The 121,896-nt window shown below is 40.5% G+C and overlaps 3 protein-coding genes across 8 annotated transcripts; 1 reads left to right on the top strand and 2 right to left on the bottom strand.

Annotated features, from left to right (window-relative positions):
• Positions 1-470: 470 nt before the first annotated feature.
• CFAP36 (cilia and flagella associated protein 36) lies at positions 471-22,227 on the top strand. Of its 2 annotated transcripts, XM_068939916.1 has the most exons (10): positions 471-1,063; positions 5,273-5,337; positions 6,221-6,322; positions 7,225-7,339; positions 8,314-8,401; positions 9,434-9,485; positions 12,155-12,281; positions 17,289-17,458; positions 17,813-17,968; positions 21,238-22,227. In XM_068939916.1, exons 1-10 carry the CDS (start codon positions 949-951, stop codon positions 21,322-21,324), a joined length of 1,077 nt encoding a protein of 358 aa, XP_068796017.1. In that variant the 5' UTR covers positions 471-948; the 3' UTR covers positions 21,325-22,227. The 2 variants fall into 2 exon arrangements, with proteins under 2 accessions (XP_068796017.1, XP_068796018.1); XM_068939917.1 differs by lacking the exon at positions 17,813-17,968 and having other exon boundaries at positions 735-1,063.
• PPP4R3B (protein phosphatase 4 regulatory subunit 3B) lies at positions 22,181-54,150 on the bottom strand. Of its 4 annotated transcripts, none has more exons than XM_068939912.1 (16): positions 53,732-54,150; positions 52,496-52,551; positions 44,365-44,463; positions 40,392-41,012; positions 36,816-36,893; positions 35,521-35,637; positions 34,279-34,395; positions 33,110-33,241; positions 31,893-31,995; positions 30,718-30,759; positions 30,082-30,240; positions 29,168-29,337; positions 27,375-27,514; positions 26,717-26,901; positions 26,062-26,264; positions 22,181-24,977 (listed from the first exon to the last, which is right to left on the bottom strand). In XM_068939912.1, exons 1-16 carry the CDS (start codon positions 53,871-53,873, stop codon positions 24,882-24,884), a joined length of 2,460 nt encoding a protein of 819 aa, XP_068796013.1. In that variant the 5' UTR covers positions 53,874-54,150; the 3' UTR covers positions 22,181-24,881. The 4 variants fall into 4 exon arrangements, with proteins under 4 accessions (XP_068796013.1, XP_068796012.1, XP_068796015.1 ...); XM_068939911.1 differs by having other exon boundaries at positions 33,092-33,241; positions 53,732-54,126; XM_068939914.1 differs by having other exon boundaries at positions 26,717-26,880; positions 33,092-33,241; positions 53,732-54,126.
• A 6,034-nt stretch (positions 54,151-60,184) lies between these two features.
• Positions 60,185-83,956, bottom strand: PNPT1 (polyribonucleotide nucleotidyltransferase 1). 2 transcript variants are annotated; one of them, XM_068939910.1, is made up of 29 exons: positions 83,708-83,956; positions 82,645-82,705; positions 82,259-82,333; positions 79,211-79,316; positions 78,132-78,181; positions 77,445-77,508; positions 77,316-77,363; positions 76,456-76,569; positions 76,001-76,187; positions 75,424-75,475; positions 75,034-75,091; positions 74,782-74,878; positions 74,582-74,684; positions 72,999-73,069; positions 71,061-71,097; positions 70,304-70,370; positions 70,124-70,213; positions 69,399-69,452; positions 69,178-69,287; positions 68,053-68,124; positions 67,893-67,956; positions 66,171-66,254; positions 65,590-65,673; positions 64,309-64,415; positions 64,147-64,202; positions 63,518-63,596; positions 62,188-62,235; positions 61,669-61,827; positions 60,185-60,890 (listed from the first exon to the last, which is right to left on the bottom strand). In XM_068939910.1, exons 1-28 carry the CDS (start codon positions 83,926-83,928, stop codon positions 61,672-61,674), a joined length of 2,415 nt encoding a protein of 804 aa, XP_068796011.1. In that variant the 5' UTR covers positions 83,929-83,956; the 3' UTR covers positions 60,185-60,890; positions 61,669-61,671. The 2 variants fall into 2 exon arrangements, with proteins under 2 accessions (XP_068796011.1, XP_009667329.1); XM_009669034.2 differs by lacking the exon at positions 83,708-83,956 and adding an exon at positions 83,325-83,627.
• Positions 83,957-121,896: the final 37,940 nt, after the last annotated feature.

Genomic DNA, 121,896 nt, shown 5'->3' with positions numbered 1-121,896 from the left:
GGAAGGCTGTATTAGCATCACTATACTTTAAAAGGCCTTTACAAGCATTGCATTTGCATTTTCCACTTCACAGTGCCCTCAGCTTAACAAAATTGTTTTTGTGATCATTTCGTTCTCCAGTCCGAGATGCTGTATTAAACGATTATCTAACGTCCGATCTAAATTCGAGTATATCTTTTAATGCCAATGCACTTCTTGGGGATAACGTGCACCTCCCTTTAAACCATGATCTGATTACACGGAATACCAGGACAGTCCTTGACCCCACACAAGCTCTTGTAGCTCTTAATTGCCGTCCTTGGGCTGACAAGTCCTCCCCCAGCCAACAACTCCCAAAGCAAGGGAACACAGGCTCTCGGGCTGCACGCGCCCAACCCTTCAGCACGAACGGACGGCACACAAACAGGCTTGCGTTAACGTTGCTTAGCACCGCGATTTCAGCGAGCACCGAGGCGCACGCTTCCACAGCAACAACGCGTTGGCTGGGGAGCACCAGCGGACGGTTACTTCAGCGCGGGGTGGGGGGGGGGCCGGCCCTCCTCCCCGCCTCCCCGCGCGGGGACGACCCGGCAACTCGCCTCGCCTCGAAGCGGGACCAAGCCACCCGCCCGCCTCCTGCCGCTCGCCCCGCCCGTTAACGGCCGCCGCAGCGGGCCCCGCCCATCACCCCGCGCAGGGCGGTGGAGGCCGCGCGCCCGCTCGCCGTTAGCCCCGCCCCTCCCCGCCCCGCCCCAACGGCCGTTCAGCGGCGTTCGCGGCCGTCTCCTTAGCGACCGCGCCGGAAACGAGTCCCGCCTCCCGCCCCCGGACACCAGGAGCCGGCGGAGCCCTACGTGCGGCGCGCGCGCCTCCGCCACGCCGGTTGCTATAGCGACTGGCGGGCGCTCCATCGGCCGCGCCTGCCGCAGGAGCCCGCGGCTCGGGAGCCGCCGGCCTCGGCCGCCGCCGATGGCGGCAGAGGAGGAGGCCGACGTGGAGTGGGTGGTGGACACCATCGCCGGCTTCCTGCGGGGGCCCGCCTGGTCCGTGCCCATCCTGGAGTTCATGGAGCAGAAATGCGAGGGTGAGCAGCGGGGAGGGACGGCGAGGTCGGGGCCGGGAAAGGGGGGTCTGGCCCCTCCAGCCCGCAGCGCTACGGCGGGGCCGTGAGCGGGGGTGCGGGGGGGGGGTCCCCGAAATCCCGCCTTGGCTCCGCCAGGGCCCAGGAGCCGCGCAGCCCCAGGCGGCGGCGGCGGCGGCCGCGCATGCGCGGCCGGGCGGGGCGGGCGGCCGTTCCCCTCGCTTTTTCCTCTGCGCTGGTGGCCTCACGTACGAGCATAAACATGAGGCGGCAGGAGGCTGCCTGACGCTCTACCGGCTGTTTCAGGCACGAGGGAAACTTCGGAAACAGGTCAAGGCCTTCAGCGTAAGGCAGGAATACTAAGCCACTACCCCTTTTCTGTGCTATGCGTGTTTGGCACATAAGAGTCATGATTGAAGATCCATGTTCTGTGCTTACAAGGACGTTCGAGGCTCTGTAGGCTCTGCTTAAAAATTATTTTCATTAAACGGCCTTCACGTTGTCCACGGCTATGACTGCATTCCAGTTGCAGGATTCAGACCTCTTTTTGCAGAGGTGGTCTTTTGCTCTTGGAACAAACGGTGTCCTCTCCCATACCCTAGCAAAGTGAATTTGCTTTCGTTGCTTGAGAGGTGATGTTTGAGATGCGGTAGTTCATGTTCATGAGTTCCTATGCTCATACAAGCGACTTTGGCATGAACTCGCAGTCTGATCCCCTTATGCCAGATGAGATATTCATTTTGCTTTATTTCATAACATAATGTCACTAGAAACTATTTAGAGACCTTTAATACTTTTCTATAGCTATTTGAAAAGATTTATTTCCTAACAAAACAAGACTGTACTATTAAAATTGCTGTTTGGCCAGTTTGACAGAACAGTACGAGTCCCAAAATTGGATTCCTACAGTTTTATGAAAATTGGCAGGTAGAGATGAGAAACCTTAATTTGGTACCTCTCAAAAATGATAGTCTCCAGTAAGAAGTCAATGGTTGTTGCTTATATCCGCCAGGCCAGCTGGTCAGTGCACAAGCTTAGCTCAGAAACAGCTATAGTTACATTTTCTTCCTTGGATAGCGGCAGGATAAAGACCTGAGAGAATGGGGGAATAAGCTGAGGGAGCACCCAAGGGTAACGGGAAGTATGAGCAGGCTACTGGGGAGACCTGTGTAGATCTGCACGTGTTGAGAGGAGAAGAAGAAATAAATCTCTACTGTACAAAGTCAGGCTAAGTTAATTCTACAGCTTACGGAACAGCTTGTTTCCTGTGCCTAGGGACACCTGGCTCCTTATGGTAGCAAAATAATTGCAACTTGGAGTCCACTGGTAGATGATTCCCAAATGCATATTTAGGCAGGTACGAAATCAGTCTAATTTTGATATGTGCATAGATTTTTATCTATGCTTTATTTTATGATTTTTGAAAAATCATATTTCAAAACTTGAGCCTGTGATACTACCAAGCCTGCAGACTTTCACACATGAAAAATGTTAAAGCGTATTGCCCCACACTAGTTTAGGATAACTTTCCGTAGTTACTATGAATAAGATCTGTTCCTGTATTTTCACCGGACAGGCCATAAGATTGTGTGTTGAACCATTCTCTTATTCAAAGGAGTTGTATCTTGCCTTAAACATGGACTGTTTTCCACAGAATCACAGAATCATTGAGGTTGGAAGGGACCTCTGGTGATCCTCTAGTCCAACCCCCCTGCTCCAGCAGGGTCCTCTAGAGCACGTTGCCCAGGATTGTGGCCAGACAGCTTTTGAATATCCCCAAGGAAGGAGACTGCGCAGCCTCTCTGGGCAGCCTGTGCCAGTGCTCAGTCACCCTCACAGGAAAGAAGTTTTTCCTCGTGTTCAGATGGGTCTTCTATGTTTTGGTTTGTGCCTGTTGCCCCTCTGTCACTGGCCACCTCTGAGAAGAGTCTGGCCCCATCCTATTGACATCTTCCCTTCAGATATTTATATGCATTGCATGTTGATAAGATTCTCCCCTAAGTCTTCTCTGCTTGAGACTGAACAGGCCCTGCTCCCTCAGCCTTTCCTCACATGAGAGATGCTCCAGTCCCTTAGTCATCTTAGTGGCCCTTTGCTAGACTAGCTCCAGTACTGCCATGTCTCTCTTGTACTGGGGAGCCCAGAGCTGGACACAGTTCTCCAGGTGAGGCCTCACCAGAGCTGAGGAGAGGGGCAGGATCACCTCCCTCGACTTGCTGGCAACGTTCTGCTTAATGCAGCCCAGGAGACCGTTGGTCTTGGCCACAAGGGCACATAGCCGGCTCATGCTTAACTTGTTGTCCGCCAGGACACTTGCCTTCATCCTCTTTTGGCTGAAATACTGAAAGTTGAGAGCAGCTGGTACAAGCTTTCCCATTTGCTTTCCATGTTGTCCTGCAGCTGCGGAAGGAGCACGAGGACTTCAGAGGTGTCCTGTCCATGGTGTGAGGGCAGCTGGTGGCTGGGAACTGACTGAGGAGTGCTGGCACTTTATCAGCCCTTCTCTGGATGCTCAGGGAGGAAAGGAACAGCAGGAAGTAGAAGGGAGCAGAGAAACAAAGACAAAAAGGTTAGGGCCTACAAGAGCTGTAACAGAGCTCTTCCTGAAGGGGAAGAGATGCAGAAGACAGTAAAGGCAGTTAAGTCACTTCACCATATTATCCAACCCAAGAGGATGTTTGCTATAGAAGCTGTTTTTTTTTTTTTTTTTAAGAATGAGATTTATAGTACCTTTTTGCTGAACAAACGTTTGCTTCTATTTAAATGTGCTAGATTAATATTTTAAAAGCATTCCTTTTTTTAAAAAAAGTTATCATTAAAAATAATTGTTTTGTCTGTGCAAAAATGAAACAAAAGCAATATTAGTTCTCCAAAATTACATTATTTAAAAAGTTTGTTTCGCTTGCTTTTTTAGAGGGCCTGAACTGTTTGATTAGATTTGCATGGTTGCACTGCTATAGGTTGTTACTAGAAACAGCCATCTCGCATCACATCTTATCAAGGTTGAGGGTGACGTTGCCTCAGGGCTATCGTAGCTGGGAAATTGTACTTTCTAAAAGTCACTGTGAATTTGTGTGAAAGTAATAGTGCTTCTAGGCACACAGATACCGTCTTTCATCAGAGATGTCATGCATTAAAAAAAAATCACATCCATTCATCAATTTATTAAGCAGAATTCCCATTCTTCAAATGACTTCAAAAGACGGAAATGGGAAGCGACTTCTCCGACATGTCCGGCTGTCTAATCTTGAAGGGAATTGAGGACATCTTACTTCTAAGCCTCTGTTTTAATCATTAGGTTTTTACATTACCTCTGTTCATTGTCGAGGTGATAAATTTAATTTAAAATTGAATATGAATTTGGAAATTGACATTTTTCCAAACATGAAGCTGTTGTTCTGTTTCTCTTATTTTCTGCTGCTTCCATCTATTCTACAGTACTTAGATTACTAGGTTGATGTTTCCAGTCAAGAGGTCTTGGGTATCTGCATAGTATACGCCATCCTATTTTGTCTAAACCAGGATAGATATAATTACAAAATAATTTACCTACACCAGGTTTCCTTTTTTTGGGTTATCTGTTTTTATGCAGGCAGGATTTCCTTTTCCTACAGCATACTGACTTTTTGTTAAATGAATGGTGATGCATCCTCCCTTTAAATACATGTAGAGAGAGAGAATTTTCCGGCTTTATATACGTTATTTGCAGTCGTAGAAGGACCTTATGCAAGATCACGTGCTAGTTCTTATACTAACAATTTGTTTTTCGTGTACATATCTGCTGAATTCTCAGCTTGCTTAGAAATCTGCTTCTGGTTCCCCCCCCCCCCCCCCCCCCTTTTTTGGTATTATTCATATTAGCAAATTACAAAGTGTTGTGACCAAATAAACATTTGACTTCTAGTTGTTGAGCTATTACTTTTTCATAATTTTCTAAAGATGGAAACATCTGAAATCTTGATGTTAATTAAAGCAGAACATTAAATTGTCAAAGTACGTTCTTAGAGTGTGTGGGGAAAAATACAGTATTTTATTATTACTTATTGTGGCCTATGCTATCATATGATTAAATATTCCTTTAAAAATAAGGCTAATATTTTTAACCTTTCAAAATATGGTTAATCTTTCTCTTTAAGGAATAAATTATTTTCTGTGGTGCGTATTTAATGTTTTAGTACCTGAAACACTAACTCGGGAATATTTGCCTTTAAGTTTTTGATGATGAAGAAGAAAGCAAGCTGTCTTACACAGAAATCTATCAGGAGTACCAAGCTTTGGTGAGCATTAATCACTGCTTGTGGTAGATTTCTAAGAAATATAATTAAAAATGTTTAAGTAGTATTTATTTAAATAAACTTCTAATTGTGTTGTTATCTGTTTATTATCTATGCTTTTCTAAGGTCGCCTGTCAAAATTTTTGCTGAGATATCCTGTGAGTCATAGTTGCCATATAAATTTTTGTTTATGCTTAGACACTAGATAGCTAGAGGAGAAACTTTAACAGAGTCATATTTCTTATGTGCTGCTACATATTTTTCAGTTACGTTGCTGTATCCTTTAGCTAAAATACTATACGTTTAGTATTTTCTGTCAAGTTAAAATGACAAGCAGCGTGATGACTGAAAGAAAACACATACAGTTTGTATTTTGTTACTATTGGCTCTGATAAATCTTTGAGTTAACTTTTACGTATTAGAAAAGGCTACGCACGTGTTTCTAAAATATCTCTTGTAATAAGGCATGGTTATATTTGATGTTAAAAAACATTAATCGAACACAGATCAACATCCATTTTGCTCTGTGTGCCTGTTTTGCTCTGTCTCTCCCTTCAGGGTCAGACTGAAATTAGGAAGAGGGCAAAAAATGACAAGAAATACTAGCCAGGATTCTGGAGAAAAGGCAAAGAGATGAGGTTCTTGAAAATTAGAGAGGCTAAATTGAGTCGTAAGCAAGTTCAGAAACCAAAATCAATGTTAATCTTAACAGTTAATGAAAGTAAATCAAGCCTGAAGTATGAGGAAAATCAGTTACAGTGATTTTCTTGGGAGTTATAAAAAATAAAATGGCAGCAGAAAGGATGTACAATTGTGAAAAACACCCCAAACCATATGATTCCTAGGGAAAAGCCTATTAGGAGGTAAGACTTGCACTTTCTTATAGGTTGAAAAATTACTAGAAGGCTATCTTAAAGAAGTTGGAATTAATGAAGAGAAATTTCAAGAAGCTTTTTCATCTCCTCTTGCAAAGACGCACACTTCCCAGGTATGTTTTCCTTTGTTAAGGAACGTACGGATTTAATTAATTTTCAGTTCTGTATTTTTCACTAATATAGCAGGGAGGAGATGAAATTTTGAAATGTTTTATTGTTAAAACTCTAATTTTCAGGTTTTAGAAATGATGTATTTGTTCATATTATGAATTATGACCAGCAGAGTTGTATCTTGAAGTTAATGACAGATATTTGTGTGGTGTCAGACACTTTTTGTCAGAGATTTGCCTTCTATGGTTTGTATTTTCTAAAACAAACTCCAAAGTTTAGAGCGTGTCAGTCACCTTTAGTTGCAGATTTGTCAGCTTTTCCTTAGTGTTCTGTCCATTTGCAATAGCAGACAAACTTAAAGATCAAAGCAACAGACATATTTGATAAAGGCAGAAGATGATATTTTCCTCTAATTTTGTAATAAAGTGATTAATATCTGCCATACAAAACCTGCTCACAGATACCTTTCAGAATTGTCTCAGGTTTACTGGGGAGAGGAGTAGGCGCTTCTGCTGCCAGAGTAAATTGAGCTTTGTTTACATACTTCCTCCTAAATGTATAACAAGATTCTTCAGCGTGTATTCCTCAGTCAAGTTTACAGTTTTTATTCAGTAAGTCAAATGAATTGCCGTAGTAAATTTACATTGGAAACCCCTTCAGGTTTTGTGGTAATCTTATTGTAGCCATGATGATTGAAGGACGTAGGCAGGAAAAGAACTCTAGAATTTTTTTTATTAGCTCAACTTACATAGCTAGGAAGAGTAGACAGATAGGAGAATTAAATCTAATTACTGAAAGTACATGCTCAACAGAATTTACATTTTAATATAATTTCAAGCAAACTGAAATGATTGTGATTTCTTTACGATTTTTAATTAATTTGTGATCATCTCCCCTCCTACAGGCTGTTTTGCAAACAGTATTGGCAGCAGAAGATTTCAGACTATTTAAAGAAATGATGGTTCAGAAAAATATTGAAATGCAATTGCAAGCTATTAGAATCATTAAAGAAAGAAATGGTAAGAAATGCAGGTGGGATTTCCCTTCATCTTTTAATGTGTTTTGATGACTACAGGATCCATCCAGACATAAGGAGTATGGCGTTCTGGTCCAGTTCCAGCTGAAATTAATGAAAGACAGTCCGTTGATTTTAGTGGGACCAAGATTTCAATACTTACTCCTTGGCTTCTATTCTCAGCCACTGCTGTTTGTAGTCCTTTCTAAGAGACAGAAAAATAGAGCTGAAAAGTTAGTTTTTCTGTGAAATTTGGATTTAATTTTCTGCTAAATAATTTTGTTGATAAATTTCGGGAGCGTTTAAAGTAATTGCATCACTTAGTATGGTATCATTGCTATGCAAATTGCAAAATCCAGACTATCAGCATCCTCATTGTTCACTGTCTGCCATGTTTATTTTCACATTCACACTGCACATTCGCACGTGAAAAATCCATATAGAAAGCAGAAGTTACGACCTTCATCATTCTAATACATACATGCCTTTAATGAAGAGAAAATAATTTATACCCAACAATGCTCCTCTGATGGTGTTTCTGAGGATTTTCATCTACTCACTCCTTTCTTCCATGTCTACAGTTCTGCCAATTTGTTTTGGGTTCTTAGTGCATGTATGATTTTTCAGAGAGAGTAATTTTTAAATTTCAAGTTCTGCCCAACAGCTAATTGTGGAAAAGACTGTTCAGTCAGTCATGGTTGTTCTGCAGTCTATGGGGAATGCTGTATGACGGTCAGTGCAGAGTATGGCTTATGCTTTACGTTTAAATGTCGGAATTTTAATATTTCAGAGAGCTTTACCTTCTTGCTACAATGAACTTGTTGCCCAGGATTTAGAATCTTTCTGGAAATAGCTACAAAGAGAAAGAATTAGATGTACTTTTTCTTCCACTTCTCTGGCTGAAGAATGGTGCCAAATGGGATACAAAATAACGTTCTTTCAAGTAATGCATAAATTTAACCGTGATTTTTTTGATAGGTGTGTTGCCTGCCTGTTTAACAGATGGTTCTGATGTATTCAGTGAAATTGAACAACAAGAAATGAAAATACTCAGGGAGGTTCTAAGGTAAACATTGATCGGTCCTACCTCATACATTGTTTTAATAGAGAAAAGTATACAGGGCCTAACTCTTCCAGATTTTACTAGGAAACTTTCCTCACTTTCTGGGTGACATGAATATTCTTGTCAAAATCCTACTTGAGAGGAAATGAATAGTGCAAGAGAGTGGATGTGATCAGGAATATTTAAAGAGACAGCGATAACCACTCTGTCATGCTGAATTATCTTTGCGACACATGTAATGGTGTTGCACTTTGATAAGCCTCGTCGTTTCCCTTCTCTCCTGCATCCTGAGTTAGATGTAAAATTAGAGCTGAGTTAGACCTGCACGGACTCTGGACAATAGGAGCGTGTTAGCTGTAATCCCTTCTTCTGGTGAAGAGGGATCTAAATGCAGATCTGGAGAGAGAGGATCAACGCTGTATGTCTGCTTAAAGCAGCTTTGTTGCTCCTCAGCACCACTTGAATATCGTGCCCTGTTCTGTGTCCACTAAAGCTGTGGAAAGGCAAATTCTGCTTTTGCAGTAGGCTTTATTCTTTCCCACAGCTTCTTTCTAGCTGTGTACAATGACTCTCGCTATAATTCAGGAGGTATGTGAGGACTGATACAAATAGAAAGTTTCTCCTCCACTCCCACTTCACATAGACAAAAACAATCATAAACAAATAACAGCAAATTAATCCATTCAGGTTATACTGAGTTACGCTGTTTTCCTTCTGTGTTCTGTGAACGCTCTCCTTCCCATCTTTAAAGCAGCAAACGAAACAAGGGACAGATACTGCAGAAATTCTTACACAGTTATTTTAGCACAGGGCAAATAAGAACCCGCAGTTTTCAGCCTATGTGTTTATCATAGTTCTTTATCTCTGTTAAGAGTGTATTGTCATTTAAGTCATGAAAGTATTTTGGAGAGTTCAACCAATTCACGTTATACCGAGATCATCTTGATAGTCCTCAAGTATTTAAGCAGTGCTAAATTTATATAAAGATCACGGATACTAAAGAAGTCTTTAGTTTACCTGTATTTTGTGTTACAGGAAGTCTAAGGAGGAATATGAAATAGAGCAGGAAAGGAAAAGGACTGAAGAGGTCAGTAGCTTGTTTTTATAGATGATTTATGCTAATGATTATGAAATACCTTAATACTTTTGTCTTACATGTCAACTATATCACTTTAAGGCAGTATGCACCATCCAGTGTGTACCATCCAAAGCAAATAAAAGGTCTGTCAGGAAGGTCTTACTGACTTTTCTTTTTGAAGAGTCTGCTCTGTTGTTTACATTTTTGTTCATGATGTCACTGACATTAGTGTTATTTGTAATACCATTAACATCAGTCTTCTGGTGGAGCTCATATAGTAAGCATACTCCCTCTGGAGTATCGGAATTCTAAAGTCCTGGCAATGGATGTCAACCTTTCAGTTCCAGAGAGCATCTGAATTACCAGTGTTGTCAAGATCAAAGAGACTTCAAAGTATAAGCTTCTTGGAGATTATAGCACTCATAATCCTTCAGGAATTTTAAGGATCACTTCGCGGACAGTACAGTTATTCATTAAGTTTGCACAATGTTGCAAGAATCTAATCACCAGGAACTAGAAATCCTCTCTGAGTTAGAATGTCACTTGGTCTCCATCACAGTAAACCCTGTAGAAAGGTAACTGAATGTAAAAGTGGACTGGCTAGACGGCCAATGGATAAGCAACAAAAAAGCAAATTGAAGTCTGCAGAGCGAGGCTGCTTCAAGGAAGCAGTAATAGCTCCAGTCGACATGTGGCAATAAAGCTTTTTTTCTTCACCACGTAAACACACAAAAAATAGCTAGGAATGCAAGCTGTTTCAAAAGGGAGTACAGTTGCTTTTCTATTCTTTTTTGCCATTAAGAAGTTGAGCCTAGCAAATTTGAAAAGAGAAAGCACCCTCTGTTTCTTCAGCCTGAACCGGCAGAGGAATCTGCCTGGATACCAAACCTAACTACCACAGAGGTAGTTATTTTATCTCCAATCCTGCTCGTAAATGCAAACCCGTAATAAGTGCAGATGATAGCTATGCTATTGAATGCAAGTGCTAAACAAATTGGGGCATTCCTCCAAATCAAATGTCTCACCCTGCATCCTGTAGAAGAACAACACTATAGAAGAGCAGTAACAAAATTTTATTTCCTATATTACAATAATACTTTCCAGGAAATGAGTCACCTGTTCTAAGGATTTCTTACGAAACAACATGGAACTTAAGATTTGTCTCGTTTTAAGAACTGACATTGTATCTAGATGCAAACTTATCCGAATCTTTGTAAGCCAGCCAGGAATACCAATATTCTAGCATTTCTGTTCCAAACGAGCCAGAGTACAGTAGCACCAATCAAATACCTTCAAGGGCCCAACCAAATTTGAGAGTTTATTTTGCTGTGTCCTATACAAACATTATTGAGCTAGTTAAGAACTTAAAACCTTAATTGACAAAAGCAAATTAAAAAAAAAAATGCGTGCGTGTGTGTGTATAAACACATATACAGCTGAGTAGTTACTTTTGTTTACTTTTTCTCCCTATTCATTTTTTCAGTCCAGCCATGGTGTTCTGTTTCTTCTTGACCTAGAATATGTGCACAGTGCTGTAATACCTCAATTTACTCTTTAGCACTAACAGCATCTGATTTCATGTAGTAGTACTTCTTAACACATGCTTCCTAGTAATTTGGCAAGCAGAATAATGTATCCTTTGTTATTAGAAAACATGAGTCTCACTGCAGATTTTATAAAGACAAGACTTACCTTTTGTATGTCAGCGTTATTTGCTCAAAGATGGAGTTCTTAATTTTTCTTTATTTTTTTTTCCAAAGAAAATTGTAGCAAAGAGCACATGGGAAGTCCTATTTAAATTTACCTTTTCATGACCGGCCCCTTTAGGATGTCTTCTGCCAGTTCCCCTCCCTTATAGTACCTGCCCTAAAATAGTTTAATAATGCAAAACTTACTCAGTATGCATTTGCAGGAAATCTGGCTCCAGAAGCAATATGAATCCACTCAATACATTAATTCACTTTTGGACAGAAAAGGTGATTGTTACTGCTGAATTGCATATTTTTGTTAGCAGATGTTTTAATAAAAAATGATTTGCTAATTGATGAATACTAGAAGGTTCTGACATGAATTAGATGATGAAAAGCCTAGACACTTTCTCGGCAAATGCTATCTGTATTTACTTATTTCCAGAGAGGTGAGTGCACTGTGAAGATTCCTCAGACTTAGTGTAAAGTGAAATAATAGTGTCAGATATTACCCAGACCTGTTGTTACCATTCAACTGATTATTTCTCTGTTTCTGTGGTAACTTTAGTAAACGTTCCCGGTTATCTTTCTGTCTCCTATTACATTTTTCTGGTGGCAGAGGTGTACTTGAAAATTACAGGTAAAGCATGCCAAAAAAAAACCAAACAAACGCATTATCTATTTGTAGCTGGGAAGCAAAACATCAGTTTACCTAATATTCTAAATTCTGGCTGTTAATTAGAGAACAGGTTTTGAACTAAAATTAAAAAGTGTTGATTTATGACTGTAAGCCAATATAAACATGCCTGTTAGTAAAACAAAATAAGTGGTTTTCTTTTGTTTGCTTTAACAATGCAGTATGTAGTTTAAACAACACAATTTTAACTGAAAGTTCTTTTGATGGTTTTCCGTGGGTTAATATTTTAATGTCTTTTTAAACTATGGTGCTACAGAACGTAATGCTTGCTTTTGTTTGTTTTTTAATTTAAGGCACATGATAAATTTAAATCGGCAGATGTTACGTACAGTTTTCCAGGAGATTCAAGAGAAGGTATAAAAGTTAAGGAGTCCATTGAGGGAGCCGATGATTCTGAAGGAACTCCACAATTTTCACTAGGTAATTTCATGGAAGTGTTTTGCATAGCGAGTATGCAATATGATATTATTTTTAAATTACTGAAGAGTAAAATCATACCAAGATTTTCAGAACTTGACTGGACAAGGCCCTGAGTAACCATCCAGCTTTGAAGTTAGCCCTACTTGGAGCAAGATATCTGCACTAGATGGCCTCCAGAAGTCCCTTCCAACATGAGTTATTTTATGGTTCAATAACATTTATGAACCGTCTCTAACTACAGGAGGCAAAAAAAGGAGTCTAACAGCAGTTTTCTTCTTTCGATTTACCGTGCATATGCCATTGCTATTGCAAAGAACAATGTTTTCCCTGTAAGTAAATACAAATCATTTATTTAAAAAATTAACGATTTCTATCTCTTGTGTGTGGCCATCATAGGTTTAATTGATAATTGTACAACATTTTTTTTTGATAGTAATAAAATATTTTTGAAAGAATCAACCTTAAACTTTTAAGATTCACTCAAGCCTAATGGTTAGGCTACCAAACTGAATATTCTTGCCTTGGTTCACATTGGATTTGTTACCTGTTTTAATTTATAATTTTAACATTTTTGAATAGGATTGTAACACTTAACAAAATAATATATTACCAAGGGGAACTTTCTTAAGTAGACTTGAACTTTACCCAAGTTATGTAGTGAAAATGGTCTGAATTATTTTGTAGATGACTGTTTACTGGAGGTCATGATGAAGTCCGTGCTCTTACAGGGAGGGGAAAAAAATATCACTAGTTGTGAAGAAGGTGCTCTTTGTTGGTGTATTTGTGCTGCAGCTAAACCACAAAGACGACTGACCTTTCCAAGACAGTGGCAAAATTCTTAGATAATATGAAGCATGTATATTTGTGTGTGTATGTATATCTCTCTACCCACATACGTATGTGTGTATGTGTATATATAGGTATGTATAAATACAATCTTCCAAAACAGGTGTTGCATCTCCCTGGTATCTACTCTCTTTTAGGAGCTTGTGACAAAGTTTTAGCTTAATGTTCTAAGAATACAACTCCCGCCACGGAAAATAAGTGTACTTCCTTCAGTATTTTTTTCCCCGATTCTAATACTTGCCTTTGTATGCATTCACACTGAAGTTTTTCATATCACAGACACTTGAGCTGGATACTTTTAACCTTGATTGTACCTGTGGAACGTACTTGCTCCTTGCTTTCCATTTTTATGGCCATAAATGGGTGAAGTGTTTGTAGGACCCTCTGTTCCTTTAAACTGAGTTATTGTCTTTCACATTAGAGAACTTAAAAAGTAACAAAATCACTAATCTTTTAAGTATCTTTCTTTCCTTTTTTATCCCCTCTGTCCTTCTGAATTTTTGTTACTTTTGTTTGAACTCTTCTTCTCTCCCTTCCATCCTCAGAAGTATGCAGAAGGCCTCTTAGTTTCAGCTGCTGGTATGCTTGCATTCTTTTCTTCTCCTAGCCTTCTTGTATTCCTCTTATTTTTGCATAGTCATGCCACCTTGCAAAGGCACGATTAAATTATGTCTATCTTGCAGTGATGGTTTTCCTTTTTTAGAAGGTAGGTGCATTCCTAGCAAGTATTCTGTCTGCAAGACTTAATACTGTGCTTGAGAGACAGGCGATCTTGGAGCTTGGGAGCTAAGACTCTTTGTTACTGCGTGCAGCCTTTTTTCTGTGCTGTCCAGGTGCCCACTCACACTGGTGCTGAGCATTCTTGATGTTCTTTAAACGCCAAAGAAGAGACAGGTCTACAAGCAGTTTAGCACCTTGGAAGTCATCTTCATTGGTGTAGGGGTGGCATCTTGTGGCAACATAGCTATCCAAAGAGGCTACTGAGAAAGTTTGTCAGCGCTTACCTTCCAGTATCACCCTTAGGAAAAGTGGTTTTGGATAGGGAAGGCAAAAATCAAGAAGAATCTACCCTGGGAATCTTCTTTCAGACCCTTTTCTCACCGAGAACTGAGGACCAGTATCCAAAACAGTCCATGATTACATGTTCCTAAACATGGACTCCGAACTAAAACTTCTTGTCTGATAACAGGATCATCTCTGTTTGAATTGCTTCCTCCTGGTGCCAGATTCAGTGCTGGGAAAGGACTCAGCAAGAACAATCCACTAAGAGTTTATGTGCTTCTACACTAGTAGAATAGCTGTCTTTGCTCTCATCTTGGTGAGCCCCTGACCCTCACTGCCACTAGATCCGCTCTCAGATCCTGGCTCCATGTTTCTCACTCTTTAGGGTTGCGTTACTGAGGAACAGAACAGCTAGCCATTCTCGACCTGAGAATGGAGAGGAGTCTCATACCCAGGAGTCTTGGCTCTCTGGGCAGTATGGCCCTTGCATGAACCAATTCTCATAGGAAGGAAAAGAAAACCCTCCGTTCTCTTTCCCCCCTCCCTCCCTTTCCTCGCATATATATATATATATATATATATATATATATATATATATATATATATTTTTTTTTTTTTTTTCCTTCAACTACCCAGCCTGTTCATTAACTTATGCCAGTTCCTTTTCACCTTGAAAGGTGAGATTTCAGTTTGTGGACCCCTTAAAGTTTTCCACTGATGAATTTTAATCTAATGTCAGTTAGCTTAATTTTCTTAATTTCACTTTGGTGAGCTCCTTAGGAATAGTTTACAGATTGCAAAGCCAGTTTTCCAGGAACATTCTGATCACCCAACTTGTTGCACTACTGTGGATTTCGTAGTCATGTGCAACATCATCGTGCAACACCTCAGAGTGCAAGCAACCTCTCCAGCGTTCCTGGTGAACACTTCCCTTTCCATGTACCTGCAGGACAGCTACTTCAAGTTCCACGTGTGTTTGCACCAAGCAGCATTTATCACACCAATGTAAGAAAGATGCAGCATCTGCTAGAGTGGTCCTGGGCGCTTGTATTTTGAGAAGGTTCTGAAGTAAGTGTCCTCATGGAAAAGCACGTGGCTTAGTCACCCACAGTGTGAATGTACATATAGACACGTTCTCAAAGGAGAAAAAAGGTTACATTACCAGTAACGGTATTTCTTTGAGATGCATTGTCTATTTGTACATTCACTATCCACCATCCTTCCCTTCTGTTCTCAGTATCTTTTCAGGTTCCTGGGTTAAGTGAAACTGAGGGTCCTATGATCACATCCTACAGGTACTGCTAAGACAAAAACCTCTCCAGTTTGAGTGTTTGCAATATGGACAGCCACAGTGTAAATGTACATATACACAACACATTTCAAAGAACTACCTTCTGGTAAGTAACTTCCCTTAATCATAATGTTGATTGTGGGGTAGGTATTTGGCAGGCAGTGTAGGTTTTTTGCTCTCCTTTTTAATAGGACAGACTTGGTGTCCAGAACTTCTTCTACCCGTTTTAGCTCTGTCCTCTCACAGTACCTCTGAGGACTTCTGCCTGTCAAATGAAAAGACATTTTTTCATTAAAGACCCATCAAAACTTCCAGCAGTCAAATTTCAGTGAAATGGAAATTTATTCAACTTGGCCTGTTACACATTTCTGTCCCGGTTTGTCTTCCATGCTTTGAATAGCATTTCTTCTTTTTTGCCTTTCCCCCTACCTTTTCCATGATTTCATATATACATGACTTTCTGAACTAGAAAAAGCAGCATGACTGAAAAGCTAAATGTATATTACGTGCTTTAACTTAAACAATTGAGTGATGTTTCCCTTGCATTAGCTTTAGTGGGGCTAGCCTTTGCCATCTGTTACTGTGGTCTGGTAGAAGCCAGGGAAAGTATTTTTACCTTAATATTCATGCAAGTTATTTCTCAAGATAGCATTACAGCAAAAATCTGAAGGCCAGCACTGTCGAATTATAATTAGCTATACTCAATTACGTGCATCGACTCAGATATTGATAGAACCTGACTGACTACAGTAAAATCCGGATTGCACTCTCTGTACTATTTTATCTATACTGATATTTTCAGGGTTATTCAAACAGGCCAAAGCCTCTTCATTTTTAATAAAAGTACAGAGGTAGCAGCAATTTGCGTTACCCAGGCAGAGTTCTCAGTCACGTCAAGAGAAGTCTTAGGGTACAGTTTCAGAACTTTACTGCTGTACGGTCCAGTGACTGGGAAGGCTTTTACTTTTTTTAAGGTAGTGTGATGCCATCAGAGGCACACCATAGAGTTCAGTGGGGTCCAAGGCAAAATTATCCCTGGTACATGCAGAGGTATTAAAAGCAGAGTTGTAATCAGTACATGGTCTAATTGCACTTTCCCTGGCAGCAAGGGGATAGCATTTGTCCAAGAAAAGAGAAACAGGCGAACAGGATATCGTGCAGGAATGTTGTCTTTCACAAGCTGAGGGAGTTGGTAGAAAACGGAAGGGATGCGAAATCATTTGAGCCTTACCTGGTCTGAACCGGTGCTGCCCAGAGCTCCCCTGATGTGCCAGCCAGCCTGGGACCAAAGCGTGGTGGGATCCCTGTTAGATTCTGACGCATAGGCAGGGTCTGTTCTGAAGACGAATAACTGAGCTCTGTCTGTAACTGTAATGCCCTGCACCTCTTTTGCGCTTCACTTCCCCTTCTCCCCCTCAAGGTTTACTTAAACACGTTATTTTCTGATTCATTTCTCTGCAGTTGAAAGAAAGCTGAACCAGTACACTTGTATTTGGAGTTGGCTACAGTGTGCCTTATAGTCTGCTGATTACTGGCACTAATTGCTAAGATGGAAGTTATAAGTACAATCTAGATATAAACTGGTCTTTTAGAATATTTAATATTAAACTACATTCTCATCACTTGACATAAGTACACAGGTACTTATTCTAATGTCAAAGATTGTTTAATTGCTTTTTCAGTGCAAAGAGTGTTTTAACAATGTTTTTGAAAGAAGCTTTTATTTGCCAATTAGAAGAGGAGAAACATGATTTGTATAGTATTCAGTTTTAAAACCAGAGACAGTCAGGTATTGAAAGAAACTGATATTTTTTTTTTAATACATATCTACTTTTTCTAATTGGTTTCTATGCAAAATTTTTGTGCAGGAGAATCCCAGAAATCTGTGAGGAGAGATTTAAAAGCAGTACACCTGTTACAAAAAGGAACAGAGAGCGCGTCTCAGCCTTCTTGTACCAAAGCGAAAGAAGATACCAAGAAAAGGGCAGCTGGAAAACATTCAGAAAATGCAGCACGAGAAGCTGGGAGTGAAGGACTTGTAAGTTTAAATAAAGACAAAAAAAACATACAGCTAGAACGTTGAAAAGACGGTATTACATTTACAATATATTTCCTATTATTGAATGAAATTATCAACATGCAGACGGCTTGAGGGTATTCAGCAACTTAATTTGCATGAAGTTCAGATACATCGTTCTAGTTTTAGAATAGAATTCAGCTTTTGTCCTTGTGATAATTTCTTAATAGACAACTATGAAACTTGGATTTTTTTTCAGACAGTAATTTTGGAGGCTAATATGTTTAAAATATTTTAATCTCAAATACAAGCATATGTAGTAATACACATACATTTAGAAATTAATTTTTGGTATTTAAAAAAAAAAAATTCTAGAATTTATCAGAACTCGAAGAACACCACCTGAGGCAACGAGAGGACTACTTAAAGAAAAAAAGAGATATGCTCTTGGCTACGAAGAAGGAGTCAAGAAATAACGTACTGTCGGCAACAAGTACTGACCAGAAAGATGAGGAATTATCTTCTAAAGAGGTGAAGGATTCAAAATATTAATCATCCTGACTACTTTATAAAAAGTACATATTAATTTCAGTGAAGATGTAAATGTTGCTGCTGAATACGGTAGCAGGACAAAAGCAACAAGTGATGGAAATAGTGGCAGATCATTTTCAGGTTACTGCTTTTGCAGAAGTTTGTAGGGCAAGAAGCAGTTTTAGTGATTAGGTTAGCATTATCTTGTTTCCATATCATTAAATCTTCATGATTAATACAAGTTTATGAACTGCTAAAACGTTGACTTGCTCCTAGTCCGTGACCTACCATTTGGGCTCCCTTAGATCCTTGAGATTTTTTTTTTTTTCAGCCAATATCGGAAAAACAGTTTTCTTTTGCAAAGTCTTACTCTGCAGAGATAAATTTGCTGAGTTCTCTTGATGTCTTACAAGAGTTTTATTTCAAATGAAGAAATCCTTGATTGAGACATTATGATAAATTTAAATTTTAGAAAGACGAGGCAGTCTGAAAAGTGGATGCTACTGTCATCTATTCAGTTGCCTCTAATAGGAAGAAATGCCTCTGTGAGAAGGTTGGAATCATAGGAAGGAGAGAGAACGGCACATCAGATATGAAGGTACAGCTGGCAGTTAGTCCGTTCTTCAAGGCCTTTCGTTCTCCCACATGTAAACACTTTTCGTCTCCTAACGATAGCATTGGATTGATCTTCCGTGTAAAGACAGCCTCCTTTATTCAGAGACACGTATCATGGAGAGAGCTCTGCAAGATAGTTCGGTGTATCAGAATAAAATAGATTTGTAGTATTGTACATGACTGTAGTACTAAAGACAAGTTGTCGTGAGATCTTTTCCCCTGATATTCCAGTCTATAGGTACTGAAATGCCGTGGCACTAGGTTCAGTCACAGCGTGCTTGTTGGTGTTTCAACCAATCATCCTGTCACTGCCCGACTGTCTTTCTTCCATTCTCCAGCACTGAGTACCTGAAAAAGATATGACTATTTATTACGGGGAGGTCTCGTGCTTTCTATCTGAAGAGAACTAGAGCTTTTGGCTGTAACCACAGCCATCACAACTGCAGAGGGGCGATCAAAGTGCACAGCGGTACGCGCCTAGAGAGACTAACCACATCTGATGCCGCATCAGCCAGCGGGGATGCTCGAACCCCGGCAGCGATGTGTTGTCCCTGTCGTGGGCCTTCATCCTCTGTTGACCGTTTCTCCAAAGACTGCTGGATCAATTAAGTCTTCAGCTCAGATGTTGCATTTAGGAGATATGTCTGTACTTACGTTCTGCCACATGAATGCAGCATTTCTTGGGCATCTTCTGTAGTGGAAGATGCCAAATGAACAAGCACGTGAATGTGAAAGAATTATCGTAATGGCCAGCCATTTAAAATGTGTTGTCAGATTTGTGGTGTTCACATGCACATCCTGTATACAGATGCCAGGAATTCTGTAGTTTATAGAAAGCTAAAAGTACAGGAAGTGAATACTCTTCATACCATTCACGCAGAGCGCGAGGTGGAGCAAGAGATGCTAAAGTAGAAGAATTACTACTGAAAGTCTTAATGAGCGTTTGAAAGCTATATGGAGGCCGTCAGCCCCCAAACCCTAATCCTTCTCAAAGTAGTATTTGCAGAGAAGAAAGTAAGGAAAAAGAAGTATTTTCTCTGAATGATGTAGTTCATTGAAGCCTTTTTGTTTTCTTCTGAAGTCATAAACCACTGTTTAAAAAAAAAAAAGGCGGGGGGGCACCCTAAGCCTTTAGGCAAAGGCAAGGCCTCTGATAATTTGTTTAATTTACAAGCAGTGCTAAAACCACAAACATTGTTGCAGGAGGTGGATCATAGGAAATCTAGTATGGGAAGGAGAAGTAAATCCTATCACAAAAAGAAACCATGGCCATAAAAACCAGAATCAGGACAGGATCAAGCCGTACCAATGTAAAGGACATACGAGAAGGAGAAAAAAAAAAAGACAAACTTCTATCTTTTTTTTCTTTTGTTAATCATTATGATTCATATGATTTAATGTATTTGCCCTGAACAGTAGGTCTGCTCTGCATTAATATGACAACAAATGCTTGAAAACTGTCTTTAATATCAATAAGGAAACTATCTGAAGAAATTAAAAACAAACAACCAAGAAAATACAACACGATATAGCTCTATTTTCTTTTTTTTAAATCAGTGCTCTGCTCTACAGAACTTCTGCTGAAGACTAGAGACCTTCTGTTGCCTCAGGAATTTTTCCAAAGTTACTAAGCATTTTATGTGCACAATTACAGAAATACTGTTGTTTGGGAAACGTCTAAAACAACAGAGCCTCAACATTTGACTTTGAGGTTAGTCCTCTTCCTAAAGGATAGGTACAGCACAGCAGAGAAAAAGGCAGGCACGTATATAGAGACAGTCATCCACATTCTAGGATCCACTTCCCCAAAACAAGGCAAAATTTTAGATTTCTTTCAATCGTTTTTGAAAACCAATGACTTACTTTGAAAGACCATATTCACAAATGACTAGTCTGTCAGCACCCCCAGAACTCATCTAATCTTCTTTAGCAGTGGATAACACTTAACAGAAAGTAATATTCCTATTCAAAATACTGTCTTCAGTATCAAGTGTGCTGTATGATGGATTGTAACATTCTTTTATGCAACGTTGCATTTTTTTAATGCAACGTTGCATTAACCCCCCCCCCTTTTCAAATAAGGGTTGAAATAAATTAATACTGAACATTAAAAACCTATCGGCACGAAATCCTCTTGCTTTAGCATCCCCTGCTGAGCGTGCATCAGGGCTACAGGACAGCGGGGGCAGTGCTGGCTGCAGCTGGGGAGCAGGGAAGGGCAGGCAGCTCTTCTCTGCTGGTGCCTTCGAGCAGCTTTTGCAAACCTGGTCCAACCGAGAGCTTTGGCAAGAACAGAGTACTTCAGCTTTTAAGTTTTATTACGTTATCGTGAGTTTTTACCTTAGATGAAGAGTTCAGCAGAGACACACAGTAAAGATGTGGCATTGCTGGCTTGTTTCACCTCTGCTGGGTGCCGTCACCCCAGGGCAGGGGACTTTTGCTGAAGAGCACGGACAGCTGGAAGGGGGCCGTTTCTGCAGCCTCAAGTTTGGAGATGAGGTTACTCAGCTGCTCCTTGCTGCTGAGGAAATTTCTTACCAGCTACTTGATTTAGCTCATACATTTTTAATTAGTATTCAGCATTAGAAGGCAGGCTATGTGTCAAAAAGCCATGCAGTTTATTACAGTATTTTTTTTTTCCATTTTCTTTGTAGACAATGTCAGAAGAGAAGCAAAGATTACTACAGAAGAGGAAAATGCTTGCAGAAAAACTAAAAGAAGAAGTTATTAACAAGCGGTAATTTTAAGAAGCTTGCTCATTGCAGAACTTAAGAACATGAGTAGTTTCTTTTAGAATAAATTATCTAACCAATAATTGGACGGATTTATTTTCAAATATATTAATTTTTTTAGAGCTTTCACACAAGCAACTCAGTTCTTGGAATATCTGAGATTACATTGAAATACACAAAAAACATGTACGCTTTCCAGAATGCTGGAGACTTACTTTCACTGGAACGTACTCAAAAGCGAGGCCATATAACATGACCTTAGCATACAAATTTTGTGACCTACTGGCCTCAGCCACGTCTTATTAAGTAGAATAAAATCAGATACTGATTAAAATAATTACTATTACAAAATAATTGTTAAAATCATTCACATCATAGGTATTATTTTGAGTTAATTTTTTTTTTCCAAATATAAACTTTGTTCTTTTCCTTTTATTAGAATGTCATTATAAACAAATTACTCTTTACAGCTGTGAAATGCAATAAAGTAATTTCACAAGACAGTGATACGATAACCATCTTCCTTTGAGAAACAATGAATGCAGCTTGAAGTCAGGAGAGAGAACATTTACACCGTAACTCAATATTATATTATGTACTTTTGGGGCAGTTTACCAGTGCCTTAGGCCTAATCTTGCTATGAGTGCAACTTTTAAATAAAAATAATTGCTTTAGTTGCAAATTAAAAACTATAGAAATCACATCAGCAGTTTAAAAGTTCTGAAGTCAGTCTTTAAAAAAAAATCTCATTCACCACAGTTTGGTTTAGACAGAAAATGAAGCACAGAAGAGAGTCTGTACTTTGCACCTCATTACGCGTTTGATTGTTAAGAGTAACTCTAATTAAAAGAAACAACCCAACCAATTCAAGTTTCATGTAACTTTTTATTAAAATAGCATTTATAACTGATACATGTTGGCAGATGTTCTTTTGTTTTCCTAAAAAGTGGTAGTGGAAGGGCCCCAGGCATGAGAACGCGGACTGTCCACTAGCAGAACCCAGGCAGCACCTACAAGGTCAGATGGGGAAAGGTCTCTGGTTGCCCGAGGGAGGCGACAACCCTAGGTCTTAGCCAGTTAAGAGTGCTGCATATGTCACCTTCTACAGGGATTTTAAAAATTGATTTAAAAAAAAAAAAGTTCTGACCTCTAATGCCACTTCATACAATCTTTTTCTACTATCTATAGAAATTCATGACATTCTTGTTTTTGCTGTAGAAAAAAGACAAGCTGGTCTGAATGTATTTTAAAGCTTTTGACAGTATTTCAGAAAAGAGCATTGGAGGTCGAGGGCGGGGAGGAGAAGTCAAACAAGAACTAATGCACTTCTGTCAGAGACCCTATTTTGGGTAACTCTTAAAGGGAGATTGGGGAGAACCAAGGTCCACAGACCAGGTAACATGATTTTCAGCCTCCGGTTAGTAAAGGCACATAACTGCATAACTTTGAGCTGCTTGAGTAGCATGTATGGCATTGTAGGAAGTTAATCATTACGGATGGAGAGAAGGCTCATCAGAAAAAAAACAGATGATCATCAGCAAGGGAGCAAGCGTATGGTGATGACATTGCATCTACACTTTACCAGCAAAATACTTCCTCAGTCTCTGCACTAAGAGAGAGTTTACAGAGTGTTTCATCACACAGGTAAAATAAGGAGTCCCATTCTTGGTTGCCTGGAGCCCACAAAGGGCAACATCATTTTCCCCAGGTCCACTCACATGAACTGTCATCCATCAGAATGCTTTGTGTCTAGCTTACTAGCTGGTAAGAACTCATGCATTCTGTTGCGCATTTGATCTAATGGTATATAATTATTTAAAACTGTATGGATAACTAGTCTTAAAGAATATTCTAAAATGGCCACACTTAAAATTATGAGTTAACTTACCATGTACAACAAACCAAACAAGAGCAATAATTATGGAATTACAGGGTCACATTTTAATTCCTGAATTTTACAGTTCAGCATTAATATCACCACATGTATACAAATGGTGTAAAACAAGTACAGTGGTATTTTTAATACAAAATAAACTTCTGTTTTATGGAAAAACTATACTTCATATCTACACAGACAGCCCATCTTTTTCCAAACAATAGCTAAAATTAAAATTAACTACAAAATCTCCAAAACAGAGAAACTGCTTCTTCAGTTTAAACTATTCCAGGAGAAATGGACCCATAACACATATTACAAGAGAGTGATCTATGTGGTGGATTGCAGCTGGTTTCGTATTTTTAACATTTCTGACACATTAATTGTTGTTGGGAAATTTCCTCTCACTTCATGATCTCAGATCACATATGGGCAAACTAACATTAAAATATTTACAGTGCACTTGCTGCTCTTGAAAATAAAACCTGGACTGTTTGCCTCTTATCAGTTCACCTACTTTTGTTGCCGTTTGCTTACCTACATGGAATGTGCTTTTCTTTTCTTTTATTTTACTTTTAAAAAGCAGCTTTCATGTTACACCCAGATTCAGGTGCTGCTTGTTGATTCTGCCTCAAAGACTGGTGTCTTGTTAGTAGTAATTCCATCTTGGTCCAAAATGACTTTGGTGTTAAATGCCGCTAAATTCATCCCTATGAAAAACCTGTTAGTGTGTTTCTTATTACCACCTCAATTACACAATTTAAACTTGCAAATATGAAAATACACTTGCTGCTCGGAGAGGAGACAGCTCAATTTAACAGAGCAGAAAGTGACTCAGTTCTGTACCCCTCCATACAATGAAAATGACAGCTGTACGGGTGTGCAGTTCAAAGCACTAGTTTGACACAAGCAGTTCCTAGAGGTATTTTGGAAGCTATTGTTCCTTGGCATAGATATTGGATATCTAATTGAAAAAACAAGCAAAACTGCCCGTTTTGAATCCAGCTTCCTTTTTCTCCTCTTGAAAAATACAGATTAAAATTTATTTTCAGTTGCTTTAAACAATGCAACATGCACTCTAACTGCAGTGTTCCTCCCTCCAACCTTAAGAAATGTGATTTAATTTGTAATAATGGTCCCAAAATCTGGATTGTTCTTATGCAAATAGAATTAGTTTTCCCTTAAAAATTTCTTTTAAAAGAGGCATTGCTAAAAGAACACAACTGACAGCACCATTACAAAATTAAGATAACTGGGTTCAAAATTTAAGCTTGACATTTTTTCCTAGTTCTGTTAAACACTGGGGAAACCCTGCAATATTTAAAAAACTGTTTACCATACCTTTCCCTCCCCGTGCCCTCCCAACACCTGAGACTTTCCTTGCTGAGAAGCCATCATCCAGGTTCTGAATACTACCCCCCCCCCCTTTTTTTTTTAATTTGTAAAATTTATTTTGACAGCCTGAATGGCAGACTCCTTATTTACTAGAAAGATATCAAGTTCCTTGGAAGCCTTGTGTTTACAGAACTAACCCTTTCTAGCTGATATACTGAGTTTCTTTTGCTACTCCTTGTGTTATCTTAAATACTCATGGGAAAAAGCTTTCTGAATCAGATTCTTTTTAGCTCTTAGAACAGTTGCAGCATTTGAAACCCCATAATAAAAGTTTATTCCAAAGTTTTGGTTTCTTCTATGAACCCAGACGAGGTCTTTTCCTTGGAGATGTCTCCTCCTCTTCATCATCATCTTCATCATCAGGATAATCCACTAGGCCAACTAGACTTCCCTGCCAATTTAAATAAATAAATAAAGGCTCAAATTAAAAAAAAAAATACCTAGGAATGTCCAATTTCAGTACACAATCCCCCATCAAATTGGGCGGGACATGAACCTGCAAAAAGTCAAGGCTCTCTTAGGATGCCACTCAATTAACCTACAGTTAGTTGTTTTTGAAACACTTTATGCAGAAAGGGTGATTTCCCTCTGTGCTGGGAGTGTTGCTTGTAAGCTGGGTACTGAGTATTTTCTCAGTGATGCCTTTATCATTCATAGGCCTGTTTGCCTTGAGAATTTTTTTTCAACTTCAAACGTATACAAGTACTGGAACTTCCTTTGCTCTACTGGATCTGTCCCCAAAAACATTTAAATCATTTTTAAATATATATATTAAATTCCTTAAATATATTATTTGGTGTGATCTTTTTACAGTATCCACTACTTGCCAGGTAAGACATAAGATACTTGAAAATATTTCCGGATATTCAACCAGCCCACCGCACAACACAGCAGGAGCTCCAGCCCTTTCTGACTGGATAGTCAGAAAATGCAAGGGTCCGCTGCATATGTCTTTTGCTGAGAAGCCATAAGTGAGCACGGTAAATTTTTTGCCAAGTATAACACTTCCCTGAAGCCTCTCAAGCTACAGATTAAACTAATACACTGTTGTATACGACAAAACAAAAGTATCAATTAGCTACCGTATTTCATCTGCTTAAAGCTTTACTAATTCTATGACTGCCCGTCCAATAACTAATTCAAAGAAAACTAAACACCCCCCTCTTCCTCCCCCGCCCCATATATCCCCCGCAAAAAGCAGCAACTGGGCAGTTCAACAAAATTGAGGGGTGAGAACAGTGAGAACAGTATGCAGAAGATAAAAGATTCAGTTGTGCCCACGAGATTATCAGTCCTACCGAACACATCTTTAAACCTTCCCCAAAACTATTAAGGGCTTTAACTGAATAGACCTCTGTATCGATTTAATCGTAAATAAGATACTCTGCCCAGAGACTAATGCTAACCTTACTGCATTACAATCAGTACAATTTCATGATACTGCTGCTCTTGCACTCTTACTCAAGTTGTCCCACCTTCGTGGCTGTCACGGCTGTGGTCAGGGTTGCATTCTTGGAAGAGGAGCCATTGGAGCTTGCTGGTGACGTTTGAGCTGCCACAGATTTGCTGTTTGCACCATTTGCGCCATTAGCTGCGCTGGCAGAGTGGGAAAAAGTGAATTTGAAACCCCCAGCTGAAGTCCTTTTTGGAAGATTTTCTTTGTCTTCACTCTCTTTAGCTGAGGGACAAACATATTCATACTTAAACGTTGTACACCATAAAGAACAACCCACATCACAGGATAACTGCAGGACAAAAGAAGCCTTTTCTTCTTTTGGTTTCAATCAACAACTCACCTACCGACCTCACCCAAAGCACGCATTCAACATGAGAATATGGCACAGCTGCTTTGGACACGGGGATGGTGCTCACTCAGGATACCCAAGCACATACAGAATTTACTTTTAAAGGCGATCTAAACTACCAGCATGTTTGGAGCAATTTAATTGATCGTTTTCATCCTAAATTGGCTTGCAAAGGCACATCAAGAATTCATTACTTACTTCACAGAATGCCATTACTGCTGCATATGCTTCAGAGTGCAAAAATGACACATTGTTTACATGGTACACAACGCTCCGTATATCTGATGGCACTTGCCATGCTGACAAGCTGAAATTTGGCCAATACCTTTTTTAGTTTCCATAAATTTTTCATAGCTATCTGGAAAATCATCCTCTGGTTTCGACTTCTCGACTGGAGGTACAACAGCTTCACCTTCTTCCTCTTCATCTTCATTGAACCACATTTCTTCATCTTCCTCTAAGGCTCTTGCATCTCTGCGAAATCTATTGCTACGCAATATAGATGGAACACTGTAAGAAACACATGACAAAGGATTCAAGTTTTGCTCACCATTTCCAGACTGTCAGCTTGGCACAGAATTTTAAAGAGAATTCAATGCACTTGAGAAGGCAATCAAGCCCAGGCCACGGTTCTAGTACCACCATAAACTTCACCCAAACGTCACCTGACGACGAGGGAGACTGAAGCCTAAAACTATGAATGACAGAAGAAGATTCTACTCTTCATAAGCTAAAAGTTTTCTGAATTTAACATTTAAGATATTGACAAGCATGAACTGTATTACACTGGCCACAAGGAAACCCAAATGGGGGCTTACTGTAATTAAATAAATTGTCATCATGAAAGGAAAAGAAAAAAAAAAAAATCTAGCCTTTGCCTTTTTTTGTCCTCTTTGAGCAGAGGGAAGGGGGAAAGCAGCAATAACAACATATTACATAATGACAGTAAATAAAAGCCTTGGGACATAAAAACTGGAGAGTACCTGTTCAGTTTCTGGTTTTGTCGATCTTTCTCCTGCTCATATTTTGTCTTCAATCCCTTGAACGTCTGAACATATTCGATAGATTCAAGTGCATTATAAAAGTTTTCAACTATATGTGCAATAAGTGACTTGATATCTTCCTGCACAAGCACAAAACAGTTTTTAAGTTTCAAGTATTGACATGCAGAAATTCAGAAAGCTTTAGCGTTGTTTCGTTTTAAAAGTAACTGATCCATTCTCCAGAGGGAAGAGATTATTGGAAAGAAACGTGAAGTCATTCGAGATTTTTAAATAAAAAAATAAGTCTACAGAAATAATTATAATTTCCCATATAACTGGAAGATAATCTCTCTCTTTTCCTGTCCCATTCCCATTTGTGATATTTTGAGTGATTAAATCATAATGTTTGCTCTCTAGGATTAGGCCTTCTTGAGAAAAATAAGGAACAATTTAATTACACCCTGCTCTTTCCACAAATTTTAGCTCTCTTCCTCGCCCTCCATAACTACAGCAGCACAAGCAGGATGAGGCACCTTTTGATCAGCCATCTTCTAAACAAGTCTGACCTTACGAGGCAAATCTTAATTTTCATACCGCAACGGCAAAAAGGAAGTAACAAAATACCTGTATCTGAATCATCCAAAAAACACAATGACTTTTCCTCTTGTTGGAAAAGAGGGCTGCTACCACAGCATCAAGCTAAAAACTGCCCTCTGCTTTTGGGGAACATAAAGATTTGCCGAGAGGGTTCTCGGACATCAAGGCATTTACAGCGAGTCGCTCAGGAGCTGCTACAAAGCCTGGGTTTCCCACCCCAGCAGTACAACAGACAGGGTGCTCCCATTTGTCCTCTGTCCTGTCCGCGCACACATTGTTCCTTAAAACTTTGCTGGCAGAAAAGCTTGGCACTGTCTGAGGAAGGACGTGTGTAGGATTTTAAAGGCTTGCTCCAATTTCTAGTCAAATCAATCTCATTTAGACCCAGACTTGCTCACATACAACGTATTTCACCTAATTCCTCACTTCTAAGTTTGGTCCAGTGACACTGCAGTCAACCACTTAAAAGATTCTGATTTACAGGCTGCAGCTGTAGAGCATCTCTGACATGTCTGTTCTGGCCCGTGAATCAAGGATTACAATTAACACGTATAGAGACACTGAAGGGCAATAATGCGACAGTCCTGAATTAAATGGTTCAATTCCTTCTCCTCTCGTGACAGAGCAGTTATGTAAATGCCTCCTCTAATCAGAAAAGGCCATATTAAAATAATTTCCTTTGTGTGAGAGGAAAGGTTAACTTAAAAAAAATAATTCCTATGCACTATTAGCAGTTGCCACTTATTCAACGAACAGCAACTATCGCAAGAGAGCGCCGAGCAAGTGACTGCACTGGACGCCCTTCTGCCAGGAAGAAATAAAAACTTATCTTTACTGTTGGAAGTCTTGAACCCTCCAGATTTCAAAGCACAGCACTTTTTCAGAGGAGATGAAGCAGCAGCCTTATTTTTAGCTGCCAATAATGAATTCATATACTGCTTTTACACACGCACACACACAAATATATGCACACCTATTCATATGGCCTACAAGTATTCTTGGGAGGGATGGTCAGGTGTAATAAAATATGAAGCAAATTACTGCCTACTTTCTATTTGAATATTTTAAGAGCTATGGGGTTTTTTTGTTGTGTGTTTTTAAGTAGCAATACACTATTTCCCATGAAAGATTTGCATTCTGCAGTTCTATCTAAGATACCACATACATTCAAGAGCTGAAGAAGCTGCTTAACTTACCACTCTGATGAATTCAAATAGTTCAATCACAGCAGAGTTGAGCAGATTGTACCTAGTTCCGTTATCCAAAAGAGCATTTATAACTGGTTCAAACAGGTTTCCCTTGGTGATATAACGGTTATAAAATTCATCTTTTAGGCCAATTATCCTCCTCATAAAGCGAAGAGCACCTGTATGAAGAAAGAAATTCAGAAGTTTTTAAAACAACTACTCATCTGGGCTCCAGTCTGCTTCTCTTGGAGAAAATGGGGGGGGAAAAACCCCAAAACCCACGTTACTTAGAGGAAGGTGCACTTCCAAACGAAAAGCATTAAAAAACATTTTCTGAAAGTTCAAAATAAACATTTGAAGATAGCTGATCTTTTTTTCCCCCCATTTTTTACTGCTCTGCATATTTGAATGTGATCAGGCTCCATTCAATTCTTTTTGAAGTACAACCACAATAAACTTCTCCACACGCAAAGTTTAGTATTCCTGTTAAGGTATTTCAGTGAAGTTCACTCCTGTGCTCTTCTGTGTTCACCTTCCAGAATGAATCACTATTCTTTAAACACCATGGTTCACAAAATTCCATTCACTCTCCACAAGGAGTGCTACTTTTCTGATGTTATTAAGAAATGACAGCATTCCCATATAAATGGGATTCGATACCCAATCACAAATGATTAGCATAAAGACTTAAGGCATCACTGTGGAATTCAAAAGAGAGACCAATGCAATTTACGGTGGAAGGAGGACAGTTCTAGGTTACCAGGTATTTGCCACCTTTTTTCCAAAATACTCAACAACTAGTCGGTAATTAACAGGAAAGCAATATGAAATTTTAATTTAAATATACACATGTATCCATACACATTCCACATTGCCCATACTCAAATCTTGGAAAAGGAAATTAACGGCAGCTCCATACTCACACAAGGCCAAAAAGGTGTGTTTTGAATTCATCAAGACCAATACTCTTCTTAACAAATCTTTGTTCATAATATAATTCTTGATGTGATACGTGTGGTGTTCCACACAGAAAGTAAGCAGCTCCAGAATTAAGGCAAGTAGTTGCGCCGTTTGATAATTATCTATGAGGAAAATAAATACATTAACTAGAGGGAGCGGGAGAGAAGGAAGGAGGGAAGAAAAAGTCATGCACCAAATAGTCACTCAGCTTGGTTGCGATTACGGTTCTTGTTATCTTTTTACCTGCATACTGAATCGCTTTAGGAAGCTGGATATTCTGTCAGAAGGAAACAAGGAAACACCCTCCCCACCCCTGCAAAACTACTGTTTATGGGACCTACTAGTTGCAGCTACCCAAATTAAGAGAGCGGACTATTCTTTTCGTAACACTCAAAGAAGCCAGCGCAGATTCAAACAAACAAACAAAATGTTATTCTTCCAGCTTCCTGATGTCTCAAATGAAGCAACACAGCTACATCTATGCTAATAAAGAGTATTTAAAATCAAAACATGGACACACTTAACTTTTTTTTGTTGTTGTTTTAAACGTACACAGTGTATGAAACAAGTTTCAAAATACAAGGTGAGGTAAAACTTACCAGGACAAATTGTATTACTCTTAGTAGACCCAACTACTGCATCTGACAAAATAAATATAAAGGAAAAGGTTTTCAAGGTGCTGTAGAGTAAATGTTTAAAAAACATGCATAAATAATCAAATTTTCAACTGTTCAAACTTTTAAACAAATCAAAAGCTTCAGTAATCTACAGGAAAATAAATATACAGCAGAATATGCCAGATGATATTTCTGTATTCAGTTTACATTACAAAATTTCAAGTACAATTAGGTGAAAATATGTAATCTAACACTGAGGAATATTGTTCCTCCCTAGGCTAAAAAAAGGTACTTATTCTACATGTTTCGCATAACATTCTGAAATGAATGCTACAGATGTTCTACAAGGTTTATGTATGAAATGTATACACTAAAAAATGATATATTTTTTTTAATTCTAATGATTCACTTAACACACAAGAGAAGGTAGGTAAGATTAAATCAAACATCTTTCCATATATTTGGTAAAACCATTTCTTTCATCTCTTGAAAGAGTATTTAAGAAAAGAAGTCTGACTCAGAGGTGTCAAGTTCAATTTCTGTTTGTAAAACACCAGAGGAAAATAAGGCATTCTAATTCATTTTTAGTTGTCCGTGGGAGGAGATCACCCTCCCCTCCTACCACCAGGAAGGAGTTCCAAATTGCATTTCTTGGAAGATACTTTTTCCAGCATTTCTATACTATTCTGAAGTACAAAGTGAAAACCGGTCTTTGGAGCTAACCACCTGAAGATACTGGATGCCTAGAACCACGTAATGCATCATTCTGCTGAACACCACAAAATTTTTTATATATATATTTTTTTTCCTAAAAGCCCCTGTGAACTAAAGACACTCTGCTTTACAGCAAAGCGTTTTAAAACGTGCAGTTGTAAAACTAGCATAAAATTCACGATGTGCATCAGCAGTTTTTTGTTTTTTGGTTTTTTTTTTTTTTTTAAAAAAAACAAAGCATATGCAGAAATGTTACCAAAGCAGCAACTAATCTAATGAAAATTACATGACCTTTTGGACTTCTGCCCGTTGATCCCCTGCCACCGGGGAACAATAGTTTTCAGGAAGTGTATTCCCAGCTCACATCACAAATCTTTTCGCCATTACCAGTACAGTAAGTCAGGTGAAAACATTACAAGATAAACAAATAAATAAAACCCTACCTTTTTCACATTTATCTTCTGATGTATTAGCCAGAAGTGGTGCAGTAAGAACATGCATACAATGGTTGTAGAAGAAATTGAGAAATTCACTTTTTTCTGTTTTCTAAAACAAATATAACTTTTATTAAATGCTGGCATTTTTATGTATCCTTCTAAACTTAAATACGAAGAGTAGTAACACAAAAGCCTACAAAGAATTCTAGCTGATTGCCTTAGCTTTAGCTCTATCGGTTTGGTTGGACTCGTAACATTCTTTGACTTCGCTGGTGTAAGATACATTTATTTAATTAAACAAAACAGCAAGATTTACAAGACATCAAACCAGCTTCACCACCACCGAAAAACAGCATTGTGGAGGCAAACATATACTGAAGAGACAGAAACGTCTGATCAAAGCGTTTCACAAAGATGGTTTAAACCATTTTAAAAGGTAAAGGCTGAAATGCTGCCCACGTAACCTGCAACTTTTTACACCAAAGTTGCGTCTTGTCCATCTGCATAGTACATACATATCGATATACAAGCAAGATGACAATGTTTTTCCTTAAGTAGAGTATGCATTAAATAGCAAGTACATTGTACTTTTAATAAATAGCTATACCCCGCAAAAGAGTAAACCTGCATTTGGTACCAACGTTGGAAAGGTAAGAGATGCATAATAATTTGCCCTTGAAAAGGCCTGCATTCAGTATGACAGCAGATGAAAGGAAGAAATGATCAGCAAAGTTTTAAACCCAAGTTTCAAGAAAAGTTGTTTTTACGTTGACGTCTGAAAGCGCGTACAGTCTGGAATTCTAGAGGAATACAAAGAACTGCCTCATGGTGGACTAGTTCAATGATGCTGCATCTTTATTGCGCCACTGATACTAAAACGTTGATTTGGTTTCAGCCAAAACTCTCTTGGATTCTTTTTATATTTCAGTATTTACCATCCAGCTAGCAGAATTTATGACTAGGCTAGAACTATTTCACTGAAGCACAGGATCGCTCATTTTAATAAATACTTATAACAACACCACACAGACATGCCTTTTATTATCAAGGGTTAATGGAAGTTTCCATTTACTTCTTAGCCTGATGAAATTCAATACCAGACCAAAAATGACACTGTCAAAAAACATCTCTTATCCTCCCACCAGAATAAGCGGGAGAAAGACTGTCAGGCTTTTAATTTTGTTGAGACAATAAAGTGTCTTTACCCCTTCGCATTTTCTTACATTAGCTGTGGCCAACATATTCTCTGGATCTATCAGAGTACGCAAGAGCCCCATTAACTGAACAGCTCCTCCAAGTTCAGGATCAGTATCGCAGATCATCTGCTCAATGACCACATTGATGAGGAGGATATCCTGGAGAAAAACAAACAAAGAAAAAAAACCACCCCAACAACCACACAGTTAAGACACAAGGTTTCAAAAGTGAAATGCTTTTCCTAGCGCTTCCATACCAAGTTTCAGTATTTTAACAATAAAGCGAACTAGAAACAGTAAATCAAATGAAACCATCTCTTGAAGCTGCATCTAGACACTCGAGTTCTGTCAGGCACATCTCTCCTCACCTGAAGATCACTATCAGGCACAATTACGGTCTTATGAATGTAAGAACACGGAACACTACCATGCTCAGAAATTTTAAGTCTCAAGTCTGATTCTTCCTATGTTTATAATACCTACATAACTGTACCCTACTTCTTTTTTTCCCCCTCTCTTTTTTCTTCCTCCTAAGAACAGGCTGCGTGGTCCCGTAGCAGACGTAATAGAACCGCTGGCTCCGCTTTTTAAGAACGCCAGATGCAGATGCTGACAATCTGAGCAAAGTCCTGCGTGCTTCCAGGCCAACACCAGGGACAGGGCTAGGTGCATGGCTCTCAGGAGAGACATGACTCAAAAGGCAGACCAATAGGTTTCCCTAAATCCGGGCATCCGACCCCCAAAGGCAAGGACAGGCACTGCTGCCCAACTCAAAGGCACACGGATTTCACCTCCAAGCTTTGGAAAATTCCAGTCTAACTGAAAGCAAGGAGCAACAAAAGAGCAATCAAGAGATTTTGTAACAGAGCAGCTATGGCAGTCATTGCCCTAATTGGCAGGGAGCCAGACAGGTATATCCTCAAACTCAGATATACATTAAGCAAGTTTCTTCCTGAGAAAAAAATTGATTTTCAGATAGCAGCTACCAGGCACCTACTTAAACAAGCCTGATACAGGCATCTATGCTTACATTAGCCACCAAGGAACTGGCAGCTACGTTTTCTGTACTCTCACAAAGTAAACAGGCAAACAAAAACTTTACAACTCTTTCATCTGACGTATAACTTATACGTAAGACTTCAGTAAACATTAAATGTACACAGGATAATACATAAGCTCCAAAATATTTTACTCACATCATCACTCTGCTGGGCCTCTTGCATTACAAATTCTCGGACCATGGATGGACTGAATTCTACCAGATAAGAAAATATATCTGTAGCAGCAGATCTAACTTGCAAATCGTCCATTCCCTAATAAAAATGAGATCAATTTATTACAGATAAACCATTTCAGGCACAGCTGCAAAGAATCAGGGAGGTATGTGAGAACATTTTATTATTAAAAAAAAAAAAAATTAACACAGATACAGAAAAAAAAAGATAAAATAGGGCAAAACCTTTTCACCACTATTTCTCTTCCTGAAAAAGAATATAAGGATTCCTGTGAATTTGATAGCTACAATTTACGCAAGAAACAGTTAATACGGTGCTAGTCGACAAAACATCCAAGTTTAACTAGATATATACAAAAGGATCAAGTATGAATTAATTGCACGTACATACAAATGTTTCTATACTCACAGGCAATAAGAATTAATCATTTTCCTTATAGTATGCAATTTTTTCTTTCTGATAACTACACAATTTTAAACCTAAAAAATTAAATGGGACAGGAAACATTTACACTGGTCTAGGCCCGGAAAAAAATCATGAGATTAGGGTTCATCTAGTCACTTAAAATCTGTATTACTTTGGTGCTTTCGTAACAGTCAATGTCAACCTGGTAACTTGGCAGATTGCTACTTCAGAATCTACAGAAAATGAATTTAGAGTTTCTAAGCAACAACGGTGGTGATATATAACTTCCAGTGGTCAAGCAGCGGTAGCTACTTCAACTGAAGGAGTGATAAAAAGTATGCTTCAACATTGCAGAAAAAGACCACCTGCTTCATACCTCTGAAAAGACAGAATTACGTGATCTTTTGGAATAGGAACAAGATAACAGTTCGAGATGATCTAAAAATACTAGTTTGGCACTGCTCCAAAAATCAAGAAGCCACGCCGAGAAAAGAATACCTTTTAATTTTTACACTACGTTTCAAGAGTACTGCGCTTACCACAGATTTCTCTATCATACAAAGTAAAATACATACGTAAATAAAATTAGGCCACTTTAAAAAAAAAACGTGGACATCTTTTGGATTCTGAACTTTACAGTACTTTAATTTTCAGAAGAGCAAAGCTGCCCAATGAAACTCAAGATATAAAAATGTTTACCAGATCTGAAAAAACGGCCAAAAGGCTGTGTCAGGAGGGGGGAGGAGAGGTTCTACGTTTTTTGTTTTTAAATAAAACCAGCTTTCAGTTTTCACTTACCATTACAATTTCAAGAGCGGGAAGGATTCCCAACTTTGCCAAAGTTTTGAAAAACGCATCTCTGTTCTGAGGTTGTAACGTCTGAGAAAACGCACAGAATTCCTTGAAAAAGTTAACCTATCACATAAGGAAAAAAGTAGCGTAAGCTGCTTTTCATACAGCAAACAATGAACTCTTACTACAACTTGAAGAAACTAGTTATTCTGGGATAACAGTGGTAACAAAACTAGGAAGATATGAGTATAATCAAGGATAGTTATCCATCAAGAAGATACAGTTGTCCCTCTTTCCGGTAATCAAAATCACATGTTTGTGTAACTGGGTTACATAAGCAAACTCATGTCTGTATAGAATTAAAGTCTAAACATATCACTAATTCTTATGTCAGCTGAAAGTAAGACCCACATCTCAAACAACATCCACACTCTCCACAAGGAAAAGATACACCTGGACAATTACGTATCTCTTCTTTTGTGATCTTCAAAGAAACTCTGCCAAGCGACAAGGCTCAAAGAGGACTGTTCATCATGCCACCAGTTTTGCAAACTCTTCCAAAAGTAGGAAACAGTTACAATTTGTGGGAGAGTTTGTGTACTGATACACTGGTACTGGATTTTTCCAGTCCTTTCTCCTCCAACAATCAACAGCACCAATTAGGTAGACATTAGGTGTGCAAGCAAAGCAAAAGCAATTAAAGCTCCCAAAGTACGTAAGAGGTAGAAATTTACCTCAGAAAGAGATATATTCATCTTTCCGCTATTTTATCACGTGTGGCATATGAAGGATTTATAGTTCTGTCTGGCATGCGTTTTGTTTGAAAGAACAAAGATGTTTCCTTTGCTGCAAGCACAGAGTCTGGATTTTGGCAAAGCCATTTACACTAAGTGGATAAACATATTCCGAAATAAACATGTGCAACATATGTATACACTAAGGTAGACTTCAAGATTTTCTTGAATGAGTAAGAAGTACCGAAAAAAGCAACATTCGTATGGAAGCGTAAGGGTATGGTATGTTGAAGAATATTTAGAAGAAAGCGTGCTTTTAAAGTCCAGACCTTTAGTGCTAACGCTTTCTCGATAGTAAACCAATTATTCAGAATAAATAAATCACAGTTTACATTGCGAGAAAATTTTCTAGTGAGTATGAAACCAAAGACATCGTTAGATCAGAAGAGATTCTAGGATTATAACAAACACCTCAATGAACGTAGAACTATATACAACAGTCTCAACGTTTCTATTTAGTCTCGGAAGTTTAAAGCATTCAAAGAACTACCAAGACCAGTGACTCACCAGTTCACATCGTTTGTCATCATCTGTAGCTTCATCTGTTAATTGTGCAAAAACTTCAGACAAAAATTTCTCGTCTTCCTGCATAACACATGTAAGAAGAATACGGCTTACACAAGATGTCTTAAGAGATAAAAAGTCAATCTATAGGCTCAAAAACTGTACAAAGTCCAATTTTATGCTTAACTACTTACTTATCCATTAGAAACAAAAAAACATCCATTAGCCAATTTGGTAGATATGCTATTTTTCATACAGTGACATTTCATTGCAGAGAAAGGGAAATGTAAGTGTGCACATTCAGGAGTACAATTTCCAATGCACTGTCTTTGTACTCATTCTGTATTTCAGAAACAGGTCTACAAGTTCACAAACATATGTTAAGCTGAGTACAGATGATGATTATTAAATCTGCCTTCTAAAGGGCTAATCTTAAAAAAAAAAAAAAAAAAAAAAGTGTTGTTTCCTTCTGTTCTCTGCCATGCCATTCCCCATGTTTTACCACCCTGTCCTACCCATTTCACTCACTGTACGATCTTCCAGCACATTCACACACCAAAAGGAGGGAAAATTACAGTCTTTGCCCCAGGCTTCCTCCCTATACCATGCACGTAACTAGGCAGGCAACCTATATCAGTCTACACTAGGAATTGTCAATCAAGGTTCAATTTTTACCACGCCACATCTGTGCTGTTAACACTCTACAGTTAGCGTCAGACCACGCATCCAGTTACCCTATTTTGGATCTGCAGTACTGCAAACGTTTCATCAGTTCACCTATGCAAGCGTAACTATATTGACACACGAATAGTTTGCTGCAGCCACTTCCCCTGTGAACTTCGTTCTCATTAAAACAAGGTTCGCACACTTGAAGAAAGTTCAGTTTTCCCCCTCTTGAAAGCCTTCTTGGTTTTTCTTTTCTTTTCACATCAAGACCCCCTATCAGGAGATATTTATTTTTAAATACACTGGACAACACTTCACCTCTGGTTAAACATTTCAGTTACGCTGTTGCTTACTACTCAAGAAGTAGAAGAAAATCAGGGTGAACTGTTGTTCTCTCAACAGTTTGGGCATTTCCCGCCGCCTTTATACTTTGCTTTCTCTGCATTCCTTTGCATGGAAAAAACAGCGCTGACATTCTCTCAAATCAAAAAGTCCCTTTGTTACCTTCCAAATACAACACAAATCTGAATGCAAACTGTTACGTTATCCTATAGCATTACAAAATTACCCATCACTATACTGATTTAACTCTACAAACTTTACTTACTTGTTGAACAAATAGAAACAGAAGTAGAAGCATATTACGTTCTACACTGGGTAACGTAGGTAGCTCTTCTACACTTTGCTGTGTTCCGTCACTAAAATGTACGAGTGTCATTAAGCTCACATAGTACAGAACTGTTACAGTTACAGGAATATCAAAGGGTCACAACATTTTTTTCCTGAAAATTTTAGTATGGCTGGGAAAAAATGCTTTCCAAAAAAAAAAAAAAAAACAAAAAACAAACACAAAAAACCAACAACAGGCAGGGTGCAACTTACACAGACTTAGTAGTTTATTCTAAGCTTTGCTGGCTTTGGCTTAACAGATCAATTAAGTCTGTTAAAAAAAACTGTATCACAGTCAACAACAGACAGGCTAGAAAATCCCCCAGCACAGAGTACTTGGCAATAGAAGGACTCTCGCTTGTATAAAGTCGCAGGGTGCAGTCCTGATGCCCTAAAGCACAGGCTGGATCTGTTTTTGTCTTTCATGTTTCCTCAGCCTCCCGTGTGGCTGCCCTTCATCTATAGCAGCACCGGGGTCTACTGCTTTGTATCACTTAGAAAGGACCTTTGCTGGAGTAGCAAACGCAATCCTTTATTCCTGTAAACCGCATACTCCTAGGTAGCTTTGCCAGTGTGCTTAGGGTAACGAGACTTCTAATTGTCTCACCCTACCCAAATGAGCTTTAGGATTCTTTTGCCACACAGCAACCAAAAGCTGATTTACACCGGGGGGCTGCGAAGAGAGTCCTTCGCAACCAAGCTTCCTATTACCAATTCTTTTTTCTCAAGCATGCTACCCAGTAAGATCTCTTGCACATTTTATCTTCTTCTTAGCTTGTAATTCTTAATGCAGGTCAACCGATGTAGGTATCAATACTATTGGCAAATCAACACGTTTATGATTAAATTACAATCTTTAAAATAAGATAAATCATGCTATGTGCCAGCTACTCTGCTTATCGTGGCAAAGACGGCAGCGACTGAGAACAGCACAGAACTGCCAGAAAATTTCAGAACTTTCTTCAAAGAGCTCCAGAGGTATGAATTAATCAGGAAATAACAGTTTTCTGTTAAGGCACAATTAAACATTCAGTACAGTAAAACTCAAAAGGAAAAAAAGAAACTTCACAGAGTTTTTAAAAAAAACAAACTGATCTCTAAATAGAAGCAGGACTGTGCCCTCAGGAGAAAGATGCTGAATTTATTTTTCATTTTAGAAAAGCGGTATGTCCAAAGAGTAAAAAGAGTTATTTAACACAAAGCCTCTAATTTTGCAAGTGGAATTTACTTTTTATTTTTTCCGCTATTCAACCAAAGTAGAAAGAAGCCCAAAAGCTTATCCACGTACAGTAAGCAATTCTCTGTAATTCTGTATTTTTTTCGTTCCGCTATCTCATTCTTTAGAAACGCTCCTTGCTGTAATGTCATTTCTCCCTCTTTCCACAGTTTTACTGCTCTCCTCTCCCTGATACATCTTCCTATTTCATAGAGACCATCCATAGCCCAAACTGACAGTTTAATGAGGTTCTCTTCCGTACAAATAAACCGTTTTTCCAAAGAAAAGGGTCAGAAACAGAATAAAGCCACCTAATTAGGTATCCATTAACGTGCACAACAAAATGATAACTGAACAGAGAGAATACCCAAAATGTCATGAAACACATGCACAGCTCTTTATGAAGGTTCTTTCTGTAGTCCAGCTTGATTGTCATACCCAGCTGCTTTTAAGCTTGGTTCTCAATTCAAAGTGTTCCGTAAGTGTTTCAAGTCCTTGACACAGTAACATTTTTGTCATTTATTAAATATCACTTTGAGATATCAATATGAAGACGACTAGTGACTTAATCACTTTATGCTACAACATTTGAACTCTAGTACCACAAAATAATAGCAATAATAATGGAAATGTTCTGAACATACCCATTTGAACCACAGACTTCACAATTTGTCATAAAGATGTCACAAACGTCACCCGATATCTAATACAGAAAATTGCTTGTTGCCCCCATATCTTTGTCAAACATCTCAAAATGCATATTGCTGCTTCTGAACCAAGGAGGAAGTCTTTTTTAGCAATCTACAATGCATTTTGAAAAGTATTAATATACTCACCCGGAACTGAACAAAAATTTTTTAATGAAAAAGAAGATATTAGAAATAAGGGGAAGCTTTCGAAAGACTATGCAAATGAACGAAAGTGTGCATGATTAACTTATGTTACGTTAAAAAGCTGTCATCAATTTCAAAACTAGAGCTAGAGGTATCTATACATAATCCAGCGATCCCATATTAAAAACCACTTACCTGCAACATACTGACAATCTCAACTTTGTTGAAGAAAATAAAGGAAGTGAGGGTAGAAAGAAAATTCTCTTCAAAAACAGATGGTGTCGGCAAGATGATGTCCTGAATATACTGTACCCTGTAAGTCTGGTGGATTTTTTGCCTGAGTTCAGAGTCTGTTATAGGTATAACCTCCTTAAATTTTGCTGTTTTGGTCAAGAACTCCCTGTGCCGTTTCGGCTGAGCCAAAGAAGGATCATACTCAAGGCATCCAACAACATCCATAATACACTCATCAGAAAACATCACCTCAAACAGAGTTGCTTTATTGAGGAACAAAATTCCTCTAATAATTTCATACAAATGATGTAAGCCTTCTGTGTTCTCTAAATTCTCACAGACTTGGAAAAGCTGCAAGAGTTTTTTAATGTAGCCTTCGTTCTCCAAGGCCAGCGCTAACTTTTCTCTACGGATGGGTGAGGAGAGAACAGAGGTAACTAGGTCAGCAATCTCTTCAAGTTTGTTGAGTTCACAAGTAGGAAGGTCAATCAAAGGACTAGTTTCAGGCATCTCTTCTATATGCTCCTCTTCCGACTCGATAAGGTCCTGCGTGACTTCCACTGAAGGATCCTTACCTTGGACCTAAGAACAGAGTATGCACAATCACTGTCTCATCCCAAAACATACAAGAGAATAATCAAGTTGATCACTTAAACAATACATGCGTAAGCACATTTATGCCTCCTGCTGGCTGGAAAGTATCTAGCCATATAGCAAAGTAAGCTTGCTGCCTGCAAGATCTACACAAGCCACTACCACTACCCTCCGTAGTATGCTTAAAAACAAAACCCAATAAAATCAAATCAAAAAAATCAACCAATAAAACACTGTCTGAAGCACCTTGAAGGCAAACATAAAATATTACATGATATTACAGGGCATAACAAAATCTGCTTTCAGTGTCTGAATCAGAAGGATACAAGGACTTCAAACCATGGTAAGACCCCACAGCTATGGCAATACTAAGTGAAATGCAACCAAATACAAAGGTGGGATGCCATGGATGCCACAACTGAACAGAAAGAGAGGGAAGCACCTTCCTTCTGCTTTGTCTGCCCTCCAACTCTTTTTCCTGCACCTCTAACTTCTTTCCCCAGTCTTCTCACAATGTTATGCTTTTCATTCCCTTCACTAATCCAGACCTAAAATTCAAAAACACCTGTTCTTTCTCTAAGCTTGCAGTTACAAAGGATCAAATACAGGTGTCTCAGGGGAGAAAACGGCAGAGTTTTGGAACCTGATGAAAGAGACCAATGCTAATAATTTAAATGACCTGATCCAGTGAAGACTTCCTTCTTAGACTACTGATCAAGTCAACCCCAAATTAGACCAATTTAAAACACGGAGCAGTTATCAGACACACACACTTGTAATTAATAGGCTCACTTCCTTCCAACAACAGTATCTCAGAACCAGAGGAGTAAACTTATATCCCAATACACACTAAGATTAAAAATGCATCTAAATTGCCTGATTAGCTTCAAAGGAAGCTACGTATAAACCTGAGTTCTCTCAGTGTTCTCGATGCTTGTTCATTTTACCAAAAAACATATAGCAGAGTAAGTCAAAAATTGGTAAGCAGAGAATAACTTTTTTTCCCTGTTCTTCTCCTTTCCAGCAGGACTCCTCACTTTATTGCTTCAGGATTTTTTGATCCAATCCAATATTTTGATCTGCAGACCTCCACAGATCCTTCAGCGGACACGTCAAGCTTTTTATAACAAGTTTTAGCCTACTGACAATAAAGCCACTTTCTTCATTTAGAAAGGTCTTTTGAAGACCTTTTCGACATCATTTTCTATAGACCAGTAGCAATCAGTGCCGGATTTAAGAGGAGAATTCAAAGTAGTTCCAAAATCATGACTTCAGGAAAACAAAATGGCACCTACGTTCAGAGGATGTTTTTGAAACTAACATGCTAAAAATAAATGAAGATTTAGTTCAACTGCTTCAGAAGAGTTACAGATGAATATCCTGTCATATGCATCAGCAACTGAGCCATCCTGAATACCTATTTAGCAGAAAAACGTGACAACGATAAACAGTTTATTATGAGAAATCCAGGCTCCTGGCAAACAAACTTTCTCACTAATTTATTAATACACTTCAATTGCAGAGCTACAAACACTTGTTAATAATGAAAAAGGGAGTTCAAGTAATAAGCCTTAAATATTAGTTGTCCAGTATCACTTTGCAAACACGTACTATGGAAACCAAAACTCCAGAAATATGAATAGCAATGAGTTTTCTGTATTACTCCTTTCGTTGGGCTTTCCACCGAGATAGTCAGATTAGCTGACACTTGTTAAAGTGCCTTCTTTCTGGACACTTGTCAAAAGCACGCAAATGAAAAAAGGATCCAGACTAATACCAACTGATATCAAACATCAGCAAACCGCTAATAAAGTTTTCTTATCGCTGTCACAATGCCTGCTGAGGGGCAACAGGCTTCACCTACTACCTTCCACTGAATTCACTCCTTTTGCAACAAATGTCAGGATTTCCATTATTACACTGAGATTCTAAAGTGAATTAATTGTTGTCATCTGCCCACTCTCCATGTGAACTTCAGACTAAACCAAACCAAGCTACTACCATATTTTCAGGGAGCTGCAATGTTAACAAATTCTTCCTGCTCATATCACTATTGAGCACTGCAATCGTTTGGAGAATAAGCCTGAGAAAGGGGAAAGGACAGACAGGAAGGTAGAAAACTCAGTACTAGGTTAAATCTAATGACTCTATTAAGAGGAGTAAACCTCTCCTGGTCATTATCTCCTGATACATACTCATTCTATTCTTGAGACAAAATACTGTGCATATTTTCCTTTGCACTTTCTTTCTTCATATTTAACGCCCATCTCCCTCCACTACTCTTCTACTTTTTAAGAGCAACTAGAAAAGAGGCAAAGCTAACAGAGGAGCGCACGTAAAAATCACATTAATTTCTGCTACCAACTAGCCAATTTTTTTTTTTTTTTTTTTTTTTTAAAAGAGACAGGTATAGGATTGGCTGAAACCATATTCTGGCTAACTAACCAAGTGAAGCCCCTCATTCCCCCAGCAATTTTTCTTCCTGTTGCTCCAGAGAACTGTGCCCACTGCTTGCTAGAATAGTACACAGATTTTAGAGTGTTCACGCGTTACAACTGAAGTAAGATAAATGGAATCAAGTTGTTTCAATAGTTTGGGTAACGCATTAAAATGATACCTTAAACTATTACAGTTACAGCTTTACATTGCATCATTTCAAAATCTGAGAGGGTTAGAAATTACAGTATGAAAGCCTGCGTTTCTTCCTCTTTTGAGTATACATAGGTGCAACTCTGCTGACTTGTTATTTCTGAAGTTTTAAGTATATATCTAAACTCTGGTAACGAAAGAGTGAAGATTGGTAAAATATCTGCAGAGATATGGCTAGTCCGCAAGACTTAGGTTGTGATGAAAAATTTAAATGAGATTAAGCTTATACAGCAATGCCACCTTTCACAGGTGGCACATGTCTTTCACAGTGAAATACCTAGCTCCTTATGCAGCATTGTATACTTTTTCAGATCTACCATAAGCTAGCCAATAGGCTAGCTTCCTAAGGCCACTTTGGAGAAGGACGATTAGAAGCCTAGCACTGTGGGATTCCTCGGGGGGGGGGGGGGGAATCAGAGAGTCTTACATCTGGGTTTCATCATCACATTAATTTTTCAAAAGCATAAAGTTCAATTATGAAAAATACAAAATTTGTTTTAAGTAGTACAACTCTAATTAGAGTTTGGTGTACAGTTTAAACTACAGCAACTTGCACAGGAAAGTCACAGAAAATAATGACAAATACATGTTTATTTTACAAATAGCTTTAAAAATTATGGCACAAATACATGAACTCACAGAACACAGCGTAAGTATCTGCAATAAACAGATTATTAATCGTTAGCTGTACCTGGCAGATTTTTTCCCAAATTTCATCACAGCCAGCTTTTTCTTGAAAACTCAGTGCTAAATCATAATTCTCTGCTTCTGACCAAACAATCAAGGTGTCCTGTTTAAGATACAAGAAAAGCATTTATTTTTGAACTATAGTACAGGTCAACATTGCATATTCATCAGTCTTCTGTTAAATCACATATCTAAAGAAGGAATTGTTACAATTAATTTTTTATTTGTCAAGAAAGAACATAATCCACGGAAACATTAAATTACCTGTCCCATAAGGGATGTCATCCTTCTTTCTTTTTTTTTTTTTTTTTTTTTTTTTAAATGACCGCTACATTATATATTATCCATTTAAATCTCTAACTTTTTCATATCCAGAAAATTTATAACGGCATTTTTCTGCAACATACTCCTGAGCCAAGAGTCTTAAAAGGGGAATGCAGGCACCACAGCACATTAGAAACTTGCAATGTAGAAATTTAATTTTTTTCATACTTAAAGCATACAAAAAAAATACAAAATTACCTTTTTTCTCCCTTTCGGAAGGGGTTTAATACAAGTTTAACCATTTGAGAAACCATGTCTCATAAATCTAAACACTTAAAATATTTTTTTCTGGATTAAAATAGCTTGAATAATATAAAATTTGTAAGTTTACTAAAGTTACAAACATCTTGCCAACAGGTACTTTCATTCAAGCAAGATTTCTATCTGCTTCATTATTAGCACCTCTACCCACTCCATCTGTGCACTTGCACAGTAAATCCGGAAGATTCTTCAAAATTTCTGAACAGACTAAAAATAGCAGTTATTTATGACACTGAAGATTTTTCTCAGTCCTTAATTTCCTTGTGCAAGATTGTCAGCTACTTTACGGTGACTAAAATTGGCTGATTTTTAGTACTATAATAGCAAATATTTTTGTTTGGCATCTTGCAGCTCTGAAGAGCAGGAAAAAGAAGAAATAAGCTTTTCTAACAGTGGCAAATTCAGAAAACACATTAAACATTTTTAGAATAAATCAGCAGTAACCCCAATAAGATTTAGGGTACTACACAGATGTATATACAGAGGGAAAAAAAAGGTGTAGAAACGTGAAAAGCACCCCAAGAGTTTCTCTCTGGCAATGACTCAAGGTGGGCAGGACTTGTTCAACTGCAAAACAAATAATCTGACAAACAGATACAGGTTCCAAAAACTGTGCAAAGTCCCAATGACAGACAAAACTTCTCACATCAGTTTGATATTATCCTGAAAGTCATGGTTCCATTAAGACACTTGATGCTCTAAGTTACATATTTCCTTTTAGCAGATTTCTAAAACATCATTTTCGACTTACCCCACTATATGACATTACCAACACAGAATCTCTTATTCTGAAACAAGACTAGCTTTCATCATTTAGGTTACAGAATGCTTCCTAAAAGAGGCAATTCATACACACACCGAATAAAGATACTTAAACAGAAAAGCTGTATGAACGCAACTTAACTCAGCCTGGCAGATAATTCTTGTATAGTTGGCTTGAAAAAGGTATGTTACCAGTCTGTAGCAGAGTTGGCAGATAGGAACGTATGCCTGTGCTTCAACATTCAAATGTCAAGTTCAGCTTCCTCCAGGAAACTCATCTTCATGTTAAAATGTTCCAACTGAATTGTTCTCTGCTAACTTTTCAGTACGTTTGACCAGCTCCAGAAAAAAGGTTCAACATTCTGTTAAGTTTGGCAATTCTTGAACTGTTACCACACGTTTTCTAACATCAGCAAGCCCTTGCTTAATTGTCAATAAGTTAATTTACTTCCCAAATTTGCAAAGGTCAGTACTCACCACACAACTCAGGAAGGCTTGCAATTCTTTATTCTTTACCTTATGCATCGCTTCGGTCATAAACATAATATCTAAAGTGATACACGTAAGCTCAGCAATCAAATACAAATAAGTATCTGGCTGGCTTACAGATACCTGATATACTTGAGGAAACTCTTTGCAGGCAATAAGAGACAGACACTACTGATACCTCTCTCATCTCTTCATCCCAAAAGCACTTTTTGGTTCCCTTTGCAAACAGAACGGTAGGAAATGATGAAGCCGATTAGCATCTGAGACCTACTCACTACACAAAAGATCAACCCAACACTTGGTATCGTAACCACGTTATCTAGTCACCGTTCTTAACGTATCTGCCAAAGACAGAGGAATACAAGTGTAATTAATTAGTTTTTCCATTCTTTAGCAGTATTACCTTCAAGAACTTGGTTTTACAGCACAGTTTTCACTTGTGTTACAGTTCCAATAGTACACTCATACTCAACGCTTGTCTATACACAATATCTTCGTCAACTGAGATTCCGGTCACTTCTAATCTGAGTTGACTAGAATAAAAAGAGGTACAGGCTCCGAACCGAGGTTGGGAAGAAACATCCTCTCGAAGATCTTGTGTCCATGGAAAAGATTACTGCCTTGCACAAGTGATCCTCGCTGCCTGTGAACCTGCTGCCTAAGTCAGCATTCCTGAATCCTTTTCCATCAAAAACAGGTTAGTTTAGATGGTTTAAACAGATCTTTAACCTAGTTATCTGGGCGTAAACAGGTTAGAGAGCACTCGCAAGTATTTCCACTGGCAGATGTGAGGGGACTGCTTGGCACAAGAATGCTGAGAAGCAACTGGCACAGGACAGTAGAAAGTAAACTCTTCCATCAGCACAGCTATCTGAAAAATACACATCAGTCTATACTCTCAGCAAACTCAACTTACCAGCTGCTAAAATAAGTATTCTGGAACATGAATGAAGATTAGAATCGCTTACATATCATTAATTCTTCTGTTTGTTTCTATAATAATCTTAACCTCTCAACAATATATAGTTGTGTGGGGATATGTTTTTGTTTGTTTGTTTGTCATAATTTTTCTTCTTGCGGCAACAATCGTTGACAAATGCCTACCATTAGGTCAGCTTCCTTCTTCCAAACGGAAAGAACCACAAGCTACGCTAAACAGGAGCATTTGCACAGCAGCATTTGCACAAGTTCATTTTCGTTTAAGTTCTCTCCTTTTTACACTTCTGTTTAAACAGAAAGTTTTCCCTTTAGAGAAACAACTGAGCTCATTGCACTGTGGTCTTAATGCTATTCATGGGAGTAGTTTGCTTATACTACAGTGCCATATACTGCACACAGACTTTTGTCCTACAGTCATTAGCTTCATATAGCTGACAAGGTTATTGCTTACAGCTGTCCACCCTCATCTTTGGCTCATGGACAGCTGAACCACTTATATTTACAGTGTGTCATTTTAGAGCGAGTAGCTGAGCTAGGCCTGGGGTGGTGGGAGGGAATAAATAAATAAATAAATAAATATCACACTGTAACCTGCCAGCACTGAAAGGTCTGATCACCTTCCTGATCTGGTTCAAACTGAATAGCACAGAAGTGAAATACAAAGATAGAAGAAAGTGGGCTCTGAAGTGATCCCTTTGTATTGCTAAAACCACTTCTCATGTGCAAAAAGTGCAAGTGAAGAAATTAAACAGCAGGTTTTTAACAATATACGAAATTCTATTTTGATATAGGGTTTTGAGTAAGGCACTGAATCTTTTCCAGTGAAGCAAAAGTTCACTCAAGGATGCCTGGGTTCACTACCATTTGAAGATGTTTTCCTCTAAAACATGTCAACACAAAATCAGTCAATGGAAGTTTAAACAGAGTTCAAAAATATTTTAAAGAATAAACTGTGGATTCGCAGCATCAACCTGTCTTTCACATAGTACCCTACTTAACAGCTCCCCTCTTTTATAGGTTAGCCCAAAAATAAGAATTCTTAAATAGAATTTCATGGCAGTTTCAGAACCCAAAATTCAAAACTTTAAGAGTTTACCTAAAAATGATCTATGACATTACTGGAATTTGTAACACCTGTGAAGCCAATACGCTTCCGGGGTAAAACATAAATCCAGGGACGCTTCAGTGAACAAAGAGAAATATATACATGAAGTCATAGCCCAGAATGATTTAAACAACAGGTACATTGCAAATGTGTGACTCAAATGTTTGCATGCATGCATACATAGCTTTTACACTCAAGAAAAAAAAATCTTTGAAAATTCTGGGTTACCCTAATAGTACTTTTTTATACTGCCCACACCAGTACAAGTTACGTAAATTTCTCCTCGAGTATTGCTGAAGGACTTCGAAACATTTACTGCCTTTTATGTATCTGTTCACTGGAAACACAAAGAACTGTGCTGAACAACCGGGATCCTTCCTGCTCCCTTTCTAACACTTCCATTCACTGTTAACAGGCAAGACGTTGCCTGTTAACCTTCTTTATTAAAAGATAGCTTAATCAGGAAATAATTATCCAATACTAATATAAAATTTAATAAATTTCCTGTATGATCTAAGACAATCCAAGAAGGTCACGCAGATATCTTCCAGACATAGCTGGTGCAAGAGACTACCAGTCCTACCTGCTTACTGGAACAGCAACGCTTCCCAATTCTCTTAGACACAACATAACAAAACAAGAAGAGAGATTAATTCGGAAGAACAATTTGCACTCTAAAGGAGTAGTCCAAACCACTCTTCAGTGTCAATACCAGCTTACACAATGTCTGCTACTCCACCTCTCCTTGTTCGTGCTCTGGCTCCTCAAACCCCTCTTATGTCAGCACCGCTATGCTGTACAATGAACTAGACAGGGGAACAGATGCACGTGAAAAACTAACCCAACAAAAGGAACTATTTCAGCCGAATCAATTCCTAGATCTAACCTGTTACACAGTTAGATAAATAGTCATGCTGGCACGCAAGAGAAGTGAGAGGGCCCCCGGCAACCGCTCATGCTGGCTTTAACAGTACCCCTGGAAACGTGTTAAACTGCAGCTTAAACTAACTGCTGATTTTGCCTGAAGCAAATTGCTCTGTTGTCACATGAATGACGGCAACTGAATGTGGAAGAGAATATTTGCACACGTTTTTCATCTCAGATCTAAGAACTGACATAGTGCACCTAAAGGAGAGTTTGTATCAGAGGATGGGGATCGAAATAGGAATTTCTGTAGCCGTTTAGTCTTATGGCCACGCAGCTGAAGATTACTGCTCTCGTAAGTGAGCTGCAGGAACACAGTGTATGAATGCATCCATCTGATTTTTCACTGAAGCACTCAATATGCTTTCTTCCATCAGTTTGGCTAGGGGAACAGTAACCTCAACCAGAGGGTGGAACATCAAGGTGAGGTAACAACTTTTGAAACTGCTCCCGCTACAGCCTCCAGAACTTATCTCTTCATACTCTTTAGTAAATACGAGGTGCCCAGTGGAGGTATGTAATTCTTGTCAACTACCTCCAAAATCCAGGGGCATCTAAAGCTCTCTAGGTGTCCAATGCTCTTTGCACACATGGAATTAGAGATACTTTTACGTGGTATGCTGAGCAGCCTGGCACCTATGTCCAGTCTAAATCCTGTTTCTTTTGAGAAAGAGGTCATGATTACAGCATACCTAACACCTTGAGTACTACACCGAAGCCAGTGACCACAAACATGACTGAAGAAGGTAATCATAAGAGGCATGCCCTGTTTATGAAATGGTCAATCAACAGTTAAAGCACTCAACCAAGAACAGAGCCCAAGAAGTTCTACGTGCTCATGCTGCTACAGGGTTTCAGATCCTCCTCTTCCGTGACTCCAGAGAGTCTCCTAACCACCAGGCAAGAGCCCATTCTGGAACAGCACAGGACAGACTACCACTTCAAGACTCCTATCAAATCTGGCAAACATTAATTCAAGATTCAATAGGTCACAGAAAGACAGAAATACTCTGTTGTCCAATAGAAAGGATATTCATATCCTGGTGGGGATGAACAAGGTCTGGGTGGCCTTAAAACTCCTTACGCGTTTTATCTTATAACTGCTGAACACAAAACTCGGTACAAATAGTATAATATTGGGAATCATGTACTGATGCAAAATAAGTAATAATCAGACTTTTCTTCACAGGATAATAGTATACAAATTACAATACATGTGCTAGCTATCCCTTAAGTCATCCAGGTAATTTATAAGATGACAGATGCGTAGGCAGGACACGTTTCCTTTTCAAAAAAGCTGCACCATCTTGTGGCTTTCCACAAGCCCAAAGATCAGCACCTTAATGGAAATTTAAAACTGAACTCTGTCATGCAGAAGAGAGAACTCTCTCCTCCATAATGCCATTCATCTAAAAGCATCTGTCCTTTGCAGATTAACGCAGCCTCTCAATCTTCAGGCTACCTCCCATAAGGTACTTCAGCATTCAACATCTAGGCACACTAAAAGCCCTCCATCTCTGGTTAACCAGAATACCTTCCCTAACTCTTTCTATCGTTTTAAAACAGGATCTGCTTCTGAGACACCCAGGTTTGAAAACTGCAATCTTTTAGAGCAGAGACTGAAACCCAAAAACTGAGAAGGCAAGAGACTGCTATCTGACTTCTATCCTTCGCTAATTGGTCCTCACAATGAAGCACATAAAAGTTGAGGACAAAGCACTGTCAACTAAAAGCAGCAAGATTTCAGAGATGAGACAAATCTAGAACCTGTCTCTGGAAATTATCCATAATTCTTCCTCTTCAAAGAGCAAAACCAAACTTTTCCACAACAGTGAAAAGCAAAGCAAACATTCAGCCACAAGGATGCAAAAGCATTAGAATCAGAATAAAAGCTAACCAAAATCAACTTGAAACTAAGCTGAGTTTCTTAAAACTAAAACCTAGAAAGACTTCTCCACAACAGAAAACTAAAGCTGCTTCAGTCACTTGAAACTTTCCTACCAGTTAAGGAAAGAAGGTTCTCAAATAAGAAGCAGTAGTATGACATTCCAAAAAATAAGACTGTCAAAGGAAGCAATTTAACTTTGCAGCAACATAATCCGCACTTGTATTGCATTATGTATTAATTGCCTCTACAAATACGGAGCAGTTCAAGGCTTGTGACTTTCAGAACCCTGCAGAGCTCCCATAAAGACTCTCCTCTTTCCTCAACCTGGCCAGACCGAGCAAAATATACCAAACTACATTGATGACCATCATCCAACTGACTAAATACACCAAAATAAGGAGTGAAAAATAAAAACTACAGATAACGGAGACCTCTGAAAAGGTACGCCCAGGGCTTTAAGGCTCCCTCCTAAACTACAGTCAGCCAACCTGTGCTCAGAGCTAAATCTTTCTACTGAACGAAAAACAAACAAACGAGACCTTCTTACGTTTGCCTGCTCACGATTTCAGATGAGCAAAGTTAATTGTTTTCTAGTGCTGAGAGATGTCTGGATACTATAACGATGACAAGCAGTATAAAATACTGAACAAAAAAAAAAAACAACCAAAAAAGATAATCTACTGTGGGACAAAGGAATAGACAGAAAGGAAACAAACAACAGCAGTAAGCCATGAGAACAATGTAGGCAGGGACACCAAAAATGCATGCAGAAAAAAAAAAAAAAAGCAATAGAAGTGATAAAAGCAAAAGAGATTTAGTAAGCTAATTTTTCAGTGGCTTAACAAAGACAGCCTATTACTATAGCTCCCTACTGTTTCACTTTTTCGGCTTGCAGAAGGCTTACCCCCACCCAGGAAAGGCAACTGTGCAAGTAAGTCTCACCAGGCATAGTAATTTTACTCAGGAGAGCAGAAGTTTTCAAGGCTTAAAACAAAAACAAACAAACAATAACAGAAGTCCCACAAAGACAAATTCCTTGGTGTTATGTCTAAAAAAAAAAACCTTAAGAAACAAATATAACGCAATAGAGTTGGACAAAATTTTGCCTTCCTAATGAGGTAATTACTTTATACAACCTGGGGTGGGAGACAAAATCACACGCATACGTTTCTAACTATTTTTCTGTTAATGAGCTCAATACTTTGCACATATTATCTTCAAAACCTAAGTCCAAAAATATTTTTGGGAGACTGACATTTAAATTTCTAGAATGCAAAACAGTACAGCACCTACAAGCTTCTAAGCTAATTTTTCACCTCTGTGGAAAACACCACCAACAGTTACATGTGACATTTTACCTTTTTCTGGAAATCACAATTAGTTTGGGCATTACGCAAATTCTCATTATCAATAAGGAAAAAAAAAAAGCCTAGTAATACTTGCCTGTTGTTTTTGATATGCAGTATTTGGATTTATCTTCGATTCTAACAGCAGTGAACCTGGAAAAGGTATCAAGACAAATTTACCAAGTTAAACAAAACAAACATCTCCATAGATTTTACAAGAACTGCCCATATGCCAGCCAACATATGCTCACTGTAGTCCGCGTCTTCCAGAAAGTTCAAGAGAACGATCACTTTAAAATATAGTCCTCTACAAATAAGCCAGGCAAAACACAAAATTCAACCGAAATAACCAAATTAAGTTTAAGATATGTTTTCTTCTTCTACTTTAGACCAAAATTCTCCGTAGTACTTTTTTTTCTCCTAGAACATGGTGTGACAACTAATATCTTTGAAGGCCATTTAATAATTCTGTACGCGCTTGCAGCAGATAACATGTTGTACAGCGTAAAAATGTATTTGTCCACACAAGCCATGTGGTCTTTTTACTACTATTTCCTTGAACCGTCCTTCAGAAGTGAATCATCCAGATGCTATAAACCCAAAGACTCTGTGTATGCAAGCAGTGTACGTAGCCTGGCAACAGCTCCATAGTAATTTACACCAGTCTTAGGTGGTTTATTTAGCACATTAGCACCTGTTGGCTGACAAAGTGGCGAGTGTCTCTCCCCCCCCCAACCCAAGATCCATAAGGTGACTTCAAAGTGCAATAAAAGGTAAAGAATGCCACCCAACTCAATCATTTCAAAATACAACGAGCGAATTTCTTAAAAGAAACTCTACAGTACCAAGAAAGGATGAGAAAGAGTACGTCAAAACAGAACAAAATTGTTCTGAAACTGTCATCGCATGTAACAATTTCACCTCTATCAGTCAAGACGAACAGAGCCACAGCTAGGGTAACTGGAAGAGTAAAAAGCCTAGGGTCGCGCTCATCAACACTGCTGCAACTTATCAGAAGGAAACGTTGAAGGAAAACACAAGTCGTAGAAAGGAAAGGGGAAAACAATTCCTCCCGGGTCTTCTCTGATAAGCGCGCCGGGGAAGACACCACCGGCGGAGCCCCCGCCGTGGCCGGTGTCAGCGCCGGCGAGCGGGGCAGCAGCGGGGGCGCAGGAGCGCGCCGAGCCGCGCCGCGCCGCAGGGGTCAGCGCGCACGGCCCCGGCAGGCGGGCGGGCCCCGCGGCCTCCGCCGGTGCGGGGCTGGGCCCGGGCCAGGGCCTGGGCCCACGGCGGGGCGGCCTAGGCCTCCGCGCGGCCCCGGCCACGCTCTCACCGTCCGACTCGGCGCGCACCAGCAGCGACATCCCCTTGAGCCGCTCCACGTAGGTGGAGGAGACGTGCCCCGTGCCCCTGTCGTCCCATTGCCGATCCTCGTTGAGGGTGTAGACCTTCACCCGCCGACGGGTGTCCGACATGGTGCAGCCCCGGCCTCGGGCCTCCGCGCCGGCCCCGGCCCCGAGCCCGGGCCCGCTCCGCCTCCGGAGGGGGGGGGGGCGATGGAGCGAGGGACGGCGGGCGCGGAGCCGGGCCACTCACGGGCAGCGCGGGGCCTTTAACGCGCCGCTTTTCATGGCTCCCCGACGGCGAGAGGGCGACGCTGCGCCCCGGCTCGGCCCCTGGCTGCCGCCGCTCCGCCGCTACCAGAGCGCGGCCGCCATCTTGTAACCCGACTCTCGCTGCCTTTCTCTTCCTTTCAGCGCCAGCCACGGGCTCCACTCGCAGGGGCTACGGCGGCCGCGAGGCGACGCGCGCTCGCCGAGGCGACGAAGGGGGCGGGGCCAGGGGCGGCCGTTGGCGGTGGGGGGGGAGGGGCGGGAAGGGGCCGGGCCCCGCTGCGCAGTTACCGGCCCGGCAGCGGCCCTCACCTGCCGGCGCAGCGAAGAGCGGGTGCGCGGTGCTTCACAGCCTCGGCCTTCCGATGCGCATGGCCTTTCTGAAGGGCTGCTTTACATCAGAAAAACGGCAGCCGTGTAACAGTTAAAACACAAACAAACAAACAAACAAAAGGAACACCTCCACCAACAAAAAAACCCGCAGACTCTCAAAAAAGCTGGTACCCCGCCCAGGGTATCCACGTCTGCACGGAGAGAAGGGGAAGAGGCTTGTACGGGACTAGCTCCGTGATGCAAACTTCCTTTAACTGAGAGATCTGCGTCCTGCCTGGCTTAGTTTTAGGAGCTATACCGGAATAACACAACTTTAAACAAGGCCTAGTATTTAAAAAAAAAAAAAAACCGTTTTCAAAGAAAAAGGTTGAGGATTCTCTCCTATCATAAAATAGCAGCAGTATTGTTCTGTAACATCTCCTCTGGCCCCACCGCAAAGGCTGCAGTAACGCATTTTGTTGCGCACGGTTGGCAAAGCTTTTGGGTACAAAGAAGTGTAAAGTTGGTCTGTGAAACCTGTCAGTGAAAGAGCTGTTTAACTGGTCCCTGCAAACGCTGTGCAGGTAAAGACAGACCCCTTGCCAGACACACTGAAGCTAATAATTTTTTTTTTTTTTTTTGTACTGAAGAGCAGTTATACATTTTCTCTCAGTACTAAGAATAAAATTAATTGAAAATTAAAGTTTACTTTAATGGATACACGCAAATGAAGGACGAGAGCAGCGGAACAGACGCTGCTGGGCAAAAGAAGGAAGGATGTTGTATTTATGGCTGGTTAATGTACTGGGAGAGTTCAGTAAACCTCAGTATGCGCATGAGGGCAGGGGAAAAGGACACAGGAGCGTACAAAGGACAGAGCTGTCCGAGACAGTGGGGCCCTTTGGGGTGAGGGCAACTGGCAGTTTCTTGGACCATAAAAATCTTTCAACCTCTGGAAGAGAAGGGAGAGGGGAAGAGCAAGTAACCTGCAGGCCAGGGCGTCTCGCAGGCCAGAGTTTCTCTCAGTCCCAGGCAAACCCAAGTTCTCCTAGCTCTTGCCTAAGCGAGAAAGCAATTACACCTGAATAGGTGTAAACACTAAAACACTGTCATTTCTCTGGTCTAAGTTAATCTCCTTCCAAATGGAAGGGAAAGCAGCAGTTTACTGCAGAACATGCCACTGTAAGCAACTATATGTCACGCCTTCATGATATTAAAAAAATATTCTCCGGGAAAGCAAAATATTATTCAGAGTATTTATGTAACATTTAAGTCTCATGTTTAGATATTCTGCTCTGACATACATTGTTTGTAACAGGCTTATTTAAAATTCGCCACTGTTCAGTACGCTGGACATTTGCCAGTCACTGATCATTTCTTGGTGGCAGCAAGATGCAGTTTTTGAGCAGCTGGCTTGTTTCAGCTGATCAGCTGAAAAGTCTAACATTTCTTAAGAGGCAAACTGATGCGTCTGAAAACTCGTTAGTCTGCCTATTTAACATCTGCAAGACAATCCACATATAAAAAAGGGTAAGAGAAAGCTTAACTGAAGAACCCTTATGAGGGTTCTGGGGAACTGAGGTTCAACCCCCGTTGAACCAGTTTTTGTCTTTAAGAGGGCTCACTGGAGACACGCAGTCATTACTTTTCTTCTTTGCAAAAGACGTTAAATGTAAGATGCACTTTTGAGAACTGTCATATACACTTGTGCACAGCAAAGTATGTTCAAGGTACATCATATAGTTAGAGGTAAGTAACTGCTTGGAAAAGGCCATGTTATCTTAGTGAGTCTCAAATTGTGGCTGGTGAAACCACATTAAGCAGTTTACAGCTGGGTTCCACATAAGCCTTCCTAGCTACCTGTCTGGCCTTTGCCCTGTTATATGGCCCGATGCCCTCAAGGTTCTACCCATCAGGCCTATTTTTGTCTCAGTAAAAGCTCAGTAAAACTGCATGAGAGAAACACAAAACCCAATGATCAGCGCTGTGCTGCTTCAAGATGTTTGCCACTCTTGGGCTCCTTCTCCCCTCAACAGCACCTCTACACACACTCTTCAATTTCTCAAACAACAGCATGTAAAAGTTCAAATACGGCCACTCTTACTAAAGACTAAATATGGGATTTATCCAGATATACAGAATAGCTCAAGACCACACTAGAACACTGTGGAGCAAATTCTCATCTATCATTGTGAACAGCAATGAAAAGAGTAGGCGATACACGAGTCAGAATCGGAACAAAAAATAATTTCTCGTTTTAGGGCTATGTAATAAATCTGTGGCCTCTCCACACACGAGAGCAACCACCTCTATGGAAAAATGCCACTCCAGAACATGTCCCAGTTGTACTCCTGCAGATGTGGAGCTTCTTGCGTGCAGAACTGCACTGAGAACTCCCCAGCTACAGGAGAACTTGGACCAGGGATGTTGGGAACTGGGTCGCTACCTTGTAATGTTTTCCACTAAAGCTCAAGCCAAATCTGTGGGCGCTTTGCCTGAAGAAGATATACAAGACTTGTCCCAATGGCTCTTACAGCTTTGATTTAAAACCAGGGAAAACACAAAAGACACAAAACAATGCATGCAAAGTGAAAGTCAGGAAAATCAAAGCAGCACTTTTTCACTGTGCTGCTGCACCTGCCAGTAGCCCATCTCTCCCCATTATCACAAAGCAATGAGCTGGAGCTGTTAGAAACAGCTCTCTGTTCTTTATTGAAATGAAGAATTCCATTAGGGTGAACTCCAGACAGAGCAAGTCATCATATGTCACAGTATGGAGCTGCAGGGAGCTCTTCTTTTTTAATTTTTGCTTTTAAAACAAACAAGAAAAGCAACTAATTCCTAAATCATGTAAAGGTTCTTGGAGTGAAATTAAGAGACCATACCATTCCCTCTGGCATATAATCCCAGAAGTACAATTCTGCCACCTCTAATACTGTCACTACAATACCTGCAGTATATATTGCTGGCATTTAAGAGTACCCCAGCTCCTGAAGCTTTGTGCCTACGTGAATATTTCAGCATTGTCAAATGAAGGAAATTCCAGCCCTCTTGGCCTGGCAGAAAAATATAGCACTAGAGCTTGGATGTGATGGGAAGGTTTCAGAAACTTTATTATTCTTTAAACCAACGGAAAGCACCAAGTTTTGTTCGTACACAACAACAAAAAAATGGAACTTCAGTAGACAGTGTGTTACTTTTTTTTTTTGTTTCTATAAAAGTAACCTGTTCTTTCCAATGTTAGTGCATTTACTCAGTGTGCTGTCTCGACTGCTAGCTCTTCAGAGCAAAGACCAACTCTGCTTATACAGTGGTAGTGCAACAATACTCCAGACTTTAATATCTTAACACAAAAATACTAAGACAGCTTATTTGTCTAAAAATTATTTCACTAGTTACACATACAGGTCTGAGAAAAAGCAGTGTAAATGAATCGTCTTCACTGCAGAACACAAGTAGTAGACTTAGACTGAAGTAGTATTTTCATAGCTCTCTCCATACTGAAGCATGGGAAAAGTATGCACGTGAATTTAAGTATGATTTGCTTAGAGGTAATACATTTTTGCTTGCTAAGCCTATATTATTTTAAATTGGGCACCGATAGCTGACAACATAAAATAGGCCAGTTAAGGTTATTCTTACCTTTCGGTGGAAAAACAGATGTGGAACCATTTTTTCAGAGAAGTTTCACTCAGAAGTTGGACAGATCCTGTGCAAGTATCCAAAAAGTTACTTGCTATATGCAAATCTTCCTTTACAAGAATTGTCACTCAATAATTCTGTAAGTATTTAGGATACCAAAGAGTTTTAGTGCCAGATAAGTATTGACAACTTTAACTGTATATAACAGTTCAATGACTTCTTAAAGGAAATTTTACATATATTTAATTATTGCAAACTGAAGAAATTCATATTTCTGCATACTAGTATGTAAAGTTTCATCTGTGTGTTATTATCAAGATAAACTTCTGAAATGAACAGACCATTTGTCTTAAACAATTTAGCTTTTTTTTTTTTTTTTTAAATCAGCTGTGTGATAATGGGAGTTGTAATGATTTTGAACCATAAGGATGGCAATTAAGTTCTCCTATCAGCCTTTATGGTAGCTCAGAATTTTAAGTGGTTTATTCAGTAATCCACACACAAAAGATAAAGCGGGAAAAGAGTCAAGATGCATCAGCTCGGCTATAAGCAGAGACCACACTGATGGCACTCACGTAGCACAGAAAAAAATCCTCAAATATGACATTTCTTCCTCCAAGATTTCATAATAAGGAAGTCCACACTTAACTGGGCAACCTCTGTTACAGCTGTACTCAGAAAACGGAGCTGCAAGATACCAGACTGCTGTCTGGAATTCTTGTTAAGCAACACTGCCTCACCGAAAAGAAGTTCACAGGAGATGGTGTAATGTGGCAGTTGCCCAGCTTCATTTTCCAAAGCAATTTTTTTTTTTTTTCTTCCCAATGGCTCCATTTAAGATGGGTCATTACAGAAGCTAATTATCTAGCGCAGTAGAGACAAAAAACAGTGTTTCAGACACGGAAAATAAAGCCTGCTGCAACAGAGCTGAGTTCTCAGTCTCTCTCAGACATTAACAACCTACCTGTTCTTTGATTGCAGCTGGTATCACCTGAGGAGACAAGTCAAGCATCCTCTGCCATGGCCCAGTTCGCTACTACTGACAGCTCCCAGATGAATCCATGGTGTCTGCAGCCAGCCTGTCTCTCTCCAGGAAAGTTCTGACTAGCACAAACTTACTCAGTTCTTGGCTCCTACCAAGCTTCTCTCTTCCGGTAAGAGCAGCTGCTTTGTGCTCCTCCCAGTCAGCTCCCAAGCATATTTCTTTCCACCCCTTCCCACAGGGCCTAACACTTGTGACAAGTGCAGAAAGGCAGGTTGATTGTACAAGCTGCCTCCCCCCCAACCCCCATTACAGGGGCACTGTATCACACTGACCAACAGGAATCATTAATACTCCTGTTACTGCAGGTGAGAAAAGGCATTTTCAGGAAAGAATGGGAGTCTTCTGACTCTTAAATCATCAACTGTCACACATTCAAACAGAAGCAACTTATTGGTAATGAGCTAGCCAGAAAAGCAGCTTCTAGGGTTGGTAGCTTACGTAGTATTTTCGTAACTAGAGCATCCATCAGCTCTACTACAAAAACAAGCCTTACAGAAAATTTTCCACAATAAAGGAAACTATACATTGGAAAGCCTCTTAGGCGGAGGTTAGAATTTCTGAGAACAGTTACGAGAAATCAAAACATTTCTGAGCTTCTGCTTAGGAATTTGCCTACATTATTCTATTAGTACTATCCAGGACACATAACCACCTAGATATTGATCAATTAAGTCAACTCACAGTAAGCAAGGACAGTAGAGTTCTTACTAAGAAATACCAGAATAGAGTGCTCAAAGATGATGACAAGACTGTTAGGGAAAACTTTTTCAGTCCTATATGATGAAAAAAGAAAGACAACTACAAAGAAGTAGGCCAGTCATTTTTTTCTTTAATATTTTAACTTTGAATAAAAAAAGGCAAAACAACTCTTACTATACATTCACATCTCTCCTCTCCCAAAAGTTTGGGTTTTCTGTCAGGAGGTCCAGAGCCCACTTGCCATCAGGTGAGAACTTGATTTCCTTATTAGGCCTCTCTACAAATTTGGGAACATGAGAAGGAATACCTCCTTGATTTTGAAAGTCCACCCCTCACAGTAGAAAAAACAAGTAATTCTGGTGAGCCCCTGGAAAACATTTTGATGTCTAAAAGAGACTGGTGAACCCACTGATAGAACATAATCAAATAGAAGAATTTTGACACTCAACGAGGAGATTTGGGGGAGGGGAAAATGTATCATATCCAGTGTTTATTACAAAACAATTATTTTAATCCTAGTTTTTTATTATATATTTTAAAATTCAGTGCTAATGATCCCAGAATAAATGATCAGGTTTCAGCCAGGTTCTTTGTTTTGTCCTCCTTTTGCTCAGATCTTCTAGCATCATTGCAGTCAGAATACTGACAGTTATTGATGGATTTATCTGAAACAGTACCAGTCATGTTAAAGGTGATACTTCTTGTAAGTTTTTACCTTTTGCTCAGCCTTTCCATCGTGTACACTGAAATGCCAGTAACGCTTTCGCCGGCCACGTGTGCCTTTCAACTCCTCTCATATCTCATCAGTCGAGTATATGGGACAATTCCTTCTCCAAGGAAACAACTGCTAAATAGTTCTCTCTCATTTTTGCAATTTTATTTTGAGATGGTAACAAGAGGAACCTTAAGCATTGAAATGCATTTAAAAAATAAATAATCTGCTCTCCGGTCTATACAATTCCATGTTCTTAGATCCTCACCCACGCTAACGCACGCTATGCAAGATAAGAGCACTGTTTTTTTTTTTTTTTTTTAAGGTTTTTGTCTGTTTGAAGACTTTGAAGTTCTACATCACCTTTAAGCGTGAATAGCTTCTCTTTTAAAAACATGACTCACTATCATCCATCTGCAGATTCTAGTGAAGATCGCTTATATTTCCATGAACTATTAGGCCTTTTCCCCTGAAAGAGAAAAAGTACTCTGTAAGAAACTTTTTACATCAAAGATATCAAATTCAGAAACATTTCTTTAAAATTCACTGAAGAAAGTTTATTTCTGAATTTCTTCCAGTGTTCTGATTTATTCCTAGAACATTGCCACAGATTTTCCTAAGTTATCATTGGTAAGTAGCAATTCCATTTGCCAAATTTGCTGCATAATTTCTCTTAATTTTACGATCGGACACCTTGCTGTTTTAGTGGCTTCCTAAGGGGGACAAAAAAGGAGTACAATAGATTTGGGAAAGTTTAAAGCCAACTTAAATCAAATGTTCCTACAATCGAACGTCTGTTAGGGAGACTAGTTCTAGAGAACAGCTTTGGGCATTCCAGTAACGGACTCAGAAATTTCCAAAAAGCAGCTTATTTTTTCTTTTCCCTTCCCATGCTGTTCCACCTGCTTCCCCCATTCTTTTTTTTCCTCTTTTATATAGAGGAGGGAAAAAAGAGAGAATGCTTACATAGATGCTTCAGGTTAGCAAATAAGTTTGTTCTGGAGAAAATACACTGTTTAGGATGCCTGAAAGAGTCAAGGCATTTGAACCCATTTTATAATATCGAGCTCTTTACAACTACAACATAGGAAACAGCAGTTCCTAATTTAATGATATGATAACTGGCAAGCAGTATTTGTACACCCCCGAAGTGTAACTGCACAATATATTTAAAAAGTGATAAAATTCTCTACAGTAGTTGCCAAAGTGCAGTGCCGAGTGGTATAAAGTGGTTTCTACGGCCTTACCAGTCACTGGGATGAACTAGATGACTGTGGAACTGTACCTCCCATGACAATGCTATTTTTGTCAGTAAGGGTCTTGAGCACAGTTGTGGCTGGTGACTGAAGAATTTTACGGGAAAGCCGCATTCTACCATCAGTTGGGTCACGTCCAAAGTACTTAACCTGTTAAGAAAACATACCACTCTCAGACCACCACAGTTTTGTTAAACTACTGTATAAGAATGATAAATCTAAAGAGCAGGAAATAGCATTTTCCTTCATTTTTTTTGACACCAAAAAATCATAAACGATATGCACTATTTAGCCTGTATTGCTCAGTCAAGTCAGTTTGGTGCATGTATAGTAAGAGATATTAAATAAATAAAATTCTGTTGATTTGAAGTGATCATGTGTTTAACTAGCACAGAGGGAATACGATATGACAAAATATTTCCTTCATAAACACAAAATTAAAAATTCACTCAAACACTAGAATATAAGCGGCGGTTTGTTAGCAATTTAAGGTTCAAAAGAAACAAATACCTGAATTTCTTGGCCAACTTCTAATCCCAGGGCACTAGGATGTTTAATCTAGAACACAGTATTTTTCAGAAAGTTTTATTTAAGCGTAAATGAATATATATATAAGCATGTAATATATATAAGCGTATAATGGAATATTCCAACTAGATCACATAATTTAATCTGTTAAAAATATACCTATAGAATCACGCTTGCTTTTGCATTACATTATGGTGAACGGCAAATGTGAAATGCCAAAAATACCAGTAGCTGTAAAGGAAACATTCTTTCAGTTACAGCTAATCCAAATTACCATTTTGTAAATAAGCAAGGTAGGACTTCTGCCTTGAGACAGCTCATCAATCTGAGATTGACAAAAACTTCTTAAGTAAAAAAAAGTATTTCTATTCACTGTGCAAAGTTGTTGTTGTTATGAGCACACAGACAACGAACCAGAAAACATCAACAGAGGCCAGAAACTACTAATATCTGTTAGGAGAGGCAGCCAGGAGGATCAAGAACGAAGCGCGGACACATTTTCCTCACAAACGAAGCAGGAGGTAAGCTTCTCAGTGACATACCGTGCCTGGGACTTTTGACTGACTTTGCTACCCACTACGCCAAGAAATAAGACCATCAGTACATCTATTTATTGGTTGTTACCATGCCAAGAGACTGCAACAGGAATTTAATTAATAGCTCACGTATATAAAGTACACTATCAAAAACGCAACTGTCAATTTGCTATTAAATCACCGTTAAAACCTACTACATCTGCCTCTGTCAAAATCCAGTTTTTACTTCCTCAAGTCACTCCATGTTTTCCTGCCAACAATGCATGCACATACTTTCCCAGCACCCAGTCAATCCTTTCTTCAGTGCTTGCCTCTGTCGCTAATCTGAATTTTTCCTAGCAGTTTATGGCAACAGGTTTTCAAGAACAGAATAAAACTCAAGCCCATACAGTTTTCTTCATGCTACGTTTCAGACAACTATAGATGGACCAAAATGGCTAAACACAGACTAATGAACAACTGGGTAATATATGTTACATATCGGAGGATATTACAGACCTAAAGAACTTGATGATGCGCATAAAAGCATTGATAGTAGGCCTGTAGCTAGCATACAGACAGAGCCACATGCCCCCCTAAGCACAGGGTAAGCAAAGGTTAAACAAGAAGTGAGGTGCTGCTAATCTACTAAAGCTTTTAACATGAAAATGGACTCTAGAACGCCAGCATGTTTGTTATAGCTAATGCAGACTATGTTTAACGAGAATTGATTAAAAATAAATAAAAGAAATTTGGCTTAAAAGTCTCTAGTTTAGCATTGTTTAAACATGCGTTACCTTTCTTTGATCAAGTTGTGAATTATGAAGCAACACTGGTGTCATGTTTGGATACAATTTTACCATTACTCCAGAATCTCTGCAACAGAAAACAGCATGCTTATTTCAAAGTACATCAACAGATGTCTGTAGGTAGCTTATTCTGCATGTTGACCCCAAAGCAAGTATTTGTAATATTTGCTCAACAAAATTTTACTCATCACTAAATCCTCTAAACAACCATAAGATGTCTACACATTTATCCTCAATTGAACAGAAATTACTTATTTCAGGAGGGCACATTTCAAATAAACAGAACATCCAAAAATGCAGGTAATCTCAATCCAATATATGCCCTTGCAATAGAGTGAAAAGCAAAATCCCACCATATCTCTAAGACACAAACGTGAAAAAGCCTTAAATTTTAGGGACGTTCTGATACAGCAAAAATAAAGAGCTTCATTAAAGAAAGAGAATAGTATTTTCCAAAGAGAAAATATCAGGAATGATGCAGGTGCCACAATGTCACCAGCATGAGTTTGACATCCTATTATAAAAAGTTATTTTTACAAAATATGTATGTATCAAGAATATATCTACATAAAGAAATACTTCCTAGTTCTACCTCAAGCTCAGAGCACTTTTCATACCTAATTTCAGTTATTGTGGCTGTATAGACTGCACCAAATTCCAGGCTAAGTTCTTGCTGTAGGGGAGAGGGGGGGGGGGGAAAAAAAAAAAAAAAGAAAACTGTAAGACACAAATTCACAAAACGCAAACAGAGAAGGCTAACAGCAAAAGTCTGTCCTTACATCATCTTTGCAGATTTCACGGATAAATTCTCTTGCTTCATGCATAGCACTAGGTGTTGGAGCGAACACAGAATACGTCTCTTCATCCAGCTGACTTAGTGTTACACCTTAGAAAAAGGATTTATTTAATGAAAGGATTTAGATGCACATTGCTACTGTTTCAGCAAGCAGAAAATTCACATCCACACTAAAGACTTGCACAGGGCAAAATGATTTAGCGCAGATCCACTAAGCTCTCAGATTCCTAATCGTTTCAAATATTCTTCTTTGGATTAGGCATTGGACAGCTTTATATATAATTTGTATAGAAGCCATTTTACAGCTATGCTTGCCAAATAACCGGACAAACTTGTGCTCCACATGGAAACTTTCACATTTGCAAAATTGTTTGTTATGATCCTGTAAGGACAGAGAAAATTCTGGAACAATTCAGGTTTTTAAGAATCAGTTTTGTTTTTTACAAGTGTATTCCATATAGATTTTAATAAAACGATAGCTTTCATTAACAGGTAACGGCAACTAAAACGTTTCAGAGTCAGAAACCTTATTGCATGGTCAAATTCTTTGTGCCTCTAGACTAGTTTTCAGGCCAACAGACCCCATATTGCTTGCAACCAAAGAGAGGTAAGATCTACACTTAAACACGTTCATAGCGGATCAGACTTGCTTGACATCACCTCTTCTTCAACATTATACGGAGGATTGTCCCCAGATGCACCATTAATTCTCTCTTCCACAAGCCCTGAAAACCTTATAATCTGCACCAAACTTCTGGAAATTCCCACTGCAAAATAACCCACAAGTACTTCTACAAAGAGAATCTATGCAACCAAGTGCTGAAGTGAGCCCTACCTAATCCTTCAAAACATACATAAATCAAAAAAACAGTAAAGACTCAGGTTTTACTTAACATTGGAAGAGCTAAACAGACAAGGCTGAACACAAATACTATTATCCAGTCTGAAGCATAAAGCAAGAATTAAAAAAGGACCTAGTTTTCTTAGTTCTTCCTTTCTACTTATTAGGACGTTGTCATTGAACCGCAAATGCCAATTCTACAGACGATGGTCTACAAAAGAGTTTGGAATGTTTAAGTTTGGCTACTTCTAGATTCTGAAAAGGCATAAAGGTAGCATTAAGATTCAGTAATAGTTGTGCTAATACCACCCGTGCTATCAAGATCCACTAATTAACATTACACACTAGTAATTTCCATACAGCGAAGAGAAGCTAACATAACACTAGCAGGATAGGATATTACAGGTAGCGAGAATGCCTTACCTGTCTGCGCTTGAAGTTTTTTCAAATTGTATGCCCCAGGACCAACAAATTGTAACCTTTTTGATAATGGAACATGGATGGTTTCTGAAAGAACACGTAAAGATACTCTGAAATGCTGACTACAGCAGTTTTGAAAACTAGAACAAAAACTAAATTGCATTCATTTAGGTTTTAATTTTCTACGGCTAACTGTATTATCTGCTAAACACCGATTAAAACTATATTTAAGAACTGAAATAAATGCAAGCAAAGAACACAACTATTTGGAGGAGCGTAAATTCCCTTAAACCATACCATTATGGACAAGTATACCTATCCCGATTCAGTGGGAGTTTCACATGACTCTTCAGTTTAGTTCTGCTTTCCACTATATAGTGAAACGGTGCAATACTGCCTTTCAGGGTAACAAAGAACAAAACTTCGTCTCAAAAATCCTAAAGAAGAAGTAACCCGAAGCAGGGATGGGAACGGGAAAGAACATATACCAGACATTCACTGGAAAAGCTGTCTTAATCAGCAGCTTATTGCTAAAAGGTAACTGAGAGAGACATCAATTCACATCAACGAACAAGTAGCATTACCTACAACAGGTCCACTTTCTTTTCTGTTAGGTCTGGGTTTTGCCAGTGTTTGGTTCATGATTTGTAAAATCTCTCTCTTTGCAGCTGTGGGGGGGGAAGGCAGAGAGGAGGAGGAGGGAGAAAAGAACAATTTTGTGCAAGATGAAAATAAAAATATATTTATGTTGTTTCCATGATAAAGTAGATGAGGATCCATTCTTAAAATCTGCCTCCTGCCTAACTTGACAATTCATTACAGTAAACTAATGCATTTTCAGGTAGCACACCTTTGTTGCAGTATATCATTCTGCTCCATGTGTACTAATCCTTTGCCTGCAGCATATTTATAGATTATATGCAGCTGTCTAGAATTATACTGAAGCATAGAAATGTGTGCTATTATTTAAATAAATCAAAGAGCACTGATAAGAGCAACGGTGTGCAACTTTGATTAGTTATGCTACGCTGGCCTGTAACTTTAGCTGCTCTGCTTAAAGCAATACACCCTTCAATTGGAAGCAATAGTTCCTGTATTTTAATAAGCGTTTTCCTATTAAAATCTTGCTAAGTTACAATCCAGTTGAAAATATTCTCTTAGAACTAGTTAAACCCTTATTAATGCTTGTAGCTTCATCTTTTCACATAGCTCTGGAAAACGTTAGCGGTACATGTTAGAATATTTACAGCAGTAAATTTCAGCATGAAACATACCTGAAATTATGGTAAATGAGAAACAGTTCGTTGCTCTTTTTATAACATCCTTTTTACTCCTACACATCACCTTTTCGATTAAATATATCTAATAGCACGTTTGTGTGCTAGTCTAAACACATTTCAGTGTTTTAACACTTTACATATATAACAGCAACAGGTGCCTCTTTCCTCTCCCAACTTCACTAGTTAAAGGCAATCTAGAGTTTCTATGCGTAAAGCTGCATTTCAGCCTGTGTTATTCATAGAGTATCTAGCTGCTACATCTTAGCCATGCTGATCTTAACCTCCCTGAGACGATGGAAAGGACTTTTATTTAACGCCCGAGAACTCTCTGCCACATAGACATTTAACAAACGGCCAGAAATTGCTTCGACGAGTTAGTTTAGAGCTTATTTTTTAATAGTCAACTTATTTTACTGCTTTTTTATTGCACAGCAAAGAGCAAACCTTTCTTCCCACCTCATCACATACGGTTTGAATACAGCATGATGAAAATTTTATAAGTGATGTGGCTTAGTGATATCATACTTGTTTACTGCAGTCAACTTCAAAATACCGAATACAAGTGTTTCGTCATATATTCCTTCACCCCAATGTCATTATTTTGTATTAGTAGGTTTTTTTCTCAGTTAGCTATGCCATTAACTTTATCGCATTTTTCAAAACGAATTACACATTGCACTAAATTGGTGACCCTTAGTACCACACCTTTTACATGTGTCATTTTTTCTTCCCTTTTAATAAAAAAAAGGGATCTCAAGGAACAGCAGGCATTTTCAATGACATTAGGTATGACAACACGGCAGTTAAGCGTGCTGGGAACGGCCAGACTTTTTGGAGACTGAGCGCTCTCTTCTGACTATTTATTTTGTATGAAGTGCCTATATTGAAATATAACATACAACATTCAAATCATCCTAGTTTTCAGAAGATAGCAGCTTTTTTACAATAGGAGAACAACAAAATTATTATTTTAATACAATTTATAATTTAATATAATAAAACGGGTGCAAATAAACACGGGCATACCTGTGGCTTGCTGAATAGCTTCCATTACAATTTTTACTGGTATTCCTGGTAGTTTTAGGTCAGCCTAATGTGAGAAGAATTAAATGACATCAATATGTAAAGAAAGCTTTTTAGGGGAATTCTCTAAGTTTCATTTTAAGGAGATTTACTGTTACGATACCTGCAAGGCAGTTATTCCTTTATTAGTTCCAGCCATTTTGAAATCCATATCACCATAGTAATCTTCAATTCCCTGCCAGGACAGATAGAAAGAAAACAAATGGGAATAACTTTACGCTAGCATCACATCGTACTAAAAGTAAATCCTATGTTTCAATAGGCCACAGAATAATTTTGCAGGCTTGGAATCACTTCCAATACTCCAATGTTTTTCTTTAGCCTTATTTCACTGTACCTAGGCAACCTCGTGCCTTTCTCTCCCTATATTCTCACAGCTTTTGTGGACTAGTTTTTGAACAACAAATCCACAGTTAATTTGCCATAATCAACAGCTGTCAATGGAAGAAGGAGCAGCAGCATGACAATGTGCATTTATCCCAGCAACTTAGCCCACTGCTCGTTCTCTCCTCTATACATTGAGGCTTATTTTTGTTTTTGTAAAGTGTTTTATAAGACTGGACAGTGATGTAGAGCAAGAAAACAAGGAAAGGTTCTTTTTGCTTACTTTAAAATCGGAATAGTCTCCTCATCTAGTTCACCACCGAACTCCACAAACAACTGAACTGGTACAGCTAAGAAGGCAACACTGAGACAAGAATATGCAGAGAAAGGACAAAGCCCATTTGTAACAGCACTGCCTCTAGCACCCTAACCCGCTTTCTGCCATAGCTACACACACACATACACAGAGAGCTAAGTTCTTCAGTAGATACTTGGAATGTATTTTCTTGCTACGGTGAAGACAAGCGTAAGCCTCACTAACACCCTGTCATTCAAATGATTAGACGCAAAATGCAGCAAATGAAACTAAAGTATTCAGGAGCTATAAATCCCTTTCTTTCAAGCAGAAAAGACAAAATTAATTGGAAATAGAGTTTACGACAGCTTAAAAGAAGGGACTGAGTAATGACACAAAACTAAGACGCGTGACTGAACATCCAATAAAGATTTTTTCAAATAATGGAGGAAGTTGGGGAACAAAACAGGGAAGACAAAACCACTCAGTATTTCCAGTAGTGTATGTTCCAGAATTAACTGAATAAACAGTGTTGCAAAAGAAGGCCATAGGGGCTGCTTTATAGGATTAAGCAGCAATAAAAACAACAACTCTGCTAGAAACACTCACCAGGATGTCTGTCAGCAAACGATAATCCTCAAGATCACCATTTTTTTCCAGATTGCTTTTGGTAACAAGGCCTATTGCTACACCTGCCACTGCACTGGATACTGGAACTCCTAATAGTGGTAATTAAAAAAAACATTTTTATAACCTTTAGTCATTCCCAAATTTATAACCCGTTAACACAAAATATAATTTATCCTCTGCAAAAGTTTCACATTCTGTACCTGCGTCCATTAATGCCAAACTTCCACCACACGCAGATGCCATTGAGGAGGATCCTATGGCGTTAGAACGCAGGGGAGAAAGTGATCAGAAACTTCTGAAACAAAACTTGCTAGTGATATTCCTTCAGTGACGGTTTGAAAGTTAAACCTTGCTGCTAGCCAGAAGATACCGTGCAGCAATACGCATGTTACTATAAGGTAATTACATTTTGCCAGAAAGCTTCCGAAGCAGAACTATTTTTAACATGAAATAGGTAAAACAGTTTGAATCTTTCATGGTAGTGATACCAAAAAATCTCACCAAATATCATGATTAACATTAAATATTCTGGAAAAGGAAGCAGGGAGCTACAAATGGGACTCCTTCCCTTTCTTCACTAATCTCTTCTCCCAGCCATCTGATCTCAACTGCAGTGGTTAAAAAAAAAATGGGATCTGACCTCAAAGAACTCTGCCACACAGGGGAACCTGTAACGTAAGTGTCACAGAGATCGGTCCTTCCTCCATCTCTTCTGTTCAGGTTCCCCTCCCCAGGGCAGATGTGGGAAAAGATTATATTATCCTTCTCCTGAAGCCCATGGATCCTCAGTTGATTACATATACATTGAAGTTAAATTTTAAAGCCAGCTGGCAAGAGATCCAGGCACACCTGACTAAGAATTAAAAACTAATAAATAATAGACTTTGTCTCTAGCACTAGGTTAAAAGTAAGGAAGTCATAATACCATTTGACTCCAAAACTTCAGAAGTAACTCGTATTGTGAATGGGAAATGCTGGGGAATAACTGGTTTCAAAGCTCTCTCTGCAAGTGCACCTGTTTAAAAATACAAAGTGATCCATAAATAAAAACAATCAGATGAAATATTAAAACCGAAAGCACTAAACTTCTCTAGTCTTAACTTACCATGTCCAAGTTCTCTTCTATTCACACCAGTAACTTTGCCAATCTCATTAGTTGCATAAGGAGGAAACTATGAAGAAAAAAATTTGTATACAGAAAATTTACTAGTATTTTTTTCGCTTTAAAAATCTTTGAATTTTCAGGCATCTCAAGGAAACACAGAATAAAAAATATCCATCACTTGCAAATGAAGATACAGCTTAGGTAATATTTAGTAAATGCTTTAATTCCACAGAACAAGAGAGGATAAAGCAGTTCCAAGGCAACTGAGAAAAAAGACAACAGGCTTACTCCAATTAAAACTTGTCAAATCAAGTATCAGAAAACTTTGTGTTTCTGTCATTCAGATAATGCCTATTGCCTGAATGAAATACTTCAGGCAAGCTCAAAAAGCTGAGAGAATAGTGATGCAAAAGCACTTATTTAATATTGGTTTAGCATGCTATCTGAACATATTAGAAGAGTTTATTAAAATTAACAGAGCAGGTATAATCTTTCCTTCAGTACTAACCTATCCTTAGCAATAAGGAGAAAACCCAATGTTATTAAAAAGGCTGTATGAAACGGCAACTTACGAATTACTTAATGCTTTTTAGAAAATCAGGGCTTTGGTTTATAAGCTGCAGCATAAATACACACATGAACTAGCATTAGTAAATTGCAGCAAATCATCTAGAGATCTTCAGAAGTGACCAGTTTTGGCTTTAAAGAAGACATTAAGCATCACGCAGAAAGCTGTGACACACAGTAAAACTCTCACCTCATAATGCAGCATGAAGTTCTTATCTTTTACTCCACTATCAAATAAAAATAAGACCAGTCAAAAAAGAACAACAATCGGTCTTGCATGTAATATGTAATACGGTTATATCGAATTATGCATACAAAGAGAGCAACTACAAACAGTGAATCAACAGCTTTGCTGATTACCCATATTTTTTCCCAATGTTTTTTGTAGTATATGATTTTAAAAACATAGTTTACAAAGAAACAAGTGTCACACTTGAATTGTAGCCATTTAAACAGCTTCCCTAGATAGAACAGGCCCTATCAGTACTTTATGGTGATTCTGGTACACCAAAAGGAAGAGAGACAAGCTTAAAGATCAGCAGCATCCTTACATAGGGAGAACTGCACACCCTGCAGTAAGCACGCAGCCACCTAAGCACTCAGACGGAAAACTCAAAGTCTCTGTAACCACAAGACAGCTCTTGATTAACAAACAATAAACCGCCCTGTGCTCAAAAAAAGTTCTCTAAGAGTCAAGTCTTGTGGTGCTTGACAATAAATACAAGAAGCTAATCTATGTATTTATTAAAAAAAAGGTGCTTCAAATCAAGACTCGCATTTAATTCTATACACAGGCCATCTATCTCTTATTCAAGAAGCATCCTACTGATCACTAATTTAAAACTAATTTCTAACACAAACTAATTTCCAAGAACAACAAAATTAGAGAAGATGGACAAATGTTTTGGCATAGAGGTGCTTAACTAAAGTAAAGCTGATACACTGATATGTAAAAGCTCCCGAATTGGTGACATGAGATCACTGAACTGCAGCTTTAAAGGGATGGAATTTACCTTCCCCAACAAGTTAGCTGTCAGCAGTAAAAAAAAAAAAAAATAATAGTACGAGGACTTCCTTGCTACAATGTAAGTTAAGTTTTCATTATTCCATTAAAAGAGAACGCAAACAATTTTTTCACCATCTCAATATTTTTCTTTTGAGACAGAAACAGAAATTTACACAGGCTGATTCAGCTGGGGAAAAGAAGAAATTCATCTGCTCACTTTATTTTTTGTTTGAACCAAACTTGCCAGCTAGAATCACTGCTTACTGAAGACAAAGCTGCACTCCATGGATTGTGTAGATGCACTCTATGCAGCAAAACTGCACTAACACGTAAAATACAGATGAAATGAGTAGAATACGTATCAAGTTGCAAACGTGGTGATAAATTCTTGGAACAAAGAGAACCAACTTCTGAGAGTCATTTCCTTTAAAGAGCCTTGACATACGTACACAGTGTTATAGATTTAAGTTCAGTGTACCCTGGAGAAGAGAAGACTCAGAGGCGATCTCATGAATGTGTACAAGTATCTGAAGGGGGAGTGTCAAGAGGATGAGGCCAGCCTCTTCTCCGTGGTGCCCAGCAACAGGACAAGAGGCAATGGGCACAAACTGAACCACAGGAAGTTCCATCTGAACCTGAGAAAAAACTTCTTCACTGTGAGGGTGACAGAGCATTGGAACAGGTTGCCCCGAGAGGTAGTGGAGTCTCCTTCCCTGGAGATATTCAAAAGCCGTCTGGATGTGATCCTGGGCAATATGCTCTAGGTGACCCTGCTTGAGCAGGGAGGTTGGACTAGATGATCTCCAGAGGTCCCTTCCAACCTAAACCATTCTGTGATTCTGTATTCTCTCTCTCTCTCAAAACCAGACTGGACATTATTCCGAACATTCTCCAATTTCAAATTTGTGTCTATAGAATTAACGTCAGCTCAACTAAAAGCAACTGCCAAGATGTTTTGAACATGGGCCACTTACTTCAAAGCCTAATTCGATGCATTTTTCAGTGCTCATGAATTCCTATGTTCATATTCAAGGAAGTTTTAAGAAACGTATGTAAATGCCCACCCCTCCTCTTTTTTTTTTTTTTTTAAATGTTGATAAAACACTAGAAAAATACACATACCTCACAGCTGTTGAGATAAGGTCTGATTTCACGCTTGATTCTAATGAGTCAAATGTAACTGTACAGAGAACCTAGAATAAAAAGGGAGAGCGAAAATATACTGTTCTGCAACACTTTCCTGTTTCATGACTTCTCAGACTGGTAATGACGAGTCAAAAAGAATGATTTCAGCAACAAGTATGGTACTATCATCTATCAAATCTCCAAACTTTTTTTTGTTCCTTTTTTTCCCCCTCCTTTTTTTTTTTTTTTTTTACATCATACAAAATGATTCATAATTCATAAAGATTATAAACCTTACAAGCGCTCACATTTAAAAAAAATAAACAAATCAAAAAATAAACTTATTGCTTTCCGACCTGTTAGGAGCCTGGAACACCAGTAACAGTTTCTTCCTAAAGAAATTGATTTACCTCATTTAAGGGCCAAACCCAGCCCCAACAACGTGTGAAAGGGCAAGACTGCTCTGTGACATGGACTCACAGCATGTGCTAGTCTCAGTGGGGTAAGCAGGGGACAACCGTTAGCTTAACTGAGGAATAAATCAGTCTTTGCAGCTATCTATGTACCCTCTGATGAGTTAGAGCAATAGCCGACAGTCTTCTAGCAAAAAGACCTACAAAAAAAGTAGATTCAAGACCAGATCTTGAATACAGTCTTAATACATGCCATCCAACATCAGAAACAGACTCTCACACTTTTGGGAAGGAAGAAGAAGAAAATATCACTAATCTGATTTCATGTTTTATTTTCCTTCTGACCGCTGGTTACACATCTTTGAATGCATGAAGTGCCTTTTAAAAGAAGATTTATCATCTCACATGCACAATTTATCATTGCCATATATAGCAACAGCTCTGAGAAAGCAGATGCTAAAAAGTTAATCGAGGTGCCCATATAACGCTATTCATCTTCAGAACAGCATATTCTACGTTAAAAGTTTGTGTCTTTTGTCTCAACAAATGTCTTTTTAACATAAAAACCTAAAATCTGCATAGAGGGATAAAGAAGATACTATTTTGGACTTTTAAACTATTTTGGACTTTTTAAACAACCAATTTCACTGTAAGCCATCCTGAATTAGAAAGCCTTCTTCTCAAAACAAAATCAATCCCTCCCAAAACAAAAAATCCCAAACAAACAATCCCCCCCCCACCCAAACCTGACAACACAAACCCTTCCCTCCAAACACCTCCTCTTCCCCCGTCAAGAGACGACCAAAAAAAAAAAAAATCAAACCCATGAACCTAAACAAAACAAGGAGAATACTTAAGCTTCACACTTTGGTTAACAGACATTCTTCAGAAAGCCTGAAGATACAGTTTCGCTTATCAGTCTCTTTCTGGGCACATATGCTTATAATGTTATCCTGACATCTTTCCTGTCCACATAGCAAGCAGCTAAGTTTTGCCTAAGGTCTTAAGGGACCAGACATTTTTCACTCCCCAGTACAAGCGACTGTTTTCTAGCCTTTATTATTTGAACGCATAAGAAAAAGGAATTTTCAGTTTTTCGCAAGAAAAATACAAATCTGCCTGCTTTTAATAATTATGTTTAAGAGTTCTGATGTTTAAAAACATTACCTGTGTTTGACCTCTCTGAAATAACGCTGATCCATGAAGCATCTTAAACATGCTCACTTCACATCTAATATCTCTGATGGAAGTCAAATCTCTTCCATCACACCTAAAGTTACGAGGACAAATTATGAGATCAAAGAAACTATAGTCCTGAATAAAACGTTGTCCAAAATAATTTTTTAGTAGGGGTATGATGTACTTACCTTCTATATTCATTCAGAATAAGATTTCTAAAAATATCCTTTGAAACCACATTAAAAGATTCCATGATTTCATAAGGCTCAGCCTCTGGAAATTTTTCTGGATATAAAAAACAAATTGGAATTAAAGCTGGAAAATGAACTTCATACAGCTTTTACTAAAATAATATGGCCAACAAAGAACAAACTGTAAACCTAAATATTGCTAGTTCAGTTTAAGCACTTCTTAAATATTAAGAAAAAGGAAAACAATACCTTTCAAATGTTCTTCTGTTTCAAGCCTTATTTTGTTAATTGCTTCATCTCTAGAAATCTAGAACATAAGATTTGCAACCAGTTAACTCTGCAGGGCAGATTTTTTTTTTTTTTTTAATTCTGCAAAACTCAAGGAATAGGACTTCCACACAGCTTCTGACAAAGAGCAATAACGAGCTGCAACAGGTATTGTTTTGGTAGATAGGAAAGGAAAGAATTTACCAACATTTATTATTGCTATTGTACATACAATATGCAGAGCCCAAGAGAAGTTTTTATTAACTTTAGCTTTAAAAAAAAAAAAATCTTACTACAGCTTCATTACGATATTAATTAAATAATATTCTAATCGATTTTTTTAAAAAATATAGTACTTACGATAGTACTTACTTTATCGTGGCTGGAATCTGTGAATACTGCGTAGATCTTGTTAAAAGCAAGTCTTTTGGAAGAAGAGACAGAATTTTTGAAAATGCACAGCTTAAAGAACAATTTATTTTGAGAACTATGGTTTTTTTTTCCATTAGCATTATTAAATACCAGGCTCTGACTTTTTAGACATTACTACTGCCAACTGTCCTTCAAGCCTGCTGCCTGCTCCACACCACCTCCCTGTGGTTATTACTTCCACAGCAAAACTCATACAAGCCAGTGTATCCTGGCTCCTCTTGCCACCACTCCACAGGAACACCGTATTAACTTACGGTATTTTCAGGCTACTTTTTTTGCCCTGTATTTCTCACTAGGCATAAAAAGAGCTGAAGGCTGTGTTCCTAGCTTTCTCTGAAAAAAGTTGTAAGAAACCCTAAACGTTCAAAACACACTCTGTTTTCTTCAAATAAACAAAACAATTACAAAAGCATCTGATCACAGATCATTAAATTCCTGACTTAACAAGAGTTAACTGAGAAAGCATTCTCACTCACTTTAAAACAGTTTAAATCCAAGTTACTTTTTCTGAACTTACTTTTTAGCACATTCCACAATCTCTTCAGGAGGAACAAATAACTTCTGAACAGTTCTCTTGACAACACCTCGTTCCTTCACTAGCTGTTGAATTCCCTGAATTATTTGCTGGGTATGTTTCACACCTACTTTGATGGCATGACAGAAATCTTGTTGCAGTATATTCTCAGCTGTTGCTTCCAACATAACTATTAATGGCAAGTTAAAAATTAAGTGAATTACTATTATATTTTTCAGTAGCAATCTGTTATTCAACCAAGGAAATAAAGATTAATATCATACAGCATAAATATAATAGAATTTAATTTACCTAACCAAAAAAATGCTTCACCATTATTGCTTACACCTACCATTGAGCAAAGACACAAATTTCAATCACTAAAAACATCTGTAAAGAGGTACCTACTTCATTTTTAAACTAAACAGGCAACAGCTTTTCATAATTAACCTACTTACCAACTTGATTTTGTGGGGCTCCAGCAACAACTAAATTTAAAGTGCTAGACGACAATTGTTTTCGAGTTGGATTGATAACAGTTTCTCCATCAACCAGTCCTACCCTTACTGCACCTACAAAGACATTCCAGAAACTTATTTTCGCAGTAATATGGAAGTACTTTTTAAGTATCATTTTACTTTGAAAGTTATACTTCTAAAAGCAATAATGAAAGATAAGAATTTGCTTTGAAATATTAGCCTATTATTTATACATTAAAAACAAATCTGTAAGACAAAATAAAGTATACTTGACTGTTTTTTAATTGGGTAATACTGTATACAGTGTCTTAAATTTGTTTTTTTAGTTATTTGAGCATAGGTTTTCTAGAAATAAGGCAGGGGAAGAAAAATACAACTAAATAGTTTTTCTCTGCTAGATAGTTCCTCTTCCCATAAAATATTCATAGTGACATAAAGCTCTTGGGTTCCTAGAAGAAAAATGATCTTATTCAGCCACTTTCTATGCAATGACCTTCAAGACTAAGCTTCTTCAAAAATCTGAGAACTTAAGGAAGCCCTTAGGGAAAAAAAAATTTTTTTGTAAACCCTTACATTACTGATCTGTATATAAGATCACTAATTCTAGGTTAAAAAACCTCACACAAGTGCATTTGGTCCAGAAAATATAATGCTTTCCAGTGCAATAATTCCATGCAGCTTAAAAATGATTTCCACTACTTTAAACAAAAATTAGCGGCCCTTAGATTCATAAATGCTTTAAAAAAAAAAAAAAGGAAAAAAAAGAAAAAAAAAGTGAACTGTACCCTAATTCTTTCATTATGTTTAAGTCGTTCATCATTCCAAAATACTTAACTTACCAATAGGACCATTCCATGGGATATCAGATAACGCAAGTGCGGCAGAAGCTAGAACGAAGAAATAAAAAACTGTATTAAAAAATACAATTATTTTAAATTACAAACAATAATTTTTAACAGCCTTCTTACCTCCATTAATTGCCAGGACATCAGGATCATTGACACCATCTACTGCTAAAAGATTACAAAGGATCTGGCATAAGATAAAAGACAATGAATAATTTTGAGCCACAAATTTTTAGTAAGCCTCAATACAAAGCTAAGGGAAATAAATATAGCATTCCTCATATTTATACACAAACTTATACTACAAACGGAAAATTTCTTCAGGTATTTAAACAAGAAAGCTCATAAAACAAAAATAAACACCCCCCCCCCCCCACACACACACTATTCAGACATTCAAAACTAAAGCAGAATATATATTCTTCAAGACTTTTTAAGTCTCATGAATGCTTCCAGTTAAGATAAAGAGAACAGAAGGATGCCTGATTATGTATAGCTCCTGTGAATTTTTGAAGACTTTCCTTAGTATTAAGCCTTTTCTTTCCTCCATTGTACAGAAAATATGATTGTGTGCACTGTACAAAATTTGAAAACTAGCACACGATAAAATTACTTTGAGACCAGGAAACTACAAACAGAAATGCAGAATTACGTTGTCATACTGGTTTTCAAAATGTACACCCCATCCTGGATGCTAATGACAACTGCTTTTCTTAAAAGAGCACCTTCATCATGTGTTATTTTCACTGGACATGCCCAAGTTCTCCATTCTAAAGGTAGCTACAGTTAAGGACACCGAGCATGACCTACCTGCGTATCGTAAAAGTAGCCTACTGGAAAGAGCGGTCTAATTGACCTATCTGTAAAAGAAATATTAAACGTGTAAGAAGTATTCAGTTTTCAGTAGTCAATGTTCGGTTCATCTTATTAAAAACACCACAAGATTATAAAGAAGCTGACAACATGGTTTAAATAAAAAGCCCAAACAAACAAAAAAGAAAAGGCTGAGAATCCAGAGAGAAATTTAGCTTGAAATATAGTCAACTATAAAACACAGCACTCAGAGGAAAACAGGCGTAGGGGTGCAGATATCCACTGTCATAGAGAATAATCTTCCATGTTTTACGATACAAATAGTCTAGAAATATTATTTGACCAGAAATGTCTTCAATGAAGAGACATGAGACAGTCCTCAAACCGAAAAGCATACAAGGAAAAGCAACAAAAGCAAGTATGTTCGACATGTTGCATTACTTCCGCGATATCTAGATTTTCTTTTATTTCATTCTGTAGTGTACTAATACAACTCTGTAGAGTAGCCCTCTTGCAGATTGGACTCTCAGGACTTGCAGATTGTTCCTTGCCCTCTTTTCATTGCTGCCTTAAAATGCTGATGTACATGACATCAATTGTATATAAACGATGACTTTCAAGGTATTATCTCATTTATGAAACAGTTTTCAACCACAATTGAAATGACTTTTCAAACAGGATCAAGAGGAAGACAATGAGCATGTACCAGTCAATAAGTCTATCTCTTTGCATTTCAGAATTTAGTTTGGTTGTCTTTTCCACCTCTCCTGACAGATGCGCAACTACAGAGGTTAACATCTCATAAGGATGAGATCTTAGAAACAATAATCTCAACAAAGGTGACTAGATGCATACAGCCTCAGCTCATTTATTATTTTTAAGAATCAATCCTGATACACTTTAACAAGCAACAGCAAGCACGTTTTCTTCTGGCATTCCGGCAAATGCTATCAATTCTGTAAACAACAGTTATACATTACTACTCCTTGTAATATCCTCACAAATGTTTGATAAAATAATTTAAAAAATATATATATATATATCTTAAACCATTTTATTTAAATGTTTTGGCCCACCTATTACTCTGCTGGTAAGAATTTCCTTATCAGTGGAACCAAGTTCTCTTCTTAGATAGTTTGTAGGAATTCTTCCTGCTGCAGCAGCTTTCTGACGATAGTCAACCTTTCAAGAATAAAACAGAGATTCCCAAAGAAAACAGATCACTAATTTCATAGACATAGGAACATTCAGGTCAGAAGGGACACCTCCGACGATCCCTAGTCCAACCTCCTGCTCAGAGCAAGGTCCATACTGAATTCAGACAGTGTTACTCAGGGCTTTGTCAAGTTAGACCTTAAGAACCTCCAAGGATGGAGACTGCATAACCTCTTCGAACAACTTGTTCCAATGCTTAATTATCATCACTCTTAAAAAATGTTTTCCTTATATTCAACTGGCACTTTTCAACTTGTATCCTGTTGTCTCTCATCCTCCTGCTGTGTACACCTGTGACGGGCCTGGCTCTGCCTTCTCAGTAACTTCCTCATAGGTACTGGCAGGCTACTATTAGATCCCCACCAAAGTCTTCTCTTCTCCTGGCTGAACAAACCCAGCTCCCTCAGCCTCTTCTCACAGCACAAGTGCTGCAGCCCCCAAGAGTCTCAGATGCCCTTCACTGAACTCCAATTTACTCATCTCTTCTTGCCAGGAGGCCCAAAATAGGGCACAGAATTACAGATGTAGTCTAGTGAGTACTGAGTAAAGGAGAACAATCACTTCCCATGCTACACTGGCCAGGCTCCAATCGATACAGCCCCCAACACAGCACCCTGCATTTGTCTGTACAGAATTTCACGAGGTTCCTGCCGGCCCATTCCTCCAGCCTCTCTAGCTCACTTGGAAGAGCACAACTGGTTTTGAGCATATTGACTGCATCCCCCAGTTTGGTGTCATCTGCAAACTTGATGAGCATGAATTCCAGGTTACTGATAAAAGTGTTAAATGGACTATGCCCCAGGATAGACCTCTTGGGGAATTCCACTTTTAATTGGTTTTCAGGTAGACTGTGAGTTGTTAACCATTACCTTTTCAGCCTCGTAATCCAATCAGTTTCTCACCCATTTAGACTATAACGTATGAACTTGGGATGGTGGGGTAAACTGTTGAAAACCCTGCTATAAATCGAAGCTGACAACATCCATTGCTCATCCTTCATCTACAGATCTATTCGTTTTATCGTAACAAGGCAAGCAAGTTGGTCAGGCATAATTTATTGTGCAGGCTATTCCCAATCACATTCTCTTCCACGTGCCCTCAAACGCCTTCCGAAAGGCATTTCCCAGGATCATCATTTCCCATGATTTTCTAAGGGACTGAGATGTGGCTGACCAGTCTGTAGCTGCGAAGACTGTCACTACTGCCTTTTCTGAAAACGGATGCACATTTGCCTCTTCCAGCCCCACCAGTCTCCACGAACTTTCAAAATCATAGAGAATGGCTACGCTCTGACCTCAGGTCAAGATTTCTCAAGAGCTACCCGCACAGATCCTCTTCCACTATTTGTACTTCCTCTCCTCCCTGTACCCTGTCTCTAGGTGCAGGGGCCTGGGAGACATTGTCTGCAAAGACAGAGACAAAGGCACTGTTATCTCAAACTTATCTATGTCCACTTTTCATCTAATTGCCCATTCCATTCAGAAGTAAGCCCACATTTTCCTTGTTTTTTTTTTTTCTTTCAATACTAATACATCAACAGAAGCTCTTCACATTGCTTTTGACATCCACTACCAGTTTCAGCTCTAGTTGAGCTTTGACTTTTCTAACCTCATCCCTGGATGTCTGGGCAGTATTCTAAATACTACCTTTTTGCATTGGAGCCGAGTCATCAGCTGGTCTTCTGATACATCTACTCACTTTCCTGAGTATCAGGATAGATTGTTCTTGGGCTTGGAGAAGCTCCCACTAGAAGACCTGTTGTCAGCTCTCTTGAGCTACTTTGTCTGTCAGAGCTGCCTGAATAACTTAAGATCTGCTGTTCTTAAGTATAAGTCAAAGGCTTATACTCTGTGACTTGCCTTCCTCACTTCGCTCACCGTTTTGAGCTCCACTACTTCCCGGTAGCAACAGCTAAGATCGTCACTTGTTACCACATCCCTGACCAATTTATTCTTGTTCACGAGTAGCAGATCCAGGAGAACATCACCCTTTCTTGGCCTACATAACACCTGGGTTAAGAAGTCATCCCTGACACTCTCCAGAAATTTCCTCAATTGCCATGCTCCACTATGGTGCCCTTAAAGTAGATGTCACAGAAGCTGATGTCCCCCATAACACCCTAGGGCCCTGCAGTCTGGAGACTTCCTTAAGTCGTCTTAAGATGTCTTCGCTCACTCCTTCATTCCACAACAAACTTCAACCATAACGTCACCTGTACCGGCCTCTCCTCTGATTCACACCCACAAGCCCCCAGTCGCCCTGCTGCCGCTTCCAAAACACTCCATACATTTGATCTGCTCCTTCACGTAAAGGCAATCACTCCACAGCTGCCTGTCTTCACTAAAGAGCCTGTAGAAACCCATTACGGAACTTCAGCCACACCAGCTATCTCACCATGAATCAGTTATTCCAATATCATAAACCTGTATCCAGATGCAGAACTCTAGCTCTCTGTTATATCCATGAAGTTATAACTAAGAAACGGCTTTGCAATACTTCCAAATAAATAAATCAGTATAGGTGGCAGCAATGCATTTTTTTTTTTTGTAATTTACTTCAATCTAAACGTAACTAGTACCTGTTAACTCCAAAATTCTGCTTCCACGCTATCAATTACACTCACGGGCACAAACTGAAATACAGGAAATTGCGTCTAAACATATGCGGGGTTTTTTTTGTTTCTTTTTTACTGTGAGAGCGGTTGAACATTGGAACAGATTAGCCAGAGAAGCTGTAAAGTCTCCATCCTCAGAGACATTCAAAATCTGACTGAACATAGTCCTGGGCAACCTGCTCTAGCTGAGCCTGCTTTGAACAGAGGGGTTGGACTGGACAATCTCCAGAGATCCCTTTTAACCTCAGTTATTCTGTGAGGATCTACGAAAACAAATTGTGCCATTAATACTTACCACTAATGGCATAAATTGAGATGGAGAAGGCTTTGTTTTACTGACTGCTGTGACCATCACCGCTGTGTCACCTAGCTGGATTAACAAAATAAAAATAAAAAAATTGAAGTTACTTGCAACCAAAGGTTTATTTTAAGTTCTACACTTATCAATAAATTAAACCTCCAGTTCAGAGCATTCTCTGCAGAAAGGCAACCACATAAATCTGTGCTTCACAACAGTTTTTTCAAAAAGATTTTTTCATGCAAAATAGACAGCTATACCTTCATTAGGGACTGATTTGCATTTCAGGCCCTACATCCCTTTAATAGGCTCTGATGTCTCAGTAATTTTAAGATACAGAAATTTTAAAGTTGCACCAATTTTTCTGAATATATATGTTTTACCTGAACAACAGCAGATCCATCAGCAAACCTAGCAAGTTTTCCAGAGGACAATTCCATTTTCCTGTTAAAAATAAATAATCCATTACTGACGGTAAATCCAGACCATTTTACCAATAACTCCTGCATTCAGCTACAGCATCTATATTAAAGGATGTTGGCTACATTTAACGTCAGATATAAACATTCTTATTAGCTATGGAAATTGGAACTCTGTGAACACAAGAGACTAAATGCCCTTACTTTAATGTAATTTTGCCTCAAAATTCCTGTTTCTTTCACCTTGGAGCAAAGCATTTCAGGCACACTGGCTTCCAGGTCCACTCTAAGTCATACATCTCCATGACTACCATCAGTACCAGGAAGTCAGTGACTATGAGGTACCCAGCAGATGAAAACCCATTTATGTCACAGCAATGAAAGCGCTGTCTAGATTTAAAAAAAAAAAAAAATGCTGCAGTACATTAGAAGCTGACAGATGAAAACCTCTTTATATCAGATGTCAGCTAGAATCGTATCAGTGACTCGAGGCAAATGCTTTACCTCACATTGGAAGATGAATGACCTTCCTGTTCTAACTGATTTTTAGAGCCTTGCTACTAGAAAATACATATATATGCTAAAAAAAAAAAGAATCACAACAGCGAACCCGCACAAGAAAACAGAAACTGCATTTCACACACCCGCAAAACACGTTTTCCCACCACAACTAGAGAACTACTGCAGACTACGTTCTCCTCCAGGCCTGAAAGAGAAATACATCTGTTCTTCATTGACTGCAGAAACAGAGCACAGGAATTTAAGTGACAGCTTCCCTCGGCCCGTGCTGCCTCCGGCGCCGCCGGATGCCGAGGACAGCCCTTTCCACCGAGCCCAAGGGCCATGGGGGCCTGGCTGCAATATCAAGGCTTCCTCCTCCTAACCGCGAGTGAAAAAACAACTTTTCAGCCGGCGCCGCAGCTCTTCCTCAGAGAGAGGGCAGCCCCGGACACCTCGCGGGGACGCCGTGCCTCGGCGCACCTCTTCCCCCGCCCCACTGCCCCCGCCGCCCCGGGGAGCCCCTCACCTGCCCCCCACCTCCACCGTCACCGTCCGGCCGGGCCCGGCCTCCCCGGCGGCGGCGGCGACGCCGCGGGCGGGCACCAGCCGCGGCAGCCAGCCATCCGGCGGCAGCAGCAGCAGCCGCCGCCACCGCCCCGCGGCGCTGCGGCGCACACTGGCCCCGCCGCCAACGGCCCCAACGGCCAAACCGCCGAGGGCAGCGCGGCGGCAACTGGTGGCGGCCATCGCGCGAGCGGGCGAGCGAGGGTGGGCGAGGCGGGTGTCACGCCAATGGCCGCCTCCTCGTAAAGCGCCATCCGATTGGCTCTCGGTCGTGCCGGGGGGGCGGGCTGTCGGGCAACAAGATCGGAGCGGATTGGCTCCTGTGCCCGGTGGGTTAGTTTCGATTCCGCGAGGCCAGCGCGTACCCGCACCCTCTAGCGGAGCACGGCCTGGCGACGGCGGCCGCGAAGGGACGGGCGGCTCAGGGCGCGCTCACGTCACGCGTCGCGTCGGGAGCGTCCGTTGGGCGGGGGGGGGGGGGGGAGGGCCGGTGGCGGTACCGTGGCTTCTTCTGGCCGTGGTGGCGTCGCTCTGCGGCTTAGGGGTTTTTTTTTTTTTTAAAAAAAACCAAACTTTGAAAGTTCAGGATTTGTAATATAACCTCCTGACTCTCTCTGGTGCTTAATCTCGCAGCGGCGTTAAGCGCTGACCCGGTGGCAGGGGGTCTGGGCTGGGCCCGGGTGGCTCCCCGCCACGCGCGGGGCCTGCCCTGCGCGCAGCCCCCCAGGCCTCAGTGTCCTCCTCCCCCGGGCAAAAACAGTCATACTTGAGCTTCGCTTAAACCAGCAATGTCAAAATACAGCGAAAGTGCAAGAGGAAGGTCACAACAGTTAGGGCTGCGTATCACGAGCAGTTACAATACTTGTGCAGCTGCGCGCCCAGTGTGTTGCGTTTTTGGGGGGGCGTTTCTTGCATTAATTACTCTTTGGGCGGTTAAATTATTGCTCGGTCGTATAATACGAAAGAGAGAATTACTTTGTGTGAACGTGAATGAAAAGTAACGTGAGCGTAGAGGTCTGATCACACCAACGGTGAGATCCATGCAGGATTAAATTAAAACAAATGGTCTAAATTCGTCTGTCATCTGGAGTTAACGAGGATTTAAGTTTGGGGAAGAGTTCATAAATAATTTAATGTAGTTTATTACTAGTTTTGTTCTAATGCTATTTTGATACTGTTTGTGGGTTACAAATCTTTTCTGTGTTTTCTTTATAGGATTTTTCTGTTAAAGCTGTATTTATAAAAACCAGATTCATTGGCTGGGAGAACAGTCCAAGTAATAATTTTTCTTCTGTGCCAACATGTTTCTTATCTTTTGGCAAGAGAGAAATCAAGACGAGTGATCCAGAAACTTGGCCTGGGCAAAAGAACTTAACTCCATCCAGATTCAGAATTCACGGGTGCAGTTTTATTTTGGTGCAGAAATATATTAGGTGGCAAGGCAAGAATGTTCACCATGTTCTCCTGAATTCATGTTTGCTCTGCTGCTGTCAAACAGAAGATTGTTTCAAAAGATTTGTATGTCGTTATTACTCATTAAAATTGCTGTTTTCTAACTCATGGCAAATAACTGTTCAAAGCTTCGTTCGTGCTGTTATAATAATGTATTTTATTTTGTAAGAGTGTAATAAAGGAGTGGTTGGAAACATTTATATAACACCAAAGACATGAGCAACATGAATATTTTGTTAAGCAGTGAAGGGGGTTACTTTGGCCTTTCAAAGCACCTTATATTAATAGGGTATCAAATGGGAAAGCCGAAATATTTAAAAGCAGAGACTTACAAGGTTGCAACTGACAAGCAAAGAAGATACAGCATAGTAGCATTTCACGTGGAAAGGGAAAAAAACAATATGTATGCTGAGGAGGTTCAAGAGTGATGTTGCCAAATCTAGAAAAAAAAAAACCATAATGAAGGCCTAGATGAGGAATGTGTAAGGATGATTTGGAAATGATCTAGAAGTGAAGATCTTCTAGCAGACACTGTCCATTCACCACAAGGGACAAAACTACACAAAATAAGCGTGAAAAGTCACTGTCTTGAACACCTTTGCTGTCAACAACCAGCATACAACAAATACTTTTACGTTAGCTTTAAATCGCTTGACACTTTGTCTTGGTAATTTCTGTGTAAATGAAATAGTAACGTTCTGTCACCCTAACTTTGGTCCTGAGAAATATTGTAGAGTCATAACTCGCATTATTCTGACATTGTTCTGAGATCTTTCACACAGAAATGCCATAGCTTTTTAAACTTTAAGAAGCAGTCATGCCAGATACATGCTTCAACTTAAAAAAGTTATCCACCTTACTTGAAACTAGGAATGAATTCTGTAACTCAGATTAAGTATAGTTGTTAAAGTCCAAAATAAACAGAAAAAATATTTTTCAGATGATGCTTTAAAATAAATTATTAACCTCATTATTTTTTCCATTTGAAAACACATTAGAAAAGTTAAACTGTTCACAAACAATAGCAAACATTTAAAATAGGACTTTTATCTTAAAACAAAATTATTAGATAGCTTTTTCCACATTCCTCAACATAAGCTTTAACTTCATGTACTTAAGTTCTTAATTGCCGTGGGCTAACATGTTACAGTCATGCCACTAACAGAAAGAACAGAAGAATTCTGATTTAGTCAACATTCTAGGTAGCAAACAAAATTCAAATTTAACCTCCTGAAAAAGAAAAATATTAATTTATTCAGCAAGATTTGCACTTTGTCTATGTTTTCATTAAATATTTCCTCTGATTTCCTCTGTTTTTTTCTTGAAAGTCATACTCAGTTTAATGAGACTAAAATTGAGAAATCCTTAGTTTCCAGTGCTTTCAGATCATGCACTTAGAAGACCTTGACTAGAAAATCTTGGATGGATCCTGGCAGGTAACTGTTGTGTGCAAAACGTATACCACCCAAGAACTTTTATCACTTCTGGTTTCTGCATTCATGCTTCTTGCTGTTTGAAGTCAGTAAAAGAGATGTGTTTTGCTTCCAGAATTCAGCCTAGGCACAGGAGATGCTGGTAAACTGGGAGTAAACTGTCCCCTGCACTGGCGTTTCAAAGGTACTGCTGATGCGCCACCCAGCACCAGCACTTTTGTCAGCAAAGAGCACTTATTTTTCCCGTCATGTTTACCATAGATGCTTCGTCAGTTTATACTATACAGCTTTGCTCCCCACATAGAGAAAACCGTGCTGATGACATTGCATTTTAAAATTAACCTCCACAAATACTTTCATTCAGGTCTCACCTGGGGAAATCACACTTTACTGACTGTATATCACATTATTTTCTTCCTAAAATAAGGCAGTATATGGTAAATGGGTAGTCAATATACCACGACCCGCCCGTTTGGACTCCTTTTCATCAACAGAAATAATAAGCTTCAGCGCCAAGGGACCTGCGCTGTGAACGCCCTACCCACAGATGTTCAGCAACCATAAATAAGAGCTAATCTCAGCTCTAGTGACAACACATGGGAAGATAGATTTCTCCTTGCTGTTCTATTGCTAATTTATTGAAAATGCATCCGTCCAAAGTCCTGAGGGCACGCTGGAAATACTAATTAAAATTTGTACACGTTCTCCTTGGAACAATGTCTAGAACGAATACCCCTCCCGAAATTTTTTTCCACCCCGAAATCAGAGATCACCCCAGCAGGCTTTTACCTCTCAGTAGCGCTGAGATTAGCTTAATCAGGCTACCTGCATAGCAAACCCCGCAGAGAGGGACACTGGAGTAGGAAGACTCTGTGAAATTCCCCTCCTGGTGGGGTTGTTCCTGTCTCCTGGGAGGTGAGGAATGGCCTCCCCGCATGGGTCCCAGGGCCACCTCCAGACCCTCTTTCTATGGCCTTATCTCGGCAGCTGTGACTGCTGCAGTGTATTTACCCCATTTGTTGTCCCACGCAAAAGGGCACCCACGGTAAAGGTTCTCCTTTCTCTTGCTATGGCTTTGTACCTACTTAGCAAAGTCACTCCAGAATAACTTTCAAATGTGGATTCAGATAGTTGAAAGCCAGGGGTATCAGCTGGAAATTAAAACAAAACAAAACAAAAAAAACCTTCCCCAAAATCAAGACCAGCATAGGCACCTGTGTAGCATAAATACCTGGAGCCGCCAAGAATTTTCAAAGTCCATCCCTTTGTACCTTCTTTTTGTAAATGGGATTTAGGATTTTACCCGATGTAGCAGTATGTATAAATGCAAATTTGTACATATGCAAATTTCTTAACAAATCAATTTTTTTCCCACCCAGTGTAGATGTTACAATATTGGAACCAGAAACTTCAGTAGATAATGAAAACAATTTGAAGTTAAAACTTGGACTTGATATATCATCTTGCAAATCATAACTGCTTGACTATCACTAATGAAATAAAGTTATCTTTGTCAGCAAGTACAAGTTAACTAAATTATGTTTCAAATTTTGAGAGATTCAAAACATTCTGAAATCACCGTTTATCATGACAGAGCTGGCGTTTGGACAAGGACGTTATATGTCTGCCATTCAGAAAGAATGAGCAGCACAGAAGAACACTCCCCAGGGATATTCCTGCTGAGGAACTTAGGATCAGCTCAGTCTCTGCTATGCTGTTGTTGCTTATTGCTTGCAGTTCTTCCATTTTTTCTTTTCATGCTGCAATGAGTTTAAAGAATGTAAATAAGTCAGGACAATAGGTATATATATGTATATAAGTTATATTTATATGTACAATTTAATTTTTTTAAAGTATATATAAAAATACATATATGCATACATATATTTTTATACATACATATATATATAAATTATTGCTAGAAATCGTAATGAAGAGCCGGACAACATTTATGAAGTTTCCTGCAGAATTTTGTACTCCAGGCTCGGGCAGGGGAGCCTTGCTGTTGTCGTCTGGGCTGGAGCCTTTCTGAGGCAGTGGGATTCTGGCAATAGGGTAAAGGAGTCCTCAGATGAGGTCCTTATTCTTCCTTCATCACTAAATTTGAGTGTGACCAGAAGCTGGCCAACAACGCATTGCTGCTGAAAGAGCATCGTAGGTAAACTTAAATAGCTAAAATCGTATTTGGAGTTGAGCTGAAAATACTTACCAGTCAATTTGTATGCAAACACATTCAGAAGGAGCAGAACCACTAACTGCTTTTCAGGGTAGCTGGGTCTGTATATAACTTGGCATACAAAGCCAAGATGACTGCTTTCTTTTTTGGTTATTGTTAAAGCATAGGAGCACAAACAGTTTAGAGATATTCTGAGCTTGACACAGAAAGAGTTTGGACTATAACAATTTTCCCCTTGTTAGCGTATAAAAATGCAGCGAATCTAGATGTTTATTTTCACTTTGTGTTGCTCACAGCAATCTGTGAGCTAAATGCCGTCTCTGGATCTGCAACAACTACTTATGACCAGTGCACACAAACAGAGTTTTGAAGCTTTTTTCTTTCTGACTAGCTTTAACTCTTTCTGGAATGCTTTTGTATAGATGTACGTGAAAGGAAAATACCAGTTAGGTATCGCCTGTTGATCCAAGTGACCTTTCCAAGAAGTACTGGCACATTGCCTGATAACTCAAGCTACAGCTAGACTGTGAGGATGCATTCTCAGGACTTCAGGTGCAGTGAAAACCATGCAGGGAAGCACCCAGCTGCAATGTGTTGCAGGGTTTCTACCAGCTGAAAGCGGTGGTAGAAAGTGATAGAAAATACTGAACTCTTTTCAGTTTTCCCAACACGTGGCCAAGCACGTACTCAGACCCTGGATATGGAAAGGTTTTCTTTTGTTGTTTTTTCAAATGTATGGTTTGGATAAAACTTTTGAGTAACTTAAAACTGAAACGGTAGTTCAGATAACTTTAGTGGAGTCGTCCTTCTGCATCGCGCACTGAGGGGTTGGGGAAAGAACTCAAACGATCGGTTTCTCTCAAATGTTTCATCCCCTAGTCCTGCAATGTGATGCATAGAGCAGGGAGAAAGACATCCTTTCCACAGCTTCAAAGGGAGTCTGTTCATCTGCATGAATCTGGAGCAACTTCAGCTGGTTGGATTTGACTTCTACTTCAAGGTATTTGATTCTTTATGGAATGCTGCCATGCCCCTTCTCCACTCCTCCTAGCCATTTTTCTGTTTGCTCCCAGCTGCTTTATTTCTGATCACGTTTGAAGTATATGGGCTGATTTAGCTGGGTTAACCATCTTTTCCTATCTAGAAACTCTTGAAACAGCATGCCTAGATTCCTTCACAGCCAGACCTACACTCTGATACGCACGCACCCCAAAATCTCACAAGCCCGGCTGATGTCAACATTCTCCAGCCAAGCCGTGGCCTCTGCTTAAGAGCTAATAGACAACAGTTGGGAAGAAATAGATAAATATTTTTTAAACTCCGCCTCGGATAGTAACAAGTTTGTGACTATTAAGCTAACCATTACTTTGCACTGAACTTGAAAACACTGTTGATGCTGTTGTCTTTGTATTGATCCAATTTAGTCCTGTTTGCGCTTGCATTGCTGCAAGCTGGAGGATCCCACAGGATCCACGTCCGTGTCCCAGCAGAGAGGGGGACAGCAGAGAGCTGTCAACTAACAGCTGACAGTTTAGAAATAGCTTGTATACATTTTAAGTAGCTGAAAGCACTAAGTTAGTGTGTAGCACAGAAAAGATTCTGGAACAGAGTTGTCGCTTCGCGGTGCAAGAAACCCCTGGTGATTCCCACTGCAAGAGGATTGGACAGGCTTGGGCTGCGTGGCGGCACACAGAAGGAGACTCAAGTGCTAAAATGCATCATCAACAGCAGGTTCAAAAGCCTGCTGGACCAAAACCCAGACAGTTTTGGTATGGGTTTCACATTGCCTGATGCTGCACATATCAGGCCCTACTAGCCAGATGCTGGAAACAAGAAAGCATGGAGGTCCACTGGCCAATAAGCAGATAAATAAGAAGATAAAATAAGCAGATAAAAATGCTATTGATTAAAAAGTAGCGGTGGGAGTGGTAGAATCAGCAGCACTTCCTGCTGGTTGATCCAGAGCTGAAAATAACGCCTATAGTTCACGTTCTCTCTTGGGAGATAGGTCCGAAACTGACACAGGGATTCTTGTCCTTATCTTATTTACTTACAAGTATATAGGGGGATATCCCTTAGTAAAGGCAAAGCAAACTTTACAATTCTCAGGCCTCTATCCCCAGTCTCTGCTCATATTGTATTGCTTTTTGTAGAACCATTTAAATTCTCGTAAGTCATATGAAGCCTGCTCAGTACAGTGCCTTCTCAGTGAGGTTTTCCTAGGAGACATTTACTCAGAGGAACAGCATTAAGAAAAACATCCAAAATCAACCAGGTGCCTTCTGCTCTCTTGGATGAGTATGTTAAGCATCTGTGGAATCTACTTCAGCAGCTTTAATGTGCTTTGGATCATTACTAAAGTTTACATGAGGCCTGCAGTAGTTTTTCACCCTTTTTTAGGGGCCTCTGCCACATTCAAGTGTAGAAGTTTGATAGCTGTAATGGCATGACTCCATCTTCTTATCCTGTATGAATCTCAATGACATTTATGCCGTGGCAGCTACTTGGAGTAAGCATTTCTTTCAGTGGCAATTTAAACAACTCCCTTTCAGCCCATTTATTTCTGTCCCTTCCTCTCCAGCTCATCAATTATGCTGGAACAGCTGTTTATGGGACTGCAGCTCAGAGAACTGTTCAACATTAAAATTACTCACGGTGGGGAAGAATTAGTTTTAATTTAGCTGGTTTTAAGCCACACCTTTTTCTTTTTTTTGGCCAGGGTACATCTGTAGTTGCTCACCCAATTCTATGCATAGCCCGTTCCTTATCCTGCAACTAAATAAATATGAAGTTTTAAGTTATGGAATAAACACACACACAATACATCACCCATGGGTAGACTGTACATCACTATGCTTGTTTACAGCTGGATGCAATAGGTGGCAATAGCTAAGGTCAGTATTTCAAATTGTGAATGCTGCTTTGCTGGCAGGAAGGAAAACATGCTTTAAAAACACGTGGCTATATACATGTGCAGAAAAGCGATGCTTGCATATTTTAAGTTAACGATAAGTTACAGCAACAAACTTTGTGGCAAGCGGCCAACCTAAAATCAGCATCACAACACATGGATTTCTCAAGAACTGTTTTGCCAGAAACCCCTAGACACGTACCTGAATGAAAGTCAGCCAGCACCAACACGGAGAGTAATGTGGAGCTGCAAAAGAGCGTAGCTGAGATCACCAGCGTCCCCACAGCAACAAAATCGGCCCGAGTCCCTTGGTATAAGATAATTTCCATATGTCTTAGTATTTTTCAGTAAAACCTTCTCATCAAACAATTCCCTTGATATAACAGAACAGCCCCTGAGCAACACAGGCTGTTCTAATGGGTACATCGTGTTGGGACGTCCTCATCGTCTGTTCTGCCCGCTAATTATAAATGCGGAAATAATAAGTTGACGTTACATCATTAAAGAACCATTAGTGATTTACGGACATACATACATATTTCCCTTTGTTCAGCAAGTGATGCAGCTGTTCCATCGCTCATACAGTGAAGCCTCAGCCCAGGAGGAAATGAGGAAACGATTACCCCTGGTTGTTTCTCTTCTTCACCCAGGATTTCAGAAGTGGTCAGCGCATGCAGGTCTCAAAGATTTCAGCTGCAGTTTTGGAAGCTCAGCACTGCTAGAAATCAGTCCTAGCACAACTATGAGTTATAATAGCACAGAAATAGCCTTCTCAACTCTGCACAGGAATTTCACGTGTAAGGAAATCCATGATTACAAAGGTGAAAGGCATCTTTAGTGCAGTTGTCATTTGCCCCCACATGTCATAGCTATCTTCATGCCATGCAACGGCTGTGTGCGCTTTTGCCTCTGGGATATATGGTGTTATACTCCTTAGGGGTGGTCTGAGACCTTAATGGCCTCCCTGAAGCCCAAGCAGGAGAAAGCACAAGCTGCTTCTCTTCTATATGCCTGTATCAAAGCCAGCATTGCTGCTGAGATCAGCTGGGACCTGCTGATCTCAATTTTCAGAGATGTGGAGCACCTGCAGCTTTCACCAGATGTTGGGCGTTTGTGAAAGTCAGTTCCTTTTGTCAGGACTAATTTTTTGAGCCATCCTTAGTGGGTTAAACTCTCCCCATCAGTCTTGTTTCATAGCAATTTCTGTGAGCATGCAGGGGACTTTCTTTACCAGCACTCTCAGCCCAGCAAGGCGCAAAGGTGTCTCACTACTGTACAGCTGAAAGTCCCTTAATATAACACACAAGAGGAAATGAAAAGGCAACAAAATAAAGGGAAAAATATGCAAAGCACACATTTTCCTCATGCATTTGAGTTGAATTTTCTTCTTTAGCCCTGAGGTACGTTGTGATGCTGCATTTCTACCTCCAGATGTACAAAGTCGCAATGGAGGAGTCTTCCCGGGTTGCCTTGCCCCGGCAGGGCTGCCCAGGAGGAGAGGCTCCCCAAGCTACCTGCGTCGTTGTTTGCTTTTGTCTTTCCTGTGGGTTTCCCTATTTGGCTTCAGCAAAGGGTTTTGCACATGCTTACCTCCCAGCTCAGGCTTGTGGTGGCAGCTCTCCATTACCTTCACGGCCTTGCTTTATCTCATTGGGGTTAGAGAAGAATCCTCTCCAACAAAGGCATGAGATTTGGATGGAGGTGTTTCTTCTGCTGGCTGTAGGGCAGTGAAGAGATGCCAACTCTGTAGTGGTGGGAAGGGCCGGGCTGACCTGACCCATGTGTAGCTGTTCCCCCGCTCTTAACCACAACCCCCCTCCTAGCCACTGGGCTCCCAGCATCCACCCATCAGCCTCCCCTCGTTTTTTGCTGCCGTTGCAGATAGCGGTGATGCTGGTAAAAATTTTTGCCTGCTGCTCTTCCAGTAAAGCTTCCTGATAATGCCTCAGCAATACTAGCATGCTAAGCCAATACGTAGGTGTTATAATTTCAACTTCATTACAGGCTGTGAAGAACTATTGTGAGATGTGACTGGGACCAGCTGTTAAAGATCTTTAAGAGCCTGTCCATATGCCACACCTGAGCAAGTACCTTTTTGAATAGCTAAGCTTGTTTTAAAAGGGTATGTAGCTCCCATGCAAATTTTCTAAAAAAGCCTTAGGAGAGTACATTGAAATAGAGTTTTTTAAACAATTTCTTTTCTCTTAGACTTCTCTCTTTCTCCTCCCGTTATTGTGATGGCTGTCTCTACTTTAGTTCTCTACCATATCTCTTTCTATAAGTTTCAGTTGCTGCTAGATTTCATACCTTGTGTTAGCTATGTTAATTGCTAAAGGAAATCTCCCTGCTTTGTCCAGAAAATTCATTTGGATAAACTTGATAATCAAACCTTCTATGGCAGGCGGATGTAATCTTTTATTTGAGTGAGGGATGATTTCAGGAGCAAAAGTAAGACTAGCTAGTTGTATTAAGCAACTCTACCAAGTCACACCTGTGTGACTTCTTTCTTGTATTACCCTGTGGAAGCACCTGCATCTCAGTATGGCATTAGCCTTCTTTCCTTCCTCTAGTACCTGCTGCTTACAGGTAGCTCTGCTCATGGAGGTGTGATGCTGTATCACAGTAGGGGAGGAGGTGATTTCTCCTGTAACCCTCTGACTCCGGAGACCCTGTTGTGCCCTATGTTCCTTCATTACAGGAGCAGAGGATAAGTTGACTGAAGGCTGCTGAATAATTTGGAGGAGTCCACAACCAAGCACCCCTCTTACGTGAGTGCTCTAACCCTTAAGAAAGAGTTCCAATTTCAAACTGTTTGCTTTCTCATTCTTGCCCAGTTTATAGTTAATCAATGTGTTTAAACAACAAAATAAAAATGCACACATAAAAAAAGGCCAGTGTTGACAGGGAAGCTCAAACTCCGTTGCAGGATTTCCGCTGGAGGTGGGAGGTGTTTCTGAGTCCTTCAAGCAGAGGACTTGCAGGTCTCTCCTGCTGTGGACACCAGCTCTGACCAACTGTGTGACTGTAAAAGAGGGAGTTAAGTGTCGGCATGGCATAAATGGGCTGTGGCCTCTGCCGTGGTGCGCAGCTCCTTGCTTAGGCCATCCTTTCTTTCCAATCACAACTTTTTTCAGTTTCTATAAGAAAAAAATTAAATATTTAACACTCTGAGGTTTTTCTGCCAGTGAGTTCTAAGTCATCTGAATACCAGGGAAAGTAGAGGGCTGGATGAAAAAATTTAACATGTGCTCCTTTGCTGTATTGCTTACTGAGAACCTCAGGCAACCTCCTAGTTGCTATATTTTCCTGATATGAATCCTGTTCTCCTAAATCAGTGCTGTGATTCCTGAAGTGGGGTGTACTTTTTTTTTTTTCTTTAAACGTATATACACAGTGTGGTAGACACACATAGTCTATCGTACTTTTTCCTTTCAAGGAACGAGCTTTGAGGACATTTGAGTTAGGTTTTTTGTTACTGTGAAATCTAAAATCAGTAAAAGACTCCTCAGGAAAATAAGAGGTTTTTTTTTTTTTTTTAAGTGGGGGTAAAAACAAAACAATCCACAAAAAAGGAAAAGACTCGTTACTTAATCAAGCTAAGTATATCTCCTTCAAGCATGCTCAGACTGCCCTTTGTTTTTCCCATCCACTTTATAAAGAAGAGAATAAAATGGTCTTAGGCTCAGTAGACTGTTTTCAATCAAGAAGATATATTTGACACGATGTCTTTTGAACAGGAGACCATTAAGGTGTACTTTATGCACCGTCTGAGCAACTGGGTCTATTGCAATCTTCCAGCAAGTTAAAAATGGGTTCAGCAGATGCATAAGATATGAATGATTTTTAAAACTGAGGGTCTCCAGTGAAAACTCTGTTATATTCAGATGTAGGGACTCTATAGTTGTGCACAGATGTCCTTTTTCTGCTGCAGCTGCGGTAGGATTTCACTCCCTAGGCTACCTCCAGTTATTTGTCACCACCTCTTTGCCAGAGGTTGTCACCCCTTCAGATCTGCCTGCTGATCTGCTGGAGCAATCATCTCCTAACCTCCTTCAGTCAAAACGAGCCATAGCACTGTTAAGCTAACCTGGGTCATTTTGACTGAAATATGTTAACATAAACGTGCAAGAGCAGTTCTGCTGGACCATGGCTGTACGCACAGAGTGATCTTGGGCAAGGTGTTGAGGAGCAATGTCTGCAGTGCTGCACGCAGGAGCACACGTCTTCGACTGCAAGGGCACATCCCTGTCTCTGTCGCTGCGGGGGTGTGTGCACGTGCGCAGGATCAAATGAATAAGTGCCGTAGTACCGATGTCTCTTGTTAGTTTGCCTTGCTGTATTCCTCTCCCAGAGATGAAATTTCGTGAGTATGGTCTGGTTTCTCAGTGCTTGCAACAACTTTTGTCAGTAATAGAAATTGTTGTATATGTTGAAAGAAAACGCTATGTATTGTTTGAAGTAAACATATGGTTTGTAATCCTTCTTTCAAGGAACTTTAACATCCTTGGCTTAGTTGTTGAATTTCGGTAGAGCTCTGAGGATTTATGCTAGCTGAGGATTTGGGTCTTTTGGCAGTTTAAATCATCTTAATTCATTTGTAATCTGATACTTTAAGTCCAGGTTTTCCTGAAATCATATCTGCACAAGCTGTACGATTGTGTTAATGCGTATTTCCATCCCCTGGTTAAAGGAAAATATGAAGTCTCTTCCTGTTTGTTATTCCTTGTAATAAAGTCTGTGCTCTCAAAGGAGTTATTGTAATATTTTATGCCACTTTCTATTAAGCTGTTTTCTCTTTCACTAAAACCCTCTGGAACAAAAATATTTAAGGTCAGTGTTTGGAATAGCTAGTGTTACCATATGTGGTGGTCCTGTTTGCTTTCATGTTATAATCCTCTAATATTTAGTGCTGCCTGAGGGCAGTAGGAGTACTACTTCTACGCTTTATTGGTCATCTTCAGCCCATGGCCAAGCCTGGCGTTATCTTGCAGAATAATCTTCCTGAACCAAAGTCCAAGGAGAATCGGTGCTTCTCCTGTTGTAGCTCCAGTGATTCCTCAGTTAGCTGGCTGCTTAACTTCAACTGTCTACGTTTTGGAAGCTCGGAGCCCTCCTGCCTCGAGGATAACTAACGTTTCTAGCCAAATGGGTTCTTCTAAACTCCCAAGAATCATAATTCAAATACGATATTCAAACCTTCAAGTAGTGGAAGGTTTCTTTTTACTTATACTGGTAGCTAATGTAATCCCCTTGAAGTTACCAGTTTATTGACGTTACCACAGCGGTGATTCCTGGGAAAACTACTGACTGTTGAAGACTCTTGGCCTCAAGAAAGAGAAATGGTAAAGCAGCTGCTAAATTAAGCTCCCAAAAGCTCTCTTTCTGTGGCTGGGTATGTACGGATGAGGGCCAGTTATGCTGACAGAGCAGTGTCCAACAGCCCTGGTGCAGCCAGTGGCCCCTCTGAGGTCTTCTGACTCTGAATACCTTTCTTGCATTTCATTTTAAAGCACAGACATTTATACAAAGAATCAAAACAGAGGCATGTGACAAAATGTCAGTGGGAGCTGACTGATAAATGTGATGGTACTGTTAAATGTCTGGCAAGGCAGTATGGGTTTAAAAGGAGGTTAAGCTGCTAATCCATTTTGCTTTGCTTCCCTATTGAGACATCTATCCCTGGAATACAACAGAATAAAATGACATAATGAGGACAGGGTAAGAACTCTGATCCTAAATGTTTTCAGTAGCCTGTCAAAATAGGATAGAAGGAGCTGGCTCAGCTGCAGAGCGGTCTTTCTCACACCTCCGCTTGGCAACTTGCAAGGCTGTTTTTGCTCAGAGAGCAGCAGTTGTATCATGTCTGAAAGCACAGTCTGAGAGTACAGTAACATCAGAGCAGGGGACCTGGTGATGCCCTTTGGGACCAGACTTGGAAATGGAGTTGCTGCATGCCTGCCACTGAGGAAGCAATGTTTGATTATCAGTAATTCACATTTACCTAGGTAAGGACTGCTTTAGTAGCTCAGAGGTTTGTGGTGGATCAATGCATGCCGGTCAATCGTGCCTGTTACGCTTTCTGTTTAATTAGGTCGAGGCTGCTTAAACAGCTGCCCTGCTCTGCGTCCTCCCAGATGCCATCCGCGATAGGGCTCTAAATGAACTTTCCTATTTACCTGATTTTAATTCAGGATTTTAGGAATATCTTCATGGCATATATTGTAAACCATACATTGCAAACTGCATATTGGCTTGCCATAATAGGACCGAGCACTGGAACAGGCTACCTGGAGAGGTTGTGGAGTCTCCTTCCCTGGAGATATTCAAAACCCGTCTGGACGCGATCCTGGGAAACGTGCTCTAGAGGACCCTGCTTGAGCAGGGGGGTTGGACTAGACGATTTCCAGAGGTCCCTTCCAACCTCAACCATTCTGTGATTCTGTGACATATGCAGGCCTTTTATAACTAAGGAGTTCCCCTCGTATGAACGGGTTGGCCCAGGAATTAATCTGTCTTGTTAGAAATGTGAGCCTGTACCTGCTGTTTCTTCCTGTGAAAGCTGTCTCTTTGTAAAGTGTGATTTAGGGTGAAGGAAGATGGGCTGGCTGCACATGACCAAGATAAGCAATTTGGAGACTGCTACCGTGAGTACGGTTGAAGAGGCGTGGTGAAGAACTAAACAGTGACTGCAGTATTTGGATAGCAAAACCTAGGTATCTAGAAGAGATGTACAGTCAGAAACTATTTGTGCTTAATTTGAAGTAGATGACTAAAAATCTAATTGCTACATGTATACTTACTTACTAAATACGTAAGGATATGGAAGTAAAAGAGTAAACATAGAGAAATTGAGTCCAGAAAATTCTTGGTTTGGCATTTGAGATTCTCTGAAGATCTCTTAAATATTTGTATGTCGTGTTGAAAATAAATGTGCTTCTTGAAGTGCTGAATACGTTTTGGTGACGGGTACTGACCTGGGGCTGAGGTCTGCAGTGCAACGGATCCCCTGGAGAAGCGGGGGGACGCCCTCTTGCTGTCTCGCGGAGAAAGGAACGAGCAGGCAGGCCTGCAACTTGCTTGGTTTACGTTTGTTGCGCTGTCATAAGCGAGGGCGTTTTTGTTGGATAAAAGAGGTATGTTAGAAAGAGTGCGTGCGGGGGGAAATGCATTAATACAGCAATTTGTAAAATCTCGGCTAACTGCCGCTAGGCCAAAGTGAGCCTGGGAGAGCTGTTCCCTTAATCTGAGGTAAGGTGGTGCAGTGAGAGACGTTTTCCCAGCTTTCTGGGTGTGGACTTGAGGTGTTTAGGAGGCTAACCCTGCCCCTCGCTGCTGCTCGGGTCTCAGCAGCAGGCTCCTGCGGCGAAGGGGGCGCAGGTTCCCGCAGGTCGTGCCGCCGTGTGGGATGACAGGACTTGCTGGCATCTGCTGGTTTCTAGCAGTGGGAAGCTGCTGCTCTGTTGGCCCTGGGTGGCAGAGGGACCCCAGAGAGCCGTTGTCTCAGGCTGTGCCTTTGTTCACGTTTTGCACATCCCTCTTCTCTTCGTTATCCTGACTTCTGGCTGAGTGGACAATAGGCTTTCTTTTCTTTAAGATATGTCACTTTAAAGAAAGAAACTGAAACAAGCTCTGTTAGTCATGGTCCTCAGGTGTTTAGGTAGAGCAGGACTTGGCAAACAAAGCCCAGTGGGAGTATAAACCGGTCGTTCTCTTGCTGCCAAAATTTTTGAAATGGCTTGATCTGATGATATAGGTGGAGCTGTTAGGGGAACCAACAGCAAGATCGCTATCACTTTCCATTATAAAACCGGGTTTCATTTGCTTGTTCTTCTGCCGATCTTTAGTGATTTGGCTTGAAATGTCATGTGGTGGCTGAATTTTCAATACATACAGATGCTTACAAATAACTTTTATGTTGTTTCATGAAAACACGATAAATAATATTAGACATCCAAAAATGCACTCTGTGCAGTTCAAGGCTTAACTGAGTTGCCTCCAAGAAATTTGCAGTCTAAGCAGACAGGCTTCATCAGAAAATCAGAGAAATGAACATCTGTAGTGTGAGTTACTGTTTTTAAATAGTTAACCAGATAACAATATTTATTCTCTGCAGAGCAGCACGAAACATCAGATTTTCAGCCCTGAGAATATCCCTTTTGCTGCAAGGGTTTGCTAGACGCTTTCTGAGAGCTTCCGGCAAGGTCTAGTCATGCTCTGGCCTTTCCATAGTGGTCTATGGGAGAAATGGAGCGCATCCTTGACCGCGTTGCCAGAAAGCTCTCTGGATAGAGATATCGGTATATCGGGCACCTCAGAAGCCGCTCCAGAGGTGCAGTGGAGAACCACTGAAGGGATTAATGGAGGGCACTCGGAAAGCAACATGTTCTTGGCATCAAAGTGGTGGGAAGTGCTGTCAAAGGCAGCACTGTTGATTCAATGGGTGCTCTTGTGTTTGACCTCGGGCGATTCAGGAGCAGGCTCAAGTATGGTTTCTGTGAGAGGGATGGGGCAGGAAATGGTGCAGGTGGCTTCAGTGTAATCCGTGCTGGCCCGCGGGTCAGTGCTCTCGGAGAGGCCCAGGATGTAGGACCGCGTGGCCTTGTGCGTGGCAGTGCTTCAAATACACGTATTAGGTGAGGGAGAAACACTAGTGTGGATGGATATGGATACAGGTGTGCTGCTGCTTTGATGGTCGGAGCTTCTTTCAGTAGGCTGCTCGCGCCTGCTTCCCGCGCTTACGAGCCATTAGCAGGGCTCTTATGATCACAGCCCTCAGGAACGGAGAGCTTGTGTTGCATTCGTTTCAAAGATAATTTTAAAATGTTATGTTTTGCAAACTGTCACTTCTGTGTGAGATCTGGCGTGTTTGAGCCAGCATCTAGAAGACCCTAAAGTGACTTGACTTCATGGCTTTTCTGTTTAATCTTCTGCCATAAGATGGCACTAGTTAGCTATACCAAGTGGGAGATTTTCCACTTTGTAGTTTAGAGTTACTTTTTTTTTCTAATGGCAATACCCACAAAGCGCTAGCTTCTGCCCACACATATCCACCACAATTTTCTTGGAAACTTCTGAAGATACACTGAATATTTGAGGAATAATATAAACCAACAGTTTGTTTTTCATTACGTATTACTTCATAGTTCTCTAATCCTCAAGATAAATGAGTAGTTTGTCTGTTTGGTGCCATCAAACAAAATATTCATGGACAATTTTAATTTGCAAGGACTAACATGAGTGACACAAAGGGCAAAATAGTCTTATTTTATCTTCTGGGAAAGAAAAAAATCTATAAAAATGATAACTTTTACAGTATTTACAAAAGTCAGTGTTTCTCACTTGTGTGCCTACAACTCAAATGCTAAAGAATCATTCAATCCATAATCTAAAAAGGAGTAGCTAAAGTCAGAATTTTAAGTCTTTTTAGGCATGTAAGTGAACCTTGAGCATTCAGCACTACATTCTTTTAAAAAAAAAAAAAAGCTGGAGTTTAAGAAAATAAACACAGAAAAGCACTCTGGATTTTTGGAACAATTTTAGACTTCAGTTTAAAACTGAATTAACAACACTTCTAACAGCACAAGAGACTTTTGACTTTTTTCACTTGTATCTTCAGCTAGCTTAAAGAAAAATAAGTAAACATTGTTATTTGCACTGCGCAGAGCTTTCAGATGTGTGTACTCATTTATTGTTGTCTTGATTTTTGGGTGCCCAACTCAAAAATGGTTTGTACTCTGGTAAAACGCAAGCCTCCTGTCAGAGGGTTGAGTCCCAATCAGGGCTGATCTCCGTACAGACCGACAAGGGCAGCGCGGGCCTGGCTGGGAAGAGCTGGCGGTTTAATTTTGAAAAGCTGTGGCAGAAATGGTGAAAATAAGTAGGTCTTGATTTTTTTTCACAGGTTAGGATGTCTGCGGCTACCATGGGTTTTCCAATAAAGATTTACCCAATGCAAGTTTTACTTGTGCGGTGCGGAAACGCTGGCCTGCTTGGCGCCCTGTATCGCACGGGTTTTCCGATTTTTCCCGGTACCCTGTATTAAAGGCACACAGGATTTTATTCCCCCTGGCTTTTCCAAGCCCTGCTCCCCGGTTCTCCTCCTCCTCCGACAGCGATCGTGCTCCCGGCGTGGCGTTGGCCCGTGCCCGTGATACCGAAGAGGAGGAGAGTTTGGGGCGGCGTGCTGCGCCCTGCCTCTTGCCCCAAAATCATCACGGCGAGGAGGGACAAGAGGAGGACGTTTTCAGGGTCACATCTGGTTACCTAAACGCTGGAGGCAGACCCCCATCGGGTACCTGGCAAGCTCCTTGCTCTGCGTTGTAGAAGCGAAACCAGACACGGTGCAGGCTGTCTTCCTGTGTGCGCTGATGGTTTGTTTTGCAGGACGTACACGGAGCAGTATGGTAACCAGTAAGCTAGCGGGACTGTACTCGCTGTTGCCTTAAATTTTTGACGAATTTTAAAGGAATTCTAGCTTTGAGGCCTGCTCTCTGTTGTCTTTCTCTGCTTTTCCGTTCCCGTTGGGGAGAAGCGGGGCAGATGTTTCTCGCTGGTGGCGCGCAAGGATGTGCTTGCCCGATCAGAGCCTCGGCGACGGCGGTCCCGCCGGGGCGCCGCTGGGGCGGGTGCCCCGGTGGCCGCGGCCGCGCCGCGGGTTTGCCCTGCGGGGCAGGGTGACGTGTTTGGGGATTCGGGCGCCGAATGAGTGAGTGAGAGAAAGAGGCGGCAGTTATCAGCCGGACGGGGCCGAGGAGTGCGACAACGCTGGCGAGCCACGCGGCTCAGGCGGGCAGCCGCGTGTGAGGGGAAGAGGAGCGAGCGGCGGCAAGGGGCGGCGTGATTAACCTACGCTACCTCTTGTTTTAAATTCCGTTTTCGTGTCTTCACCTGATGTAAACTTAAAGTTTTTGAGGTCTGTTTTGTTGACGGGTTGGTCCTGATTGCCTAGCCGGGCATATGGTATTAAAACGCTATCTACTATGCTGTGAAAAGTGCCCAAAAGTGTTCCACCTGACTTGTCAGGTACCAACACTCCTCAGCTTTCCAAGTGGGGAGTGGATATGTACGTTCTGCAGAGATCTAAGCAAACCAGAGGTAGAATATGACTGTGACAATTCGCAACACAGTAAGAAGGGGAAAACAGCACAAGGCCTCAGTCCTGTGGACCAAAGGAAATGTGAACGTCTCCTGCTTTACCTGTATTGTCATGAGCCGAGCATTGAATTTCAAGAGCCAGTCCCAGCCTCGATACCAAACTACTATAAAATTATAAAGAAACCAATGGATTTATCTACAGTGAAAAAGAAACTGCAAAAGAAACATTCTCAACATTACCAAACTCCTGAGGATTTTGTGGCAGATGTCCGGTTGATCTTCAAGAACTGTGAAAGGTTTAATGAAATGATGAAAGTTGTTCAAGTTTATGCAGAAACACAAGAGATTAATTTGAAGGCTGATTCAGAAGTAGCACAGGCAGGGAAGGCAGTTGCGTTATACTTTGAAGATAAACTTACAGAGATCTACCCAGACAGGACCTTCCAGCCTTTGCCTGAATTTGAGCAGGAAGAGGATGATGGTGAAATAACTGAGGACTCCGATGAAGATTTTATACAGCCACGTAGAAAACGTCTAAAATCAGATGAAAGACCAGTGCATATAAAGTAATCTAATGATATGGACCTAAATTTATTGTAAAAACTGTTATTTAAATATTCCTGGGATATTATCTTGCCTACAGTGGTCATCTTGAAGAAGCTGATAGCTTTTTAAACAGTATTAGATGACAAAAAACACTTGTACAGAAAAGGATTCTCATCAAAAGGGGAAAAAATGTATTGTAAATTTTTTGTTCTTGATTATTTGACATTTCCTTTTCTTTTCCTGATGGGGGCGAGGGGCATACTCATTCTGGTCTCACAGATGAGAGGTGAATGATGTTGAAGAGAAGCAGATTTGAAAAGAGGTGCTCCTTGTACAGATAAGACTGTCATACTGCTTAGTAAAATGTTCTGCAAGACTGGACCAATACAGTTACTGTATCTTGCTTTCATGCTGGACTGCAGTGTAAACTGTAAAAAATGTTCCTAAAATCCCCTTTTTGTGTGAATTTAAGTGTGTGTTGGGCCATTGGTTTTATCATCTCATTTAAGTGATATTGTGAGTAACTGATCTTCTGTGTTGATGCAAGTATCTAAACTTGACTTTCTTTACAACTTTTTATGTATAGAATTTTTTTATTTTAAAAAGGAAAAAAAAATGGGAGGAATACAGGGACGTTGTCAGAGCGTGCAGGGATGCGACAAGGAAGGCTAAGGCCCAGTTGGAATTAAATCTGGCAAGGGATGTCAAGGACCACAAGAAGGCCTTCTTCAAATACATCAATAGCAAAAGGAAGACTAGGGAAAACGTGGGCCCGCTGCTGAATGGGGCGGGTGCCCTGGTGACGGAGGATACAGAGAAGGCAGAGTTATTGAATGCTGCCTTTGCTTCAGTCTTCACTGCTAAGGCCAGTCCTCAGGAATTCCAGACCTTGGAGACAGGAGAGGAAGGCTGGAGAAAGGAAGACTCTCCCTTGGTTGAGGAGGATCGGGTTAGAGATCTTTTGTCCAAACTTGACATCCATAAATCCATGGGCCCCGATGGGATGCACCCACGCGTGCTGAGGGAGCTGGCGGATGTTATCACTAGGCCACTCTCCACCATCGTGGAAAGGTCCTGGAGATCAGGAGAGGTGCCTGAGGACTGGGAGAAAGCCAATGTCACCCCAGTCTTCCAAAAGGGCAAGAAGGAGGAGCCAGGAAACTACAGGCCTGTCAGCCTCACCTCCATCCCTGGAAAGGTGATGGAACAGCTCCTCCTGGAGGTCCTCACTAAGCATCTGGAGGACAAGAAGGGGATCCGGAGTAGTCAGCATGGATTCACCCAAGGGAAATCATGCTTGACCAATCTGATAGCCTTCTCTGATGGAATGACTGGCTGGGCAGATGAGGGCAGAGCAGTGGATGTTGTCTCCCTGGACTTCAGCAAGGCTTTTGACACTGTCTCCCATCACATCCTCACAGGTAAGCTCAGGAAGTGTGGGCTAGGTGAGTGGACGGTGAGGTGGATTGAGAACTGGCTGGATGGCCGAGCTCAGAGGGTTGTGGTGAATGGCGCAGAGTCAAGTTGGAGGCCTGTGGCCAGTGGTGTCCCCCAGGGGTCAGTCCTGGGTCCAGTCTTGTTCAATATATTCCTCAATGACCTGGAGGAAGGGACAGAGTGCACCCTCAGCAAGTTTGCTGATGATACTAAACTGGGGGGAGAGGCTAACACAGCAGCAGGCTGTGCTGCCATTCAGAGGGACCTGGACAGGCTGGAGAGCTGGGCGGAGAGGAACCTCCTGAAGTTCAACAAAGGCAAGTGCAAGGTCCTGCACCTAAGCAGGAATAATCCCATGCATCAGTACAGGCTGGGGGTTGACCTGTTGGAAAGTAGCTCTGCAGAGAAGGACCTGGGAGTGCTGGTGGACAACAAGTTAAACATGAGCCAGCAGTGTGCCCTTGTGGCCAAGGCGGCCAATGGTCTCCTGGGCTGCATTAGGCAGAGTGTTGCCAGCAGGTCGAGGGAGGTGATCCTGTCCCTCTCCTCAGCCCTGGGGAGGCCTCACCTGGAGTACTGTGTCCAGTTCTGGGCTCCCCAGTCCAAGAGAGACATGGACATACTGGAACAAGTCCCGCGGAGGGCTACCAAGATGATTAGAGGGCTGGAGCACCTCTCCTAGGAAGAAAGATTGCAAGAGCTGGGCCTGTTCAGCCTGGAGAAGAGAAGACTGAGGAGGGATCTCATCAACGTGTACAGGTATCTGAAGGGGGGGAGTGTCAAGAGGATGAGGCCAGCCTCTTCTCCGTGGTGCCCAGCAACAGGACAAGAGGCAACGGGCAGAAACTGAACCACAGGAAGTTCCATCTGAACCTGAGAAAAAACTTCTTCACTGTGAGGGCATTGGACAGAGCATTGGAACAGGTTGCCCAGAGAGGTGGTGGAGTCTCCTTCCCTGGAGATATTCAAAACCCGTCTGGATGTGATCCTGGGCAATATGCTCTAGGTGACCCTGCTTGAGCAGGGAGGTTGGACTAGATGATCTCCAGAGGTCCCTTCCAACCTAAACCATTCTGTGATTCTGTGATTCTGTGAAAACAGGTATTTAGTAATTAAACTTTCAAACTGGAGCGGAACGCTTTTTGACTTGCTATTTCGCTTGAAAAGAAGGATTCAAGGAAGAGTTAAAACGAAGTGACAATTAACAGGGCTGGATTCTCCTACTGGGAGAAAAGCTCCGGGAGTGGGTCGTCTGTGAAAAAGCGTTGCAGTGGTTAAGATGATTATTTTATTTATTTATTTATTTTGGTAAAAACCGAATGGAAATTTGATGTTCAGCACAGAGAGCGAAGGGGGTGGAGCGGAGGGCTGCCTGCAGGCGCAGGCTTTTGGTGGCTGGAGCGCCACGGCTGGGAGTGCGGTGCCCTCGGCCGCCCTTCCTGCGCCTGGGCTCCCCCCCGGACAGGGGTTTGGGGGCGCCCGGGCCCTGCTGCCACGGAGGGGCACCGGCTGTCCCCACCACCACCGGTGCTTCGGAGCCGTCCCCCTCCAGGATACTCGGATTTAAACCCTCGGAAGGGCAGGAAGTCATAACGTGCAAACCCGAGGAGCAGGCTTTGGGAAGGGACCTTAATCTTGTAGAGACGAAAGAGGCGATCGCTCGCCTGTAACTTGCTAGCAATTTTTTAAAAAAAGGCATCTTAGCCATTGAATCCTTTTATTTTCTTTCTCTATGAAACTGAAGGAAAAAGTCCTTAATTCTGACCGTTAATTATAATTGTTGTTTTCCTTTTAACTAGCTAACAAAGAGAAAAACTCTTTGGGGGGTGACAAAACCCAAATTTGAAGCAATCCTATAAGCGTGGTGGACGGCATGCTTGGAATAGAGCAGCAATCTTAAAGCAGGCGAGCAATGCTATGGACTTGTGTCCATTCCCTCGCTTGTTCTGCTTTGGCCTGATGCCATGTGTTTTTCTCTTTAATTTAGAAGTAAAGCTACAAAGAGGAGTTGAGAGCCATGTGGATGTGGTGATCGACGCAGGTTTTTGTTGACTGTTCTTGTCCGCTTACCTCATGAAGAAGGCCTAAGCTTAATTTAAGAGCTAATGATCGAGCAACTTCTCATCTTGTGCTAGTTCCTTGATCCGTTTCCAGTGTCTGCTCCGTTCTTCCTCTCTGACAAATACCACTGATTTCAGCAGAGCTGTGTCAAGCCCTTGCTACGGAGCACTCAAATTTTACCATGAGCGTATGATAGGCTCAAAGTAAACTTGTTTCTTCTAAATGACTCCTGGGAGTCCTTTCGTATTTATGTTCACGTCTACAATTTTGCTTAGGAGGAAAAAAAAAAATCAGAATTATCTTTCAGAGCATGCAATACACGTCTCCCGATCAGAGGAGATAGGACACGTTCCTATACAATGACAAATATGGTTTTGTAATTGGGAACCACTTATAAATCCCATCAACGCCTACGAGAGTAAGGCTTGGACATTGCTGCTTTGTTGAAAGAAAGGTTAGTGAAGGAATTAGACGTGAGGTGATGAGTTTGTATGGTTACTTGCACAAGTTGCAACTAGTTTGAAAAATGACAGAATTGTTAGTAAAAGCAGTAACAGAATGGTGATCTGCCTAGTGTTTGTAAGTGGCTCTGCCATTTAAAAACTGTGTATAGTCAACTGTGTTTTAGTACCTGAAACATGCAGAAGAATATATAAACGTTCAACATGGTAATAGCAGCTGCAGAAGGCAAACAAAGTGGTGAAGAAAGAAAGGTAAAATATTTCAAGCCACAGCTTTTAGGTATTAGCTCAGTGATTGTTAACAGCTCAGTAACTCAGCTTTAAAACAAAAACCCAAACCTTTGATTTGCCTCACCAAATTCAGTATTGCTTATTTGGCCTTGAACTTTTTTAGATGCCCCCGTCCTAGGGACATCCCTTCTTTCTCCCTTCCCCCAGTCCCCAAATCTATTCCTTGTAAATTAGCTTCTTGTGTAGTGCATGTAAAGAGGTTTAAAATATCTTTTTACCTGTGAAATAACTTTGTATGCTAAGGCAATATTCCTGTATGTACTGTCACGTTTCACTCTTTTACGCCGCTCCTACCTTCTCCGTGCTCGAGCCATGTTTGGGAGGGCAGGGGGCCGTTCAGCCCGTTTTTTGGACTATTCCCTTTTCTTCCTGTTTTCGCCTCAGCACCCAGTAGTTTCTTCGTGGTAAGCTCTCTGATTTTTAGTTCAGGAGCACTGCACTGATCTTTATCAACAATTTTCCTTGTGTTATTCCTAGGACTGGTTATGTTCTGTCCCTCTGCCTTTGGCTTCAGATGCTTCACCCCGGTTTTGAAAAACCATCTCTTTTATTGTTATTATTGCTGTTCTTGGGACATTTAAATCGTCATATGTGTAGATGCACACACGCACACACACACACACACGCACACACACGCACATGCACACACACACACATGCACACACACACACACGCACACACTCACACATATACCCACCCCTACCTCTTTTGGTACCAATAATTTATTTGTGATACACTCTTGTTTACTTCATCTTCTCACCAGGATTTTTCCTTCAGGATTTAGCTTTTCTGATTTCAAGCAGTGTTCAGATAGTTTCTGTTAGGAAAAAAGCACCAAAACTGATGTAATTCTCCCCTCCCTTGCACCCTGTTCCCCTGCTGTCACCAAAAAACACTCAGTCATCTGTGCATCTTCTTTTCCATTTTCTTCCCAACATGGCCTTGTTCCGTGGCATGCTTTTATTTATTTATTTATTTATTTATTTTTGAAAAGGAGTAGTTCTAAAAGTACGTTAATAAAATCTCTATCCTGCATTACCAAAAGTTCATGCCATGTAAAATTGTCTCCCAGTTCTTCAGTTTATATCCTGGCTGTTATCCTGGCTACACCTTCTTGTATTAGCCACGCGCACGTGTACAATTCCATGCAAAAATGCCAGGGAGAGCCTTCAGGTTTTGTGGCTAAGTATGAACAGGAAATGTAGAAAATAAATTCAGGTTACCTCTATAATCTTGCCTTTGCCTAGTTGTGGGTATGCGTTGTATTATAGGCTTTTATTGCACGGTCACAAACTGTTTCTCAAATGCACTATAATCACAGTATTTTCTTAAACCTTAGTTACACGTATATCATCTTTTTAGAACTGTGTTCTACTTTCTGCAGACCATATTGAGGCTGTGAATCCTGCCCAGACGTGGTACGTAGCTGACTGTACTCGCACAGCGTAGTAACTTCTAAGAATAACCCAGTGGTATGGTGAAAAACACTGATGGCTAATGGGTACTAGACAAATGTGTAGTCTAAGGAGACTGTGCAGATAAATCTGGCTTGTTTTTGGCTAGCATTTGAAGCATTCCCCCACCTACCTTTGAATTTTGAAGTAGGTATAGGGAGCCTTGATGCACAAACTCACCTCTGGGGCTTGGGCAGCCCCTGGAAGAAAGCACTCTGTCTACCCCGATTTCCGCTCCGAAGGGGAATTTGACTTGCAACGCCACAAAACTTTGACAACAAGTAACGGGAGAGAGATTTATTGTTCCACGTTCTCGAAATGAAGTAGCAACACCCAAAGCAAACAGGCATTCACTGGATTTTCTCCTGGCCTGGGCTATTGGGTATGAAGGTACTATCTTTGTACGTAGCAGATAGAAAACAGTGGGAAGATTATTTGTTTCGTCAGAGTTTTGTACAGCACCCGAGAGACTGATGATGGCTCTTCACAGCACTTTCATCATGGAGTCTGTGGGGGATGACTTTGACCCCTGGAAGACTTTAAAGTCACTGTAAGGAAACAGAGTTGTGCCCAGGGGTAGCTGCAGGGGCTGGCTGGGCCATCGGAGCATGGGGCTGCTGCGGCTGCACTGCTTTACTTCTGAGCCCCTTGTCCTTAGGGGCCGAGCTGGAATAAAAGTGAATTTCTTGGCCAACAGTGCGACGTCTGGGTATTGTTGGCCTTCGCAGCGGGATCCCTGGCCAGGGCTGGCCACAGGCTCTGATGGCTTCTGTGCCTTGCTTATGTTCAGAAGGCAGCATGCTTTTGAGGATTGTGGGGAAAAGCTGCTAATGGCTGAGGCATGTTTCTGACAATTTGAGGGCAGCTCACAGTCCTGGGCTGTATCTTCAGCATCTTCCTTCGAGCAGAAGGGCATTGGCCAATGCCTCCTGGGAGGGATCTCTTCCCAAGACTGGGCAGCTGGTGATGCCACCTCCTAAGGTGACCCTCTTAGCATGCCAATACATGCACTGCGACCCCTGAAATGCCTGAGCGGATGGGCGGCTGGCGGGAGCCTGCCTGTGCGTCCATCCCAGTGTGCAATTGCAGATTTCCAAGAAATTGGATGGGGTGCCTGCACGTGTCAACGCCGGTCTGAACGCTGGACAAACTTCAAAGCGAAGGCTTGCATGGATTTACTCTCATTAAGGAAAATGTGCGAGTCTTTGTTACAAAATCAGAAGCACATATGTTTGTGAAAGAGAAGGAAAATGAAGTATTAGAGTGGACTTAACCGATTTGCTGTTAGTCACTTAGGCCACTTGTGGGTGCAGGGGCCAGCTAGGCAGCACAGTGCTGCGGGAGTGCTTTGCCTCTGGCTTTGCCTTTGTAAATTCACTTTGGAAAGTGGGGATTTGGCTCCCTGTTTTCCTTCCCCTTGAGCAGCAAACGCTCTCAGAAGTACCTTCGTCTGCTGTTCAAGGTAGACTCCTCTGTCCTATTTCTCATTTGTTTTTCTTCTCTGTTAGCCCACACTGTTTAGTGCAAATATGCTAAGAAGGACTCCAGCCCTTCTTGAAGCTTCCTGAGAGGGCCGCTCTACCTGGTTTTTCCCCCGGCATTGGCAGCTTTGCTGCAGGGTAGGGAGGCAGTGCTTGCAGGGCTCGTGTCCATCGTAACTGCTGGCAAGCGTGGTGCATATCTGTGTGCCCTAGTTGTGCTTTCATCCTGCGGTTGCCTGCCTCTTCTTGCTGCATCCATGTTTGTTTAACAAGTTTCTCCTGGCTTCCTCAGCCTTCCTGCTAGTCACAGACTTTCTGGACTTTATAAATCATAAATCGCTGCAAAGAGAAGAGGTAATGAAATACTGGTAAATAGAGGGAACGTGCCAAGCATCTAAGCTGGTCTGTTCAAACCAGGTTCTCCTCCACTTCTCGGTTCTAGAGACTCCTGCCTGCACAATATACAAGGTGTATCTGAACCGATAAATACTGTATGGCCATAAAAAAATTATGCATTCGTATGTTCATTTACAGTAGTAGCTCAAATATTCAGAGGCTAAATGAAAATGAGCATCATCTTCACACTGTATTTGTTAGACCTGGGGTGAAACTTGCCCTAAATAAGAGACTGTGGAAGGAAGTTTGGTTGAGTCATGTGATTTGTGATGATGAAATTTGCCATATAACTGTATTAAACCCAAATATCACAGTGAAGTTTACTTTAGACTTTTTTATTAGATATTTTATTCAGTTGATGAACATAAATGGAGTTGCCAAATTTAGGGTTTTAATGGTGCTGTTTTCCTGTGTTGCGTATGTACAGCAATGCATTACGTACCAGACCTGCTAAAACCTTCAACAAGTGGCTATTGACTCCTGAGAGTTTTAGAAATGATATGGAGCAGGGCTGCTTTTTTCATTTCATGATAAAAATGCTAGAGATGTTAGTGCATAAAAGAAAGAGGCATATAATTACTGTATAGGGTGGTAAGCAAATATTTTTGCAAAATATTTTGCATCAATTACATAAAACCGGAGCCGTCTTGCTTGCTAGCAGAGACATCTGAAAACTGATTCTCTTCATGAAAGAATTGATTGCAATTGCAAAATTTTATTGTAAACTTTGTTTCTCGTTAATTTATTCTTTCCATCCATCCAGTACTGATTCAATTATAAATGCTTTTGCATTTAGAGCAAAATTCTGCTGCGCTATGGGTAGACAACAGTCTTCCTCAAAGATCCAAGACCCAGCCTGATACAACATGGTTGTGTGGGTAAAATCTGCATATAAATTGTTGCTGTCTGCATAATTTTTGGTCTCCAGCCTTTGTTGTCTCTGGATCACAGCAAACAGATGGTGTTCAAGTTTTATGTGAATATCTGAGTACATTGGAAATGAGGCGAAATGAATTCAGCCATCACTAATAAGAATAATGCCAAACCCTCAGGAAGTGTCTTTCCTCCCCCACTTTTCCATAGTCTTGTTTATAACTTACTTTGTTACACAATTGTGTTTTGTCTGAATAGCTTAACGACCGGTTGTTGGGTTGCAGCTATGATGTTGCACAGTACGTCGTGAGGTGGATTGCAGCGATCGCAGTCAGCAGCGCCTGTTTGCGTCCATCCGTCTCATCAGTGCCTACAGGAGCGTTGCTATTCCAGCTGCGCCCGGGCGCTTGCAAGAGCTGAGGGAAATGCTGAAGTCGGCGGCAAAACTGTAGCTCCCTAAGATAAAATGCGTGTCTCACCTTACTCATAGAAAACTAAACAGATCTCCTTAAAATATATTTGTTTTTCTGGCTAGGTAAATGCATCGTGTAATTGCATACGGAATTTGAATCCAAACAATAATATATTAGTAAGGTAACTGTTTTCCCCACAATGGTAACCAGTGACAACTGAAGGCATTAATCTTTGAATTTTATATTGCTAAACAGCCCTGCCAAAAGTTAGATGGCTCTAACAGCTAGCTGGTATTTATATAGCATGTAGGTTCAGCTGTATATTTGCCTTTGACGGAGCAGACTTGCAAACAAGATCTGGCATCTGAGCAGGCCTGTGCTAGACTGAAATTATTCATATGTAGCTGGATAAGTAAACAAATAAGGAATTTGGAGACTTTTTAGATTATTGAATTTTTTTCATCTGGTATCTGCCTTTTTAACTTGGAGCTGACCGGGATGGTCTTAAAAACTAAGCTTTTTAAGCTTAAAAGCTCATTTATTTATTTCTAGAATATGTTATTCGTACTTGTAATAAACTAATGGGATTTAATAGACTCAAAGTAGTCTCAAAAGTGGGGGAACTTTTCTGCGGTATGATGAAATATCCGAGTAAACAGGTCCTATGTGCTTTGCTCTCAGATTTATGCCTCTGAAACGTCAAGCTGCATGGCATGAATGGCTCAGTTTTGCTTGTCAGTGGAATATTATTTCTCCGTACTAGTCCTTCGAAGTTTCAAAGTCCTAGAAAAAGGTATGTGAGCGCTTAAGCAGGAATGCCTTTCTAAGGGTGATGTGAGGTAAAAAGGCAAAGCCACAGTGCACGGACTATGCTGCCTCCCTAAACGCGAAACATAGAAAATGCTCAAAATATCAGATGTGTAAGTTGAAATTGCCTCAAGGCAGCTTAATCTTATATGGGAGGAATTGGCATAAGGCATAAACCAAGCAGAAACTGCCCTTGGCAGCTGCAGAGCAGCAATAGCTTCTCCGGGACAAATTGTTCCAGAACAGTTTATCGCTCGTGTGAGCACAAACTCGCTTTATTGCTGACCTGGGTAGTGAGTCTCCTGGTTTGATCTCCTCCCCATATTGTCCTCGATGGGATAATCCTGCTCTTTATTCAAAACTGAGGTTTTTCTTTCAGGGAAATCCTCGATGGCTGCTTTCTGCTTCGGTTTGTTTTTTTTAGGTCGTTAGCCAGGGATGTAGCGAGAGAAATGCGGCACCTTTCCTAGCACATCGCAGAGGCAGATTGCTAAAACAGCTGTGCCACGTGCTGCTCGCCGAGCAAAAGGTTCGTGCGTGTCTCGCACAGGCAGGGAGTACCTCTTAGTACCCTGTAAAATATCAAATGAGGCGGCGTTACAACTGGAATGGGGAAGAAAACCGTTTAATTAAAATAATACTTTCTTGACTGCAGGGCTTCCTTTGCTGGTTTTTTTTTTTTCTTTTCTTTTTTCCTGTTGGGATTTGCAGGCTGGTTTTGCAGGAATCCAAGCATCTCAGTGTTCAAATAAACTTGAATATTTTGGCATCTAGGGACTTGTTTCTGCTTCATAACGGTTTCACTTAGTTAACCTGCAGACGGGTTGTTCAGAGGGGAGTCAGACCCTTCTCTGTTGTTCTTATGGACTGTTTTTGGCCCTAAGAAAATCTGTAGCTTTTGCAAAATGCTCAGCATCTCTGAACTTAAATACTGTCACAGCGTTGGACCTCACTGAATTTTGGCTGCAGACTTGCATCCGGAAGTATTAAAAAGCTTGTGTTAGGCAGGAATGTTACCCTCAATATAAATTTCCATAGGAAAAACCGAAGTTTGTCTCTTCTCCACATATTCACCCCATTTGTGTCTCTTTCTTTCTATGTTAGACGAACAGGGCCACTTTGCTTGGGGTAATTTTCACTCAGCGCTAGCCTTCGAGGGAGCTGCTGCCGGGGCAAGTGTTTAGAAAACGATCGATTTTAGGCTTCCCATGGGTTTGCTTGGGCTCTTTGCCCCCTCGTCTCAATTTGCAGTGCTGGAAGGCTGCAGTCAGCCAGGATCGCTTTGCCGGTCGGAGCCCGACGTGCAACGAAAGGGCACTTGGGAGCTGCCCGGGCTGCCTGCGGGGACGGCGCCGCGTGTCCCTCCCCAGCTCGCGGACGCGCTCAGCTGCTGCTTTTTTCACTGCAGTGAGGTGCCCCAGACCGCTTATCGCTTTTAATCTCCCCTGCAGGTCTCCGTTCCTGCCGTGGCTCTGTTGAGGCAGATAGGACGGCGTTTACACCTTTAAAACCTTCTGAGCTTTGCACTGACTAAGGACTTATGTGGTTGTTGGCTCCAGTTTCAGTGCTTTAGGGCATGATTTCAACCATGTCTATGGAGACCAATTTTCAACATCAAAACAAACCAGTGTAAGTGGAATTTATATTACCTTTTAAAAACGCAAGTCAACAGAGCTGAGGACTCTGCTTCAAGGAAGCCTCTTGGGTTTGTTCAGGGAATTACTACAAATATTTTACATCCTTTTTGGGATTCTAGACAACCTCAGGAAGTGCCTGCCGAGGAAGGTTGCGGAAATACCCTAGGCTGCGTGGCTGATCCAAGGTGATTTCTGGGCCCACAGCGTGAGAAAGCACCCCTCTGCTATGAAATATCTTCTGTTGCCTGAAACCGCTGTTTATTTTTCAGAGCTAGGATGATCCTTCCAAGCACCTAGAGGGGAAAAAAAAAAAAAGATTGTGTACACATTGTCTAAGCTCAGTGTTGTTTTCAGCTTGGGTGACGGTGGTCAAGAGCAAAATCTGAGCAAAGCTCTTGATCCTGACTGACGAAGCACGTGCAAATTTGGGAACTCTAAAGGCAAAGAAATATTCTGCTGCCTAGAAATATCTCTGCGGTCCTGAGATGGAAACTGTCTGTGCAGCAGCACTGTCATAGTGGGAGGACTGAAATCAAAGTAAGGAAAGTCTGCAGGGAATACCATGTTAGGATACCACCCGAAGCCCATCGAAAAGAGGAAGGTTAGAGAGACTGTAACATTGGGCGGGGGGCGCTTTATCGTTCTCTGAAATGTGCCTCAGAGCAGCTTCGTGCTCATGACTGAATATCTTGGAAATTCAGTAACAGAGTTTCCAATGTGCTCTGCATCATGACTGGGTGGATTTTGACAAGTTCATTCTAATTAGTGAGTAATTTTGAAACATTATTTGAAATACAAATAAATCACAGCGCTTATTTTCTGAGCTCTGTGCCGCCTGTGACACATGTTCTTGCGGACTATGGGAGCTTCCTGAGCTTGAGACTGAGTCACTTACCCCGTTAGCAGCAGCTGTGGAAGTGGTCTTGTCCTTAATTTCTGGGAGGCTTCCAAAGGCAGCCTCTGTGTGTGGCTAAGCTTTATGCTTACACTCCAAAAATGCTCGCACAGGCTCGAATCCAGCAGAACACTTAAGCTTGTGCGTAACTTTTAAGCACTTGGGTAATCCTATGGCAGCATGTGCTCATGTATTTTAAGTACTTTGTTGGATTGGGGTCACAGTCACGACCATAATTAGATTTGGGTTTTTTAAAACATCACTTCACTGAAAGATAATATTTTGCATGTTCGTATGCTCTACAGCATTGCATTTGGAAAAAGAATTCCAAAACTGCTTGCAAGCTGCAGCCCCAACTGCGGTGACTGTGCTACACACTGCATTGATAATGAATGCTGCGGTGGTTATGTGGAATTGCACGCTAGATTAAAAGATGACAGTTAAAGCCAGGATCTGGAAATCTTACAAATAATGTTTTTTTTCAAAGCTGGCTAGAGCTTCTGCCATCTCACACAGCAAGTAGCACAGGAAAAGGAAGACATATAAAGTTACTAGGTTTACATTTTAAAATACCCTGTTCTAGGGATTTTGGCCTGGGTACAAGCATCAAATTATTACAAGATGAATATTTACTTAACTGCTAATTTTATGATAGGAGAAGGCCATGCCAACAAACTGCCAGCTTAGAAATGTGTTTTAATTATCTTGGTACCTTGCAGGCAAATGGATTTGAGTGGGACATAAGCACCAGCTGTAACAGTTGAGCCTTCATTTCTTTTCTTATCAGCAGTGAATATATGTATCATGCATTTGTAACCCATATATTTATATATGTATGTGTATGTCTACAATCTTTCAGGGCAGCTTTATTGTTTAAGAACAAAAGTGGATTGCATGAAAGCACCAGATCTTTATTGCGTTGCTTCCGCTTGACACAAACTTTGAAACGCTTTCCTCCCAGACTTTTCTCCTGGTTTTGCTGAAGGGTCAGATTTAGCAGCATTTCGCCCTGCGGCGGGCAGGCCTTCCTGCCCGTCAGGGAAGCTTGCGGACCAGACCGCTGCACGGGCCTGGTAGTCCCTCTAGGAGGGCCCGGCTCAGCAGCATCGAGGAATGTCTTTGCAGGAAAGCAGCTTTCTGAATGAATCTAGGTCTTAGTATTATTGCTATTCCCCATGCTCTTTGAGCACTCATTGTTTGCATTGACTCTAATCAGTGATGAATGCGTCAGAATTTGTAGTCTTCACTGTCTTTGATCCCCACCATGTAAATGTGGTGCCTGTTTCCTAGCTTTTATTTACCTTTGCATGCAAATAGCCTTTGTACAAAATGCAAATTGATGCTGTGTATTACAGTTTCACAATAACTTCACTGCGACCTCATTTTAACTTCTGCCAACTCCCGAAATGGAAAAAAAGTCCTAAACCGAACAAGGAAAGGTAGTCACGGAAAATATGTTTATTTGTGATAGAATCAAGGGCAGATTTCAACGCGGTATGCTGCAAATTATAGTATAGCCATGTCTCTGCTGTATAGCTGCAAGGGGCTGACAAAAATCGGTTGTTTGAGAGGGCAGCTTCCCAATAAAAGTGGGAAGCAGAACTGTAGCCAGTACATTTAAAGATAAAGTGGGTTGTCTCATAAAACGTTATGCTCTTGTAAAGGTTTCACTGTGGTTTCAGTCTGGTGACGTTTACTAGCACGAGTGGGGAAAATGATACATGAGTCTGGTCTGCAATAAGACATAAGCGTATGTCAGTTCGAGATCTGCTATACGCTTGCAGAAAACAGAAGAGAAGAAACTGTGTGGCCTTTGTGTAATATATCAGAACAAACTACTACTTGATACTGTGTTCCATGAAACTTTAGTGCTTTATTGAAGATGTTCACTGTAATTTAGGTCTTTCCTCCTTAGCATACCAGAGCAAAGACAGAATTCTTCCTACCCCATTAAAGTTTCATGTTACTATTTCGATCCTCATGACTTGGTTTTAAGTATAAAATAGCCTGCCTCACAGTGAGTGCTCAGCATGTTGCTTCATGTTTTCCACTAACTATCTACCTTTGCCAGTTTTTAAAGCTCTCATGAAACAAAATAGCCTCACTAAATATTCGGGGTAAAGATGGCCCTGGGTTACAAAATACAGTTTTTGAATGTTCAGGAATCTGGGAGCAGAGTTTGTAGCTGAGGCTTTTAATTTTATTCCCTACAGAAATGAGCACAGCTGTGCAATTTCTTTTATGGACGTATTGATACATATTCATATGCCCCATAAAAGACAGGGCAATTCAAAGCTAGAATTTTATTTTGGCCTCATCTCTAGTTACATGCTGCATGATTGGCCTCAGCCTCCCACAATGCACGATAGTTCTTGCCTGGGAGAGGTGAAGTGGGGCAGCACAAAAAGTGCAGGGCCAGCTTTTGTTCCCGGCCTTATGGAAGAAAATGGGAACATGACTGTGATGTTGGCCCTCCTTTAAGCAGGGAGTGGGACTAAGATGACCTCAGGAAGTCCTTTCCAACCTAAATTATGTTATGGTTCTAAGGAGAAGAAGAAAATAAAAAACTCAGCAACTCCAAGCTACTTGAAAGCGTATTTCTTTATAGAAACACTGTGCTTTTTAGTTGGAAATGAGTAACACCTCTCTTCAGAAGTGGTATTTTTTTTTGTAAGAAAAACAATCTATTTTCTCTTGAAAGACAAATACTTTAAGGGGGGTGGGGGGGGGAGGGAAGTGTTTCCTCCAGGGGGTCGCGCCACTTAGAGCTGCAGGGTGGCTGTGAGCTGCCACCTCTGGGCATCTTTCTCTGCTGAACCAGACTCTGCCAGGAATAAATCTGCAGTAGATCTGACTGCTGTGAAGCATCAGGCTTGACCTACGGCATTTTGCTGTAAATATTGGCTTTACATTCAATCAAGTTGAATCAAAATACAGGTATTCTGTATTTTCCTGTTTAAATCTAGATCAGATTGGATTTGAATTTCACCACAGTTGAAAACATGTGTTCTAGGATTTGGCTCACTGCAGGAAGAGAAAGCAGCAAATGCAAACTTGAACCTTAGGCTTCGAATCATTTCAATATAAGGATTAATTCATATGTTTCGTAAGTTTGTCCAGAAACGACTGTTTCCTAGAAACACCTTTTTTTGCAATTGTCTGGTCCCTACTACCTTCCTGCAGGCAATACCTTAGAGCTGAGCAGAAGTTCACTGAATGGTTGAGGTTGGAAGGGACCTCTGGAGATCATCTAGTCCAAGCCCCGTGTTCAAGCAGGGTCACCTAGACCAGGCTGCCCAGGACTGTGTCTAGGTGGCTTTTGAATATCTCCAGGGAAGGAGATTCCACTACCCCTCTGGGCAACTTGTGCCAGTGCTCTGTCACCCTCACAGGAAAGAAGTTTTTCCTTATGTTCACATGGAACTTCCTGTGTTTCAGTTTGTGCCCGTTGCCTCTTGTCCTGTTGCTGGGCACCACGGAGAAGAGGCTGGCCTCATCCTCTTGACACCCTCCCTTCAGATACTTGGACACATTAAATGAGATCCCTCCTCAGTCTTCTCTTCTCCAGGCTGAACAGGCCCAGCTCTCGCAGCCTTTCTTCATAGGCGAGATGCTCCAGTCCCCTCATCATCTTTGTAGCCCTCCGCGGGACTTGTTCCAGTATGTCCATGTCTCTCTTGTCCTGGGGAGCCCAGAACTGGACACAGTACTCCAGGTGAGGCCTCCCCAGGGCTGAGGAGAGGGGCAGGATCACCTCCCTCGACCCGCTGGCAACACTCTGCCTAATGCAGCCCAGGAGACCATTGGCCGCCTTGGCCACAAGGGCACACTGCTGGCTCATGTTTAACTTGTTGTCCACCAGGACTCCCAGGTCCTTGGCTGCAGAGCTGTTTTCCAGCAGGTCAGCCCTCAAAGCCCTCACATCTTTAAAACTGCCTTTTTGCAAGAGTCTTTTGCTTGCTACGTTTTTCTTTCCACTAGCACGAAAAACTTTTTTTCAGCTTTTCTGACTCCTGAGGAGATGGGGCGTTCTTATCTAATAATACAGATTGAAACCTCTTTCCTTAGGTTCACCCTGAAATATTGCCCTTGGCTGATGCGGCTGGGCTGGATTCCTGGGCAGCATAAAAGTGTCTTCCTTGGAAATGCATGATCCATTGCATGAATCCTGGAGAAAGCCTTCTGATGGAAATATCAGTGTTTTTTTCTTGTGCCCCGTGGAAAGGATCTTGTACTCCACTCTCCTCGCTAGTTATTTTTTATGACACTGGCTGCAGTAGATGCCAGCTGTATTTATTTGGTATAGTTTCTGGATATGGAGTGTTCAGGCATATTCTCATGTGTGCTCACCCATAGCTGAAAAGTTGATGTTGGCAACGTATGTCTGCATATCTCAGATTAGAACTACTCCCTTACTAAGACTGTTTTGTAACTAATAAAGCACAGAAGTGCTTTGTATCTGCTGAAGACGCTCCTTTTGCCAATAAAGATGATTGGTATCTGTGAGAAGATGCAGGGAAATGGAGGGAGGCCCAAGCAATGTTATGGTCCCATGCTTTTTAATCACTGGATTTAATAACTGCATGTCTATCAAATAAAACAGTTGCATAAGGATGGGTGTTTCTTTAAAATGAGCTCTGTAAATTCTGAATGATAACGATACAGCTAAAAACATTAGCTCTGAGCTTCTCTGATATTGTTTAACAATGAGCCAGAAGCCTTACAACAGTAATTAAGCAGATTATTTTTGAACCATAAAGCTGCAAAAGTAGAATATTCTGTCATCGGTAGAAAGATAGCAGAAACAGTCCTTGAATCATTCATTTTGTTTTCACAGGATTTGTTTGCCCTAGTGGCATGATTAAATGGTTGTGTATTGTGTCATTCATCTTCCATCTCTCTCTCTCTGTTATTTTTTATAGTAATTTATTCACCACCAAAATACATCCCTGTTGTATTCCTTGTCTGCTCACGTTCATCCAAGGACTGAAAAAGCCTGAACGGGGGTCAGTTTTTGACACGTATGACGCAGGAGTCTCTTTCTGGTGGTGCGTCTGTATGTAATGATTTGAAATATCAGCAGGGAATGCTTTCTTCTTGCATGAGCCTTTCACATGCGTGGTGCCGTAACTCCCCTGACTTGGTTCCCGACGTCCCGAGTGACTTGCCCTGGTCCCGTTTCAGCCAGCGCGTCTCCTGTGGAGCCATCCCTGTTTCCCGGCCCAGGGTTAGGGGCAGGCATTTGGCTTTTTTACCTGCCAGGCTGGCTGATGGTTGCGTCTTTGCTGTACCAAGCTGGAAGCAAAGTAAGATAAATGGAAAGTGAGACAGTGCAGTGCAATCTTTGTCTGCTTCATGCTTTTCCACACTGCTGCTGAGCTAAGGTCTGTGAAGCAGAACCGTTGGCTACTAAATCCACTACCCTTGGTTCACTGTTGATTGTCTATAGAAAACACACCAAAACAAACAAAAAATGTGGCTAATGCAAATGATGGGTAAGGTAGCAAAACATGTTGCTTCAGTTATCTCTCGTTTTCCCTTCTTGCTTTTGTAATTTTTGGTATTTAGGCCTTAGTGCCATCGTAACTGATTGTGCCATCGGTAAAATTGCTAGCAAGTGTTTTAAATGGCTTAGTAGTTGTTAATGACAGTCTTCTAAGAAAAATATAATGTTCCTCTCTTTGGAGCCCTGAGATTAAGTTATACAAAAATATTTATTGCCATAATGATTCTGAGCGCCGGCTGTTTCTCTTCTCTTGATACGCATGATGCGGTGATCAAGTGTTAAGACGCCAACAAGGACCGTATGAGGACAGACTGAAGGCCCGTCAGGCCTGATGCCGCTTTTCACCAGCAGCTGAAAGCCGATATCCGGGGAAGAATTCAAGACCAGAGCAAGCCTGTTAGTGATAGACCGCATCAGCCCCAAAATACGCTCCTGATGCCTGGCAATTTAGGTGTCAGGGACTTCCTGCCTGAGAGACAAGATCTCTGTATTTAGTGGTTCTCAGTGGACTACTGTGAATTTGTCCAGTTATTTTTCCAGACTGATGTGAACTTTTAACATTCTTGATATCCTGCCGTACAAAGGGATGGGAGGGATGGGACTCAAACTACATGCTGTATTGAAAACATAGTGGATTTATGCAATGGCATAATGATGTTTGGCTTCGTTCCCAACCCTGTCCTCAGGAGGTCCTGATGCCAGATCTGCTTTCTGGAGCTGTCATTTACATCCAACTATTGCTTATAACCTTGACACCGTGCTCCCAAGAGGTTGCAGTAAGTTCAGGGCCCTTCATTGTTTAAATAAAGTTGGGACAATTTTTTCCT

Source organism: Struthio camelus, chromosome 3 (assembly GCF_040807025.1).
Source record: "Struthio camelus isolate bStrCam1 chromosome 3, bStrCam1.hap1, whole genome shotgun sequence".
Taxonomy (NCBI): domain Eukaryota; kingdom Metazoa; phylum Chordata; class Aves; order Struthioniformes; family Struthionidae; genus Struthio; species Struthio camelus.
This window is presented reverse-complemented; position numbering and strand designations above follow the sequence as displayed.

Coding starts and splice junctions, on each gene's coding strand:
- CFAP36 (XM_068939916.1), top strand. CDS start 949: ATGGCGGCAGAGGAGGAGGCCGACGTGGAGTGGGTGGTGGACACCATC. Junction 12,282..17,288: donor AACTCCACAATTTTCACTAG/GTAATTTCATGG, acceptor ATTTTTGTGCAG/GAGAATCCCAGAAATCTGTG. Junction 17,459..17,812: donor AAGCTGGGAGTGAAGGACTT/GTAAGTTTAAAT, acceptor AAAAAATTCTAG/AATTTATCAGAACTCGAAGA.
- PPP4R3B (XM_068939911.1), bottom strand. CDS start 53,873: ATGTCGGACACCCGTCGGCGGGTGAAGGTCTACACCCTCAACGAGGAT. Junction 41,013..44,364: donor TTTGGGAAAAAATCTGCCAG/GTACAGCTAACG, acceptor CTCTGTTCTTAG/GTCCAAGGTAAGGATCCTTC. Junction 35,638..36,815: donor ATGACAAACGATGTGAACTG/GTGAGTCACTGG, acceptor CTTATGTGATAG/GTTAACTTTTTCAAGGAATT.
- PNPT1 (XM_068939910.1), bottom strand. CDS start 83,928: ATGGCCGCCACCAGTTGCCGCCGCGCTGCCCTCGGCGGTTTGGCCGTT. Junction 65,674..66,170: donor AGAAAGTGGACCTGTTGTAG/GTAATGCTACTT, acceptor GTGTTCTTTCAG/AAACCATCCATGTTCCATTA. Junction 64,416..65,589: donor AAAACTTCAAGCGCAGACAG/GTAAGGCATTCT, acceptor CCTTTTTCTAAG/GTGTAACACTAAGTCAGCTG.